The sequence below is a fragment of the Bos javanicus genome, chromosome X (genome assembly GCF_032452875.1).
Source record: "Bos javanicus breed banteng chromosome X, ARS-OSU_banteng_1.0, whole genome shotgun sequence".
In the NCBI taxonomy this organism is placed as follows: domain Eukaryota; kingdom Metazoa; phylum Chordata; class Mammalia; order Artiodactyla; family Bovidae; genus Bos; species Bos javanicus.
Window position 1 is genome coordinate 118,269,216 of NC_083897.1, and position 144,179 is coordinate 118,413,394.

A 144,179-nucleotide genomic window follows, 5' to 3' on the forward strand; every position below is an offset into this window, starting at 1 on the left:
AAGTAACTTACCTTACTAAGCTTGATTTTTCATTATCTGTAGAATACAGATACCATTTATATCATAAGAATCTTGTAAATATTGATGATTATATTTTAAATTCTTTACATGTTTTTAGGCTTGCTGTTTAGTTGTTCAGTTGTGTCTGACTCTTGAAATCCCATTGACTCTAGCCCACCAGGCTCCTCTGTCCATGGGATTTCCCAGGCAAGAATACTGGAGTGGGTTGCCATTTCCTCCTCCATCTCTACCCAGGGATCAAATCCACATCTCCTGCATTGGCAAGTAGATTCTTTACCACTGAGCCACCTGGGAAGTCCATTTAGGCTTATACCACCGTTGATAAGAAAGTCACATTTTTGTTTCTTACTTTCTGCTTGGTCTATATTCTTCATAGGTTGTATGAACTACCTGGGATTAACTTCAGAATTGAAGTCAAAGCTACTCTATTTATAGTTATTATAATAATTATCATAATAGTTATAGTAATATTATATTACAATAGTTATAATAATAATAATATAATAGTGATAATTTAGTTATTATTTTTAGATATTATTTATAGTTTTCTAAAATGACTGCGCCAGGGTAATTGACAGTATGGTTAATGCCTGAGTTAGGATGTATCTATGAATCAATAATATTAAGCAAGATTATACTGAAAGCATATATGTTTGTAAATATGGGAATAATATGTAATTCATATATATTACATAAGTAATATGTAAATATCATAAAATAAGAACTAGTTATTTCCTTCCAGCATTTATTTCCCTTTGCTATTAATTTGTGAAATTAATTAGAATCACAAATTAATATCAGTTTCTGTATCAATAGCAGCAAACCCATTCAGTTCATTAGTGTGAGAAGAAACTCAAGCCTACATTTTAAAGACTGTGTTTTCTATGTTAGAATGAATAAAAGAGTGATGCTGTTTAAAAGAGCTGAGTGGAAAAGGTCACTTTCTGAAAGCACAAAGTAAGCTGGAGTACAGAGGAGCTACATATCTCTGATAGCTTCAAAAGCAACAGAGAAGTCAGAGAAAATTCCTGCCCAGAGATTAAATATAGTACTTGACCCTTGGGAAAGGGTGCATGCAGGAGCAAATGATAAAGCCATATAGAGATGGATAACATAAGGAACTTCATTTACCATGTGGATGGGTGAAAGATGGTGTTGTGTGACACATTACATTTTTGTGTCCCTGCTCTCTTGATTTAACATATTAATCATTAGGATTAGAATTTTGATGAGAATCACAAAAGAAGTTTGAGATAAACACATTTTCTTTTTTTAAATTGGGGTATAGTTGCTCTACAATGTTGTGTTAGCCTCTACTGTACAACAACATGAATCACTCATACGTATACATATATTCCCTCTCTTTTGAGCCTTTCTCCTACCCCCAATCTCACCCAGAGTTCTCAACTGAGCTCCCTGTGCTATACACTATACTCTAAAGCTTTCCACTAGCTATTTATTTTACACATGGTAGTGTATATTTTTGTCAGTCTCAATCTCCAATTTATCCCCCTCACCATGTCTGCATATCCATTCCCTATATCTGCATCTCTATTGCTGCCCTGCAAATAGGTTCAACTCTACCATTTTTCTGGATTCCACATACGTGCGTTACTATACAATATTTGTTTTTCTCTTTCTATCTTACTTCACTCTGTATGACAGACTCTTTCCTTAGAGTTTAGGTCAGTTTGCTTTCGATGCAATAGTGTATGTTCTCTTGAACATGAACTGTCTCAAGAAGAGATAGCATAAGCATTGATACTAATTTAATCGGACATTTGACACCGTGCTGGGTCTACATTCTGATGCTTTCAAGCATCTGGGTCAGCAGGTGACTACCACTGTTGGAACAAGAAGTGTCTTTGATGAACTACAGATATAAGGGGAAGGTTGGCCTAATTCTAAGCTAAAACGAGTCACAACTTACCACAGAGACAGCATACTGAAAAATATTCTAGCATTTTCCAGTGATTCACATTCTTTCAATTGGCACATCCATCTAAGATACTCCTGATATGAATACTGATTTATATTTTAAGATTTAATTAATTAGAAAAGAAAAAGTAATGGCGTTGGAGGTCCTCTTGGCCTGCTAAGTCTTTACTGTTTGAGGAAAGAAGTGACACTTAGAGGCAGTGGCCATGAATTTCAGAAGCAAGGCTCCTAAGTCTCTGAGGGAGATCTGCCAGAGATTTAACAGTTTGGATGATATCAACACTCACCTGGAAGAAGAATGAAAGAGGAATGCCATGAACACATTGAAATCATGTAGTACTGTTACTTTTCATAGAGAATAATTTACTACAAGCAGGTCTTTCTTGACATCTATCCACAACAGTCTGGTTGAATTGTCACAGTCACCAAAGACTCTGATTTAAAGACTGTTCATCTGCAAAGAGACATGACGCTACCCCTAAAGAGAATATTCTAGCAAGGTTTTGGTACCTTCAATAATGATTGTACAATGAATTGCAGAAGCTATTTGTAAAGTGGTTAGAATACTGTATCTCTAATATTGGGAGAGATTAGACACTTCTTATCTGGCACTGACATCCAAACCTCTTAATCAGCCGTTAGTGAGTCATAGTAAGTTTTACAATTGTTGCATTAAAGGTTAAACATAACTAACTTTTTTATCCACCACAGTAGCTTCTGCTATAACTTCAACTCCAGCAGAGTCTTTCAAACTCATAATCTCAGCTCTTACTTAGTGTTTCAATGGGTAATTTCAAGTTGTTATGTATAAAAATGTTAATGTGTCTATAAAATTTTCTTGAAGAAAAAATGTTACCTGGGAGGGTCATACTGCAATTAACTGAATATGCCTAGTCAGTACATAGTTAATTTTAGTACTTCTATTTATGAAGAATCTTTCAGAAGCACAGAGGTTTTTGGAAACTGAACCTTGCTCAGCTTCCCTCATTGTCCTCCGTGTTATTATAATTCTGACCATGTGAACCTTGTGAATAGGATTGGTTACTAGGATTTGTTATTTGCTGTTCATAGCATTTGTAGGTTGCTCTGGAGTTTTGGTCAAAAGGAGTTGCTTGGTTGTTGTCTTTATCAGCTGAGGTAGCTAATGCTGCTTCAGAGGATTAAGAATTATTATTTTTCAGCTCTATAGAACATTGTACTGAGTTGTTGCTGTTCAGTCTCTAAGTTGTGTATGACTGTCTGTGACCCCATGGACTGTAGCACACCAGGCTCCTCTGTCCTCCCAGAGTTTGCTCAAATTCAAGTCTGTTCAGTCAGTGATGGTATTCAACCGTCTCATCCTCTGGCGCCCTCTTCTCCTGCCTTCAGTCTTTCCCAACATCAGGGTCTTTTCAAATGAATCAGCTCTTTGAATCAGGTGGACAAAGTATTGGAGCTTCAGCATCAGCATCAGTCCTTTCAATGAATATTCGGGACTGATTTCCTTTAGAATTGACTGGTTGGATCTCCTTGCGGACCAAGGGACTCTCAAGAGTCTTCTCCAACACCACAGTTCAAAAGCATCAATTCTTCGGCACTCAGCTTTCTTTACAGTCCAACTGTCACATCCATACATGACTACTGGGAAAACCATAATTTTGACTAGATGGACCTTTGTCAGTAAAGGTGAAATAGTGAAATGCAAACTTAAATTACAAGAGATTGTTTTCTAATTTATCAGTTTGGCAAAGATCAAATGGTTTGATTTGTGTTGGCAAGGGTGTAGGTAGTCAGGCAGCCCTTTACGTTGCTCATGGTAAGTTAACTTGTGTAATTTTTTATTTAAGACGTTTAGTTGTTTCTGATGTTTTATCATTTTAATCAATACTGTGATGACTATCTTGTGTATGTTACTGCAAATATCTATGGAATATATTCCTTGAAGGGATATTACTAGTTTCAAAGTTCTTGCATTTTGTTTTGATAGCTCTTTCTAAATTTTCTTTTTTTTTTTTTCCATCCATCTAGCATCTGTTTATTTTTTTATTTTTATTTTTTTCATGTATACCTGTGGTGGATTCATTTTGATATTTGGCAAAACTAATACAATTATGTAAAGTTTAAAAATAAAATAAAATTAGAAAAAAAAATAAACAGATGCTAGATGGATGGAAAAAAAAAAGAAAATTTAGAAAGAGCTATCAAAAAAAATGCAAGAACTTTGAAACTAGTAATATCCCTTCAAGGAATATATTCCATAGATATTTGCAGTAACATACACAATGATAGTCATCACAGTATTGATTAAAATGATAAAACATCAGAAACAACTAAATGTCCACCAATAGAGCATTTATTAAGTGATACAGTGTACCCATTTTATGTAACAGTATAAAGTTGTGTTAAGTGGAATGAGGCAGCCCTGTGTACAGACATGCAATACTTCCTGAGATATATCTTTGACTGGGGGAGGGGGCTAAGGAATAGAACTGTGTGTATAGAATGTTACCATGTCACTAAAAGACTTATTTGTGAGTATGCTTATATTTGCACAGAATTTCTCTGGATGAATACACAGAAATGAGTAACAAGTCTTGTATCCAGAGGGAAACTCTGTGCTTGGGAACAAAGGGGGTTGGCTTATTGCTCAGCACATATTCACACTCATGCCCTTTCCCCTTTACAAGTGTGGCCTTGAGCACTTCTGGCTTAGCCATGTGCTTCTGTGATTGCCATAAGAATAGCATAACCTAGGTAGCCACTGTCTCTTCAGCCTGTGACTCTGAGTGACATGTATGAATTATCCCCAAACTTGACCCAAAGCCTAGAACCAAAGCCACACAGCCCACAATCTGAAGCAGAGGTGCTCCTGCCAATCTGTAGGCTTGTAAGTAAGAGAAATCAATTCCTCTTGATGTAAGTCACAAAGTTTTGGAGTGGTTTGTTGTAGACCATGCTTGCATTAATACCCAATAAATATAACCATTAGACTTATTTCTAATGTATAGCCTCTGTACTTTTTAAATGGTGTATCAGATCAGATCAGATCAGTCGCTCAGTCGTGTCCGACTCTTTGCGACCCCATGAATCGCAGCACACCAGGCCTCCCTGTCAATCACCAACTCCCGGAGTTCACTCAGACTCACATAGCATATTGGGCACCTACTGACCTGGGGAGTTTCTCTTTCAGTATCGTATCATTTTGCCTTTTCATACCATTCATGGGGTTCTCAAGGCAAGAATACTGAAGTGGTTTGCCATTCCCTTCTCCAGTGGACCACATTCTGTCAGACCTCTCCACCATGACCTGCCCATCTTGGGTTGTGCCTATGTATTACCCATTCAAAAAGTACATTAATTTGTTATCCTCTATCTCCTCAAAACAAATCCAAAAAATACACACAAGACAAGAAATAGCTTTAGACTGAACAACACTGAAACTCATGCCTTATATTTGAACTGCTTGACTGAAATGTTTATTTGTAGTTTGAGATTCCTCCTTTCATCCTTAATCTGGCAATCCACTGAGGTACCAATCAGTCTTATAAAGAGGCTTACTAAAAGTGGAAAGAAAGTAAGTGTTGAAATACTTACTTTCAAAAGTGAAAGACTACTTTTGTCTAAGAGAAGAAGAGATATTGATAGATGTTTTAATTGATTTCAAATATATTTTAAGTGGGTTTTTTTTTGGCTTTCTCATTTTGTTGATCCCAATTATCATTCAGTAAACCATGGAGTAGATAGATGACCAGTTTTCTCAAAGAGGATCTGGTTAGCACATATGCCCATGTGGCATATGTTCATCGACCAGGGATTGAACTCATGCCCCTGCACTGGAAGCATGGAGTCTTAACCACGGGACCACCAGGGAAGTCCTTATTTTTTAGTGTTTTGCAGACCTAATTTGATTATACCTGAATAGATGCAGAGAGAATTCAACAGCATTATGTTTGAATCTTTATACAGAGGATTATACTGGAATTGTTGTTGTTCAGTCACCCGGTCATGTCTGATTCTTTGAGACCCCATGGACTGCACCACACCAGGCCTCCCTGTCCCTCACCATCTCCCAGAATTTGCCCAAGTTTATGTCCTTTGCATCAGTGATGCCGTCCAACCATCTCATCCTCTGTTGCCCTCTTCTCCTTCTGCCCTCAATCTTTCCCAGCATCAAGGACTTTTCCAATGAGTCAGCTGTTCGCATCAGATGACCGAAATACTAGAGCTTCAGCTTCAGCATCAGTGCTTCCAATGAGTATAAAGGGTTGATTTCTCTTAAGATTGACTGGTTGGACCTCCTTGCTGTCCTGGGGACTTTCAGGAGTCCCTAGGTATATACTGGAATACCTAGAGGTTAAAGAAGTGTGAAAGTCTCAAACAGCAGTGCATTCCCCATAGATGTAGAAGATGGTAGACAGATGACTTTGTTTTGAAATTATCACATGTCCCTGAACCTGGAATGTAACTCAGTTGTTATGTAACTCAGTTGTTACATAAAACATTACTGAAGATGATTTACCGAAGTGTATTTTGGAGATGACTCTATCGACCATGGGCATTTATACTAACCAGATCCTCTTTGAGAAAGCTGGTCATCTGTCTACTGCATGGTTTATTGAATGATAGCTGGGATCAACAAAGTGAGAAAGCCAAAAAAACACAAACAGTATTCTGTTAGGCATGAATTTTTTATATGAGAGAGTGACTGTAAATATAAGATTGTTGCTCTGAGGGTTTGATTGTGTGACATAAAGAGAGACACAGAGTTGGAAGTTGGGACAAAATGTATGAATCTCTGAGACAGAAAATGCCAAGACATGGAACAAAGAGTCAAGGGACATCCTTGGGAGTGGAGAGGGCAGTAGTAGCATGAGCAGGAGCTAGATCAGCATTCTTAGTGTATCACTAGACTGAGGGTTATTGCGGGCCTGCTGGAGAATAGCCTAAGTTGTCCCAGGCTCTGAATTTGACTTGAATTCTTGAAGCTCAAAGGCTTCTGTTCTCTTTGGCCTATTTCTGAGATGGTATCTTTTTTTTTTTTCCTGTTTTTCCTGCACATTTTTACAACTACATGAGCATATCTCCATTCTTGCAACACTTTGAAAAGTTCAGCTGACCTAATGGTCAACCTCAAAGCCTTTAGTTATCTTCAGACAGAGAAAACCTGTTTTGTAGCAACTGATTTTATCTCTAAGCCCAGATATGGCATTTTAATTAGAATAAGTCAAGACTCCAAGGATGACTTCATGGAAATGTATTGCTGCTATTGGAAAGGGAAAAAAACCTTGAATATATAGCTCTGTAATTGATTTTCTTTTTTGTGTATTACTTATATATTCATATAATGATGAAAATAATATTTCTCAGTAATTTAAAGTCTTACTACCTGAGAATGATAAACTTTTGAAATGATGAAATGACACTGAGCTAGAAAATTAGAGGATTCCATTTAGTAATTATAATACACAAATTCTTTCTGTTCTAATTCCTCTATCTATGAAACAGATATAGTTGTCTATTAACAGATGAAAATTAAATTATTTAAAGTGGATTTATCCCAACTGTATAGTTGTAAATATTAAATATCCTCCTACCACATCCTCCTTATAAAGTCATTGCTATCACTCTGGTAATTTCAGTAGAAATGAGGCTTCAGCTAACACTAATAGGATGAGGATTGATGAGGTCAATTTGCACTGACCGTCTTCAAATGATAAATGTCAAAAATCTTATTCTGTTCACTAGTCCACAGGGACTCACGTATAATAAATGCTCTAAAAGCTGTAAGCAAGTAGTTTCTGAAAAGTATTTGGCTGTATTCCTATTCAGCAAAACACTGAACTCATAATACCATGGAACAATTAGTCAGACCACAAATTAACCAAGAAGCTTTACTTTTTCTGTGTTTAATTCCCAAAATCAGCTCTAAATGGATAACAGACCCATTACTCTAGATCCAAGAATAAATGGGCCCTTGGACTTTTTTCTTCTCATGAGGTGACCACATGTTATGCAGTAATCTCAGCAACTTTATTTTATTTTTATTTTATTTTTTAACTTTACAATATTGTATTGGTTTTGCCATATATCGAAATGAATCTGCCACATGTATACATGTGTTCCCCACTGTGAACCCTCCTCCCTCTTCCCTCCTCATACCATCCCTCTGGGTCGTCCCAGTGCACCAGCCCCAAGCATCCAGTATTGTGCATCGAACCTGGACTAGCGACTCGTTTCATACATGATATTATACATGTTTCAATGCCATTCTCCCAAATCATCCCAACCTCTCCCTCTCCCACCGAGTCCAAAAGACTGTTCTATACATCAGTGTCTCATTTGCTGTCTTGTATACAGGGTTATTGTTACCATCTTTCTAAATTCCATATATATGCGTTAGTATACTGTATTTATGTTTTTCCTTCTGGCTTACTTCACTCTGTATAATAGGCTCCAGTTTCATCCACCTCATTATAACTGATTCACATGTATTCTTTTTAATGGCTGAGTAATACTCCATTGTGTATATGTACCACCGCTTTCTTATCCATTCATCTGCTGATGGACATCTAGGTTGCTTCCATGTCCTGGCTATTATAAACAGTGCTGCGATGAACATTGGGGTACACGTGTCTCTTTTCCTTCTGGTTTCCTCAGAGTGTATGCCCAGCAGTGGGATTGCTGGATCATAAGGCAGTTCTATTTCCAGTTTTTTAAGGAATCTCCACACTGTTCTCCATAGTGACTGTACTAGTTTGCATTCCCACCAACAGTGTAAGAGGGTTCCCTTTTCTCCACACCCTCTCCAGCATTTATTGCTTGTAGACTTTTGGATTGCAGCCATTCTGACTGGCGTGAAATGGTACCTCATAGTGGTTTTGATTTGCATTTCTCTGATAAGGAGTGATGTTGAGCATCTTTTCATGTGTTTGTTAGCCATCTCTATGTCTTCTTTGGAGAAATGTCTATTTAGTTCTTTGGCCCATTTTTTGATTGGGTCATTTATTTTTCTGGAATTGAGCTGTAGGAGTTGCTTGTATATTTTTGAGATTAGTTGTTTGTCAGCTGCTTCATTTGCTATTATTTTCTCCCATTCTGAAGGCTGCCTTTTCACCTTGCTAATAGTTTCCTTTGTTGTGCAGAAGCTTTTTAATTTTAATTAGGTCCCATTTGTTTATTTTTGCTTTTATTTCCAATATTCTGGGAGGTGGGCCATAGAGGATCCTGCTGTGATGTATGTCTGAGAGTGTTTTGCCTATGTTCTCCTCTAGGAGTTTTATAGTTTCTGGTCTTATGTTTAGATCTTTAATCCATTTTGAGTTTATTTTTGTGTATGGTGTTAGAAAGTGTTCTAGTTTTATTCTTTTACAAGTGGTTGACCAGTTTTCCCAGCACCACTTGTTAAAGAGATTGTTTTTAATCCATTGTATATTCTTGCCTCCTTTGTCAAAGGTAAGGTGTCCATATGTGCGTGGATTTATCTCTGGGCTTTCTATTTTGTTCCATTGATCTATATTTCTGTCTTTGTGCGAGTACCATACTGTCTTGATGGCTGTGGCTTTGTAGTAGAGCCTGAAGTCAGGCAGGTTGATTCCTCCAGTTCCATTCTTCTGTCTCAAGATTGCTTTGGCTTTCAAGGTTTTTTGTATTTCCATACAAATTGTGAAATTATTTTAAATGTCTAGCTACATCATTTTTGACTTAAGAAGAAAACCATCATTTGAATGAAGAGGATTTCTAACATTAAACCCCACATTGAAAGCTTGTAATAGATAATGTATTAGCCTGTGATTATGATACAGCTATGGAAAATTTTCAAATACCAGGGAATGATTTCAAAGCATTTTTTTAATGTTAAATGCTTTTAACATTCAACACTTCTATACATCATAATTATGGTGTTCATAAACTAACATTAACTTTTTCAAACATTAATGGATCCCAAGCAACCAAATGAAAGGAGAGGTGTATCAGATGCTTTCTTGGTAACAGAAAAAAACAAATATAGAGTTTCACAATGGAAAATTCAGAGGATAATAGCTAAGTTAATTACTTGAACTCCCCTGAACAATTTTTGACCTCATACAGTTTATAAGATCAAAGATATATATTACTTCCTTTCTCATTTAAAAATAGCAGATGAAAAGTGGGTTTTCTGAAATGAGTGGTAGTGTGTTTGTGTTCTCCGAGGTATATACATGGGTCGTAGAAATGTCCAAAATTGTCACTCAGATACTGAAAGCATATGTCTTACAGAAGTGACCTGTTTGGAAGTGTGATGAGAAAGGATGCCTGGCACTGGCCCTCAGGGTAGAGAGAGGCTTGCTCAGAGAGACAGAGTTATAGAGAAGAGTCTGTTTCATGGAACTTCTCTGTGGCTGCATTCAGAATGTTGCTTTGCAGGACTTTTAATTAAGTTCCCTATCTCTGTTTTCCTACTTGGTCATCTCAAATGAAAGTACCCCCATCTTCCTACACTGACCCCTACTTACACATCTTTCTTTCTTTCCTCTTTGTTTCAAAAGATGAGCTGTTCCTTCACCAGTGCTCTAGAATTTAGATAGAATCCTAGCCTCTCTCCTCTGAGATGTTTATCTACAATCACTTTCCTCTCTTGTATTTATTTAATCTCTCTATTAGTTCTTTACTTTCTCATCATATGTGGCAGACACTATTGGCTGCCCACCAATAACCTTGATTTCTCTTTCTTTTTTGCTGGTTTTACCATTCCTCCATGTTAAAGACTCAGAATACCCAAATGAACTATTTCCCAGCCTCTCATATGGTGAGGGAAAGCTTGATGACAAAGCTGCTGAGTCTTTTGCAAAAAGCAGCCCTCACTGATAAGATAGTAGCATGTGAGGAACAATTTCTCCATGCTTTGGAAGTTGACTAGTGAGGATGAGAGGTTTGGAGCTGCAATAGCCATCTTGTAAGTATGACGGGAAAACACGGAAGGTACACTGGGAAATGGAATCTGCGAACAACTGAAAGATCCCTGGGACCTAGATGATATCACTAAACTATTGGACAAACTCTGAGCTCAACTAGTCCTCATTTTTTTCTCATGTAAGAAAAGTAAACCTCTTGTCTAAGCAATGCTAAGTCCAATATTCTATTAAGTGTATTGGAAAGTATCTTGATTGATTTTGATTTAAGATAGCTGCCTCAGTTGGATGACCCAAGTGTTTGATACCTTATTCCTTCTTCTTCCTGTAGTTCAAGGCAAATGGGATGGTTGAAAGTGAAACTATTAGTCACTCAGTCAGGACCCCATGGACTGTAGCCTGCCAGGCTCCTCTCTACTTGGGGTTCTTGAGGCAAGAATACTGGAGTGGGTTGCCATTTCCTTCTCCAGGGGATCTTCCAGATCCAGGGATCAAACCTGGGTCTTTTGCATTGTGGGCAGATTCTTTACCATCTGAGCCACCAGGGAAGCCCAATGGGATGGTTGGATCACAGCAAACATTTTGGTCCATGAAGTAACTTTGAAAATGGAAATTGTGTATTAGTTATGACAAAGGAGAAAAATATAAAAAGCTTGAGTCTATGATGACCATAACAGTTCTTGGCTTCCAAACTTGAAACTTCTTTTATATGACAAAGTAATTATTTTCTATCATTTTTAGATTACTTTTCTTGGCTTTGCTTTGTTTTCTGTTATAAGCATTTGAAATGAATACTGATACATGTAACTTGCGTGTATAAGGAGACATGAATAAAATATTTAGCTAAATGTTTCAGGATGAAAAGTTATGTACATTTTAAATTTGTGATAGTTATAAATTTTTCTACAAAAAGTTAGCATAAATTTATGATTCCACCACATTTATGATCTCCTTATATCTTCATTAATCCTGCATATTATCAACATTTTAAAATATTTGTTTTTTGATTATTTTAAATGATGCTTGTTTTGGTTTACATTTTTTAAATTAAGAAAAGTTAACCCTTTCTTCCAAACAATTTATATTTCTTTTTCTGAAAACTTCCTGATACTTCCTTTTTCCTACTTTTCTACTATTGTCTTTTTCTGTTCTTACTGATTTAAATATATCAGGTGAATTTATGGGGGCTTCCCTAGTAGCTCAGCGGAGAAAGAATCCGCTAGCAATGCAGGAGACCAGGTTTGATTCCTGGGTCGGGAAGATCCACTGGAGAAGGGATAGGATACTCACTCCAGTATTCTTGGGCTTACCTGGTGGCTCAGCTGGTAAAGAATTGGTCTGCAATGTGGGAGACCTGAGTTCAATCCCTGTGTTGAGAAGATCCCCTGAAGAAGGGATCAGCTACCCACTCCAGTATTCTGTCCTGGAAAATTCCATGGACTATATAGTCCATGGGGTTGCAAAGAGTCAGACACGACTGAATGACTTTCACTTCACTTCAGGGAAATTTATACTTACTTTGTTATGTATGTTGCTGTATTTTTGCTTTTTTTTGGTTTCTCTTATTTTTTTATCTTTTTGATGCTACCTTTTGCCATGGAGATCTGGTAAATATTTACTTAGTAAATAATTGGCCTGTACCCTTATGGCTTCCAGAGTTTGTGCCTTAATTGGAAAGTGAAAGTCACTCAGTCATGTCCACCTCTTTGCTACCCCATGAACTGTCCATGGAATTCTCCAGGCCAGAATACTGGAGTGGGTAGCCTTTCCCTTCTCCAGGGGATCTTCCCAACCCAGGGACGGAACCCAGTCTCCCGCATTGCAGGTGGGTTCTTTACCAGCTAAGCCACAAGGGAAGCCCAAGAACACTGGAGTGGGTAGTCTATTCCTTCTTCAGGGGATCTTCCCAACCCAGGGATTGAACCCAGGTCTCCCGCATTGCAGGTGGATTCTTTACCAACTGAGCTATATTTTCCATATTCCAAGATTTTATATAATTGTTTACATATGTAAGTACATAATAGAAATATAAAAACTATTCCTATTTTTTGGTGTTTTGTAAAGTTTTAACTTTTTTATATTTTGATATGTGTCAAATTTACTTTTAAGGGTTGCATGAGGGGTACAACCATTTTTTCCCCTCAAAATATTAGTTAGTTGTTCCAATACCTTTTATTGAAAAAGCAATTCTTTCTACACAAACTGAATTGCATTTGAGCATATTTAAATTTCATGGGATTTTCTAGGGAGTAGTGCAATACTTGACATAAAATAAATATTCCATGTATATTTACTGAAAAAATAAATTGTGAAAGTACCCCCCACAGATCCTATTGTTATTTTAATTAGGCTTACACTGCATTTATGGATGAATATAGAAAAGACTTATATTGTATATAATATAAAAATTTCTAACTGAAAATCATATTATATATTTTAATTTATTTATATTTTTATGCTGTTCAGTTTTAAAGTTTAATTCTGTTTTTATCTAGATCATTTTCAGTTTTTCAAAATTGATTTATATCATTTTCCCTTTCTGTATTGATGTGTTCCCTCAGTATATTTGTACTCTTTGCTCTCTTCTGCCCCACGTCCCATATATGTTAAATATCCTCTGATTCATAATATTCTTGCTATATGGTCCATCCATGGGGATTGTCTCAGCTTGAGAGGTTGCACTGTCTTGTAGAACTGGTTGTACAACTAAGGTAATAAGTAAGCTCACTATCTGTCAAATCTAACTTAACTTTATGTAGGATTTTCAAATGAAACACAAATTTCTTTGAAAAGTTTGGATTCATGGGATCTACTTCATCTTTTTTTAAAATCATACCTGCACAAGAGATAAGTTGTTGGATACCCACTAATTTTTTTTTAATTCTTTGCTTGCCACTGAATTTAGGAGAGCTCAGGAAATATGACAGTGTTATATGGAACAGTTTCTTTATTCAAGCACTTTTTCGTCTTATTTTGGAGACTAGATGGAAACTCACAAAACAAGTCAAAATAATACTAGACAGAATTGACTCCAGTAACGAGCTGTTCCCAGCAGACAAAGTGCTTACAGAGCAGTGACTTTAACTATTTTGGGGGCCACAAATTCCTTTGTGATGATAACTGCAGATACTTTCCCTAGAAAAGAGTGAGAACATTAAAGTAACATTGACTGTAATCCTGTGTATCAGGTTCTCACAAGAAACGGATTTCTCTCCAAAAGTTTAAGTAAAGATATGTCAACAGAGGGACAACTTCCTGAGGAATGGGCAATTTAGGGGAATGAAAACTGAAAGAGAATAGAGGCATCCAAAGAATAGCAGCTGCAGAAAATCAGGCCCTCAAAGGACTAAGAGGCTTCTTGGAGGAAGGTCTGTCTGATGGGAGGGTTGTGGTTGCTACCAGAGAATCAGCACTGAGCTCGATGAAGTAAGGAAGAAATGCCTAGAACTTTTTCTTCTCCTAGCCTCTGATCTTCTGCCAATAAGAAGCTAGCCAGCAAAAGAATGTAGTGATGTAGTTCATGGGAGTCAGCTTTCTTGGGAATAGAACAGGAAAAAGAGGTAGGGAAGGAACCTGGGTTGGAAAGAGGTGGAAGAAACAGAAATGAACCAGCATGGTGTTCTTTAGGACGCTGCCTACGTTAGTAGTCTTTACACTTCGGAAGTGATAGCAAACTGACCAAGTACTTAAATTAAATAATAGTGCATTTTTAATTCATGTCTCTAATCTACAATCATTTCTGTTTTCTGGCCTGTGATTAAGCTCATGGTGAAGGCAGGAAGGCTCATCTTACTAGAGACATGAAAGAGTAAAGAGGATAATAGAAGCTTTGTTTACAAAATGATTTATCTTTGCACCTCATTTGAGATATAGCATCAGGCTCAAACTCAAGTTTACAAACCTTATGAATTTTTATTTCTATTTGCTTCTTGCTAAGAGCTATGCTTTAAGCAAGGTATGTTCCATGAGTGTGGAGCATAGTGCCTTGTACTCAGAAGCATTCTATATTTGCTAAATGTGCTGCTGTCACTGTCTTGGAATTCTTAGTAATATTGAAAAGAGGCTCCACGTATTCATTTTGCACTGAGCACTGTGACTTTTATGGCTGGTTCTCCATTTAGGGTATGGCAATGTCTCACTATTTTGTAGAGGAGGACTTTATATACTGTTAATGAAAACGATAACAATGATAATTATCTACCACTTTTCTACTGAGAAATATTCAAGATATTGTATTTTTCCCTTTCCCACCACATTTTCTGGTTCACTAAAGAGATATGATCATGCTCACATCTAGATAGGGAAATAGTAAGAACATAACTGATATGCCCAAGATATGGGAAAAGGTAATGCTGGTATCAGAATTTGAACCAAGACGCTCTGACTCTCAGCTTTAGGCATCATTAATCCCCAAAGTGTCTGGATGCTGTGGATTGCAGAGTAAAACCAACCAATAGTAATAATGCATAACTCATGTTTTGAATTTTTTCTTTTAGAAAATATACATGCCCGGATAAAATATATGTTAAGAGCTGTCAGCAGGAATCAGGGAATAAACTGAAGCCATGACGTAAAGGAGCTATGGAAATCTCTTTGGGGCAACCACAGAGAGTCAGTCCTAAAGGAGGATATATATATATATAGACACCAAGAATCCAAGTCTATTGTGGTTCATGTCTGTGGAAATAATATGGGATGACTTCATCGGCATGTCTTGATGTCAACATTAGAGACTTAATCTTTAGTATTTCCTATATCTTGGTCTGAAATGATGATTTTTCAAAAATCTCCTGTTAAACATATCTTTTGACTCTGCAAGTTTATAGAGAAGCAATCACCAGAAACAGTTCTTCTAGTGTTTTCTGTCTTCTAGCATCTCTGACATGAAGGACAAGTGTTGTGGGTTGGCTTGGCAACCACTGACCTGAATTCTTTTCCTTCTAGTATTTAAATACTGGATATTTTTTTCAATGAGCTTTCTTTTAATGACCTATTAATAGAAAAGATTTTTGGGGACTGATGTCAGAAAAATAGCAACGTGTGAATTCTTAGTTCTTGTACTTTCAAGAAATAACAATTTGAACAACTACCCATGCTCAAAAGTACCTTCACAGTGTCTAATGATTCCAGTAAGGGAATGCAGTACCTGGATAAAGCACAGAAATAAGAAAAGGGTAGGAAAGATAGTCACCCTAACTATATTACTCATCTCCCAAGCCCAGGTAGCCCAACATGGAGAGACCTCCTCATGGGACAAGGAGTGTAAAGTGAGCACCTATCTTCATATAGACCGTAGAGCCAGCCTGCCTTAGAACTAGGATGACTCCCTAAGCTCTAGTTGATTCCTTATGGGATGGGATTCCCCCAGATCCAGGGCCCCCAGGGTCACCTTGTCACCTACTGACTCCAGCAGCCCCAGGTGGTTCCTGCAGCACCAGGCTCTCAGCACATCTCAGGCAAAGCTGACTCTCATGGTGTCATGCAGTAATGCCCCTGTTGTCTGTGGTTTCACTTTCTACAGTTTAAGTTGCCTGAGGTCAACCAGAGTCTGAAAATATTAAACAGAAAATTTCAGAACTAAATAGTTCATAAACTTTCAGTTGTGTGTGATTCTAAGTAACATGATGAAATATTGCACCATCCTGCTTCATCCCACTTGGGATGTAAATCATCCCTTTGTCCAGTATATGCTAACCACCTGTTAGCCAATTAGTAGCCATCTCAGTCATCAGATTGCCTGTCACAGTATTGCAGTGCTTGTGTTCAAGTAACTCTTTATTTTACTTAATAATGGTCCCAAAGTAAAACTGAAGTGATGCTGGCTATTCAAATATTCTAATAAGCCTAAGTTACAAATTACATTTGATGATAGGTATATATGTGTGTGGAAAACATAATATATATAGGGTTCAGTGTAATCTGTGGTTTCAGACATCCACTGTGGGTCTTGGAACATATCCCTTACATAATGGGGGAGCTACTCTATGCAGAACTTTCTACCCAATAGTAACAGAATACACAGTCTTCTTAGTGCACATGCATTTTCCAGGATAGATCATATGTTATGTCACAAAATAAGCCTTAGCAAGTGCAAGAAGATTAAAATCATAGGTTTGTTTTCTGACCACAATGATATAAAATTAGAAATCAGTACCAGGAGGAAAACTAGAAAATTCACAAATTTATGGAAATTAAACAACACCCTCCAGAACAAAATGGGTCAAAAAAGAAATTAAAAATATCTTGAAATAAACAAAACATACCAAAACTTACATGATACAGCAAAAGCAGTTCTTAGAGGCAGGTTTACAGCAATAAATGCCTACATTAAGGGAAAAAAGGCTCAAGTAAATAACCTAACTTTACATGTCAAGAAACTAGAAAAGAACAAATGAAGTTCAGAGTTAACGAAAGGAAAGAATTAACAAAGGTCAAAGCAGAAATAAATAAAATAGAAACCAGAGAAACAACAGAAAAGATCAACAAAACTAAGAGCTGGCTTTTTGAAAACATAAACAAAATAGACAAACTTTTAGCTAGACTAATTAAAAAAGAGAAGACTAATAAAATCAGAAATTAAGGAAGAGACATTACAACTAACACCACAGAAATACAAAGGATTGTGTAAACTATTGTATGTCAACAAGTTGAATAACCTAGAAGAAATGGATAAATTTCTAGAAACATACATCTTAACACTGCATCATGAAGAAATATAAATTTTCAGCAGACCAAGTAAGTAGACTGAATCAGTAACCAACCCTCCCTGCCCCCAGAGAAAAGTCCAGAAACAGGTGTTTTACTGGTGTATTCTATGAAACATTTTTTAAAAGAGGTAACACCTTATCTTTGACAAAGGAGGCAAGAATATACAATGGATTAAAGACAATCTCTTTAACAAGTGGTGCTGGGAAAACTGGTCAACCACTTGTAAAAGAATGAAACTAGAACACTTTCTAACACCATACACAAAAATAAACTCAAAATGGATTACAGATCTCAACGTAAGACCAGAAACTATAAAACTCCTAGAGGAGAACATAGGCAAAACACTCTCAGACATACATCACAGCAGGATCCTCTATGGCCCACCTCCCAGAATATTGGAAATAAAAGCAAAAATAAACAAATGGGACCTAACTAAAATTAAAAGCTTCTGCACAACAAAGGAAACTATTAGCAAGGTGAAAAGGCAGCCTTCAGAATGGGAGAAAATAATAGCAAATGAAGCAGCTGACAAACAACTAATCTCAAAAATATACAAGCAACTCCTACAGCTCAACTCCAGAAAAATAAATGACCCAATCAAAAAATGGGCCAAAGAACTAAATAGACATTTCTCCAAAGAAGACATAGAGATGGCTAACAAACACATGAAAAGATGCTCAACATCACTCCTTATCAGAGAAATGCAAATCAAAACCACTATGAGGTACCATTTCACACCAGTCAGAATGGCTGCAATCCAAAAGTCTACAAGCAATAAATGCTGGAGAGGGTGTGGAGAAAAGGGAACCCTCTTACACTGTTGGTGGGAATGCAAACTAGTACAGTCACTATGGAGAACAGTGTGGAGATTCCTTAAAAAACTGGAAATAGAACTGCCTTGTGATCCAGCAATCCCACTGCTGGGCATACACACCGAGGAAACCAGAAGGAAAAGAGACACGTGTACCCCAATGTTCATCGCAGCACTGTTTATAATAGCCAGGACATGGAAGCAACCTAGATGTCCATCAGCAGATGAATGGATAAGAAAGCGGTGGTACATATACACAATGGAGTATTACTCAGCCATTAAAAAGAATACATGTGAATCAGTTCTAATGAGGTGGATGAAACTTGAGCCTATTATACAGAGTGAAGTAAGCCAGAAAGAAAAACACCAATTCAGTATACTAATGCATATATATGGAATTTAGAAAGATGGTAACAATAACCCTGTGTATGAGACAGCAAAAGAGACATTGATGTATAGATCAGTCTTATGGACTCTGTGGGAGAGGGAGAGGGTGAGGAGATGTGGGAGAATGGCATTGAAACATGTATAATATCATGTATGAAACGAGTCACCAGTCCGGGTTCGATGCACGATACTGGATGCTTGGGGCTGGTGCACTGGGACGACCCAGAGGGAGGGTATGGGGAGGGAGGAGGGTTCAGGATGGGGAACACAGGTATACCTGTGGCGGATTCATTTTGATATTTGGCAAAACTAATACAATATTGTAAAGTTTAAAAATAAAATAAAATAAAATAAAAGAGGTAACACTAATTCTTCTAAAATTCTGCCAAAAAGTTGAAGAGGAAGAAATACTTCCAAACTCATTTTATGAGGCCATGTTTCCCTGATATCAAAGCCAGATGAGGACACTACCAGAAAAGAGACGTGTAGGCCACTATACCTGATGAATGTAGATGTAAACTTCTCAACAAAATACTAGCAAACTGAACTCTGCAGCACATTAAAAGGATCATACACCATGATCAAGTGGTATTTATCTCTAGGGTGCAAGGATGATTCAGTTTATGCAAATCAAAAAACTTGTTATACATCACATTAACAGAATGAATGATAAAAATCATATGATCATCTCAGTAGATGTAGAAAAACATTTGACAAAATTCAACATCTTTCATGATAAAACTCTCACAAATTGGATATAGAAGGAGCCAAGCATAAGGAAGGCCTTACATGACAAAGCCACAGCTAACATCATATCCCTTGGTAAACAACTGAAAGAATTCCCATTAAGGTCAGGAGCAAGACAAGCGTCCTCACTCACCACTCCTATCCAAAATAGTAGTGGAAGTTTTAGCCAGAACAATTAGACATGCAAAAGAAATAAAAGTTACCCAAATTGGCAAGGAAGAAATATAATTTTCTCTGTTTTCAGATGATGTGATTTTATACATAGACAATCCTAAAGACCTGACCAAAAAAACTATTACAATAAAGAAGTTCAGTAAAATTGTGGGATACAAAAAATTGACATGTAAAAATCAGTTTCAGTTTATACATTAGCAATGATATATCTGAAAAAAGGAATGAAGAAAACAATCACAATTATAGTAGCAGCAAAGCAATAAAATACTTAGAAATAAATTAAATCCAGGAGGTAAAAGTCTGTACACTGAAAATGACAAGACACTGATGCAGTGAAAGAAGGCACAGAAAATAGGTATCTGAAATTTATGCATTGGAAGAATTATTATTGTTAAAATGTGCATACTAACCAAAGCCGTATATAAATACAATGCAATTTCTACCAAAATTCCAATGACAATTTTCACAGAAATAGAAAACTAAAATTTGTGTGGAGCCATAAAAGACTTTGAATAGCCAAAGCAGTCCCTAGGGGGAAGAACAAAGCTGGAAGTATTATACTTCCTGATTTTAAAATAATATGATACTGCCATGAAAACATAAAGAGACCAATGGAACTGAATGGAATAAATTAACGTATATACGGTCAACTAGTATTTGACAAGAGGGCCAGGAATACTCAGTGAGGAAAGAAGGAAAATTGGATATCCACATGCAAAAGAGTAATACTGGACCTTATCTTACACTGTCATTAAAATCAACCCAAATGGATTAAAGTCTTAAATATAATACCTGAAACTGTTAACCTGCTAGAAGAAAACAGGAGAAAAGCTCCTTGACATTGGTCTCAGCAGTGATTTGTTAGATATGACACCAAAAGCTCAAGCAAGAAAAGGAACAATAAACAAGTGGAACTACTTCAAACTAAAAACCCTTTGCATAGAAAAATAAAAGACAAACAGAATGAAAAAGCAGCCTATGAAAAGAGAGAATATGAGAATATATTTGCAAACCATGTATCCAATAAAAAGTTAATATGCAAAATGTATAAGGAAATCATACAATTCTGTAGTGAAAAAACCCAGACAATCCAATTAGAAACTCAGTAGAGAACCTGAATAAACATTTTTTCCCCAAGGAAGACATACAAATGACCAACTGGTACATGAAAAGATGCTCAACATCACTAATCATCAGGGAAATCCAAATCAAAACCACCATGAAACATCACCTCATACCTGTTACAATGTCTGTTATCAAAAAGGCAAGAGATAACAAGTGTTGGTGAGGCTATGGAGAAGAGGGAACCTAACTGTTGGTTGCAATGTAAATTGGTACAGCAGTATGGAGGTTCTCCCCGAAAGTAAAAGTAAAGTCACCAAATGATCCAGAAATCCCACTTTGGGGTACATATCTGAATGAAATGGAATCACTATCTTGAAGAGATACCTATACCCACATGTTATTTGTGGCATTATTCATGATAGCTGAGACATGGAAACAATTTGTGTTCATTGATGGATGAATGGATAAAGACAATGTGTCTCTCTCTCCCTCTCTCTCTCTCTCTCTCACACACACACACACAGATAGAGAAATGGGGGGAATATTATTCAGCCATAAAAAAGGAAATCTTGCCTTTTGTAACATGCATGGAACTGGAAGGCATTATGCTAGGTGAAACAAATCAGACAGAGAAAGGTAGATACTGTATGTTCTCCTTTATGTGTGAAATCTAGAAACTCCAATTCGAAGAAAGAGAGATTAGAAAGTTAGTTGACAGTAGCTGAAGGCTGGGAGAGATGGGGGAGATACTGGTTAAGAGTATGAACTTTCAGCTATCATATGAGTAAGATCCGGGGATCATGGTGACTATGATTAAACATACTACACAATATACTTGAAAGTTGTCATGTTATCTCTCCAAATATGTGATGAGGGAATGACATGTTAACTAAATTGTGGGCATCATTTTGTAATATATATGTGTATCAAATCAGCAAGTTGTAAACCTTAAATGTACATATATATGTCAATAATATCTCAATAAAGCTGGGGAAACTTTTTAATTAATAAAAACATTTCAACAAATTTTAAAAGAACACATTTTTACTGAAATTTGACTTTTTAATCACTGAGAGGAATAGAACCGCAGAAAAATATGTTGACTAAGCAAATATCTCTTCGGTTTTCTCTTTAAATTTAATACTTTTCTTTGAACATTGTATATTAGGCTAATTCACACTTTAAGAAATAGGAATGGTGCTAAGAATCTGAGTATGAAATTCAAGGCAAAATAAATTCTAGAGAGAAAAACCTAAGACTGTATTTGTTGTCATTTTTAAGGCTTTGTGTTATAAATTATTTTGATTTGTATCATCAGAGACTTCTACAAATAACTGTTTCAAACATCAGACTCCAGATGGATGGATTTAAGCTGTTACATTCTAAAGATAGAAAGATTTCTGTTAAATCAGATTGTATTATGTCAAAGTTACAGGACTAAGTCAATAACTTGTTCCAAAATACTTAGAAATAGTCACTAATACTATTAATATTCCTGTCCTTAGACAATTAGAATTTGAATTCTTGAAACTGAGTTACATGAATTTTGTGATTATTGGCCATATTCTCCAGATTTGGGATTTATCTGTGATCTGTAATATTTGTCCTTTTCTGGTCATGGGCTGACTTAGTGATTAAGGGGAAAAAAAATTTCTTCCCTAAGTCTGACTTTGGCCCCGTTAGATTGTCATTCTCTCTGACAGGGCAAAGAAACCTCAGCTGCCAGTTTTTATGACAAGAACAGTATTCTCTCATATGTATTCTAGTACCTTACTTCAAAGCAAACTTTCATTTCAACAGTCTCAGTAGAATAACACATTTGTCTTTTATTTGTCTCAATACTAAGTCAAGGAAGCTTTCTATACCAGCAGTTTTCCCAAAGAAGAGGGAAAAAAAAAATTCAACATTAAAAACAACCACCTACACAGTCCTCTAAACAAGGCTTTCGGAGTTAAAGTATAAAAGATTTGCAATGAGAGAAAAATCACATAGAATGTCTATTTCGGTGTAGAGACAAGGAACTAAAGAGGAAACCCAAAATAGGAGGGATGGAAGTAGAACTGCCAGTCACTCAGGAGGGGACCTTTAGTAAAATCACTTAACCTGGTCTCATTGCCTTTCAAACTAATCCAGACCTGCCCCCACATCCAGCCCTTTAATCCCTTGTCCCATTTTTATTGCTTCTCCTGCTTCCTCCGGGGCCTCAGCTACTTCCCTCCCTCCTCTCCCTATGACTAAACATATTTCTTCTCTTAATACCTTTCCAGGGTAGATTTTTTTTTTTTTACCTCCCTCCTCATCTTGCTCTATATGCCTGGAATGATTCTAGTGAGTCAGAGACGTCCTTTTAGAATCACAGTTTCCATCGAGCCTTCCTGTAGCAAGCTGTAAGTTGCTGCTCACTCTTTTTATTTTAGTAATTATTAAAGCAAGCAGAAACTGTTCGTAGTTTGATTTCAAAAGTTTCATCCCACTGTTGATCAGGACTTAGTGCACTTGCTAATAAACTGTGTTGGTCAGATTTCACTCAGCAAGGGACATGATGTTTCTTCAGGTAATTACATTTTGCAGTCTCTGCTGTGTGCTTCCTTTTTCCTAGCCTGGGTCATGTGCACAGAAATAGATTTGGGGAAATGACACATTTGTCCTAGACCTAGATGGGAGAGTTGTTTACATCTTGGATGAAGAAGTGAATAAACTTAATTAAAGGTTAAAGATTATACTCCAACCAGATGAAAAGTGCTGCTTCAACCCCATATCTTATCATTGTTCCCTTGTAATACGATTGGATTTATGAAAAGTTTGGAATTAGATCTAACTATAGCTAAGCTTCAGAATGCTTGTAGAAATGCATTATGCATTGTGGAAATGCAAAAGATTGTATTTATATAATTGTGCTGAAAATTAATTAATATTATTCTCATGCACTATTTTTATAAACACTGAACGGAATTAATTGAGAAGTAGGAAAATTCCAGGGAGGCACAAATTCTTATGTGAGAAAGTGCTTCCTCTGGAGCTGTCTTGGACTGAAAACTGTTAGAGGAGGTTGTTGAGAGGATGTGACTGCTGGTAGACCCTCGGGCTGGACCCAGGCAAATGGAGGCACCTCACCCGGTCCCCTGACATCTGAATGTGCATTCTGTCCATTGTTCTTACAGTGGGAGTCATTATCAAGGATGCAGCTTTGAGAGAGTGAGCAATGTGTTGTTGAGACCGTCTGGACTGAACCCAGTTAAGGCCTCTGTATAAACTTTAAAGATTCTGGCAGGTGGGAATGGAGATCTACTTGTTTTGTGGCACCCAAGACAGGCCTCATGGGTAAGTTCCCTTACTTATTAAACCTGCCACCTATCAATATAGAGGGGCTGCCTCTTTCATTCATTTCCCTTGTCTTCTGTATACAGAGACCAATACACAAACCAATGAAACTGCTACAGACCAATGGAAACCAAAACCACTGTGGTGTCAATTTTTATTTTGTTGTGTTTCTTAATAAACTTTTTCAATAATAATCACCAAGGAGGAAGGTGAGAAAGGTAACTAACAGCTTTTTTGTCAGACATTTAGCATTTTTATGTATACTATTTTACAGAGCTAAGACGGTAGAATGGGAAAGACTAGAAATCTCTTCAAGAAAATTAGAGATACCAAGGGAATATTTCATGCAAAGATGGGCACAATAAAGGACAGAAACCATATGAACCTAACAGAAGCAAAAGATATTAAGAAGAGGTGGCAAGAATACACAAAAGAACTGTACAAAAAAGATCTTCATGACCCAGATAACCACAGTGGTCTGATCACTTACCTAGAGCCAGACATCCTGGAATGTGAAGTCAAGTGGGCCCTAGGAAGCATCACTACAAACAAAGCTAGGGGAGGTGATGGAATTCCAGTTGAGCTATTCCAAATCCTGAAAGATGATGCTGTGAAAGTGCTGCACTCAATATGCCAGCAAATTTGGAAAACTCAGCAGTGGCCACAGGACTGGAAAATGTCAGTTTTCATTCTAATCCCAAAGAAAGGCAATGCCAAAGAATGCTCAAACTACTGCACAATTGCACTCATCTCACATACTAGTAAAGTAATGCTCAAAATTCTCCAAGCCAGGCTTCAACAGTATGTGAACCGTGAACTTCCAGATGTTCAAGCTGGATTTAGAAAAGGCAGAGGAACCAGAGATCAAATTGCCAACATCTGTCAGATCATCAAAAAGCAAGAGAGTTCCAGAAAAACATCTACTTGTGCTTCATTGATTATGCCAAAGCCTTTGACTGTGTGGATCACAACAAACTGTGGAAAATTCCTCAAGAGATGGGAATACCAGACCACTTGATCTGCTTCCTGAGAAATCTGTATGCAGGTCAAGAAGCAACAGTTAGAACTGGACATGGAACAACAGACTGGTTCCAAATCGGGAAAGGAGTATGTCAAGGCTGTATATTTTCGCTCTGCTTATTTAACTTCTATGCAGAGTACATCATGTGAAATGCTGGGCTGGATGAAGCACGAGCTGGAATCAAGATTGCCAGGAGAAATACCAATAACCTCAGATATGCAGATGACACCACCCTTATGGTAGAAAGCGAAGAAGAACTAAAGAGCCTCTTGATGAAAGTGAAAGAGGACACTGAAAAAGTTGGCTTAAAACTCAACATTCAGATAACAAAGATCATGGTATCTTGTCCCATCACTTCATGGGAAATAGATGGGGAAAGAGTGGAAACAGTGACAGACTTTATTTTGCGGGGCTCCAAAATGACTGTTCATGGTGACTGCAGCCATGAAATTAAAAGACACTTGCTCCTTGGAAGAAAAGCTATGGCCAACATCAGATCAGATCAGATCAGTCGCTCAGTCATGTCCGACTCTTTGTGACCCCATGAATCGCAGCACGCCAGGCCTCCCTGTCCATTACCAACTCCCGGAGTTCACTCAGACTCATGCCATCCAGCCATCTCATCCTCTCTTGTCCCCTTCTCCTCTTGCCCCCAATCCCTCCCAGCATCAGAGTCTTTTCCAATGAGTCAACTCTTAGCATGAGGTGGCCAAAGTACTGGAGTTTCAGCTTCAGCATCATTCCTTCCAAAGAAATCCCATGGCCAACATAGACAGCGTATTAAAACGCAGAGGCATTACTTTGCCAACAAAGGTCTGTCTAGTCAAAGAATGGTTTTTCCAGTAGCCATGTATAGATGTGAGAGTTGAACTATAAAGAAAGCTGAGCACAGAAGAATTGATGCTTTTGAACTGTGGTGTTGGAGAAGACTCTTGAGAGTCCATTGGACTTCAAGGGGATCCAACCAGTCTATCCTCAAGGAAATCAGCCCTGAATATTAATTGAAAGGACTAATACTGAAGCTGAAACTCCAATACTTTGGCCACCTGATGCGAAGAAATGACTCATTTGAAAAGACCCTGATGCTGGGAAAGATTGAAGGTGCGAGAAGGGGACGACAGAGGATGAGATGGCTGAATGGCATCACCGACTCAATAGACATGAGTTTGAGTAAGCTCCGGGAGTTGGTGATGGACAGGGAAGCCTGGTGTGCTGCAGTCCAAAGGGTCACAAAGAGTCGGACATGACTGATTGACTGAACTGAAGATGGTAAAGAATCTGCCTGCAGTGTGGGAGACCTGGGTTCGATCCTTGGATCAGGAAGATACCCTGGAGAAAGGAATGGCCACCCACTCCAGTATTCTTGCCTGGAGAATTCCATGGACAGAAGAGTCTGTCAGGCTATAGTCCATGGAATCACAAAAAGTCAGACACAACTGAGTGACTAACACACACACACATTTTACAGACAAAAATATCACATGAGTTCATGGTTAAGAACTGTACCTAGAACAATATGTTTGCTTCTTTCTTTGCCCTAAAATCAATGAAGAGAATTATGGTAAGCAGGAATCCAAAGGCGAATTCCATGCCCTCTTGCTGCTGCTGCTGCTGCTTCAGTCGTGTCCGACTCTGTGTGACCCCATAGATGGCAGCCCTGTCCCTGGGATTCTCCAGGCAAGAACACTGGGGTGAGTTGTCATTTCCTTCTCCAATGCATGAAAGTGAAAGGTGAAAGTGCAGTTGCTTAGTCGTGTCCGACTCTTAGCGACCCCATGGACTGCAGCCTACCGTGCTCCTCCGTCCATGGGATTTTCCAAGCAAGAGTACTGGAGTGGGGTGCCATTGCTTTCTCCGCCATGCTCTCTTATTTCTGTTTATTTACAAGATACTTCCATTTTTTACGGGTATGATTTCAAGACCTCAAATTGTAATGTGTAGGGCTTTTGTTTTCATTTTTTAATGATATTTTTGTATCATTTAAATTTGCCAATTTAATTTTCTTGCTGTACAGATTTTAATCTCATAATACTTTAAAGTCAGCTGTGTGATACTCTCATTTTTTTTTTTTCCCTAGCAAAAGCCTACCTATTTATCTACTTGCTTAGATTCGTTGTGGTTCTCTTTATTTTCTAGTTCATGGAATCAGAGCTATTTTTAGATGACTATACACTTTAAAAAAGTTCTGCCAAATCAGTTCTTACAGGCATTAAAAAGTTTTGGAAGTTATGGAGGGGGAAAGGAGAAATGTTTTGATAAACCTATGGGATTTTCCAGGGAACGTGTTTACAATGCTGACCTTTTGTATCAAGTTTACCCACACAGTAGGCTCTTTACTGTCACCTTGACTTTTAAGAGGGCCTAAATGTTATCTAATAATGTTATCTAATAAAAATTAATTCCAATGATTCAAGTTGACAATTTACTAGCATTTCGGATCCTACATATTTTCTCATATCCCCGGACAGAACACAGAAAATAAGCACAGACACTGAAAGATGGGAAGAAAGAGAACTGCCTAGAGACCTTGGGATTTGAGTCATGGGATGGTGGTAAATTCTCTGGGTTTCCTTATTACCTCCCATGTATCCTGAACAGGGTTCTCCAGAAGCCTCTAATCCAAAATTTCCAATAGACAAAGATAAAAGGGCGGAAAACACATCCTTTTCCCTATCCTGAGGACCCAGAGAAGGGTAGTTTTACAATAACAAATTTTTTGGAAATACCCACCATACTTCAGCCAAACATCAATGGAAAAAATGCCTCCCACCTCCAGGATTACAATGGGGCTGAGTGGGAATTTAATCTTCCGTGAAGTACCTCACCCCACAGAAGCTGGTAGTAGCACTCTCATTCTCTCCTTCCTTTGGGGCTGGAGCTAGCCAAGGTCCTAATCTCTGAGTGGGAAGCTTATCTTCCAATTCCAACAATAGGAAATTTCAACAAATAAATAGAATTTATTAAAAGTAACTGAATGTAAATCATAAAACTAAAAATATAATAATCAAAATAAAATACTCAGTGGATGGCTCATTAGTAGAGTGGAGATGACAGAGGGGTAGAATTAGTGAATTTATGCAGAAATTAGGCTTCCCTCGTGGCTCAGACGGTAAAGCGACTGCCTGCAATGTGGGAGACCCGGGTTTGATCCCTGGGTCAGGAAGATCCCCTGGAGAAGGAAATGGCAACCCACTCCAGTACTCTTGCCTGGAAAATCCCATGGACAGAGGAGCCTGGTAGGCTACAGTCCATGGGGTTGTAAGAATTGGACATGACTGAGTGACTTCACGTTTACTTTCAGTTCAGTTCAGTTCAGTCGCTCAGTCATGTCCGACTCTTTGTGACCCCATGAATCGCAGCATGCCAGGCCTCCCTGTCCATGACCAACTCCCGGAGTTCACTCAGGCTCACATCCATCGAGTCAGTGATTCCATCGAGTCAGTGATGCCATCCAGCCATCTCATCCTCTGTCATCCCCTTCTCCTCCTGCCCCCAATCCCTCCCAGCATCAGAGTCTTTTCCAATGAGTCAACTCTTCGCATGAGGTGGCCAAAGTACTGGAGTTTCAGCTTTAGCATCATTCCTTCCAAAGAAATCCCAGGGCTGATATCCTTCAGAATGGACTGGTTGGATCCATACTCACTTTTACTTCTCTATGCAGAAATTATTAGAATTCACTCATTCAAGGATACATATATGTGTATGGTTGAATCCTTTTGATATCCACTTGAAGCTATCACATTGTCAATTGGCTGTACTCCAATACAAAATAAAATGTTTAAAGAAAAGAATGTACACATTCAAAGCATAGAGTTACCACCATGCTGCTGCTACTGCTAAGTTGCGTCAGTTGTGTCCAACTCTATGCAACCCCATAGACGGCAGCCCACCAGGCTCCCCTGTCCCTGGGATTCTCCAGGCAAGAACACTGGAGTGAGTTGCCATTTCCTTCTCCAATGCATGGAAGAGAAAAGTGAAAGTGAAATCGCTCATTCGTGTCTGACTCTTCGTGACCCCATGGACTGCAGCCTACCAGGCTCCTCCATCCATGGATTTTCCAGGAAAGAGTACTAGAGTGGGGTGCCATTATGATCCAGCAATTCCGCTCTTAGGTATATGCCCGAGAGGAATGGAGACTTATGTCCACACAAGTATTTGTAAATAGATATTTGTAGCATCATTATTCATAATGGCCCCAAAGTGAAAACAACCCAAATGTCCATCAGCAGATGATAGGATAAGCAAAATGGCTGGAGTACTGATATATGCATGATACAACATAGCTGTGTCTCAGAAACATTATGCTAAGTTAAGGAAGACAGCTATAAAAAGCCACATACTGCATCATTCCATTTCTATGAAATGTCCAGAATAAGAAAATAAGAAGTAGATTAGTGGTTTCCTGAGGCTGTAGGTGGGGAGAATGAGGAATGACTGCTAATCGGTATAGGATTTCTTTTGAGAGTGATAAAAATATTCTGAAATTGATTGAGGTGATTGATGGTTGCACAACTCTGTAAATATACTAAAAGCCATTGAATTATATGCTTTAAATAGGTGAAATTTATGGTATGTAAAAATATGTCTCAGCAAAGCTAAATGTAATATTAATGGAGTAGACTAGGTTAGTCCATTTTCAATACCTGCTTGACTTTTGTGTATATATAAAAATGGTTATTTAAAAAAAACACATTCAAATTTAATTCTACTCAAATCCTATCTTTTTGAGCAACTGCCAGGCACTGGTTTGGGGGTGCTCTGAGGCATACAGAAATAAATAAGAATCAGATCTTAACCTCAGAAAGCTTATTGAAGATAGAACCATACATAAACACTTGTAATGTAAAATGGTCAATTTTCACATAATTTGTTTCACTTACTCAGATACAGCATATATAAGAACATAGCCATTAATGACAATATTAGGAACCTTACATAATTAAATCATATTTTTTCATGTTGAGTCCCCCATAGCATTTATAAGAAAATAGCAAACTTAAGCTTGATTCATGTCAACTATCATTCTTCATCCAGATACTTGCTAATACTTAAAGACTTTTACTTTGGGCAATTGTTTGTGAAATCAACCTACTCGACACTCCTATATTAGAAACAATCACTATTTCTAGCTGTAATTCTTGACTGGGTAATAATGTTTTGAATTAATTGACTAGCTTGCAAATGTGGAAGGATCTACTTGATACATCTGTCTGGGCAATTTTCTGTGAGTCGTGTTGGCTCATTTAAGATTCTGTGAGGAATATAATGATTGACAGAAAAGCTTCCCTAAAGCAGCATTTATTTTGGAGATACATTACCTTATACTGGTGAACTTGACAGTTCAACAGAATGTAAACTGATTGGAATTAACAATCACACAGCAAGCTACTAATGTCCACATTGAGAGGGAATATTTGTCCTATCAAATGCAGTTAATGCTCTCTTGATAAATCACAAAGTTGAAGCTAAACTTTACGTAATCTGGGCTAGAAGAAAATGAAATGCACTCAGAATATGGTTATCTCTTAGATCAAAGTCTAGCAGTGCACATTTATCCAAAATTTTTACTCTGACTCCTCTCCACCCAACTCTGATAGGGAATTTGTGAATGAGATCCATTTCTTGCAGGCCACAAAACTAATCGATGAAGAGTAGCTATTCAAAGACAATGAACAGTATTGTTGCGTTGTCTGTCCTAGAGTAAACCTGCTTGGGTTCAAATCCCTCTTCCACTACTTAATAGTTCATTGAATTCAGGCAAGTCTCTATCTGTCTCTGAGCCTTAGTTTCCTCATCTGTGTAATGGAAATATAAATAGAACTTATCACATGGGATATTTGAGAGTTTTTAATGAGAAAAGTGTTTTTATTATTAATGAGTTAATTTTTGGCTGGGCTGGGTCTTAGTTGCTGCACAGGCTTTTCTCTAGGGGCTACTCTTTGGTTGTGGTGCATGGGTTTCTCAAGGCAGTGGCTTGTCTTGTTGCAGAGCATGGGCTTTAGGGTACACGGGCTTCAATAGTTGTGGCACATGGGCTCAGTAATTGTGGCTCCTGGGCTCTATAGCACAGACTCAATAGTTGCAGGGCATGGGCTTCATTGCTCTTAGCATGAGGGATCTTGCCAGACCAGGGTTCGAATCCACATCTCCTGCATTGGCAGGCAAAGTCTTTACCGCTGAGTCACCAGGGAAGGCCAGCACAGAGTGTTTATCATGTTGCGTGGCACTTAGAAGCATGCTATATATATATTCATAATTATTAATGTTAACCATTTTTTCATTCACAGGATGAAAGTTGGACAAATAGATGTATAACCACCATGAGTATGAGCGTGGAACATAAACATAAAGTTGACAACTGGGTTTCTAAGGGCATTTAGGATCAGGTAAATGGAATAGGTCACCAAGAAAGTTAAAGATATGAAAAACATAGTCCCACTGACTATACTCTTATTTTCTGAGGTACACTTTTATGGATAACTATACAGATACCAAAAATACCTAAAGGTACCACTCCCTCTTCAGGTGGAAGCGGTAACATATACCCTTGATAAGTCCAAATTAATCCTCTTCGTTACATCTCTGCTAGGCAATCAGAAAGCAGCTAAGCTTGTTTCATTTATTTCTATTTAACAAATGACTCCCATATTTAGTGGCTTAACGCAATCATTTGCTTACTGTTTTGTTGGTAAGGAATTCAGGAAGGGCTTGACTGAAACATTCTCTCTGATCCCCATGGTTTCCACAGGGAGGGTTTGGACCAGGATGGGTTTGTCATTCACAAACTTAGAGCCTTGGGGCTCCTTGCCTCTCACTGTCTCTACATGAATCTCATTTTCCATGGCCTTTTATTGTGGCTTGGGCTTCCAGAAGACCTGGCAGTCTCAGGGTAGTTGAACTCCTTATATGACAGCTGATTTGCCCCCGGGTGTGGTTTTGAGAAGCAGGAAATGGACATTGCCCAGTCTTTAGATGCCTGAGCCCACACTCTGGCACAGCAATACTTCTTCACTATTCTGTTGTTCCAAGCAGCCAAGAGCTCCCCAGATTCACCCAGATTCAACAGAAGGGGGTATAGACCTCACCTCTCAATGAAAGAAGATCAAAGAATTTGAGGCCATGTTTTCCCCCAACTTTACTGAGGTTTATTAGAGCCTCAGAATTCACTTTATAACTGAAACGTTTTACCCTTTGGCCTACATTTACAAACTTCTCCTGTCCCCAGGCCCCTGGCAACTACCATTTTAGAATCTTTTCTATGAATTTGCCTTTTGGGGGGAAAAAGTTTTTACATATTACAACATACTAAGAGTTGTGAGGTGAGACCTCATTGTGGTTGTGACTTGCCTCCCCCTGATAATGAGTGTTGTTGAGCACACTCATGAGTGTGAGTTCTTTTCATGTACTTTTTGGCTTTTGTATGTCTTCTTTGGAAAATATGTTATTCTTGTCCTCTGCCCAAAGTCAAGTCAGATTATTTGTTTTTATGCCCTTGGGTTGTATGGATTCCTTATACTGTTGTCCCTTGATACCTGTGGGGGATGGGTTTCAGGAACCCCCACAGACACAAAATCTGAAGATTCTGAAGTTGCTTACAGTCATCCCTCCATATCTGTGGGTTCTGCAGATATGAAGAGCTGACTGTATATATATATATATATATATACACACACATATATATATATACACGTTTTTTTAAAAGTCTGTGTATAAGTGGACTTACAGAGTTCAAAGGTCAACTATGTATTTTCAGGGTTAACTCCTTACCAGATATATGGCTTGCAGATGTTTTCTCCCATCTCATACATTGCCATCACATTTTGTTGATTGTTTCTTTTGCTGAACAGAAAGTTTTTAGTTTGATGTAGTCCTACTTATTAAATTTTGCAGCTGTTACCTGTCTGTTTGATATCATATCAAAATGAATCATTGCCAAGATCAATGTCAAGGGGCCTTTTCCTGTATTTTCTTCTAGGGGTTTTATGGTTTGGGGTCTTATATTTCAGTCTTTAATCCATTTTCAGTTAAACTTAGTGAATGGTGTAAGACGGAATCCGGTTTCATTCTTTTGCATATGGATATCTGATTTTCAGCACAGTTGATTCAATAGAATATTCTTTCCTCACTGTTTATTATTAGCACCCCTGTCAAAGATTAGTTGACCATGCTGTTCTGTGCTTAGTTGCTCAGTCCTGTCCGACTGTTTGCAACCCCATGGACTGTAGCCCATAAGGCTTCTCTGTCCATGGGGATTCTCCAGGCAAGAATACTGGAGTGGGTTGCCATGCCCTCCTCCAGGGTATCTTCCCAACTCAGCAATCAAACCCAGGTCTTCTGCATAGCAGGAAGATTCTTTACCATCTAAGCCATCAGAGAAGCCCAAGAATACTGGAGTGGGTAGCCTTTCCCTTCTCCAGGGAATCTTCCCCATCCAGGAATTGAACCAGTGTGTCCTGCATTGCACGTGGATTCTTTACCAGCTGAGCTACCAGGGAAGCCCTATGTGTGTATATGTATTTCTGGGCTCTCTATTCTGCTCTACTGGTCTATGTGTCTGTTTTTATCCCATTACTGTGTTTTATTAGTTATGTTTTGATTACTATAGCTTTGTAATATAGTTTGAGATCAGGATGTCTGATGCCTCCACTTTTCGCCTTTCTCAAGATTGCTTTGGCTATTTGGGGTCTTTTGTGATTTCATACAAATTTGAGGATTGTTTTTTCTATTTCTGTGAAAAACACCTTTGTAATTTTGATAGTGATTTCATTAGATCTGTAGATCACTTTGGGTCATATTGATGTTGTAACAATGTGAATTCTTCCAATCCAAGAACATGAGATCTTTCCATTTTTTGTGTGTCTTTTTCAGCGTCTTTCATCAATGTATTATGGTTTTCAATGTATAGATCTTTCATCTTCTTGGTAAATTTATTCCTAATTATTATAATTTTTGGTGCTATTGAAAATGAGACTGCTTTCTCTATTTCTCTTTAAGAATTGGTTTTTAGTGTATAAAACCACAAGTGATTTTTGTATGTTGATTTGTAGCCTGCTGTGACCATTTTTACCACAGCGCTACATGCCTATCTGAATATATTTTTCTCAGCATTATCATTTATTTATTTGATTAATGAAGTCTTGACCTATAGAATATAGAGGTTAATAAGGATTATCTCTGTAGTTAAAGTTGACATCTGATCACATTTAAATGTGTAGATGCTGAAAATCATCTTTGGTTTTGAGTTTCCTTGAAAGTTTTCTTATTTTATTCAAGTAATATCCATAGATAATCTTTCTCAAATGAAATGGAGACATATACAGGAACTTGCAATTCTGTTCTCAATAGCACCTTTCAGTTCAGTAAAATAAAATAGGTCAGAAATAATAGTAAATGAATTAAGACAGGTAAATTTGTGAAGGCAAAATGTATTCTGTAGTTAAAATATACATTCCTAATGCAGATTGTTATCATGGGCTCATTATTTTAAAATAATTATTTGCATTCAGAGGATATTCTTTTTAAGTCATATTGTTATTAACATAAAAATTGCTTACCCACCTAATTTATTCTTGTTATATGGCATCTATTTCCACTTGAATCAGAAAACATTTCATGTGTTTCTTGCTAATAAGAATTGTCCTGAGTTTGAAAACTTTATTTTCAATTTATATTGTGTATTCCTGATTTTTACATATTGGTCTGTCTGCTGAATGTCACATGTACATGACTGACAGAGCCTCTCAACATCACTGGTCCTGCAACAAAGACTACAGCTTTATTTCGTCTCCCTTCTGCTTATAGCGATTGGGTGATATTTGGCCTAAGACATTCCCCTGACCATTATAAAAGGATATGGCCATTTCAAGGCTTTCATAGTGTCTTTGTGCATCCAAAAAGTGGGAATCAGATGTTCAGGGTACTGGCCATACAAAGTTGTCAGTGCTTGCTGACTAGAGAGTAGCTAGTAGATTCAGTGACTCTGCTTTACGGTTTTCCTGGGAACATGAACAGAATTCATCCCAGGGGACCCAGGTCTTCCCTGGGCAGAGACTGTCACCTTTTTAGGACATGTCACTACACTAAGCTCCTGGTTTCTGGGGACTCTTATTAACTAGTAGTCCTCTAATTCCTGACCTAATTTTAGACTGGAGCAGTGATTTTTAACCTTGCTTCTATAACTACAAGCACCTGGGGAGATTTAAGAAATTCTGATGCCTGGGGTTTACTGCAGAACAATTGCATTGGGGTCTTTGAAAATGGATCTCCAAGATACTGGTGACTTAAAAAACCCTCAAGGTGATTCCAGTAAGCAGCATAAATAGTGAGATTTTTGCATATATATACTTGTGTATGTGTCTATATATGTGTGTGTGTGTATGTGTTTCTCTCTATGTGTGTGTGTGTGTGTCTATATATATAAATATAATTGAAAACAGTATATGTAAATCTTAAAATTCACTAACTGACAGGTTTACAATTCAAGGCTTCTGTTAGTTTAAATAGGACATACCAACCTACCAAGCGGACCTGACATTTTAGGTTTCCTGAGTGGTGCATGTTACCTCCTATGTTACCCAGTCTAAATTGGGGAGATGGTTTTTCATAATTTTTTGATTTCCTGTTTTGGTCATTGTCAACACTGTTGGAGAGCCCATTTTTAAAGTATTAAAAAAACCTCTATACAAAGAGTGAAATAAAAAAAAAAGACTATAAAGAGTCAAATACTAAATTTATATCCAAACTAAAAAATATGAATGTATCTATGTAAAATCGTTTACTACCACACTGGAAAAAAAGAAAAGAATTGTTTGAAGTAACTTTTGGTTAAGGATTCTAATTGTAGAAACTCAGTGCTATGTATTCTTGAACTTAGTATGTTTTTATTAATGATGAAATTGGTATAGTGAATCTGCAAGTATTTTGTGTTTCAGTTCAGTTCAGTCACTCAGTCGTATCTGACTCTTTGTGACCCCATGAATCGCAGCACGCCAGGCCTCCCTGTCCATCACCAACTCCCCTCCCTGTCCATCACCAACTCCCGGAGTTCATTCAGACTCACATCCCTCAAGTCGGTGATGCCATCCAGCCATCTCATCCTCTGTCGTCCCTTTGTCCTCCTGCCCCAAATCCCTCCCAGCATCAGAGTCTTTTCCAGTGAGTCAACTCTTCGCATGAGGTGGCCAAAGTACTGGAGTTTCAGCTTTAGCATCATTTCTTCCAAAGAACACCTAGGTCTGATCTCCTTTAGGATGGACTGGTTGGATCTCCTTGCAGTCCAAGGGACTCTCAAGAGTCTTCTCCAACACCACAGTTCAAAAGCATCAATTCTTTGGCGCTCAGCTTTCTTCACAGTCCAACTCTCACATCCATATATGACTACTGGAAAAACCATAGCCTTGACTACACGGACCTTTGTCGGCAAAGCAATGTCTCTGCTTTTGAATATGCTGTCTAGGTTGGTCATAACTTTCCTTGCAAGGAGTAATCGTCTTTTAATTTCATGTTTGCAGTCACCGTCTGCAGTGATTTTGGAGCCCCCAAAAATAAAGTCTGACACTGTTTCCACTGTTTCCCATCTATTTCCCATGAAGTGATGGGACCAGATGCCATGATCTTCGTTTTCTGAATGTTGAGCTTTAAGCCAACTTTTTCACTCTCCACTTTCACTTTCATCAAGAGGCCTTTTAGTTCTTCTTCACTTTCTGCCATAAGGGTGGTGTCATCTGCATATCTGAGGTTATTGATATTTCTCCCGGCAATCTTGATTCCAGCTTGTGCTTCTTCCAGCCCAACATTTCTCATGATGTACTCTGCATATAAGTTAAATAAGCAGGGTGACAATATACAGCCTTGACGTACTCCTTTTCCTATTTTGTGTTTATTGTAGGACAAAACAAGTGAATAAATATATAGAAATTATTGGGAAACAGGTTTACCATTGTGGGAAAAAGAAGATGAGGTAGAGGAAAAGAAGGAAAAGCCTGTGTTATTACATGTGAATAGGAGGTATCAGTCTGAACAATGGTTTAAACATTTTTGTAACTCTGCTCACTGAAAAGGTTTAGAAGTAACATCATTCTAGTAATACTGAACAACAACGTTGTCGTTTCTGAATAACTTTTCACCATAAAAGGAACTAAGGCTCATTGGAAAAATTCGTGATTCTCAACTCTGGGCGAAGTGAATTATAAAATGAAACTGGGACATTTCATTTTGCCAGAAAGCAAGAATATGGTTTTTACAAAATTGGGATATTTCAAAAGGACATGGGATTTGAATAGATATTTCTTCAAGCCCATATACAAATGGCCAATAAGCTCCTGAAAAGATGCTCAACATTGTTAGTCATTCGTGAAATGAAAACAAAAAACATAATGAAATACCACTTCACACCCACTAGGATGACTATAGCTTAAACAATAGGAAGTAAGAATTGGCGAGGATATGGAGAAATTCAATTTCTCATATGTTGCTGGTGGGATGCAATAGTGTAGCCACTTTGGAAAACATTCTGGCAGTTCCTCAAAAAGTTAAACATAAGGCTCCCTACCATATAACCCAGGAATTCAACTTTTAGGTGTATACCCCGGAGAATTGAAAACAAGTGTTCACAGAGAACTGTGTATGTGAATGCTCATAGCAACATACTCACAATAGCTAAAAGCAGAAACAACCCAATGTCCATCAATGAGTGAATGGGCAAATAAAATGTGACATATCCATGCAATGAAATATCGTTTAGCTGTAAAAAGCAACGAAGTGCTGACACATGCTGCAACATAGATGAACCTGGAAAACATGATGGTACATGAAAGGTGCCAGACATAAAATGTCACATATTGTATGATACAATTGATATAAAATACCTAGAATTGGCAAGCCCCAATGGCACCCCACTCCAGTACTCTTGCCTGGAAAATCCCACGGACGGAGGAGCCTGGTAGGCTGCAGTCCATGGGGTCACTAAGAGTCGGGCATGACTGAGCGACTTCACTTTCACTTTTCACTCTCATGCATTGGAGAAGGAAATGGCAACCCACTCCAGTATTCTTGCCTGGAGAATCCCAGGGACAGAGGAGCCTAGTGGGCTGCCGTCTATGGGGTCGCACAGAGTCAGACACGACTGAAGCGACTTAGCAGCAGCAGCAAAGATAGAAAATAGATTAGTGCTTTCGGGGGCTGTGGTGAAGAGGTAAGGGGATTAATTACTTAATGGGTGCAGAGTTTCTCTCTTTGGTGATGAAAATGTTCTAGAGTTAGTGGTGATGGTTGCCCAACATTGTGAATATACTAAAACCCACTAAATTGTACACATAAATATAGTTTAAATGGTGAGTTTTATGTTACATAAATTTTATCTCAAAAAAAAAAAAAAAAAACACAACTCTACCAAAAAGAGCAAGTATCTTAGAACCTGACTGATCTGAGTTCACATTCAGATTTTGCTGCGTCCCAGATGTATGACTGTGTGTCAAGCACTCCATCACTGTGCATGTTTCTTGCTCTGTTATATGGGTATTTATAATCCCTAGCTCAAATCTAGGGGATACATTGCAAGGGACCCAGACATAACTTTCTGAAGTGCTTATAATATTTGTGTCACCCCTCACCGCCCCCATTTAAACTTAAACCTCCTTCTCAAAAGGCAAATCCTCTCCATCTCTGAACTTACTTGGACACTAGGCAGTTAAACAGCACAGTTCACTCCATCTTCAAACACATGCATACTTTTTCTGCTCCCACGTCATGACACCCAGTTTTTTCTTTGAATTATAGTGTCACTTGGCTGATTCCTCTTTTCCTGCCTGCCTTTAAGTTTGGAAGATCTAGTTTGTATTCTCTCTGAGGAGCACTTAGTTTTTAGGGCCAAGTAGCTTCTCCCAGGATATTCATCCACATCTTATTTTCAACCACAGTATAAAAGATCTGGGTCTAAACATGCTATTGACTGGTAGGTATCATCCACCGTGTATGACAATTCAACACCTCAAACTCAAGGTGTAACATGAAACTCCTTCTCTTCCCAATTTGAACCTTTCTTCAACTTGAACTTCATTTAACAAAAACCTCTATCTACACAATTCTCAAGATAGAACCTGGGACATTGTGGTTTAGTCACTAAGTCGTGTCCGACTCTTGTGACCCTATGGACTGTAGCCTGTCAGGTTACTCTGTCCATGGGATTCTCCAGGCAAGAATACTAGAGTGGGTTGCTATTTCCTTTTCCAGGAGATCTTCCCAACCCAAGAATCGAACCCGGGTCATTGTAGGCAGATTCTTTACGGACTGAGCTACAAGGGAAGCGGGACATGATGGTAGACATTTTTCTATGAATCACAATTGCATCATATTAGTCAAATCTGTGTAGTTTTCATGTTAAATATAAAATTCATCTATCTTTACTTAGAGCTGCCAAACAAATATTCACTTAAATATTGGTCAGACACATTATAGCAGAGGTTGAGAAACTAGATTCTGAAATCAGATAGAAATGACGATTTTACCACTGTAGTCCTATTAGTAACCTACCTGAATTTCAGTTTCCTTGTCAGTAAAATAGGATAACCCACATCCTACAGTATTTTGGTGAGGAATAAATGAGATGATACATATAAAAAAATTAGCATAGCATAGTACCAGTACATAGGAAGTAACCTTTTCAGGAAATCTTGTACTTACTAAGTTTGACCCTTTCCATTGCAGAAAATGTTCTGAGTCTTATTCCTTTCTCTTGGTCTTAGATGTTCTTACATTATATTTGATATATGGGAGGGTGTTTCCACTCAGGGTGATTAGGGAGGGACCACGTAAAGTCTTTCCTGGTGGCTCAGTGGTAAAGAATCCCCTTGTCAATGTAGGAAACCCAGGTTCAATCCCTGGGTCAGGAAGATTACCTAGAGTAGGAAAATCGCCCTGTATTCTTGCCTGGAAACCATGGACAGAGTAGCCTGGTGGGCTACAGCCCATGGGTTTGCAAAGAGTCAGACACAACTTAGTAACTAAAACAAAAACAGCAAGGCCAAGCCTTAGAACGAAAGAAGTCTTGTTGAAGTCCCCTGGCAATGTGCAGAATGCTGACCAGGCAAAGTCGTCATCAATGAATGCTGACTAGAGGAATGGCTAGTATAACATATCCCGATGAATCAGCTCTACTGTTTCCCTGGGAACATGAGAAGAACTCATCTCAGGGGACCTGAGTCTTCCTGGGTGGAGGTTTTTCCTCTTTTAGGACATGCCACCATAGTCAGTTCTTGGTTTCTGGGAACTCTTATTAACTAGTATTCGTCAGCTTCTCCTCAAATGCATGATCTAGTTTTAGACTGGTGTAGTGATTTTCAACCTTGCTTCCAAACTGCAATCATATGGGGAGATATAAGAAAGCCTGATGCTTGGCCTTAACTTCCAAACAGTTAAATTAGGATTTCTGGAGATCTGCAGATGGGACTCCAAGACATGAGTATTTTTTAAAACCCCTGAGGTGATTTAAAGATGCAACCAAGGTAGTGAACCACCAATCTACAGTCCTGCAAGAAAATATGTGGTCTGTGACAAGCAACATCCATATCAACTGGGAACCTTTTAGAAATGTAAAATTTTAGCTGAATCCCCAGACCTCCTGATTCAGAATCTACCATTTTCACAAGACACTTGAATGATTTATGTTTGAGAAGCACTGATTTAGAACAATGATTCTCAATTCTGGCTACACATTAATATTAGTTGTAAGATCAGATGTTAGAACAGATTTGAGAAGACAGGGAAATATGACTCAGGAAAGAGGGCCCAAGGGAAGGAGAGATGGGAGAGAGTCAGCATATTGAATGATGCAAAGAATCCAAACATGTCTTAGTATATTGGAGGGTGCAGAGGATCATATTTTTTTTTAACTTATTTATTTTTAATTGGAGGATAATTGCTTGACGATGTTATATTGGTTTCTGCCATATAGCTACATGAATCAGTCATAGGTGTATATATATGTCTCCTCCCTTTTTTTTTCTTAATTTATTTATTTAAATTGGAGTCACTTTCAATTTGTGGTAGACAACCTCCAAGTGGATTGCCAGTGATCCGTACCTCCTGGTATTTGGATCCTTATGTAATCTCCTCCCACACTGAATCAGGACCACAATGGAAATGATGGTGCTAGTTTCAAGGTTGTTGTTCAGTCGCTAAATCATGCCTGACTCTGTGACACCATGGACTGCAGCATCCCAGGCTTCCCTGTCCTTCACTGTCTCCTAGAGTTTGCTCAAACTCATGTCATTGAGTCAGTGATGCCATCCAACCATCTCATCCTCTGTCATCCCCTTCTCCTGCCTTCAGTCTTTCCCAGCATCATGTTTTTTTCCAATGAGTCAATTCTTCACATCAGGTGGCCGAAGTATTGGAGTTTCAGTTTCAGCATCAGCCCTTCCAATGAATATTCAAGACTAATTTCCTTTAGGATTGACTGGTTTGATCTCCTTGCATTTCAAGGGACTCTCAAGAGTCTTCTCAAACACCACAGGTCAAAAGCATCAATTCCTCGGCACTTAGCCTTCTTTATATTTCAACTCTCACATTCATACATGACTACTGGGAAAACCATAGCATTGACTACAAGATTAAGTAGTAAAAGACAATGCACCTTCTGATTTGGCCACTTGGACCCCTTGCTCCTGGGAAAGCCAGCTGCCATACTGTGATAACAGCCAAGCAGGCCCATGGACAGACCCATGTGGAGAAAAACTGGGGTCCCCTTCAACATTGCTAGCCCTGGGAGTGAGTGAGCCATCTTAGAATTAGGCCTTCCAGTTCTGGCTGAACCTTCAGGTAAAGGCAACCCTAACAAGTATCTAACTGCAGCTGCCTGAGAAACCCTGATGAAGAAATGCCCTTTAGAGCCCTGACAAAAGTCTTTATATACAGACACTGTGGCACAATCAGTGATTGTTTCACACCACTTAGTTTTGGAATAATTCGTATTATACCAGTAGATAATTGCAACAGGGTTTGGTACCTGGCAGTGAGATGCTGACACAACAAAACCCTAAAATATGGCAGTGGATTGGAACAAGAAGATACGCAGAAGTTTCAAGAACCTTGAGAAGACTATTAAGGCCCTGGGGAACCCTGCTAGTGAGACCTTAAGGCAAAGTGAAGAAAACATGCTAAAAGTTAGAGGAAAAAGGTTCCTTTCTTCTAACAGTGATCCTTGTTATGTAGTGGTAGCAAACTTTGTGCCATCACCTATGATAACATGGAAAGTCAAAAATGCAGCTAATGAATTGGATGATATAGCTAAAGAGTTTTTCAGACATACTATTGAATGCACTACTTGACTTCTTTTTGATACTTACAGTAAAATGTAACAGATTAACTAAAGGAACTACTATAAATATGAAAGAGCTAGTAATTATTAAGTTTGAAAAAAAGGCTCTCACTCTAAGATTTTTAAATTAAGAAAAGATTTCAGAGCAGACTATATCCAAAATGAGACTATAAGACACTTTGTTAAGAGCTCAGAAAGATCTGAGGTGGGACCTTTGAGAACCATTCTCTCTCTCTCTGTTAAATAATAGGACTAAGAGTCTCACAATCTTTTTTTTCCACAAAATTATTTATTTAGTGTCTACAATATATTTAAGACTCTGATTGGTGGGCATCTGACTACAAGACCGAACAAAAGTGGAGAGGGGCCTCTTGCATTCATGGAGTTCACACAGGAAGAGTAACAGTGAAGTGTCTAACAATCTTTAGGGCATTGTTCTTCACCAAAGTAGAGAGGGCTTATCTTGAAGAGATTTGCTGAGTATGGTTTTGTTGGGAAGATTATAAATTGATTGACAAGAAATGTACAATTAAAAAAAATTATATCACTTTGGACTGAAAGGGACAGAGAGAGCACTAAATGAAAAGACCATTTGATCTCCAAATATCTACAGGTAGGAAACAAGATGCAAAAACTACAAACTGCAAACCCAGGGTACCTTTTTATATAGAGAAGGAAGGATGACTTGGGGGCTGAGAAGGTGAAACCAAGACTTTAGAGGGCAGAACCAAGAATCACTGGGCTTCCCAGGTGGTGCTAGAGGTAAAAAAACAAACCAAAAATTACCTGTCCACCAGTGCAGGAGACATAAGAGATGCAGGGCCAATCCCTGGATTGGGAAGATCACCTGGACTAGAATATGTCAACCCATCCCAATTTTCTTGCCTGGAGAATCCCATGGACAGAGAAGTCTGGTGGGCTATAGTCCATAGGGTCACAAAGCATCTGACATGACTGAAGCAACTTAGCACACATGCATGCACCAAGAATCATCCCCAGGCAGTAGGACCAAGACCTAATTGAGGTACTAGCAACATGTGCTTGGCTGGATTTCAGAATTGCTATGGACCTTTGACTGCAGTGTGCCTCCAATTTCTCCTCTTTTTGACCTGATGGTCCTGTAGTAACTCTCCTAAACTTGTCCACTTAATGCATATTGGGTGTATGGAGGGGGGCAGATAAATTAGTTTGGGTTTATAGTTCCTCAAACTGAAAGAAACAGTACTAGAGGATCTGTACTTAATGAACCATACCTGAAGCATCTCATCCACACCTGGTCCTGATCTAGACAGTGAGATTCTGGACCTTGAACTTGGCTCTAATATTGTCATGGGACAACTTTTGGCAATATATGAATGTATATTGCATGTGAGTGGGGTACAAAATGTTATGGCCAGAGCATTCACTGTGGCAGATGATACTTTCCATGTATAGCTGCATGTATGAAGACATACTTCCCATATGCTCTCTTACGATGGGACCAACATTCCACCTGAAGAGGTGGAAACAGATATTTCTTCCCCATGAATCTGGGGCTGGTAACTGCTCCAGTTAATAGAATATGCTTGCTCCTTGGAAGAAAAGCTATGACCAACCTAGACAACATATTAAAAAGTAGAGACAGTACTTTGCCAACAAAGGTCCATCCAGTCAAAGCTATGGTTTTTCCAGTAGTCATGTGTGGATGTGAGAGTTGAACTATAAAGGAAGCTGAGTACTGAAGAATTGATGCTTTTGAACTGTATTGTTGGAGAAGACTCGAGAGTCCCTTGGACTGCAAGGGGATCTGACCAGTCCACCCTAAAGGAAATCAGTCCTGAATATTCATTGGAAGGGCTGATGCTGAAGCTGAAACTCCAATACTTTGGCCACTTGATGCCAAGAACTGACTCATTTGAAAAGACCCTGATGCTGGGAAAGATTGAAGGTGGGAGGAGAAGGGGATGACAGAAGATGTGATGGTGGGATGGCATCACTGACTCAGTGGACATGAGTTTGAGTAAACTCCGGGAGTTGGTGATGGACAGGGAGGCCTGGCTTGCTGCAGTCCATGGGGTCATGAAGAGTCGGACACAACTAAGCGACTGAAGTGAACTGAACTGAAAAGTAATACTGTGGGACTTTGAAGACTGGGTCAGAAGGTTTTACAGTATATCTGGCCCTTTCTCACTCTTGGGAAGTTTATCTTTGGTTCTCAGCCTCCATGCTGTAAGAAAGCATAAACTAGCCATGGAGATGGAGAGACCACATGAGGCTCCCAACCAACAGCATCAAAGCCAGACCTTTGATTGAGTGAGCCTTCAGATGATACCAGTCCCCAAATTCCATGTCTTCCAGCTCCACATGATAGAGCAAAAACATCTTCTCCCTCTTCTTCTCCATCCAAATTTCTGATCCATACAATTTTAAGGATAATACATGGGGTCTTACCCCACCATACTCTGGAGTGATTTGTTACACAATCATAATAATGCAATATAGTTCTTCACTCTTTGTTTATTTTGGGCGTCTTGAGTTGAGACTCTAGGAGGTAAAGCGTGACTCTAGCTTTCAGTTAGAGCAAAGGTTCTTACCTGAACTCTAAAAATCTCTACCCCTTACTCAAACATTTACAATCATACGGGGGAGCTGAAGTTATTTGGGAAAATAAGTTACTTGGGAAAAGAAAGCACGTAATTAAACATTTGGTCCAAATGACCTTGTGTTTTAGTTAATGAAAGAATGAAGCAAATAAAGATATTATTTTTATAAAGAGAGATCTAAGCAGAATAGGTGACAATGTCAGAATATGAAAGCAAGATTTAGCATAGTGAAGGCTTCTTTCAATAATTTAGTGATGATTATAGAGATGAAAGGAAATATACAAGAAGCTTTTTTGTTTGTTTCTTTTTCCACAGAGGGCAGGCCATGAGGGAATGTGATGGAAACTGGAGCAGCAGGAATTTGGGTCATAAATTAGGAAGCATTTCCTGACTCTAAGAGTTGTGAAATACTGAATATGTTAATCAGATCCATTGTGTCATCTAATAAAATTTAAAGAAACATTTATGTAGCTTTCTATTTAATTGAAAAATTACCTTGCAGTTCTACAACATTGAAATTTTGTCAAGTGTATTGCATATAAAGAATTTATTGACAAAAATAATTTTAGGTTAAAGTGTTGGTTCCTCATTAGTTTTGTGCAACGACGATCTGTTACCCACACATCCTAGTCCATCATAAAAGTCTTGAATCTTTAACTAATTTTATGGTAAGTGGTATAGTGGAAAGCACAGTATGTACAGAGTCAAAAGTTCTAGTTTCTCCCTCTCTTTGTCATTAGTGAGCTCTGTGATCTTGGTTAAATCATTTAGCTTCTCACAATTTTGGTTTCTTTACACATAAAGCATCGATAATACCTGCTCTATTGCCTCAGAGGGCTGCTGTACAAATCAAAGGAAATAATAAATGTTCCATGCTCTATGCATAGTAGACATAAAGGGAGAACTGCTCATAGACTGGAGTGGAATCATACTGGATGTGGCCTGAAAACTTAAATATATTGATGATTAATTCATGATTCTTAAGACTGTAGATGTCTTCTTTAACAGATTCACATCCAGCTTATAAATCGCTCAGTCACATTTATAGTCTGAAATAAGCACAGATTAGGAACTCTGAAAATATGAACGTTATGATGCTTATTTTTCAGTGTGATTTGGGGACAAGTCAAACATAGTCTGTCATCTGAAAATGGGGAAAAGAATGATGGTACATACTTACAGGGTTAATAAGCAGTTTAAGTAATAAAACACATCTAAAAATGCCTCCCCAGTTGAACTGTGAATTTTATTTATAATTTCCTTGATATTTAAAAGAAAGGAGCATGGTGTGTGTTGAAGCAGCCTGCTTCATTGGTGAACAGATGTCATCATTGAGAGGTCCTCAGATCATAACAAAATTAAATTTCCTAAAACTTCCAAGTATTGGTCTTTCTTCTGCCTCTTGGAGTCAGTGGCTAAAAATACTACTTCCTCCACAACATAGTACTTCAAAATATTTGGAGACAGCTATCATGTTTCTTTATGCTTTCCTCTCAAGACAAAAATACCCATTTTCCTCAAAAGTTCTTTATATAAATGGATATATCTAGATTTTCTCTGGATATTCTTCAGGATTCCTTCAGACATGTGATGTGTATGATGGGGCAAAATTTTCCAGATGTGATCAGGCCAGCGTATATCACCTCCATTGAACTGAGCTCTAACTACCTTTTTTTGTTTGTTTGTTTAGATTTATTTTTGGCACGACAACAATAATTATAGTACCATTAATGAATGCTTACTACATACCATGAAAGTGAAAGTGAAGTTGCTCAGTCGTGTCTGACTCTTTGTGACCTCGTGGAACCTGGTGGGCTCCTCTATCCATGGGATTCTCCAGGCAAGAATACTGGAGTGGTTTGCCATTTCCTTTACCATGGGATCACTACATACCATGCACACTACTAATTCTATTCTTCTAAAAACTTTTGAACCAGGAATTGTTTTTCTTATTGTATCAACGGTTTAGAATTAATCTATAAACCAATATGCATTCTGTCAATGTATTCATCAAGCACACTGATGAAACAGAGTTGATTGGACAAACCACTAGAGATCTCTCTCCATGGTGACCATTCCAGAAATTGATACCTCTTGGATCTGGTTGTCCAACCATTATAAATTCAACTTAACTGTATTTTCATCCAGCCTGTGTTCCTTCATCTTGCCTAGAACAATAACATGAGAAATCTTAAGAAATACCAGGTTAGAGTTAGATAAGTGATGTCTGTGATGTACTCTTTATTCCCAGGCTAATGACTCATGTTGATTAATGGTTAATCAGATAAAGTGTTTATAAATGACAACAAATATATTAAAATTTTCATCATTGCTATAAAATCACAGAAGAATGCTTGTAAAATATTTAACTCCAGATATAAAATGCATTTTATTATAGAAATTATGTTTTAATTGTTACAAACTATAATCCAAATTCAGTGAAACTCCTGTTATTATAATTTTAACCATGTTTAGAAATTATAGGTGTGGGAGGCAATAACAATTTTCACTTTGTGACATTTTCATAATGATACTAAAAATATTTTCAAAAAGTTAACAGCATTATAAAGATGTGAAAATTCATGCCATTATGAAAAACGTGCTACCAAAATGATTAAATATTTTACTTATTAAAAATGTTGCGCAAGTTTGAATTAAACATAACAGATCTTTTATCTTTCAGGTTTTGAACTCTTTTTGTCTGGACTAATCTATGCCTCTTTTGGTCATTCATTCTTTCAAGTACTTATACTTGGAAGGTCTCATAATGTATTAGATCTGCTTCCTGTCTTTATTAAGTGTCAGGAATATCCTATAATTCAGTAAGGAAGAGAAGTGTATAAATTATTTAAAGTAGATAATGAATGATAAGTTTTATGAAAATAATTTAGATTGAAGATAGATCAGTTTTGGCCAAGATAATCAGCAATATTTCATGAAGTAAGTGGAATATAAGCTGAACCTGGAAATCAAGTGATATTTCAATATTTCAGGATGTGATGAAGAGTATCTAAGACTGAGGATAGTATCCCCATTCCAGTCCATTTTCATTTCGATGATGCTTATTTAAGCCCTAAAGGTAGCAGAGGAAAAATGTGATCCCTTTCCTGATCAAGAGTGGAATGGTATCTTAGTGAAATACAGAGCACACGAGGACAGTATCTTTTGGAACACCTGGTTAAGTCCAAGATAGTGTGCTATAAATTGAGTTTACGAAAGAAAAGAAATAATCCTTGCTCTCTAAGAATCTATAGTATAGCCATGACTAAGGAAAATCTTACAAGATGCCAGATGAAAGTATTTAAGTCCAGGTATTCTCCTACCTTGACCCACATTGGACATCATCCATCATTTTAATTCTGGCCAATCTGAGGTGACCCTCCAGGGATAGCTGGGTAGGTCTTTCCCCAAAGGTCAGCACATCAACCAAATTGGGAGACAGAACAACATGTCACATGAAAACATGGTGCCTCAGAAAACAGGACCAAAGAGTGGAAGGTCTGATTTGTTTCTGGTTTGAATTGAAACAGTGATGAATGTTAAGGGAAGTTTATTATTTAGGGTGGTGAAGGATCATGGATTACAGTAGTCATTTGTTGCATATTGTTTATGATTGGAAGGGAATTCCTTTTATTACACTGTGATCACTCTAGAACATGAAGTTTCCTCAGATTTTCATTCTTTGGAGGGAAAAATTTTAAATGACCCATTTCCCCCTGGTATTGTGTCATTTTGTCAAACAAACAACATTGAAAGTATTTTTCCTCCTCCTCATCCAATCACCTGTGTCAATCATGTTCCAGTTAGAAAAGAGAAACCACTCTAAGTATTTTAAATAGATACAATTTCATACAAAGACTTACTTAGAGGGCCAGTGATGAACTGGGCATCTAAAGAGGGAGCATAAGGCAATCTAGACCTTAGCAGAAGCAGAAAGTGCTGCCAAACTGAGGCTGACAGGATAAAGAGAGGGGGCATTGATATTAAAAATGAGATGCTGATGCTGGAAGCCAGAACTATAATAGGCCAGCCTGGTGGGAAATGGAGCCACAAGGAAAAGCCTCACCAGACTTCAGAGGTGGATCAGAGGAGCTACTGCTGGTACATGGCCCAAAGCAGACAGTAAGGGGAGGGAAGACCCTGGCTTCTCCCCTCCATCCACCACCTCATCTTGCAACAATTCTTCCAATGTTGAACATATTTTGGAAACAGAGGAAAAGGGATACAAAGATATGTAGTTCCTTGTAACGCAGAGAAGGACAGAGAGATGTGGAAGAAGGATCCAAGAGCAAAAAGCCAGCCCACAACTCAGAGACTATCAAGTTGACATTACTTCAGGTACTTTGTATGCATAAATAAAATAAAATGTTTACACTAAATGAATGATGTATAAACATATATTTTGGATTCAGCAAGTTACTCCACACTTTACACACTATAATGCAGTTTCTTTTTTCTCTTTCACACATATTACAAGCATCATTCCACATTGCCACATGCAGATCATTATTTTTAACAACTGCATAATGTTCCATTGTGTAGATGGACTATATTTAACCAGCTCTCCTCAAGGGTCATTTGGAATATTTTTAATTTTTCATGACTGCAAACAGTGCCAGATCAAAGATAACTCAATGGACATGAGTATGAGAAAGCTCTAGGAGATGGTGAAGGACAGGGAAGCCTGGCATGTTGCAGTCCATGGGGTTGCAAAGAGTCAGACATGACTGAGCGACTGAACAGCAACAACACTTATATCATAGGATATATTTCTAAAAGTGGATTTTTTGATGAAGGATCTGCACTTTTAAATTTTTGATAGCTATTTCCACATACCCTTTCTAATGTTGGTAGTAATTTGTATTCAAATTAAGATTGCATGAAAGCAGTTGTTAATTAATCATTTCATCCAATATTATCAATCTTTGTCAATTTGATAAGTAGATATATGTGCATGTGTATTGAAATCTGTGTCTGTATATGTTAGTATCTGTATCTGTGAAATGGCTATAGCTTATTCATATATTATGTTTGTGTATGATTATGTTGATATCTATATATGTCTGTGACTATGTCTTTGCTGATATATCTATGTAAATATAGTGGAGTTTCATTATCCATGGATTCTATATTTGTAAATTTTCCCTCTTGATGAAATTTATTTGTAACTCCCAAATCAATACCTGCAGTGCTTTTCTGATCACTTGGGGACATGTAAAAAGTAGTGAGAAAATTCAAGTCATGCTACACACATTTTCCCTGCTGAGATCAAGCAAGGTGATACTGTGTTCTTGTTTCAACTCTCAAAGTATAAATGTGTTCTTTTCATAGTCTATTTAGTGACTTTTTGGGTAATTTTTATCTTTTTTTTTGGGTGATTTTGCTTCTCAAAATTGCCCCCATGCATAGAACTGAAGTACAGGTTAGTGCTTCTAAATATGAGAAAGCTGTGATGGTGCCTTATGGAGAAAATATGTGTATTAGATACATATCATTCAGACATGCGTTATAATGCTCTTGGCCATAAGTCCAATGTTAATGAGTCAATAATATATATTAAATAAATTGTCTTTGAACAGAAAAACACATAAATCAAGGTTATGAATTGATTGATTTATGAAAATGGTGTAAACAGAGGCTTGTAAGACCCTAACCCTGGATTTCCCTTAAGAGAATGCTAAGAGTATTTAGTAACTTATTACTTATGGGGACTTTACAGCTCATAACTAATGCAAATAATGGGAATCACTTATATCCATATCTATGGCTCTATCAATCTTTCTATATCTTCAATTAAATAAATATTTATCAAGTGTCTCTTGTGAAATAGGCATTGGGGTTAAAATGTTAAGTGAAAACACCAAAAACACAAACAACAAAATTAAAAATAGATAAATTGAACTACATCAAATATTTTTAAAAGGTGAGTATTTCAAAGGAGTGAAAAGGAAACCCTTTCCTTACCCTTGTGGATTACTGTTTGGGAATGTAAAATGATGCAGCCACTGTGGAAAACACTATGAAAATCTCAGTCGTGTGTGATTCTTGGTGACCCCCTGGACTGTAGCTCACCAGGCTCCTCTGTCCATGGAATTTTCCAGGCAAGAAAATTGCCATTCCCTTCTCCAAGACTTCTCATATGAGCCAGCAATTCCACTTTTGAATATGTATTTCAAGGAACTGAAAGCAGGAGCTCAAAAATATATTTGTGTGCCCATGTTCAGAGCAGCATTATTCACAGTAGCTAAAAACGTGAAGATAACAGTCAATTTCTTTCTTCCCTTGTCCGTGGTGGACAACGATAATCAGTCATGAAAACTAAGTACAACTTTGGAATTCTCCTTACCAGATGGTCTAGAACAGCAAACGTTTTGTTAAATGGTCACACAGTGTGTATTTTATGTTGGTGGACAGCACAGTACCTGTTGGAACTCGTCTCTACCATCATAGTGCATTTTGTAGCACAAATGCAGACATAGACACTTTATAAACAAATGGCCACGACTGCATTCCAATAAAATAAAATATTGAGAGAACCTGGTGGCCAGCCTTTAGGCCACAGCTTGTGGACCCCAGGTCTGGAGAGCTACCACGATTCAATCAAAGTTAGCACATCAGAATTAACCTGCTTGCTGCTCTTGCTTTTCAGGCAGCTTTAATATGCCTGACCTTTTTCATGTTCAATTTAACCACACAACTCAAGCTAAATGGATCTTCCACCTTCCAATTTCAGCTCAGGGCTTTGCTAATTTTGTTATTCTGTCAGAGATAGTTTTTACCATTTTGAACCTCAGTTTCTTACTTGGTAAAAGAATCTGGCAGTACAGGGTTACTGCAAGAGTCAAATGAGAAAATGTAGATAAAAGCATTTGTAAATCATAAGACACTCAAGTATTTGAATGAAATATACTTTTTAGGTGATGTGGCTCATAAAGGTTATTTTGAGAAACTTTTTTTTTACTAGATAAAATTCACAGTATTTCTTTATGACAGTCCACTTTTTTGTCTTTCGTTTTAAAATGCCTTTATTGCAGCTAAAAGGTAAGAGACCTATCTAAAATTGAATGGAAGTAATTTTTGACCTCTTATGGCTTTTATGATACTTCTTTCTTTAAAAATCTTGATCCAATGCAAGTTCGTGTTGGGGAAAATAAACCATTGTACCAAAATTCCCAGCTGGAATCCATGCATTTTAGTCCTAAACAAATTATCAAGTCAAGAAAAATAGTATGTTACCAATGAAGCAAAGAGCAATGTTTGCACTAGACTGAAATCCAGGTTATCTGAATAAGAACCCAACACAAGTGCAATAAATGCATAAAGAAAATTTGGTAAGAAAGCTGAAGAAAAACATGAGAGTAATGATCTGACCTATTGAGAGAATGAATGTGTACATCTCATTGTCAAAATGTCTGCTAATTGATAGTTTCCAATCTTTGATTGATATGAATAGTGAACAAAGTAGACTGTTGGCTCAGGATACTTGTTATGCTTAGTTAATGAGATCTACAATAATAATACATTTTCTGGATGATGGAAGGATAACCTTTTATATAGCATTTTGAATTAAATTCTTTAAATGGAAAATAGTTGAATAAAGATCACCTTTCTGTAATGAACACTACTCCTTTAATGAACACAGTTTGAGAGTTTATTAATGAATTGCAAATCTGTGATTTACTGGCTTGAATCTCTTTAGGCCCTAGTAGATGTATAGAAACTAAATTCTTGAATACCTTCCTGACTTACTTATTTTATAAACATTTTTGGGAAGAAAACAGTTGAATCCCTATGATCTTTGAAGAGTGTCACTGCATTATTGAAGCAAATTATAAAATATTTTCCTCCAAACTTATTTTTTCTTAGCTGAACTACAGTGGTATCTCTTTTGTCTTCAACTTTTTAGTAGCATTTGGAATATTACCATCACAACAGCAGTAACTATTTGGTTCTTTTTCGGTTTTTAACTCAGTTTCTCTTTTGTATTAATTCTTTGCTTTGGGGAATAAGGATTGGGATTCTCATGAGCACAGTATCCTGTTCTTTTCTAAGGGGAATACTTTTCATGAGCAAAACTCTGGAGCTGTTGCCATGAATGACAGAAGGCAAGTTATGTTTTTGCAAATAAGGAACAACAATTAGACTTTGTGTCTTCAACTCTTCCCAGGCTTGGTCTTTGACATTTTCTCTTCTGACTCCCGATTTCATCATGGTTCTGGAGAATGAAAGGTTCTAAACTTTTAAATTTCTGTTGAGCTTATCTTTAGTCCCTAGAGTGAGCTTTGCAGTGCTCTATATTATAGCAGAAAGGGCTAAAGACAGGATAGGTTCTAATTTTAGAGACTGGGCAGATTTCTGAATGTCTGCAGGCCTCAATTTTCTAATCTTTTAAAGAACAATGATACTAACCTTGTCTACCACACAAAGTTGTTACGTGTGTGGAAAAAAAAAAAACTTCGCCAACTGCGAAATATACATATTGGCAGCATTTTAATTATTAAGAAAGTTAAGCTGTGGGCCTCAATAAAAATAAGTTGCACATAAAGGTGTCTTCTATTTTGTAAAGAGACTCTATCAATATTTAACTCTGATAAGGAAGGGGATAATTTATTCAATATGCAGTCTATAGACAAGAGCAACCTTTTTGATCAAGCTAGGGGAAGGAAAGCAAATTCCTTTCTGTAGATCGCCTACTTGCATGTCCCTCCCTGTGCATTCTGAAGTGCTCTGTTATGATTTAGTTTTGGAGAGGGGACACGACATTTACAAGAGTAGAAAAGCAAGAAGAGGCAAAAGCACAGTGAGATAGGGACTTCCCTGGTGGTCCAGTGGCTAACACTCTGTGCTCCCAATGCAAGGGGCCAGGGTTCAATCCCTGGCCAGGGAACTAGATCCCACATGCTGCAACTGAGAGTTCGCATGCTGCAACTAATGATCTTGTGTTGCTGCTGCTGCTAAGTCGCTTCAGTCGTGTCCGACTCTGTGCGACCCCATAGACGGCAGCCCACCAGGCTCCCCGTCCCTGGGATTCTCCAGGCAAGAGTACTGGAGTGGGGTGCCATTGCCTTCTCCGAATGATCCTGTGTGGTGCACCTAATGATCCTGTGTGCTGCAACTAAGACCTGGCGCAGCCAAATAAAGAAGTTTTTTTTTTTTTTTTTAAGATTAAGAAAGAAAAAAAATTGAAAAGGCACAATAGGATAAGTTAAGAAAAGATGAGGAGCCTGAGAGAAAGCTGTGAGGAAAACCCATGGTATTTCATGCCATCACTAACATTTTCACAGTATGTGAATCTGCCTTAAGTACATCAGTACAGGGGTCAGCAAGCTGGAGCCTGCTGCCTGTTTTATAAATGCAGTTTTGTTAGCATATAGCCCTGCCATTTTTGTTTCTGTATTGTCTATGGCTGCTTTTGCACTGCAGGGGCAGAGTTGAGTTGTAGCAACAAAAGCCAGAGGACCCATGAAGCCTAAACTATTTACTCTCTGATCCTTTACAGGATCAGTTTGCCCAGTGCTGCTCTAAGAGGAAATATAAGTGCTGGGCTGGGCCCAGAGGGAGCAATCTGCATCACTGCATCACTGTTGAATGTTTTTTTGTGGTTTTAAAATATTTATCTGATCATGCTGTGCAGCATGTGCTTATCTCAGTTCCCTGGCCAGTGATTGAACCTGTGCCCCCTGCATTGGGAGCGTGGAGTCTTAGCTACTGTACTGCCAGGGAAGTCCCAAATGTTTTAACCTAGTTTTTTGTTTTGTTTTGTTTTGTTTTCTAAGAACCACTTCCTTCCCTCCCATTCTCCCACTATACACAGATATATAGATGTGTGTGTGTGTGTGTGTGCACGTGTGTTTGAGAGAGAGAAAGAGAGAAATAGTTCAAGATAGGCGGTTGGTAGTTGGCAATGTTACACAGGCCAACACTCTTTTATGAAAACAATGAGATTATAGTAAGCGCACCATCTTAATGGCATCAGTTTGAGCTGTTGTCCAGAGGAGTGGGTCTTTTCTTAGCTACAAAACAGACTCCATGCCTGCTTGTAAGTAAAGTTTTGTACAAAGAGCAACATTAGTTCTAAGACTTGATTTTATTGTATATCAGGTAGTATGGAAGTAGTAAGGAAGTTGAATAGAGCACCCTGATGCTTGCTGAATGACCAAGATGATTTTGGTCTGTTTTTTATGAGAGATGTGTCTGAGAAAGAGAGGAAATGATGAGTGTCCAATCATTTAAGGTTAGCTACACAGGAAATACATATTAATAGATATGAAAGAGAGAATCATGAGTTTAGAGCAGCGGTCCCCAAGCTTTTTGGCACGAGGGAGCAGTTTCACAGAAGACAGTTTTTTCCACGGACTGGGGTTGGAGACTAGTTTTGGGATGATTCAAGCACGTTGCATTTATTGTGCACTTTATTTCTATTATTATTACATCAGCTCCACTTCAGATCATCAGGCGTTAGATCTTAGAAGTTGGGGACTCCTGGTTTAGAGGACTAGCTCTCAGGGTGGTGGGAAAATAAGTTAACTACAGCTCAGGTAAATTACCACTATTGGCTTAGTTCACTAACCCCAGTGCTGTGTCCCTCTGGCATAAAAAAAGAGTAGTGCAGTTTTCTTGTTAATCTGTTTACAAATAGAGATCTTGGAGAATGTTTCTGTGTGTCACTTTAGGATCTAGTCATCTCTCCCAGGAAATCAGTCCTGAATATTCATTGGAAGGACTGATGCTGAAGCTGAAACTCTAATACTTTGGTCACCTGATGTGAAGAACTGACTCACTGGAAAAGACCCTGCTGCTGGGGAAGATTGAAGGCAGGAGGAGAAGGGGACGACAGAGGATGAGATGGTTGGATGGCATCACCGACTCGATGGACATGAGTTTGAGTAAACTCCGGGAGTTGGTGATGGACAGGGAGACCTGGCGTGCTGCAATCCATGGGGTCGCAAAGAGTCGGACACGACTGAGTGACTGAACTGACTAACTGACATCTCTCCCAAGTCTTTAGAATACCCAAGATAGCAATGGTTTGAAAGAAAGACTATTTTTAAAGAATCTTATGGTTGGAGAAGGGGAAAGACTTTTTTAGCTTAATAAGGTTCAGGAGCTCTACTAGCAGATTAACTTGGCTGTGAAAAAGTTTTTATTTTGCAATTTTGTTATTACTCCAACTTTTAATGTTTTAAAATTGAAATAATTTCAAGCAATTTAAAAATGGTAATATTAGTACAAATAACTCTTATCTATACCTCATCTTCACCCAGGTTCACTATTAATCATTTGCCACTCATGCTTCCTCTCTCCCTCTCTCTCTGTGTCTTTATATCTATATATGGATAACGATTTGCTGTTTATAGACATCATTCCTCATTTTCCCTAAACATTTCACATTTCACTGTGTGATTTTTATGAACAAAAATATCATCTTATATAATCACAGTATAATGATCAAAATCAGGATATATAACACTGATACTGTCCTGTCATCTAACTGCATTCATATTAAAATTGCCCCAATTGTTTCAATAATGTCCTTTATAACAACTTTTTTTTTTCCTGTCCAGAATCCAATCCTGGATCAGGTTTTGTATTCAGTTGTCATGTTTCTTTGGTTACTTTAATTTGCACAGTTTCAAAGGCTTATCTTTCATGATACTGACATTTTGCAGAGTTAAGACCAGGTATTTTGTAGAGTGTCCTTCAATATTCCGTTGTCTAAATTTTCCTCTTGATTAGATTTAGGATCTGTATTTTTGGCAGGCATACTATATGTGAGTTGTGTTTTGCTAGTGCATTATATGAGGAGACACATAATATTGGTTTAATTACTGCTCATGTTGATTTTGATCACTTAAATATGGTGATTCCTGCCAGGTTTCTCTATGATATTGTTACCATTTCCTCATTATAGTAATTACTCATTATTACTAAGTAATATGGGAGAGACTTTCAAAGATATCTGTGTGTCCTGTTATCTCTCAAAATTTCATTCATTAATTTTAGCATCCATTGATATTTTATTTGAATATTGAATACTTAAAACTGCCCCCAAATATGAACTTTTATTCCATCATTCTTCATATACTTATTAGTTGATATTCTAACATAAAGAGGTGCTGTACCTTTCTCTCTCTACTATAATTATAGACCCATAACTACTTATTTTATTAAAAAGATTATAGGGACTTCCCTTGTAGTCCAGTAGTTAAAACTCCATACTCCCAATGCAGAGTGTTCCGGTTTGATCCCTGATCAGGGAACTAGATTCCACATGCCATGGAGTGTGTCCAAAAGCATTTTTTTTTTAATTTTAAAAGTAAAAAGTTATAATATATTAGTGTTGTTGTTGTTGCATCTTTATTATTAATAATGCTAAATGGAATATCATTCAGCCATACAGAATAATTGAAATATTGCTATTTGAGGCAAGATGGATGGACCTAAAGTTTATCATACCGAGTGAGGTAAGCCAAACAAAGAAGTGTAAATATTATATGATAACACTTATGTGTGGAATCTAAAAATAATACAAGTGAGCTCATTTATAAAACATAAACAGACTCACAAACATAGAAAACAAACTTACGGTTACCAAAGGGGAAAGAGGGTAAGATAATTAGGAGTGTGGGATTAACAGATGCTGTTGTTGTTGCCATCACCAAGCCATGGTAGACTCTTTGTGACCCCATGGACTGAAGCAAGCCAGGCTTCTCTGTCTCCCACCATCTCCTAGAGTTTGCCCAAGTCCATGTCCAGTGAATCAGTGATGCCATCCAACTGTCCTATCCTCTGTTGCCCTCTTCTCCTTCTGCCTTCATCTTTCCCAGCATCAGGGTCTTTTCCAATGAGTCAGTTGTTTGCATTAGGTGGCCAAAGTATTGAAGCTTCAGCTTCAGCATCAGTCTTTCCAATGAATATTCAGGGGTTGACTTCCTTTAAGATTGACTGGTTTGATCTCTTTGCTTCCCAAGTAACAAATTAACAGATACACACCACTATATATAAAATAAACAAGAAAAATATACTGTATAAAATGCAGAAATATATTCAGTATTTTATAATAGACTATAATAGAAAACTATATATAACTTAATCACTTCTATATACTTGAAACTACCAGAGTATTGTAAACCAACTATAGTTCAATAAAAAAAAATATTTACCACTTTTGTAATATATTTTAGAAAAAATAGGTAGCTTCCTTTTGACTTATTCTCATCATTCTTTGAGAATTGTCTTACACTCTGCCACAAAAAGTATTCTAGATGTTTTTTTTTTTTTCTTTGATTCAGCCTTGGAATGAGATGCTTCTTGAAAAAGCTCTCTGTGAAAAGTTTTGATTGATTTTGATTATGTAGACTTACCTCTTCCAAAACGTCTCTGTGTTCTTAATCCCTCATTCCCCTTCTCTCTGTGTGTTTGCTCAGTCGCTAAGTCATGTCCAACTCTTTGCAACCCCATGGACTGTAGCCCACCGGGCTCCTCTGTCCATAGGATTTCCCAGGCAAGAAAACAGGAGTGGGTTGCCACGTCTTCCTCTAAGGGATCTTCCCAACCCAGGGATAAACCCACGTCTCTTGCATCTCCTGCATTGGTAGGCAGATACTTTATCACTGAGCCACCTGGGAAGGTTTAGTAATTATTTAGATTTACCTTTTATGGTGTATGGGCTTATAACTGTTGAATTTACTGAATAAAAGAAAAAGAAATTTGTGTCATGATGAGTTGTCACAAGTTTTTGTTTTTGTTTTTTTTTTCACCCAAGTAAAAGCCTGTTTTATAACATTAAGTCCAAATACTTGGAGACTAATGGTTGACAGGCTGGATATTCAAAGGGACTATGGCCAGACCATGTATAAATACAGATCTCTGACCCACAAACTGTAGAGCAAGCAGTCCAAGAATCAAAATCACAACATCTGCAGCAATTGGCCTCAAATGGTCAGGACTTGGTCAGTAACTACTTGCTTCCCTAATTTTTGTCCCCACTTACAACTTAGAACCAAGCAGAGAATGCTAAATATGTTCCCATGTCCTATCTCCAAAAATGTCCTACTTTTAGTTATCTCACCTCCAATTTCCCCATGTCATTAGCCACAATCAGGGGATACATAAAGACTTCCATTTTTTTCACTATAAAGCTTTCCCACTCCACTGCTTGCCTTGGATTCTGCCAAATCCAAATGATTTGAACTACTTCCCTTGATAGAGCAAGCTCTGAATAAATAATGTTTACTTATTCTCCTCTGGGTGGTCTTCATCTGTTTCCATGTGATTGTCCCTTTTTTTGGGACAGATCTCTTGGTACTTCCCACATGACCTGCATTAAAAATGTCTACAAGAAATTTGAGTTTATAATTATAGTGTCAAGTTCTTTATATCCAGCCTTTTATTGTTCACTATTGAAAGATTTGCCAAGAACTTGCCCTGTTTGAAAATATAATTAAGAGTAAATATAGAGATCGTCTGTATTTCTGGTTGTTTAAAATCTGCACTGTGCTTTCCTATGAAAGCGAAATATTTCTCTTTAAATGGTTGTACAGCAGTGAGAGTCAGAATATGCACATATAATCAAACATTAAAGCCATATTTTTTTCTGCAGCCTTGAAAACTAGCCATTGTCCGTAAATCATATACACTTAATCTTTGAATAAGATGGGGGTTAATCTGGGTAAAATGCAGAGTAGACTGCCTGGCCATTTGTATTTGGGGTTCCCTCCATATCTGTAGATTCACTAACCATGGACGATGTAGTATTATAGTATTTATTACTGAAAAATATCCAAATATAAATGAACCCGTACAGTTCAAACCCATGTTGTTCCAGGGTCAACTATAAGCATTTTAACTCATCTAAGTGGTTGTATTCTGAAAGATGGATGACCAATTTAAGTGATAAATCCTCTGATAAAGAGTCATCTCTGGACTCAGATATTGGAACATATAGGTAGTTTTCTTTTATGGATACTTAGATTGCCTAACCACAGGTCTTCACGGCAATTGTGGACAAACACTACTCTTTGGCCACTGGAATCTAGCTACTAAAAAACAAAAGACAAACTACCTCATGGTTCACAATTTCTATCAAATCACTAAGCATTTCCATACAATCTTTCTGGAAAGACTTGTCAGCAGTTAGGAAGGTCCCAGTAAATCCTTTCTTCTTGTCCACTCTTCCATGATGACCTATTACCATGCCCTATGTCTACTTCATCCATTCAAATGATACCATCTTTCAAGATAAAACTAAATTCCCATACATAATACTACAAAATCCCATTTGAACTCAGTGTTAGTTTTCTCTTTTCAAAATCTGTAACCCTTATAACGTATGCCAAATAGCATTCCTATAATCCATTATTGGGCCAAATACTTCTTGAGGCCAAGGGCAATATCTTGGTTTGCCTTTGGATCTCCTGTGGAATACTTTAAAACTCGCTTCCTGCATGTATGTTGAGCTGAGTGGAAATTTGTTGGGTTTAACTCTGGCTTATCCTTCTCTATGCCTCACAGTGCCTAGGGTGATTATTAATACAGGTCAAGTACTCACTGAAAAGCTCTTTTGACTAATTATTAGTTAATGTCCCACTTTCTTAGTCATAGCCTGGGGACTAAGAAAATTTGATAAGTAAAAATGATAACATAGTGACATTTGTAGTATGTATGTTGGTCTTTATGTGCGTATTTTGATTCTGAGTGTCAGTTCCTAGTATTTACTTCTCATGTTTCATGGTGCGACAAAGGAGAAGGAATAAAGTCAGATGAACAGAGAACCTATCTGCTGACTCTAAGGATCTCATCTTATAGGTTGTTCCCTTTGGTTTGCTCCATTAAACACCGTCTTTCCCATCCATTCCCTAGAGAGGTCATCAATGACTGCTAGATTGTGAAGGATAGCCATATTTTCATGGGAGGTTACTGGTAAAGGTCATGTATGTGTGTATTAATTTCTTTTAGTTGTGATGTGCAATTTTCATCATTTGTCACGATATGAGAGATTTAAAAACAGTTTTATGTAGTGGGAGAGGATTGGTCATAGGAACTGAGGAATTCACATTTACTGAATGTTTAATGCATGCCAATCATTGTGTTTTCTTATCTCACAGAATTCTTGTGATGGTCTTGTGAGGTGGAATTTAACATCTACTTTTTAAAGTTGAGAATATTGATAGAGAGGTAAAGCTATGTATAATAGGGTGCTTTCTTTCATTTATTGTGCTTGGTTAGATTGCACACATCTTTTAATTAAGAGATAATCAGTTGCTATGTATATGTTTATATCTAAATAAATATGTGTACAAGAAGACTTAGAAATAAATATATTATACAGAATTTCCCTTTTATGAGTATAACATTCACATCAAACAAACAGATGTTTCTTACTAAATCTCCCAGGCCTAATGAAGAAAAAAATCAAAATTATTTCCCTGCTTTTCCTCAAGGGTACTAGTAATCATTTCTTCAGCGATAACTAACTCAATTGTGAACAACTTCACATAGATCATTGTCACACACAAACATACAAACACACAGTACAAAATCAGACATTTAAATAGCATGACAGATTATAACTTCACTAACATATTGAACAAGGACTCATCAAATCTCCTTAACATGACACTAAAGAGGATAGCTTAAGTGGGCCACTACCAACAAACTCAAAAGGTATACTACTTACAAAAGTCAGAAGAGGCAAAAAAAACATATATTACTGGAAACCTAGCTTATTTACAGGGTGATGTCTTTCAAATATAAAGAAATCCTCAACCATAAATGAGTAAAGGAAAATAAACTAAAAAGTCTTTGAAAAAAAAAAAAAGTCTTTGGATTTTAATTCTTAAATTATCAGTATTAGGTGTTGCTATTTCATTATTCTTTACTGTATGCATCTTTCTCTCTTTTATCTGGTCTCTATAATGTCAAGTAAAGGCACAATCTATTTATTAATGTTTTTGCTTTCCATGTAGGGATATAATAGGATCTGTGGAACAAAACATCAATGAAAGTGAATCCACGGTCCTTTTCCTTTAGGAGTTGATAACTATTATAGAGAAATAAAGCTTACTATATACAGGCTGTGTAAAGTTGGATAAAAAGTCTTTGCTATGGAAATCCAGAAATGGGAAAGTATGAAGTAAAAGAGAGGAATTTGATAGAAGGCTGCAGAAATAAAATATAATGTACTGGCTATGATACTGGACTCTTGAAGACTCCGACTCACTTGACTCATGAGTCTATTGTATATTGTGCTGCTGTGATCAAGTTTCTGAACTTAGCTAATGCTCATTCTCTTCATATACAATGGTGATTCTAATAGTATCACCTCCTAAGGTTGTTAAAAAGAAGAAATAAGATAATGCATTACAAGTCCTTTATTTATAGCAGCAGTAAACTTGCAGTAGGGATAAACTATTATTGCTATTGTAAATGCTGAGGAATAGAACTTGAAATAGACTTTGAAGCTATCATTAGATTTACACTAGATTGCATTAGATTTGGTAGAAAGAAAAGGGCAGGCAGTCATGGTTCCAATACAGTTTAGGTCTGGTGTTGGTAGGGAACATTAAATGTGAAAGATAGTTTAAAATAATAACTTATCTTGATACAGCCCTTTACCACTGCCAAATAATTTTTATTGACATCAAGGCATTCAGTTTTTCAAAAGTTTTGTAAAGGAGGAGCTGTTACCTCAAGTTTAGAAATTGGGAAACTGAATCACAGAGAAGTTAAGTCCTGTGTCCAAGGCAACAGTGTGAATTCATACCCTGGTCTGACACTCTTTAAACTGAACTAAAATTTGCTAGTGTTTAGAGATAGAGATAAGTACATGATGATTTGATTGCCAAGGATGAAGTGTTTCCATTTGATCTACTTATATATTGAAAAAATTTTATTTTATATTGGGGTGCAGTTGATTAACAATGTTGCTGTTAGTTTTAGGTGTACAGCAAAGTGATTCAGTTATACATATACAGGTATCTGTTCTTTAAAAAGCACTGTAGAGTTAAACTAAGTTGAAAGATGATATTAGGAAGATGGATTAGAACTTTGGTCATATATGCAGGGATGAAAACTATGAGAAACTCTGAGAATACAATGCTACTCCATCTTTTTCATTCTGCAGGATCTCAATAGGAGGAGCTCAGATATGATTGTTGAGCAAAAGGACATTTGGTGTCAGGGAAATGGATAGTGGGCTATTAAAGTAATCTGATACAAAATGGATAGGAGGGTACCATTGGGAAAAAAGACAGATGTAATCCAATTGAAAATTTAGATGATGAGTAGGAGAAGAAAGAGACAAGGAGAATTCAGGGGTTATTAGATGATAAATATCAATTGAACACATCTTAGAGACTTATGTTCCCAATTTCCAAGTAATAAGTAGAGTATTTTTTGCTTTGACAGGACGAGATCATTGAGTTGAGAAATGTATAATATGTTCCAGAATGTGTTTTTCCTTGGCTCTGACTCTCGAGTGAGGGGAAGTGAGTAGAAGAGGTGAATCCCAAGCTAGGTGTCCTCAGGGAAAGTGTGGGAATCCTCCCTCCCACATCACTGTCAACTCAATTGGTGTTTGGGGACCCATCTGTCCCCACCTTCTCTCACTCTCCATTTATGGGCGTGGCCTAAATGGGGTAAGGCCAATGGGCAATGAGCCCAGAGTCAGGAACACAGAGGAAGAATTGCAGGGAGAGAAGAATACACGCACAGCTACTACTTAGGTAGAGACCTGGGGAGCCTGAATGTAATTTATACAACTCCCATGTGACTCTCAGGTGCTGGTACAAATGGTACCCATTTGGCAGGAGGCTGGGTTTTCAGCAGACTCTGACCCTGGCCTTGGTCTCTCTGATCCAGACTCCTCTGTAGAGCCCATGCAACCCTCCCTAAGTCCTTTCCCTTCCTTTCCTCTCTGTTGTTCCAACTGGCTCCTGCAAGGACACCTTGAAAAATTTCTTTCATATGGGAGGAAACTTTTGCTCTCATTCATCATGATTTTTATTATTTTAGGTCATTTATAGCAGTCTGAATTAAATGTGTTCTCTAGGAGTTCTCATTAAAAATTTTCTGAAAGGAGAATGCCCTCAAATGGGAAAAATGTCAGACTTATGATTATATAGGGGATATTATCATGTTTCCCACAAATGTTGGGGAAATCTATAATCATAGGGGCTACAGAACTTTATTATGAGAAATATAATTAAAATTACGTAGCGCAATTGTTGCCCCTTCTCTGTATGTGGAAAGGGGTTGCTGATTTGAAAATAAAATAGACATCAAGCATTTCCCCATGCTTGCTTTATATAACACTGAGGTTTTAAATAATACATCACTTTATTTAAAATCTATTTACATGGTAATTGCCACTGTATAATGTATGAAAGATCACTTCACTGAGTTTAAATCTGGTTTGCAATGTGGGCTTGACATATATTTTATTATTTTTTAAAAAGCCTCTTAAATTACCCTTTGTGTATTTCTAAAATACAAATTCTAAAATACAAACAATCATGAACTCTAGCCATTGCTAACCTGTTTTGTGATCCTTTGCTTTCTAGATTCACTTGCCTCTTTGAAATTCCATTTTTCTCATTTAGAAAGGTAGGCAGCAATAGGAGATTTAAAATACCAACTAAGAGACTGTTTTTTTTAAATCCTATTTCTAATTTCTAACATGATTAAGCAAACTTACAAAAATCCTGTTTTGTATATATTATTATATTTACAGAAAAGCAATTGCTCTGAAGATTTTTTTTTTAAACATGGTTAATTACTTCTTCATTACTGGGCCCTGGCACCCTCAGAATGGGGAACCATTGATGGTTGCTTGGGGTTCAGTGTGTTCATCTGTCTCCACATATTGCTCTCTATTTCTCCCCTCTCCTCTAGTCTTGTTCCTTTAGAACTATTAACACAATTTAAAAAGTTTTCCTTTAAACTTTTGGCTGTACTGGGCCTTCCCTGCAGCACAGGCTTCTCTCTAGTTGTGGTGGCGGGCTTACTTGCCCCGAGGCCTGTGGGATTTTAGTTCCTCAACCAGGGATCAAACTCACTTCCCTGAATTGGAAGGCAGATTCTTAACCCCTGGACTACCAGGGAAGTCCCCAAAACACCCTTTAGTATGGGATTCTTTTCTATTCATTGGTTTCTGTGACCGTCCTGTGATCTTCACAGAGACCTAGAACACAGTAAGGACTAAATTAATATCTGTTCAGTAATTGTACCACTATGATTGGCAGTCAGGAAGAGAGGATTTTATCCTGATTGCATTAAGAGGGAAATTGAGAAACTGATCTGTTATGGGAAGGACCTAGTGGTTAACTCAACCAATGATGATGTTTCTCTTTTGTGCTGGAGTTTCCAGATTGTCTTATTTTACCTTGAAAGATGCAGTCTTTGGACCTCTTTTAATTTGAATCTGTACTCATATCTTAGGTGATCTCGTCTGGACACCTGGCTTTAAATATAAAGATGATCCCCAAATTTATAGCTCTTTCTAGAACCCTCTCTAAACTTTTCTGTCATGTCCAGTAGTCCTCCCTATGTCTCTATTTGGCTACCTAAAAGGCATGAAGGTGGAATGCATAACACAGTAGAAAAGATATGAATATAAAGACTGCAGTCTTAATCGATAATTTAATATATGTAGAAAATAAAAGGATCAATTCCATTGTAATAAAATGATCATTTTCTGATGTAGGTAGAATGATGAAAGTTTAATGAATTTATCATTAGATTGAGTGTGTGAAAATGGCAAAAAGATTAAGCTTGTTTAAAAATAAGAATTTTTCTGGCCCATGTAACTGAAAGTATAGAAGTTGGGTCGATTTACTATAGAAAACAATAGATCTCTGTGTGCGTGTGTGTGTGTTTTCCCTTTGCCTTATAGTGTACATGAACTCTGTGCTTTGTTTCACTTTCTCCATGATGGTAAGATGGCTGCCAGTAGCCTCTGGGGTAATATAGTTTCATGTTCACACCCAGCAGATGAGAGAGAGACAGACAGACAGACAAACAGATACAGACAGAGAATGATTTTCTGTGCCTTTCTCTTAAGAGTGAGTTCCTTCCCACCCACCCCCACCCCAGGAATGCCCTAGCAAGGCTTTTCTCAAGTGTCATTGACCCATACAGGCTTAAGTCATCCCACATCTGAATTTGTTCAGGCATCAGCAGTCTCCTATGTAGCCCATGGCCCACTGGGTGAGCTAATTCCAACCCTATTTCCTGAGGTGGGTTTATATTTGTCTGAATGAATTGGGCAATATCCATTCCTTTGCCAGTAAGTAGGTTCTGAAATCTAGACTTAAGTCAATTAGCATGTGACATCATCCTAGAAACCAGGGACACAGTTCATCATTACAAAAGAAAGGACACATGTTCCATGCTTTTCAAGGAGTAAAAAAATGCCTGTAAGTGAATGCCTGGAAGAGAATGAGAAGACCTATTACCTGGTTAGCTTTCAGAAGCCATTTTGTAATCCAGAGGCAAGTTAGCTGGTAAACAAAGATAACCCCATCAGGAGTGCATCGCTAGGACTCTTGCTGGGAAATTATGTCAGAGGCAGGCATTGATCCAGTTTTTCTGGGGTCTCAAGATTAAACAATTTATGAGGGGGAGTAGGGATGTCATCAAAAAAATTAATTAAAAAAATCTGTATACAGAATTAGGTGAAGGGCTTTAAAAGGGGCAAGTGATAGCCTCTAAAGTTTAAGCTTGATCAACTTCTCAATGAATCCACCTCTCAGGGAAACACTCCAGAGGCTCTTACCTTCCACCTCTCTTAACTCTGGACTTCCAAGTAGTGGAATAAGTAAATTCCATATTGTTCCTAACAGATGAAATAACCCAAACTAATGCAAAGATATGCATGAAAATAGAGTGTTCAGAAGTGACTCTTATAAATATTTGTTTCCTAGTGTTAGAGAACAGTAGTATATTATGCCTATTATTCTTAATTTTCTGAGACATACATAATTATAAATATCAGTATCTTGGTTCCAGCATTTTTTTGTTGATGGTTGTTCAGCAGTTAGTCGTGATTTTCGTGTTTCTGTAAGAAGTGGTGAGCTCACATCCTTCTACTCCACCATCTTGTCTCCTCTTAAATTTTAGGATCTTGGAAGTACTTGCCTTTTAGCAGTAATGCTTTACAGTATTTAAAAAATAGTTTAATTCAGTATCAATTAACTAATTTACCAATTTACTTTTTGGACAAGTAAAAGCTAGTCTACTTAAAGTCTGAGATTCCTACATACCTCCCCTTGTTATCCTAGGGAAATTCTGTGCTACCTTAAATTATTCTTTGAGCACAGACTGCAAATGACCAACATTGCCAGTGCTTTCCTTGTACAGATAAGGAACTCAACGTCTATGTGAGTAGATTTGTCTAGGAACTCTTTACCAGTAGATCTTTGAGGAAACCAAACTTTATGGCTCTCCAATTATCCTTTCACTGTTCAGCCTTTTTGATGTAGTTATTTTCTTACCATTTTTTTCCCCCACACAAAGAAAAAAGGTGATAATCTCTTTCATACAGAACCATTTGGAAGTGAGTGATCTAGAGCTATTTGGGAGGTTCCATCCTTGGTATGTTGCATCCAAGTGCAATCTGGTCATTGCCATCTTCCTGACAATGAGAGTAGGGAAAATAAGTCCAGAAGTAGTTTCACTTTATTATTTAGTCTTTTAATAAATTTAACAATGCTAGGGAGTAATTCCTTCCAGCATCATTTTGTGTGTGCTTTTCATTGTGGTAAGAATATTTAACATGAGATCTACCCTCTTAACTAATTTTTAAGTGTTCAATACAATATTATCAATTCTAGACAATACATTATATAACAGATTTCTAGAACTTAATCACCTTGTATAACTGAAACTTCATACACGCGTAACTCCCCATTGACCCCGCCTCAGTCCTTGGCAACTACCATTCTGTTCTTTCTTTCTAAGAGCTTGGCTTTTTAAGATATCCCATGTGAGTGGAATCATGCAGTATTTGTCCTTCTGTGACAGGCTTATTTCATTTAGCACAGTGTCCTCCTGGTTCATATGTTTTCCCATATGGCAGGATTTCCTTCTTCTTTTTTTTTTTTTTTAAGGCTGAATAATGTTTATATATATATATATGCTGCTGCTAAGTCACCTCAGTCGTTTCCGACTCTGTGTGACCCCATAGACGGCAGCCCACCAGGCTCCCCGTCCCTGGGATTCTCCAGGCAAGAACACTGGAGTGGGTTGCCATTTCCTTCTCCAATGCATGAAAGTGAAAAGTGAAAGTGAAGTCACTCAGTCGTGTCCAACTCTTAGTGACCCCATGGACTGCAACCTACAAGGCTCCTCCGTCCATGGGATTTTCCAGGCAAGAGTACTGGAGTGGGGTGCCATTGCCTTCTCCGATACACACACACACACACACACACAGAGACACACATACATATATATAGGTATATGTATCATACTTCATGTGTGTGCCGTGCATGCATGTTCAGTCATGTCCAACTCTGTGCGACCCCAAGGACTGTAGCCTACCAAGCTCCTCTGTTCATGGAATTTTCCAGGCAAGGATACTGGAATGGGTTGCCATTTTCTTCTCCAATTTGTGTGTGTATATATACATATATCACAGTTTCTTCATCTGTTTATCCACTGATGAGCACCTGAGTTGTTTCCATATCTTGGCTGTTGTGAATAATGCTGCAATGAACTTGGGAGTGCAGGTATCTCTTCGAGATCATGATTTCAATTCTTTTGGAAATATACCCAGAAGGCAGATCATTGGATCGTATGATATTCCTATTTTAAAATTCTTTTAGTTCAGGAAAGCCATTCATTGAGCTTACTAATGTAATTAATCTAACACAGATGCTGTGAAAAATGATTTTGGTTTGCATTTTGTTTGAATCAGAGTCCAAATAAAGTATTGTGATTAGTTACTATTTTCAGGTTCTCTTCCTTCTTTTTTTCCCTTGTATTTTATTTTTTTAAAGAGAACTTGGAATTGGTTTTTTATTTCAGTTTTTTTGTGGTATAATTGACATTCAGCACTGTATAAGTTTAAGGTATATAGCATAACGACTTACATGTATTGTAAAGTGGTTATCTTTATTTTTTTAAAGGAGCCTCTATGCTGTTTTCCATAGAGGCTACACCATTTTACATTCTACAATAGTCTACAAAGATTCCAATGTCTCCACATCCTTGCCAACACTTAATTTTTTTTTTTTTGATATTAGCTATACTGAAAGGTGTGAGGTGATATCTCATTGTGGTTTTGATTTGTACTTCTTTTTCTGAATGAATAGTTATTCCCATTATATTAAAAATCTTTTTATCCATTGATAAAAAGCACAACTTGAAGAAAAAGGCTTGAATTTACATGTACCAGACTAGGATTCATTGCTCTTTGTAAAATAATAATAACAAAAACAAAATTATGAATTTCATTAGAACCAAATATATAATAGTTTTCCCTAGGGTACAATGATGATAATGTGGGCTCTCTTTATATTTATAGTCTAGTTTCAACATAAGTGATATTAAATTTGAACAGCAAATAACACTTTTTAAAGGTTATGTCAGTCATATCCATGAACTAAAATGAAATATACAACTGAGAACTTTCAGAGTTTGCTTGTTCATTATGTTCCATCTTTATTTTTATGTTTCGGAGTTGGAGCTTTTATTTCTGAATTAATTCCTAAATTTGCTTCCCGGGTAGATATCCGGCACTCTGTGGATAAAGAAGAGGCGTGATGGGATGGCCTGTAAGAATGCTGGAACTATAGCTTTTTATAGATGAGTAATTTGAGGCAAAGAGAAGCAAAATGACTTACTTGCTTGCAATAAAACAATGACTCAGGTTCCTAGCAGGAATAGAACATGAGCTCTGGATTTAAGGCTGCTCAATTTTACTCCAAGAAATTATTCTTTTCCCTGTACTTTCTTTAGTAATGTGCAATATACATTGACACTTGAGTGAAGATTTATTTTCTGATTGTGTTCCTCTTCTGTATGTATTTCACTGCCTAATTATCATGTAAAGATTGCTCTTCAAGATTCTACCAACCTTCATTTCTGTCTTATGAGCTGCTAATTTCCTAAGTTTGCTTTGACATGTGAGAAGTTTTCTCTGTATTTTTGCTGCTGTAATCACTTTTCTTTGTCAATCTTATGATCCTATATATATAAACCAACATAAATATGGTCCATAACTGCAGACTGAAAGCTTAACAGCCCTCCCCCATTTTGCCACTCTTTGCTGTTTTTAAAAATAATTTGATAAAGTTCTACTTACATTTGTGAGGTTATAGATCTTTTTTTTTCTGATTCTTTTTCCTTTTAGTTACACAATGACAGTTATAGGTTAAGGGACACAAAATGATGTTTAACAGTTCCATTCTTGTCATTTTCAAAGTATTTTAAAATTTCCGTTTTGGGATATGAATATACATTATCATGATTCACTGGAAACAATAGTGTTACATTAAGAGAAGTGCAAAGCAGGGAACACAATCTCTAAAATTATCATTATCCGAATAATGATTTCTAAAAACCTGTTATAAAAAAAGTTCCAAAATTAGATTTTTCATTTTGTGGGTGAAAGGGAAAATACATACTTTGTATCAAAAACCTACAAAATCCCAAGTACAAAATGACAGTGCTGTCGATTAGTAAGGCCTGTTTCACAATGTTTACATGATGAACAAATGATGTAAAATTTAAAAGGATCCAGTAGAGAGCATGTGATACATGGTAGCTACCCAGTAAATCATGCTTGTTTCCTCCTCTTCCCTTTTCCTGCCCCTATTCAGGGAGGTTGTAGAGAAATTGACTTTTTCTGATTATAAAAGAAATTTATGTTCATAAATTTGGAATACAGAAAAGCTTAAGAAAATATGAAAATTCATATACTCATCCCAGCTGGAGACAAAACTTGTAATAACTTTGTGTTTCCTCTCCATATTTTACATATACATAATTATCTCCATATTTTCAAAATATTAAGACCACTTTTTTCCATTCTAAGTTGTTACAGTGTAAGTTTTTAAAGAATCAAGATTTAGGTTGATATCAAACTTTACAAGAAAAATGGTAGGTGAAAGGAGACAATAATAAAAAGTTCAAGAAAAAAACTGAACCTAGAATTTTACCTCCACTGAAATATATAAATTTAAAAGTATAAAAAATGGGAAGAAAATGTTCATACACTTATTACTCAGACACACTATTTCCAAGCACTCCTAGAGGAAGCATTTCAGTGAAAAAGAAATGACCAATATGGTTGAAAGTGAATAACTTAGTATGGTTTGCTGTTGTCTGCAAATAATGATTTTAAAACTACATTTCTCAAACATTTGGAAACAAAATTCTACCCCAACAGTTCTCAAATATTTTAGTCACAGGGTCTATCTACATTCTTTTTTTTTCTTCTAATTTTATTTTATTTTTAAACTTTACATAATTGTATTAGTTTTGCCAAATATCAAAATGAATCTGCCACATTCTTAAAAATTAAGACTGCCCAAAGAATTTTTGTTTATGTAGGTTATATCCATCAATATTATCCATGTTAAAAACTGAACCAGAAAGTTTTAAACAGTGTTAAAAATAACACTAATGAACCCAATGCAAGTTCATGTAAATGACATACCTTTTATGAAAAAATTATAAAACAAAACCAATTTGGGACTGGTTTTGCTTCATATATTTGCAAATTACTTTAAGGTCTAGGGAATAGGAAACAGCTTTATTCTCACCTGTGCTTCTGCACTCAGTCTGTTGTAATAAAATATGTCATGTGGCCTCTGCAGTCTGCCGCAAAATCTCTTGTATGTTCATAACAGAAGCAGAGTGAAAAAGACAAATGAATTCTTTGTGTTATTGTAAAAATAATTTTATCTTATTATTATTTTTCCTTTTTTAAAGATTTTTTGACTTCCTCTAGATTTTCAAAGTTGGTGCCATAGAACTATATGTGTTATAAAATTATCATTATTTTAATTATCATGTACCTATATGCAGGTCAGGAAGCAACAGTTAGAACTGGACATGGAACAACAGACTGGTTCCAAATAGGAAAAGGAGTACGTCAAGCTGTATATTGTCACTCTGCTTATTTAACTTATATGCAGAGTACATTCTGAGAAACGCTGGGCTGGAGGAAGCACAAGCTGGAATCAAGATTGCCAGGAGAAATATCAATAACCTCAGATATGCAGATGACACCACCCTTATGGCAAAAAGTGAAGAGGAACTAAAAGGCCTCTGATGAAAGTGAAAGTGGAGAGTGAAAAAGTTGACTTAAAGCTCAACATTCAGAAAACAAAGATTATGGCACCTGGTCCCATCACTTCATGGGAAATAGATGGGGAAACAGTGGAAACAGTGTCAGACTTTATTTTTGGGGCTCCAAAATCACTGCAGATGGTGACTGCAGCCATGAAATTAAAAGACGCTTACTCCTTGGAAGAAAAGTTATGACCAACCTAGATAGCATATTCAAAAGCAGAGGTACTACTTTGCCAACAAAGGTCTGTCTAGTCAAGGCTATGGTTTTTCCTGTGGTCATGTATGGATGTGAGAGTTGAACTGTGAAGAAAGCTGAGCGCCGAAGAATTGATGCCTTTGAACTGTGGTGTTGGAGAAGACTCTTGAGAGTCCCTTGGACTGCAAGGAGATCAGCCCTGGGATTTCTTTGGAAGGACTGATGCTAAAGCTGAAACTCCAGTACTTTGGCCACCTCATGCAAAGAGTTGACTTATTGGAAAAGACTCTGATGCTGGGAGGGATTGGGGGCAGGAGGAGAAGGGGACGACAGAGGATGAGATGGCTGGATGGCATCACTGACTTGATGGACGTGAGTCTGAGTGAACTCCGGGAGTTGGTGATGGACAGGGAGGCCTGGCGTGCTGCGATTCATGGAGTCGCAGAGTCAGACAGGACTGAGCGACTGAACTGAACTGATGCTTGTTACATCACCAATTCTTATTCTTAAATTTACATACAATGATTTTCTATGATTTCCCTATGTAGACTTATAAGACAAAAAGTAAATCTTTTTTTTAATATCCTGCTTTTCTAAATTTCTTTATCCTTAATGTTTTTAATTAATTTAAGCTCTTAACTATATTTTATCTGTGATAATTTCCTTTTCCTTGTGTTTCCTTTTTGTTTTTAGTTTCTTTCCATGAGTATTAATCGTCCTTTAAAAATTATTTTTCAATAATAATGGAATATTATTGAAATTTAATAATAACAAAAGCATTTAAGGATATTAAGGATATACATACCTGTGTATTTACATATACACATAGAGAAAGAGATTACAAATTTAGATGCCTCCCATTTATTTTTATATGGTGTGTTTTCTTTGCCCTTAAGATAGTTTTTTAATTTATGTTTTTCCTTTCCATTTTTTCTTAAATTCCAAGTATTTATTTTAGTCACCTTCCAATTTATATCTAATTTTGTTGTATCATAAACAGTGAATATTTAACTATGAGGCTTTCTATGTAAATACCATAGATTTTTTTTTCCTCAACAAGATAGTTTAATATTTTACAGCTTACTTATTTTTTACTTAAATAATGACAGGAAAGTTGTATGAGGCTTCCTAATATGTTTACAATCTTCAACTATTTTCAGCTATTTTTTGTATTGCTTATATTTTGTACTGTAGATTTTGATGGAATAAATTCATTCATTCATTCAACAAATGCTATGAAGAAAGGAGCCTTAAGGGAAGACTTTTTTGTGGTAAGATTGGGAAAGGGAGACCTAGGTGGATGCAGAGGGCATTTTGTTTAGAGGGATGAATACGCACGAAGGTGAAAAGTATGAAGGAACATCATGAGTTCAGGACCCAGAGGTAGAGAGGAATTTTTGGAGCATAATGGGAGTTAGGCAAGACAAGACTACCTAGAAAATGATGACTTAAGATAACTTCCTGAAACTTTTAATTCTCTTAGAGCCTCAAGCACACTGTGAACAGGATCTGGAAGACAAACTAAGGTACTTGGAGCCGAGGGCCTAAAGACTTCTCCAGCATAGGAGGCTGCTTTCCTTTCCTAGGGCTCCCTTAACAAAGAACCACACACTGGAGTGGCTTAGAACAGGATCAATTTATTGTTTCACAGCTCTGGAGGCCAGAAGTCTGAAATTAACATGTTAACAGGGCCATGTTGTGTCTGAAACCTGCAGGAGAGAATCATTCCTCCCATCTCCCTACCTCCTGGGGGTGCTGACAGTCCTTGGCATTCCTTGGTTTGTACCTGCATAGCTCCAATCTCTGCCTGTGTTGTTACATGGGTTTATTCCCTGTTGATCTCTTGTCTTCAGATGATGTTTTATTTTTTTCTTTTAAAATTTATTTTCTTTTCTTATTTTGTTGCTCTGCGTCTTCGTTACATTGTACATGCTTAGTTGCTGCATGCAGGATCTAGTTCCCTGACCAGGGATCTAACCCAGGTCCTTATTGGGAGTGTAGAGTCTTAGCCACTAGACCAACAGTTCAGTTTAGTTCAGTTCAGTCACTCAATTGTGTCCAACTCTTTGCAACTCCATGGATTGCAGCACGGCAGGCTTCCCTGTCCATCAACAACTCCCAGAGCTTGCTCAAACTCATGTTCATCTAGTCGGTGATGCCATCCAATCATCTCATCCTCTGTCTTCCCCTTCTCCAACCTTCAATCTTTCCCAGCATCAGAGTCTTTTCCAAGGAGTCAGTTCTTCACATCAGGTGGCCAAAGTATTGGAGCTTCAGAATCAACATCAGTCCTTCCAATGAATATTCAGGACTGATTTCCTTTAGGATTGACTGGTTGGATCTCCTTGCAGTCCAAGGGACTCTCCAACACCACAGTTCAAAAGCATCAATTCTTTGGTGCTCGGCTTTCTCTTTTTTTAAATTTAAATTTATTTATTTTAATTGGAGGCTATATGCAGGGCTTGGGGCTGGTGCACTGGGATGACCCAGAGGGATGGTATGGGGAGGGAGGTGGGAGGAGCGTTCAGGATGGGGAGCATGTGTACACCCGTGGCTCAGCTTCCTTTATAGTCCAACGCTCAAATCCATATGTGACTAATGGAAAAACCATAGTTTTGACTAGACAGACCTTTGTCAGCAAAGTAATGTATCTACTTTTTAATATGCTATCTAGGTTGGTCATAGCTTTTCTTTCAAGGAGCAAGCGTCTTTTCAACAGGGAAGTCCCCAGATAACATTTTCTTATAAGGACAGTTATATTTGATTAGGGACCTACCCTATTCTAGTATCATCATAGCTAAATGTATCCTCGATGACCCTATTTCTAAATAAGGTCTCATTCTGAGGCAATTGGAGTGATAACTTCAACATCTCTTGTGGAAAGACATGATTCTACCCATAACAAAGGTACAGTTTGATTTTTTTAGCCACTGCAAACAAATACATTGACTTTCTTCAAGATATTATTGTGTCTCTGGGCCATCAACTCAATTATCTGTAGCGCCTATTCTACTGTGTATGTACAAGCACATCAACCCAGCCTTTATTTTTGCCGTGTTCCCTTAAAAATCCTCTTTTTGGCTTCTAAGAAAAAAGCACTCTGCTACTGTGTGTTAGGTATGCAGTACCCTTAGGCTTGGATTTTGAGAACAGAACTTACGGGTTGGGATCTACTGTTTGATTGTCAACCATGGCAATTGCTTTCTGAAATTTTTTGTTTTTTATGAATCTTAAAGAAATATTTACTGATAAAAATCATAATAGATTATATCAAACACTAATATTTTATAAAGCTTAAAACAATAGGTTATAATATAGCATTTTATGCATATGTATTATATGCATATGGATTAAGACTATTTTGTTTGCTTATTTGTTTTTATTTTTATTTTTTTAATTTAAACTTTTTATTTTTATTTTTTATATGATATTATACATGTTTTAATGCCATTCTCCCAAATCATCCTCCCCCCCCTCCCACAGAGTCCAAAAGACTGTTCTATACATCTGTGTCTCTTTTGCTGTCTCACATACAGGGTTATTGTGCAGATTTTTGTTCTTAATATCAAAATTGTTCACGGCTTCCCAATTGATATGGTATAGATTTTAAGATTCAGTTATTGGGGAGATAACTCAAAGCTATCCGAAAGCCCACATTCTAAATGGTGGGAAACACTATTTTAGCTTTATTTATAAAATTCTCTGAATAGCTTTGTCCTTCTCAAAATTCTTCTCCTGAGCAGGAGATGCATACCCAAATATTCAAAAGTAGAGTGGCTGAAATTCAGTGTCACCAGGATTTCTACTTTTTCTAGCCTTTTAGAGAAACAGCTCTTTCTGGACTCTGCCAGCTAGCTTCTTTTTATTCCCTCCTCCCACCCAGGCTTTCTGTCCTGTGTTGTTTCCTCCTTCCTGCATGTACACTTGTTCTTACTATGTATTGGGTAACTGACTTTTATAATTAGGTCAAAGAAATGACTCTTGTAAACCTCTAAATTCCAGCATGGTCTGGAATGTTCCATTCTGTTTTCTTTCTTGAATCAGAACTCTATTTAAACCAATAACAAGTGAAACTTCCTACATGCTATTCACATGATGCATGGAAACTTCTCTGTTCTTGTATCACATCTTTTGGATTGGTTCCCTGGGTTTTCAAATTAATTAACTTGAGAAATGTACTTTTGTTTAAGTAATAAATCATCATGATTCCAAAGGGCAGTATATGGAGGTAAATAAGTTCTTCTATAGATGGTGCTCAATTAAATGATCAATAATTCCCACTTCAGACAAGGTAAAATGGGTAGTATCTTTGGAGGCAGAATGTCTTTTGGCATCTTTCCATTAAGTCTGCTCACATGTAAAGCCTGCTATGGATTAACGTCTGCTATTTTAGTATTGATGGGGTTCCCAGGTGTCTCAGTGGTAAAGAACCTACCCGCCAATGCAGGAGATGTGACCTTGATCCCTGGGTCAGAAAGATCCCCTGGAGGAGGAAATGGCAACCCACTCCAACATTCTTGCCTGGAAAATCCCATGGATGGAGAAACTTGGCAGGCTACAGTTCATGGGGTCACAAAAGAGTCAGACACAACTTAGCAAATGAGCATGCATGTATGCATTTTAATATTGATATTCAAGTATACAGTTACCAAATAATAGATGGACCAAGGGGGGAGAGGTTGGAGAGGAACTTGTTAGTTAACTTATTACAGTTGCCCCTTGAACAGCGTGTGGACTTGGGGTGTGGAACACTGTAGGTGGCTGTCCATACCTGCAGTTCCACATTTGCAGATTCAGCCAAACATACTTAGTGAAAAAAATCTGTGTATAAGTAGACCCCAACAATTCAAACCTGTGTTGTTCAAGTATCAACTATATTTAGAATCAGGTGAATGATATATTCTCCTGCAAATATTTTATATATAATTATAAAAGTTTTAATTGTTTAAAATGCTATTTTTCTTCTCAACACACTGTTTAAAAAGGTAACCCATTCATAAATTATTCTAACATATGAGTTGTTTGAAAATAACATGTATTTGTTACCGTTGGACAATTAATACCTCAAATTGTGTGAACTAGTCTCTTCCCAATTGTCATCAATCTATTGCAGTAAAGTCTGGTGTCCGAAAAGCTTTTAAAAACAATTTTGATAAAGAGAATCATTTCATATGTGTACAAAGTGGGTAATTCATCTTTCACAAATCATTAGAAATAGAAAACTAATGGTAAGGTAAGACTGTATGGTTTTCAGTGAGATCCAAGTCCTTGAAATGAAATTAAATCTACAATATGATTCAAACTCTTTTTGCACTTTCCTCTTGGCAGAAATTACTGTAGCACTGGGTGTCTAAGAAAACAGTATGGGAACAGAAAACCTATGCATCAACCTACCTTTACTTAGGATTTTCTTAGGCAGCTATCGTGATTCAAATAAATGAGCAATTCAGACTACTTCTCCATTCAACCTGATTTCACAGAGAGTGAACTGAGGAGAGCAGAGATTCATTAGTCCTACTGCTGAGGTGTGGTGACAATTTATAAACCTAGGTCTGAAATAATAGCACAGCAACAAAGAAATTTGTATTCTTTCATTTCACTTTTTCAAGTTCAATAAAAATATAGAATGATGTTTTGGAATGAACCTATGGGGTTTTTACTAGGTAATAAAAGGGACGTTTGTTTTTGAAATTCCCATGTGATTTTTCAGAATCCACTCAAACTAGTGAGAATACAGTGAAGAATATGGCATTTCTTGAAAACTCATTTTGAAATGTGCACCTCCTTCAATGTTACTGATTCTCTATTCATTTGAGAGTCTTTGAACTTGCCTTATACTGTTCATATCCTTTCTAAGCAGAAAATATGGTTTCTATGGTGAAGTAGTAATCAAGATAAATTGACATTATTTTTAAAAAATGACTTATGAAGAAATTTAAAGAATGTATTTGTCTTGATATTGTAAACAACAAAAGCTATAGGTCATTCTCTTCCAATGAAATTATTGTGGATTGCATGAACGTATTTGTTTCCAAAATGAATTGACCTCACAACTTTTATATAAAAATATTACTTTATAATATTTCCTTTTGACTACCAAAAATTAAATTTATTTTAACACAGTGGCCTTTAAATAAAGTACAATTGGTTTTACCATGTTTGTGGAAAATGTATAACAAGTTCTTGAAAAACTGATTTTTTTCCTGTGGTGGTAATATGTCATATGCCACTTCTGAGTAATTGAAAGTCTTGCCTTAGAAATAGGTAGGCAGTCAGATTTATACTCAACAAACTAGTTATTTGTCTTTATAATATATTTACTGATGTTTACAGATTTGTATTCCTATACAACCCTCCCTTAAAAAGAACATGAATTAAAAATATGCTCTATTTATACCAACCATTCATTTAATAAATATTTACTAAGTGCATACTCTGTGCCAAGTTGTTATCTATGTTGTGCATAGTTAGTGCTGGTTCTTGTTGTATGTTCTGTGTAATCAGATAAGATTCCTGCCTTCATGGAACTTAAGATCTAGCAGGGCCTGAGTTAGTGGTAGGTGTGGTTTGGGAAGATAGAAAAGAAAAACTTATAAACATAAAATTACTTAAAGAATTAATTAAGAAAATGGAGATGAAAAGTTTTTTGAAGTGAAGAAAACAGGGGAATAGAATAGATACCTTATATACTAGGTATTACACTTTATATAAGATATAAATTATAGTACTTAACATTTATTGAATACTTATCGTGTACCAAATACTTCTCTGTTGACCATCCCACAGATGAGGCTATTTCACAAGCTAATGGTACAGGTACTGTTATCATCATAATTTTAAATATGCAGATCCTGAGACACATTGTTTACTTCACTCTTTGAAGCTACACTATTAAGAAAGTATGAAGATGAGATTTTAGCCTATGTAGTTTGATGCAGAAAGAGTGTTATCAATCATTATGTTATTTTTGAGGAAATGACATGTTACCTCACTGTAGACAGATGAGGTTCAAAGGAAGGGGCAAATTAGAGATCAGAGATAACAGCAAGTACAAAGGTCTTCAGACAAGAAAACTCATAATATGCTTGGAGAACAGAAAGTAGTAGAGTTGGATTGTAGTGAGTAACTAAAAATGGTATATAAAAGTTGCTTTGGGAATCACCTTGGAGTATATCATATAGGGCCTTGTTAAACCATAGTTAAGAACTTTGTATTTTATTGTCAGAGCAATACAAAGCAATTAGAGGACATTAAAACAAAAGAGATACCTGATTTGATTGACATTAATAGAGTCTACTTGCTGTATGGAGAATGGAGAGAAGTGGGATATGGGAGCTAGGCCAGTTGAAAGTCTGTGGTGGTAGTCAAGGCATGAAGTCAGGGCACCTTAAAGTAGGGAAATGGTAGTGGAAATGGAAAGGAAAGGATACATTCAGATATCTTTTGGGTAGGAGGTCAGTAATACTCGATTTATTAGCTGTGTAGGATTGAAGACTGGTAGGCTGCAGTCCATGGGGTCGCTACGAGTCGGACACGACTGAGGGACTTCACTTTCACTTTTCACTTTCATCCATTGAAGGAAACAGCAACCCACTCCAGTGTTCTTGCCTGGAGAATCCCAGGGATGGGGGAGCCTGGTGGGCTGCCATCTCAGGTTGCACAGAGTCGGGCACGACTGAAGCGACTTAGCAGCAGCAGCAGGATTGAAGATAAGTAAGACATCAAATTCCATTTTGAATGTGCTTCTTTGAAGATGCTTGTGGATATGTCTAAGTGGAAATATCAAATAGGTAGCTGGAGTCTAAAGCTCAAGGGAAAGGTCTGAGCTGGTGGTGTCTATTTGGAATCATCAGCATATAATTGATGTTTAAAGCTATGAACCCCAATATTTTCTAGGATAGTGTTCCTCAATCCTGATTGTGCTATTGACTCATCTAGGAAGATTTTTTTTATATTTCTTTTTTTAATTTATTTATTTTAATTAGAGGCTAATTACTTTACAATATTGTATTGGTTTTGCCATACATCAACATGAATACGCCACAGGTGTACACGTATTCCCAATCCTGAACCCCCTTCCACCTCCCTCCCCATACCTTCCCTCTGGGTCATCCCAGTGCACCAGCCCCAAGCATCCTGTATCCTGCATCAAGACGATTTTTAAAAATATAGAACCCACGTGTTCCATACCTGTGGCGGATTCATGTTGATGTATGGCAAAACCAATACAATATTGTAAAGTAATTAACCTCCAATTAAAATAAATAAATTTATATAAAAAAATAAACAAATGTAGAGAAAAAAAAAAAAAGAACCCATGCTTTGTCTCAAGCCAACTAAATTAGACTCTGTGGAGATAGTCCCTGTACCATATTTTTAAAATCTCTTGAAGTTATTTGAAGGAGCAGCCAGGCTTGAGAACCACTGCTCTAGAAGGAGAGAGTAGATAGGCTGTGCTCTGGAGCACTCCATTATGTGGAGGCAAGCTGGAATCAAGACTGCCGGGAGAAATATCAATCACCTCAGATATGCAGATGACACCACCCTTATGGCAGAAAGTGAAGAGGAACTAAAGAGCCTCTTGATGAAGGTGAAAAAGGAGAGTGAAAAAGTTGGCTTAAAACTCAACATTCAGAAAACGAAGATCATGGCATCCAGTCCCATCACTTCATGGCAAATAGATGGGGAAACAGTGGAAACAGTGTCAGACTTTATTTTTTTGGGCTCCAAAATCACTGCAGATGGTGACTGCAGCCATGAAATTAAAAGACACTTACTCCTTGGAAGAAAAGTTATGACCAACCTAGATAGCATATTGAAAAGCAGAGACATTACTTTGCCAACAAAGGTCCGTCTAGTCAAGGCTATGGTTTTTCCAGTGGTCATGTATGGATCTGAGAGTTGGACTGTGAAGAAAGCTGAGCGCCGAAGAATTGATGCCTTTGAACTGTGTTGGAGAAGAGTCTTGAGAGTCCCTTGGACTGCAAGGAGATCCAACCAGTCCATTCTGAAGGAGATCAGCCCTGGGTGTGCTTTGGAAGGAATGATGCTAAAGCTGAAACTTCAGTACTTAGGCCACCTCATGCGAAGAGTTGACTTATTGGAAAAGACTCTGATTCTGGGAGGGATTGGGGACAGGAGGAGAAGGGGACGACAGAGGATGAGATGGCTGGATGGCAAAACTGACTCAATGGACGTGAGTCTGAGTGAACTCTGGGAGTTGGTGATGGACAGGGAGGCCTGGTATGCTGTGATTCATGGGGTCGCAAAGAGTCGGACATGACTGAGTGACTGAACTGAACTGAACTGAAAGAATGGGTAAGAACAGAAAAGGCGTGAGAAGCAAACAAACATGACATATTAAACAATGATACAAAGTTAATAGTCTGGATTCCAGAGAGGAAAGTTTTTTAAGAAGGATTGAAGGTCAGTAGAGTTAAGAAATTTGAAGAAGTTGAATAAGATGACAACCTTTGGATAAAGTAATATGGAAGCTGTTAGCCTTGACCAATGTAGTCTTGATGAGATGGTGGGATGGGCGGTGAGAAAGTGGAGGCATCCAAAATCACAATGTGTTTGAAAAGTCTTTATGTGAAGAAGAGCAGAGGAAATGAGTGTTGGTTGCTGCTGCTGCTAAGTCACTTCAGTCGTGTCCGACTCTATGTGACCCCATAGACGGCAGCCCACCAGGCTCCCCGTCCCTGGGATTCTCCAGGCAAGAACACTGGAGTGGGTTGCCAATTCCTTCTCCAATGCAGGAAAGTGAAAAATGAAAGTGAAGTCGCTCAGTCGTTGGAGGAGGATATAAGAGAGAAAATTCTTCCATTTTATAAATAGGGAGATGTGAAAGTGTTTTTATGTTGATGTGATTGACCTTGGAGGAATTGATCTTGAGAAGGCAGAAAGGATGGCACTCAGAGCTCAACTGGAAGTGATGGCTTTGGATGGGAGCAGAGGTGCTGTTGCCTTGTAAAAAGAGTGAAGACACTGAGACGTTCCATCAGTGTGGAGGATGAAAAAGATAACCGTCTGATTGCTTCCCTTTCACTCATGAAGTAGGAGGCAGACTCAGCAGCCAAGAATGTGGTGGGTGGTGAGAGTAGGAGATTTGAAGGGAATGAAGGAGCTGTAAACTGGCCATTTTGGAAAGTGGGAAAATAAACTCCCTAGAAAAATATATTAAGCTTCAGTGTATTAGGCTTTCTTGAATTGCTGTTATACATTTAATATAGGAATGGTCAGCAAAGTTGTGTGGATTTTATTTTTTTCCTGGAAATTTTAAGCTGCTTGGGTGAAAATAGTCAAAGATTAGAGATCACTCTGCCAAGTGAGTAATTAAGACAGTGAGAGAGTCCAAGGGAGTTGGTAGCATTTTTTTAAGGAGCAATTGTAGTAATGAACCATAGAAACCATGCTGGGTAAGGAGAGACATTTGGAGTGGACTTGCTTTTCCCTTTTCTCTTTTTGAAGGTGTAATTTTATTTCATCCTGGTCACAGTACAGAAAAGGTCATATTAAAATTTAGAACAAAATGCCTTCTCATTTCTTGGAATGGAGTTGAATAGGGAGAAGCCAGCACTAGGTTCTATGCATGATTCATAGGAATAAGAGGGAGACTAAGCCCTCTGGGAAGAGCTGATGATTCAAGATCTAGGGAAGTCTAAAGAAGAATTTTCCTGGAGTGGCTGATTCAGTAGTGAAAGCTAGAAGTGCTCCAGTATGTCATGATCACATGATAGGTAATTTTTTTTTTCATTTTTTTCTGAGCTCTCTTTCTGCCATAGAGGAGGAAAAAAATGTATTTTTCCTCTATTCATCTTAGGATCATTGGCTGGAGCCCTGAAAATTAGAGCCCTGAAAAAGATGAACAAGGGAAAACACACAGAAATTTTTAAAAGAATGCAAGACATGTACACGTGGTAATACACTGTGATGAGTAACTCAACTGGATCATTAGAACTTGAGCTTCTTTAGCATCTTATCAAAGAAAAATAATTTTGTAGAGATGTGACAAGACAAAGTAAAAGGACTTTGAGCTTCTAAGGGTGGCAAATTGTTGGAAGGCAAATATATGGGAAAACTAATGGTAGAGAAGGGCTAGTTTTAGCAAAGTTTGTTATAAGCATTCCTCTGATGTTATCTCTGGGCTGACAAAGGTCTAGAGTTGTCTCTGGTCATTAACTTGTGTATTTCCTGGCAGTGAAGGGAGAAAGGACATCTTCACAAATTTATGTCTTGCTTTAGGCAAATAAAAGGAGGGCGGAGAGCTTTTCTTATATCTGCTTTTCCTCAAATGTCTTTGTTTCAAAATAATAATATGGCAAAGTGACATACTTTGGGTAGGCATATTCAGCTACCCTTCATTACCAGGCTTCCATAAAATGTAGTGCCTGCCAATAATAAGTTTAAGAACTATATTGGTGCTTATTGATAGGAAAGAAAAGGAAGGGCCCCAGTGACCCAAGATATACTGGACTATGAGCATTTATAGCACTGAAGTAAGTTCTCAACATATTGATTAGTGAAATTTTGTCAGTTCTGCAGAGAAAACAAACTAATTTTTACTTTAAAGTTTGAAAAGTATCATATGATAACATATATTATGGCCTTAGATATTTTCATCTCTAAAATCATTACAGTGCTTCCTTTTATGTGCTGTAATGTAAATACTATGTAAAAATTTTTACATAACTCATCATGTGGGTGAGGACATGGTGAAGTCTCATTATTAAACCTCTAATACTGCAGTTTCTTCCCTAACCAGTGACATACTGAGCTCAATTCTCTCCTGTGTGTCTAGGAGCTTTTCTCTTCAGAATCAGTGAAAGTATGATAATTGAATAAATGGATGAATATTTAAAAAAATCAGTCCTATCGGTGTTTATGGCCCTCTAAGAGTTTCACTGCACAGTAAACAAGTGAGAATTATAAGCCAAAACACTGATAATCTATAATAATGATATCTGGATTGGGTTTCATAGCAGCAGTTTAGAATTTGAACATGTGAGAGTTGATTTTTTCAGGTGTAAAGGATAACCAGGAAGATTATACCATAAAAGGCCTGAGTAGCAACTACATTTAGCCCATCAAAATGCATCTCCTGTTCTTTTCATTTGATCCTTGCAACAATTGTGGAATTAAGCTGAGCAGGTATTATTATCTTTAGTGACAATTAGGCCCAGAGATAGGTAGATTAGGCAGGATCCATCCATCCAGAGTATATGAAATAAAAGGAAGAGGAAGTCAGGTAACAATGATGGAGATTCACCTGAGCACGACACTGATGTTTCTGAGGTTGATCTATTTCAGCTGCAATTTATAGTATGCAATTTATATTATCTGGGATGCAATTTATATTGTTATAAACAACACCAGTTCAGTTCAGTTCAGTCGCTCAGTCGTGTCCGACTCTTTGCGACCCCATGAACCGCAGTACGCCAGGCCTCCCTGTCCATCACCAACTCCCGGAGTCCACCCAAACCCATGTCCATTAAGTCAGTGATGCCATTCAACCATCTCATCCTCTGTCGTCCCCTTGTCCTCCTACCCTCAATCTTTCCCAGCATCAGGGTCTTTTCCAATGAGTCAGTTCTTTGCATCAGGTGGCCAAAATATTGGAGTTTCAGCTTTAACATCAGTCCTTCCAATGAACACTCAGGACTGATCTCCTTTAGGATGGACTGGTTGGATCTCCTTGCAGTCCAGGGGACTCTCAAGAGTCTTTTCCCATACCACAGTTCGAAAGCATCAATTCTTCAGTGCTCAGCTTTCTTTATAGTCCAACTCTCACATCCATACATGACCACTGGAAAAACCATAGCCTTGACTAAATGGACCTTTGTTGGCAAAGTAATATCTCTGCTTTTTAATATGCTGTCTAGGTTGGTCATAACTTACCTTCCAAGGAGTAAGCATCTTTTAATTCCATGGCTGCAGTCACCATCTGCAGTGATTTTGGAGCCCAGAAAAATAAAGTCTGACACTGTTTCCACTGTTTCCCCATCTATTTGCCATGAAATGATGGGACCAGATGCCACGATCTTCGTTTTCTGAATGTTGAGCTTTAAGCCAACTTTTTCACTCTCCTTTTTCACTTTCATCAAGAGGCTCTTTAGTTATTCTTCACTTTCTGCCATAAGGCCCAGTTAGCAGGAACTGTGCCCACTCCAGTATTCTTGCCTGAAAAATCCTGTGGATCGAGGAGCCTGGTGGGCTGCTGTTCATAGGGTTGCACAGAGTCGGGCATGACTGAGGCGACTTAGCATGCATGCATGCGTTGGAGAAGGAAATGGCAACCCATTCCAGTATTCTTGCCTGGAGAATCCCAGGAACAGAGGAGCCTGGTGGGCTGCCGTCTATGGGGTCGCATGGAGTTGGACACGACTGAAGCGACTTAGCAGCAGCAGCAGGAACTGTCAGCTGACATTTCAGGAGTGTAATTGTGAATGAGGAAAAGACCTTTGCCTATGTGATGAAGAGTTACAAGAGTAGATTGGACCAAAAATCAGAGGCTAGCAAGCACCTTAAGTGAAGGTAAAGCACATTTTAAGGTAATGAACATTAATACTTAATCCACGGGTGACATCTGCTACAGTTAAGCCCATAAAGACTATTAGAAAATTTCCCAGTTGGTAGGAGAACTAAGACTTCAATCCAATGATTTGCTTAACAATCTGTGTGTATTCCTCTATGTTACTGACAGTATTGAGCTTTCCCTGAACCCTCTGCTCTTGGAAAACAGTGACAGTTAAGTAATTCTGAGAAAGAATTACTACACAGAACCACTGTTCTCCATAAGACTTAGATAAGACCCCAAATGCCCCCTTTGTTTACCCATAGCAGGACCAGCCACAGGCCCTCCAATTTCCCACTCTTTGTCTCATAAATGGTCAGCTGAACTGTTTGTCCCCACTGACAAATGGACAAGTACCTACTAACTTGATATAACCAAACTCTAGTTAAGCCTCTCTCCTTCTTCCAGAGGCCCCTGAACTTTGGCCCACCTTTGAACTTAAGGAAGCATTGAATGTGTAACCCATTCCACTTCATGGTCCCTTTCAGGGAATCAGCTGACCTCCAGAAAAACGTTTCCTGCTTAACTACATCATTGTTCCTCCTGCTTATTCCATATCCCCATACCCAGTTCTTTCTAGACTTGTTTATTCCTCCCTATAAAAGAAAAGCCATGTGCCTCCCATTTGAGATACTTACAGATCATTTGGTCAATATTTTCCCTATTGCAATAGTTGCCCTCCTCTTATTGCAAGTCTTTTTCAAATAGAGTCTCTCCTTACCTAAGTTCACATTTGTTTTGTTTTTTAATTTGACACTGCACTGGCTATCTGTTTTTAACTCAATGATTTCCTATAAATAAATAACGACATTTATGATCGTAACCCTCTTTCCCCTACATCTGCATTTTTGCACCACTCCTTGAAGATAAGTGAGTGAAGTCGCTCAGTCGTGTCTGACTCTTTGTGACCCCGTGGACTGTAGCCTACCAGGCTTGTCCATACATTGGATTTTCCAGGCAAGAGTACCTGAGTGGGTTGCTGTTTCCTTCTCCAGGGCATCTTCCTGACCCAGGGATTGAACCTGTGTCTCCCATACTGTAGGCAGATGCTTTACCTTCTGAGCCACCAGGGAAGGATTTTCCTTAAAGATTGGAATATAGCAAAACAAAGAATCAGGGTAGATATGAAGAAGAATAGTCTAGGCATCAGTGGAGGATAGGAACCAGATATATCAAATAAAAATTTTCCCTCAGAAAACCTAGTATACATTTTAGTACTGTGTTAGTGCCAAATTCAGAGGAACCTGGCAGGCTACAGTCCATAGGGTTGCAGACTCAGACACGACTTGGCATGGCACAGCACAGGGCCAAGTTCATATATCAAAATTGGACACTATGAGGTTATCTTGGGTCTTTCTCAGACACTGACATCTTAGGTGAGCTTTTAATTTGCTTTTAGCCTAAATGTTAACCTAATCTTGGGTTTCCCTGATGGCTCAGCAGGTAAAGAATCCATCTGCAATGCAGGAGACACAGGAGACATGGGTTTGATTCATGGGTTGGGAAGATCCCCAGGAGGAGGAAATCGCAGCCCACTGTGGTATTCTTTCCCGAAAAATCCCATGGACAGAGGAGCCTGGTGGGCTGCAGTACATGGGGTCAAAGAGAGTCAGACACAACTGAAGTGACTGAGCACACAAGCTAATGTCACTGAAGTAAACTTGAATCCCTTGAGGCAGGTATATTATTTTTTAAATATGCTCTGTTTTCCTCTTAATCTGACATCTAGACAACTCAAGATTTGACATTATTTGGTTAAATGAAATACTATTTGGGAGACCTGACCATGAATTGAGGAATAAGTTCCATTCTAATGAAAGATCACTCCTTAGTAAGTTTCTGGGCTTCCCTGATGGCTCAGGGGGTAAAGAATCTGCCTGCAATGCAGGAAACTTAGGGGATGCAGGTTCAGTCGCTGGGTGGGGAAGATCCCCTGGAGGTGGGCATGGGAACCCACTCCAGTATTCTTGCCAGGAGATTCCCATGGACAGAGGAGCCTGGCAGCCTACAGTCTACAGGGTGGCAAAGAGTCAGACACAACTGAAGCAACTGAGCACAGCATGTTTCTATACAAGCAATATGACACATGCAGAGCTGGCTTGTAAGAACATAGAACAACTTGTGATAAGACCTGAAGCATGAAAAAAATTATCCAAGGCTCTCTGGTGTGTAAAACCTTGTTAATAATTCTTTTAAATTCTGAAAATTCTATTAATAGATTTTAATTTGGGGCTTCCCTGGTAGCTCAGCTGGTAAAGAAGCCACCTGCAATGCAGGACGCCCTGATTCAGTTCATAGGTTGGGAAGATCCGCTGGAGAAGGGATAGGCTACCCACTCCAGTATTCTTGGACTTCCCTGGTGGCTTAGCTGTTAAAGAATATGCCTGTAATGCAGGAGGCCTGGGTTCAATACCTGGGTTGGGAAGATTCATGGAGAAGGAAACGGCTACCCAGGCCAGCATTCTGGCTTGGATAATTCCATGGACTGCATAGTATTTTAACATGTATTTTAATATGACTTCACATTTTTGTCCAGATCTAGCCATGGATGCATTCAGGTGGCCAAAGTTCTATGTATCAAAAACTCCTAGGGCGTTATGAAATATTTTTCCAGGCTACTCCAGAAAGTGGAGAACTGTTACTGTAAAGAATATATTTAAAAGAGTTTTTCTCAAATATTGAAAAGTATGAAAAATCATTTTCCTTTGCAGATTTTAAAGTTATAATTTATTCATAAAAAGTCACTATTTTGGTGATGTATTACATGATGCTATATAATATCATATGTATCAAAAATGTTTTCCTTAAAATTTCAGATTGGTGGTAGTATTTTTTAAATTGTGATAAAACACACATAACATAAATTTTATCATCTAAATGAAGTTGAAGTATACAATTCAGTAGTGTTAATTATCTTCACTTTGTCATGCAACCAATCTCAGGAACCTTATCATCTTGCTAAACAGGAACTCTTTATCATTAAACAACTCCTCATTTCCCCCTCTGCTAGCCCCTAACAACCACCATTCTACTTTTCTGTGGCTGTGAGTTTGACCACAAGGCTATCTTGGAGATATTGTAGGTTTGGTTCTACACCACTGCAATAAAGTAAATGTTGCAATAAAGCAAGTCACACAGTTTTTTGGTTTCCCAGTGCCTATAAAAATTATGTTTACACTATATTGTAGTCTTTGGAGTGTTCAATAGCATTACATCTAAAACAGTGTACATACCTTAATTAAAAACACTTTATTACTAAAAAAAGCTGAACATCATCTGACAATACAAGGTTGCTGCAAACCTTCAATTTGTAACCAAGAAAAAAACCCAATATTTTTGAAGTGCAATAAAATGAGGTATGCCTGTATTCTAGATAACTCATATAAGTGGCATCATACTATATTTGTCTTTTTGTGACTGGCTTATTTCACTTAGTGTAATGTCCTCAAGATTCATCCCAAGTCTGTATCAGAATTTCCTTTGATTTTAAAACTGAATAGCATTCCATTGTATGTATGTGGCCTTTTTTGTTTATCTGTTCATCTGCTGATGGACATTTGGGTTGCTTCCACCTTTTGACTATCGTGAATAAAACTGCTATATAGATGGTAGTATTTTCAACCAGAGGTAGCACATCCCTCAAGGGCAACTGGAAACATGTGGGAGGTTTTTGGATGTCACAGTGACTTGGGTGCTACTGGCACTTTGTGCCCAGCTGGTAAGGATGCTAAATATCATGCAATATTTAGAACACAGATGATTCATATTAAAGAACTGTCCTGCACAAAACATGCCAATAGCATCCCCATTGAGAAATTCTAAGTAAGTCAGGTTGTTGCTAACCTACTGGGCTCAATTCTTCCGCAGAATCCAGGGAGTTTTAAAGCTAGAGTGCAGCTGGTCTTCTCTTAATGTGCATGATAATACTCTTATCTTTATAGTTGAATCTAAGCCTCTGCTTTTTGTGGAGTAAAACTCTATAGCACAGAGCTTTAGGGCCAGGCTTGAGTGCATCTGTTACTATATGATTTCTGTTACAATGGTAGCATGTAATGTGTGAGGAAAGAAGAAGCTATTAGAATACTTTTTGACTGGGTTAAAAACATCTCTTCTATCCCTACAAATAAACAAGGAAGCATCAGGCATGCACGGGATCTAAAATAATATAAAAACATGAAATTAAACCATGGTACCTGGATATGGGAATGGGAAGCAGTGTGTCTGTGCCGTTCATATGCCACTCCAGTTTGATGTACTATTTAAAAATTAATAATTTACCTTCAGAAAAATTTTTTTCAAATAAGAACTTCTCAAAAAAATAGACTTTTCTTATGTGTGGGTTTTATGATACTGATATCCTTAGCTGTCTTTGTATTAAATTTCATAGGATTACATTCATAAACAAAATAGTTCCACCTGTTTTTAGAACTGTAAAAATGAAATCATGTTGAATATGTTCTTTTATGTCATGTTTCTTTTGCTCAATAATATCTTAATAATATTAATCCTTTTTAAAAAGATTTGTTGAGGAATTTTCATAATCACTGGAAATAGCTCTCCTTTTTTTGGATAGGTTTAATATGTAACATAGGGGATTAGAGCCCAGTATTGAATATGTAATTCTTGCTTTTCACTCCCAACTCCAATAAATGGAGCATGATATATAAATCCAGTAAGAAAATTATCAAAGGAAAATATGATCAGGAAGTTACTGTAGGAAAAGTTATCTTTCCGTGGCAAACTATAGATACTTCTAGGTTATTGGATTCTAGCTTTATTCCTTACCTTTCAGCCATTTTACAGGATTTTAAGCTATAGATACTAATGTATGTATACATTTTAGCCTCTGTGATGGAGATTTAAATCACATCCTCATCCTCACCACACATATCCATACCCTCAGCCCTGGAAAAACTAGTTTTGCCTTCACTTGCAATTCAATTCCTCTACACCAAGGGTCCCCAACCTCTGTGCCAAGGACCAGTACCTCCTGTCAGATTAGCAGTGGCATTAGATTAGAAATAAAGTGCATAGTAAATGTAATGCCCTTGAATCATCCCGAAACCACATCCTCACCCCCAGTCAGTGGAAAAATTGTCTTCCACGAAATCGGTCCCTGGTGCCAAAAAGGTTGGGGATCACTGCCCTATATAAATTTGTGCTTTTTGGCTTTTCTTTTGAGCTAGTTATAACATCTGTCTGATTCCCTCGCATGAGAAAATCTTTACCATGTGGTCATTTTAATATCCATATCAGAGTTGTGATTTTACCTTTTTCTGAACATTATCTTTTAATATTATCAAACAAACATAAACCATTAACTTTAACATTATGAGTAGTGGATAATTATATACAGCACTCTCACCCTTGCCTTGACAGGGCTTCTCAGGTGGTGCAGTGGTAAAGAATCCACCCGCCAATGCAGGAGACATGGGTTCCATCCCTGGGTCAGGATGACCCCCTGGAGAAGGAAACGTCAACCCACTCTAGTATTCTTGCCTGGGAAATCCCATGGACTGAGGAGCCTGCCAGGTGACAGTCCATGGGGTCACAAAAGAGTCAGACACAACTTAGCGACTGAGCACACACACACACACTCACTCACTCATCCTTGACAAGACTTGAAGAAGTCCTCATCCTTGTCTAAGGACTATCACTTTAGGGAAGATGATACGTTTCTCGGAGAAGGCAATGGCAACCCACTCCAGTATTCTTGCCTGGAAAATCCCATGGATGGAGGAGCCTAGTAGGCTGCAGTCCATGGGGTCGCTAGGAGTCGGACACGACTGAGCGACTTCACTTTCACTTTTCACATTCATGCATTGGAGAAGGAAATAGCAACCCACTCCAGTGTTCTTGCCTGGAGAATCCCAGGGACGGGGAGCCTGGTGGGCTGCCGTCTATGGGGTCGCACAGAGTCGGACATGACTGAAGTGATACATTTCTAAGAAACAGAGACTTAGCAACTGTTTAAATCTTGTGCTTTGTAGAGCTGTATCTTCCATTCAGTTAGAATGAATTGATCACTTTTAACAACACATTCTTGAATTGTCAAATGCTAAAAGACTTTTATCATCAAAGCTACAACTTAGTGTAGATAAAATCCTGCCCTATAACTTGCTGGTAAGACCCTCTTTCATCATTATAAACCAAAATTGGCTCACAATATTATTAAATAAGTTTAGTGGCATATTAGGAAAGGTATTCCATGACACATTTTAATAATCTTCATGTACAAACCTATGTCTAATGGCCAGGGCAAAAAACCCACATAAAACGTTAACATTTCAATATGGCAAAAAAATAGATTGAAAATCTTAGTCCTTTGACCTTAGAAAGACTCAGCATGTTGTCCTGAAGTCACTTTGGTGTAGGAAGGCCTTACAAAGTTGTTAATTAATCTAGGGCTGGCACCCTTTGGGAAGAATACCAGAAAATTGGAACAAAAAAGAGGTGCAGCTTACCTCACAGTAGGAAAGAAGGGACCTTTTAATTGGATTAAATCACATCACCACAAAATTTATGGATCCTGGCCACTATGCCAAAGAGGTGAGAAAATTTTAAATTAACTCATTAGGTTAGTTGGGAGGGGTAAAACTCTCTATGCACTCAGAAATTTCAAAGGCAAAGTTTATTCATGCAAAGGCATAAATCACAGTCATGAAAAAGATAAGTTCTTGGGAGTTTTGTGACTTACCTTAAGCTGTCCATTATGTCCTGAAAGAACACATTAAGATTGGCTAGCATCTCTAAGAAGATTCCTAGGGAACATTTTCTCATATAAGTAAAAAGAAAATGAAGTAAAATACCACTCTATTGTATATTTTCTTACTAAAAGATAAATTCTAATCTAGGTATAAAATATGTATTGTACATATGCATTAAAAAAACAGTATCCACACATGAGTCTTACATTTAATTTATCATTTAAAATCTTGAAAAGATTTTTAACATAAAATATTCATGCTATGGAGCTTTATTATAAATCTTTATATTCAACTGAAGCTTATAAAATATATTTATATTTAAGATAATATAATGTTGTAAATTCCTAATTCATCTATCTTGAAAACATCTTGGGGAACTTTAAAAATAATAAATTGTTATTAAACTAATTTTTCTGCAATCAAACAAATCAGAAATTGAATTAATTAATTCATGTAGAGTCAATTGGAGGACTGATAATAAAACAGATTTTCACAAAGATAATTACTATTTGAAGAGCTGGAAAATAATTGAAGAGTTTTGGTTATGTGGATCCTTATTTCTTCAAGGACTGGCAGCTTACATTCTGCATTTCTTTGACCTTCTACTTTCTTACTTTTCATCATCCTTTATTCTTACACATAAAGAAAATTTGTCAAATAAACTATTTTAAAAATAAAATTAATTCAACTAATTTTAATGATATATATATAGGTAGAAAAAATGCCCTTCAGCATTTTTCTTTTCCTGGACTTAATGGTGTCCTGTAATTAGGAACCAGAATAAATTGCCAGTTTTGAAAAGACTGAGATCTCCTCTTAGGGCAGCATTTCATCTTAGATGATTTGTTAAAGTTTATGGAGTGGGGACAAACACTCTCTTCTTGGGTAGCAGGCAAATTATAAAGTAATTGGCTGGAAAAGATACTTGCTAGTAATTTAGCACAATATTAGTAATTTCAAGGAGGAAGAAACTATATATACATCTCTGACCTGCCAACTTATATTTTAAGTTTCCATAGAATGATTTCCTACTATGAGACAATAACTTTGGTTTTTCTTTGCCATAAAACCAAAATAGGGGTTTTCTAGCATTATATCTATATCTATATACATGTATTAAAGTGTAGTTTCTATTAACAATAAAATAAACTATCAGCCAATTTATGGAATTGAAAATCTGAAAAGTGGTCAAAATTGATCACAACTTCTAATTAAAGACGTCAGAAGAAACTGAAGAGTTTAGCCCATGGGTAAGCTTATAGTATTTCTTAAACTTATACTATGTACATGACATGATATTAAGGGATTTGTGGTTTAACACTAGGTAGCACTTCCCAGTCTGATAGAGATATGGACATTCAATGATAATTACAAATAGATTTAGACATCCAATGATAATTACAAATCAAATTGTAAGTCTAAGTAATCCATATTTATATGATTTAATTTTAATAAGCTGCAGAGATTTAAAGTGACAATGCTGAAATTTACTTTGTGTTTCCCCAAAGCAGAAATGGTTGAGAAATCTCCCCACCATTTTGTTTTCTTATATACCTTTAAAGGACCACACTGCACCTGAATATCTGAGATAACATTTACTCCTTCTCTTCCTTAATGACTCATATGAGACCTATCTCCATCCTTCTTGATAGCTCCCATAAGATCTACTGATGACTTCCTTGTTTTCCTGCCTCCATAAACCTAGATTTCCTTCTATTTCTTTGAGATGTGCCTCATTAATGAATGTGCTCCCTATTACAATAGCCTGAATAAAATAATCCCCTTAACTGTCTAGTTCATTTTGTCTTTCAAAGTTTGGTACCAAGACCAAATGGAATTAGACCTTGCATCCTCATTTACTCCACCCAAATATAAAGGCTTCTTAGACCCCTTGATAATCCGTTCCTGAGTAGTGGCAATTTGAGACACAGGATGAGTCTGATTCCTTTTCCTGTGCTCTGCTTTCTTGTCTACTGTGAAGATTTGATTTTGATTCTTTTTGATTAGTGGTTTGATTTCTGGTGGTGGCTTCATTTGGTTTCATGCTCTGACCTTTTGAGATCTATGTAAATGAATTACTAATTTATAGAGATTTTGCCTCTGTTGGGTGAAAGGTGACATAAATCTGGTTTGTTAGTGTTTTCTATTTGTCTTTTTGACTGTGTTGAGTCCAAGTCAATGAAGAATTTCATGTCCACCAGAAAGTGGATACCTAAACTGATAAGGTTTATGTTTCTGTATTAATGCTTGATCTTTGGCTGGAATTTTAGATTTGAAGCTATATGCTTTCTTTGTGTTTGTCTACATGTTTGTGTGTCTGTAACTCATATAATTTACCCCTTATTGTGTGTATAATATATTCCTACCTCTAGATAGTATCAATAATAAATAAATAAATAAAACTGGTTTCCTTATAGAAAAATGGCACAACATATTTGAAGTGATGAAAGAGAAGAACCTATAACCAAGAATATTCTACCCAGAAAGACTCTTGTTCAGATTTGATGGAAAAACCAAAAGCTTTTCAGACAAGCAGAAGTTAAGAGAATTCAGCACCACCAAAACAGCTTTACAACAAATGCTGAAGGAACTTCTGTAGGCAGGAAGCATAAGAAAAAGAAAAGCCATAACTAAAGAAAATAAACCCAAAACAATTAAAATGATAATAGGATCATACATATAGATAATTACCTTAAATGTAAATTGATTAAATGCACCAACCAAAAGACAGACTAGCTGGGTGGATGAAAACATGTGTATGTATGCACTTCCACTTACCACATCACTCTACTGAACCCCCCCCCCCAATCGTTTGTAATTATTTTTTATTGTTAGGTTAATCACTTTTCCATTATGACTTGCAATTGCAATTATCTTTTATTTTTTGTCTGGCTGTTAATTGTGAAAACCGATCAACATCTTTTACTATTGTGATTTCAGTTCAGTTCAGTTCAGTCGCTCAGTCGTGTCCGACTCTTTGCAACCCCATGAACTGCAGCACGCCAGGCCTCTCTGTCCATCACCAACTCCCCTCCCTGTCCATCACCAACTCCCGGAGTTCACACAGACTCACGTCCATTGAGTCAGTGATGCCATCCAGCCATCACATCCTCTGTCGTCCCCTTGTCCTCCTGCCCCCAATCCCTCCCAGCATCAGAGTCTTTTCCAATGAGTCAACTCTTCGCATGAGGTGGCCAAAGTACTGGAGTTTCAGCTTTAGCATCAGTCCTTCCAAAGAAATCCCAGGACTGATCTCCTTTAGAATGGACTGGTTGGATCTCCTTGCAGTCCAAGGGACTCTCAAGAGTCTTCTCCAACACCACAGTTCAAAAGCATCAATTCTTTGGCACTCAGCCTTCTTCACAGTCCAACTCTCACATCCATACATGACCACTGGAAAAACCATAGCCTTGACTAGACGGACCTTTGTTGACAAAGTAATGTTTCTGCTTTTCAATATGCTATCTAGGTTGATCATAACTTTTCTTTGTGATTATGTGGCTATTATTCACTTAATACCACTGTATCATGATTGGTCAACAGAAAATAATAGAATTGTATATCACTAAAACTGCCATTTAATAGAAAAGCCTGTAATCACTTTTTAAAATCCAGATGCATATCAGAATTATCTTGGAAAGTTTTGAAAACTACAAATGTCCAGGTACTGCTTTCTTTCTCCAAAACTCCATATATGTTTCTAGTGAGCAGTCATGTTTAAAAACAGTTGGACTATATGATGATCTTTAACTTTCATCTAGTTTCACTTTTTCAGTGCTGCCATTTCATTTAGTTTATGTTTTCCAATTTCTCTATCTCTTCTTTATTTTAATGTTCTTTCTCAAGCCTTTATCAAGCATAGTATAAAACCTTTTGTATGCATATATATGAATAGTATGTATATATTATACAAAGCTTATGAATTTTTGCCTAGCTAAAAACTTTGTAACATTTTGATTCTGCCTGTTTGACATAGTATGAATAGAAAGCTAGATTTCTAATTAATTAAAAAAAAATGATACACAATAAGCAACAAAAGTTTACTGTATAGCACAAGAACTATAGTCAATATCTTCTAATGAATTATAATGGAAAATAATATGAAAAATTATATACGTATATATATTTATATAAATAAAACTGAATCACCTTGCTGTTGCACCTGAAACATTTTAAGTCAACTATACATCAATAAAATATATATATTAAAAATTTTAAAAAGGTAAAATTTCCTTATAGAAATGAACTCAGAAATGCATTAAGAATTCAAATTTACATAATTTAGGTAAATCTTTGGCAAATGAGACTAGCTTTACATTTTTGGTTTAACAAAAAATTATATCTTCTCTGATTTGTCAGTGTTAAGTATAATATACCTATGTATTGTTATTCTACTTGGGTTTGATCTTCCTGAAATTATACAAGCTTACTGATCAGATAAGCTAGTATTACTTCTTTTTCTTAGTTGAAGTATATTTGATTTACAATATTATGTTACTTTCAGATATACAAGAAAATGATTCAGTTATTTTTTCAGATCATATTCTATTATAGGTTATTAAAAATATTGACTATAATTCCCTGTGCTATACAGAAAACATGTGTGGCTTATTTATTTTATGAAGGTAGAATTACTTGTATCAAATGTTTAAGATTATGAGAGAAGTAAATTGTCTTTACCCAAATCATATCATTATTTTGACACACTGTATTTCAATAGCAATTATGTTTTTTATTATTTTAACTTCAACATAATTTCCAAGATTTAGGTAATTTAAAATCTTGTATTGATACTAAATTGAACTAATTAATAGATGTTCATTAGATATATAGATAATTTTTGAGTAAAATGAAATACTGAGAAGATGATTAGTTAACATAATTTAATTTATATACTTTTCTCTTATTTGTATATGCTATACTGAGATTATAGATATTTGAATCTACTCATGAACAGATTCATCACTGCCACTTTGAAAAGATAGTGTGTAAGGGAAATTTATGTATATAGACAATTGCAGGAGATTTTCAGAAAAGGAATTTTATCTGTTGTGGTTAAAGCTAGCCAAGATATGATGGGTTTTTAAAAGAATATATTCAAAAAGAGCTTTAGCATAAAATATTATACTGATACAAGATTGGAATTTGATTTTCTTTCTGTTAAGATGATAAAATTGTCTTGGATCATTAGTCTGCTCTTAATAAGAGGTTGTAAAATATTCTTTTAAAATAGTTATTTTTTATTGTGACATAATTTACACATAACTTTATGTTAGTTTTAGGTATACAGCATAATGATTTGACATTTGTATGTATTGTGAAATGATCACAAGAAGTCTAGCTAACACCCATCACCATACATCATTACAAAACCTTTTTTTCTTGCGATGAAGACTCTTAAAATCTACTCTCCTAGCAACTTTCAAATGTGCAATACAGTATTAACTATAGTCACCATGCTATACACTACATGCCTATCATTTAATTATTTTATAACTGAAAGTTTGTATATTCTGACCCCCTTCATCCATTTCTCTGACTCCCAATCCTTGCTTCTGGCAACTGCCAATCTGTTCTTTGTGAGCTTGGTGTAAGATATTATTCTTTATCTTTTATGTAGTCTGTCAAGACAGCAAAGATTCTGTGTCTTAACAGGATAATCTTTTATTGTTTGTGTTGGTTTTATTAAATTCTTGATTATTTAAGAAAACGAAGGTTTCTCACTTGGAAAGAGCTAAGGTTCTTTGCTGCTAAGTCACTTCAGTCGTGTCTGACTTTGTGCGACCCCACAGACTGCAGCCCACCAGGCTCCGCCATCCCTGGGATTCTCCAGGCAAGAACACTGGAGTGGGTTGCCATTTCCTTCTCCAATGCATGAAAGTGAAAAGTAAAAGTGAAGTCGCTCAGTCGTGTCTGACTCAGCGACCCCATGGACTGCAGCCTACCAGGCTCCTCCGTCCATGGGATTTTCCAGGCAAGAGTACTGGAGTGGGGTGCCATTGCCTTCTCCAAAGGTTCTTTACCTCCTATGTTTATTTTTAAAAATATTCATCACTTTGGTTTAAACAGATATCTAAGTATTTTTTCTTGGTAACATATGATCCTATCTTAATACCTTTTGTTACTTTTGCCTTCCCAAAATGGAATCTTAATTGATGTTTTTCACACATACTATTCATTGCCTTTCTGTGGGCTCCTAGAAAACCAAAACGGATTTGCTCTTTCACCCTGGAAAGGTGCTCAATATAATTAGGTTTATGAGGTTTGATAGCTAACTATTGATTTATTTGATTGATGAGTTGCACAGGAAGCATTGTCAAATCAGAAGAGATGCTTAGCCTTCTCTATATTAAATATGTATCAGTAAACTATTAATAATATTTCAGCAAGGCTATGCAGTATGGAAAGTTCCTAGAGAATTCTATAAAATTGTCAACACCCTACCTGTCCATAGAACATTCCTACTTATCAAGGTCTTAATACTGCTTGTTTTGATATTACACAGAAATAGGATATAATTGGAAACATTGGTTATACAACCAAGGTCTTGCCTGGAATGTCATGGTCGAGAGTGATACTTACATAATAAAATATGACTAGACACTTGTGATGAAATAACATTGACTTTATGGAACCAATACTTACAAAGCCCTCCTGAGAAACTAGTCTGATGCCTGGCTTACAGGGTTTTTAAGTTTACAGGTAAAGAAGGAGGGTCACTTCCTGGCAGGCCCAGGAAACAGAAGGGAAGAATTTGCCCAAATCTATATTACTACAGGTGGATCCTTATTGTGAGTTCTTGTCTTGGCTTCTCTGTCTCAAGGGGCTTTGAAAAAATACAATCCAATAAAAAAAAAAGTTGTGATATCTGGCATATAAATATATATATATATACACACACACACACACACACACACTGGAATATCATTCAGTCATAAGAATGAGGAAATCCTACCGTTTGTAATAATATAGATGGACCTTGAAGTTATTATGCTAAATAAAATAAGTCAAAGAAAGGTAAATACTGTATGATCTCAGTTACATGTAGAATTTAGAAACAAACAAACAAACCCACTTAAAAAAAGTGAACTCACAGAAAAAGAGATCAGTCTTGTGGTTAACAGGAGTGTAGGGTGGGGGAGGGAGAACTGGAGGAACGTGGTGAAAGGTATAAACTTTCAGTTATAAGACAAATGAGCACTAGAGCTGTAATGTACAACATGGTGACTATAGCTACCACTGCTGTATCATATAAAGAAAAGTTATTAAGAGAGTAATCCTGAGTTCCCATCAAAAGGAAAATTTTTTCCCTTTTTTTCCTTTTATTTTTATTGTATCATTACAAGAATATGTATGTTAGCTGAGCCTTCTATGGTAATCATTTCACAATACACGTAAATCAAATCATCATGCTGTACACCTTCATCTTATACTGTGATATATGTCAATTTCTCAGTAACACGGGGGAGAAAAATCCAATCCGAGCTTCAGTAAAATCCAATCAAAATAAATTATGAATATTTCCAGAAAAAAAAAAACCTTTAAAAAACCAATAGGGTAAATGAACATTCTTGCTTCACCTATGTAAGCAATTAGGCCAAATCTAATGAGACCAATCTTACTTTGTGGTTAAGAATACTCTTTCTGGGCTTCCCTGGTGTCTCAGTGGTAAAGTATCTGCCTGCCAGTGCAGGGGACACAGTTTTGATCCCTGATCTGGGAAGATCCCCACATGCCACGCAACAACTCAGCCAATGAGACACAACTACTGAAGCTTGAGTGCCCTAGAGTCCATGCTCCACAACAAGAGAAGCCGCTGCAGTGAGAAACCCATGTGCCACGACTAAAGAGCAGCTCCCATCCTCCATAACTAGAGAAGAGCCCAATCAGCAACAAAGACCCAGCACCTCCAAAAATAAAATTTTAAAAAAAGAATAATCTTTCTTTGGGAATTCTCTGGCGATCCAGTGGTTAGAACTCCATACTTTCACTGCCAAGGACCTGGGTTTGATCCCTGGTCGGGGATCTAGGGTTTCACAAGGTGTGTGGTGCAGCCAAAACAAACAAAAACAAAAAAAAAAGAAGAGTAAGCTTTCTTTGAGGTTACTTTTGATGAAAAAAGTGGAGATTATAGAGAGAAACTTTGTGTTTCAATGGGAAACTATGTATTATCTCTATCAAATCCTTCTGAGTCAACCGATTTCAGTCATATGCATTGTCTTTGATCTGTTTTGCTCCTTTTTGTAAATCGTGGTAACTAATAGATACTTAAGTGTCTTGCCTGGTAGAGATTGTATTGACTTCTCCTAACATGGAAAAACTCAGTTTGGGTTTCTAGCTGCAAATTTGACTGTATTCTGTTACCTTGCCCAAATTGTCAAAACTTACCAAATTTTCAGTTCTTCATGTTTCTATCAATATCTGATTATAATCTTCTAAACCAAGATTTCTAATTTTTCTCCCTGCCGCCTGACTTGGAGTCACTAAAAACTAAAACCTCACTACCCATTCCCTTATTGGAACTCTGGGTTACCTTGTAGCTGACCCTGTGCTCCAAGATCTGAAAGAAGACTTGCTAGCTGAAGTTCATTGACATTGTGTAAACTTCCAGGAATTCCTCACCACAGCAAGACTATGTATGGGATATAAATCTTCTTGGGAAAAATGCTGTTGGTACTACTATGGAAGTCTGGCCAAATGTTTGGGTCATGCATGTCCTTATATGAAATGTAGCCAGAACTGTCAACAACGTTACGAAGAACATTGACATCCTCAGACCAGATCAGATCAGATCAGTCACTCAGTCATGTCCGACTCATTGCGACCCCATGAATCGCAGCACGCCAGGCCTCCCTGTCCATCACCAACTCCCGGAGTTCACTCAAATTCACATCCATCAAGTCAGTGATGCCATCCAGCCATCTCATCCTCTATCGTACCCTTCTCCTCCTGCCCCCAATCCTTCCCAGCATCAGAGTCTTTTCCAATGAGTCAACTCTTCGCATGAGGTGGCCAAAGTACTGGAGTTTCAGCTTTAGCATCATTCCTTCCAAAGAAATCCCAGGACTGATCTCCTTTAGAATGGACTGGTTGGATCTCCTTGCAGTCCAAGGGACTGTCAAGAGTCTTCTCCAACACCACAGTTCAAAAGCATCAATTCTTCAGCATTCAGCTTTCTTCACAGTCCAACTCTCACATCCATACACGACCACTGGAAAAACCATAGCCTTGACTAGATGGACCTAGTTAACTCAATAAGTGGTGCTGCATAACTGAAAAATTTTACTCTAACAACCTCTTGGAATCCACTAGTCCAGTCTCTCTCAAAGTTCAATTTCTAGCTCTTTATTGCAGGCATTTATATATTTCTCCTTTTTCATTTAGACAATCTTCTTTCAGGATGCCTTATCCCATCAGAAAATTACTAGAGCTAATCAGTGAATTTAGCAAAGTTGCAGGATACAAAATCAGTACACAAAAATAACTTGCATTTCTATATACTAACAATGAAAAATCAGAAAGGGAAATTAAGGAATCAATCCCATTCACCATTGGAACAAAAAGATTTAAATACCTAGGAGTAAACTTACCTAAGGAGACAAAAGAACTGTACACAGAAAATTACAAGACACTAATGAAAGAAATCAAAGATGACATAAACAGATGGAGAGATATTCCTTTTTCCTGGGTTGGAAGAATCAACATTGTGAAAATGACTATACTACCAAGTGCAATCTACAGATTCAGTGCAATCCCCCTCAAATTACCAATGGCATTTTTCACAGAACTAGAACAAAAATTTTCACAATTCATGTGGAAACACAGAAGACCCTGAATAGCCAAAGAAGTCCTAAGAAAGAAGAATGGAGCTGGAGGAACCAACCTTCCTGACTTCAGATTATACTACAAAGCTACAATCATCAAGACAGTATGGTACTGGCACAAAAACAGAAATATAGACCAATGGAACAAGGTAGAAAGCCCAGAAATTAACCCATGCACCTAATGGGTACCTTATTTTTGACAAAGGAGGCAAGAATATACAATGGGACAAAGACACCCTCTTCAATAAATGGTTCTGGGAAAACTGGACACCATCTAGTCAAGGCTATGGTTTTTCCTGTGGTCATGTATGGATGTGAGAGTTGGACTGTGAAGAAGGTTGAGCGCCGAAGAATTGATGCTTTTGAACTGTTAGAAAGATGATAACAATAACCCTGTGTACGAGACAGCAAAAGTGACGCTGATGTATGGAACAGTCTTATGGACTCTGTGGGAGAGGGAGAGGGTGGGAAGATTTGGGAGAATGGCATTGAGACATGTAAAATATCATGTATGAAACGAGATGCAAGTCCAGGTTCAATGCACGATACTGGATGCTTGGGGCTAGTGCACTGGGACGACCGAGAGGGATGGTGTGGGGAGGGAGGAGGGAGGAGGGTTCAGGATGGGGAGCACATGTATACCTGTGATGGATTCATTTTGATATTTGGCAAAATTAATACAATTATGTAAAGTTTAAAAATAAAATAAAATTTTAAAAATAAATATAAAAAACTATAAATTATATAAAAAAAAATTCCAATTGAACTGTGGTGTTGGAGAAGACTCTTGAGAGTCCCTTGGACTGCAAGGAGATCTAACCAGTCCATTCTGAAGGAGATCAGCCCTGGGATTTCTTTGGAAGGAATGATGCTAAAGCTGAAACTCCAGTACTTTGGCCACCTCATGTGAAGAGTTGACTCATTGGAAAAGACTCTGATTCTGGGAGGGATTGGGGACAGGAGGAGAAGGGGACGCCCGAGGATGAGATGGCTGGATGGCATCACTGACTTGATGGATATGAGTCTGAGTGAACTCCGGGAGTTGGTGATGGACAGGGAGGCCTGGCGTGCTGCGATTCTTGGGGTTGCGAAGAGTCGGACATGACTGAGCGACTGAACTGAACATGTACAAGAATGAAACTAGAACAATTCCTAACACCATACACAATGATAAATTCAAAATGGATTAAAGACCTAAATGTAAGACCAGGAACTATAAAACTCTTAGAGCAAAACATAAGCAGAATACTCGATGACATAAATCAAAGCAAGATCCTCTATGACCCACCTCCTAGAGTAATGTAAATAGGAGCAAAAGTAAACAAGTGGGACCTGATTAAACTTAAAAGCTTTTGCACAGGAAAGGAAACTATAAGCAAGGTGAAAAGACAACCCTCAGAATGGGAGAAAATAATAGCAAATGAAACAACTGACAAAGGATTAATTTCCAAAATATACAAGCAGCTTATACAACTCAATGCCAGAGAAACAAATAACCCAATTAATAAGTGGGAAAAAGACTTAAACATTTCTTCAAATAAGACATACAGATGGCTAACAAACACATGAAAAGATGCTGAACACGTGTACACCCATGGCAGATTCATGTTCATATATGGCAAAACCAATACAATATTGTAAATTAATTAGCCTCAAATTAAAATAAATATATTTAAAATTTAAAAAATCGCTCATTATTAGAGAAATGCAAATCAAATCTACAATGAGATATCACCTCACACCGGTCAGAACAGCCATCATCAAAAAGTCTACAAACTATAAATTCTGGAGAGGGTGTGGAGAAAAGGAACACTTTTGCACTGTTAGTGGGAATGTAAATTGATACAGCCACTATGGATGATGGTATGGAGATTCCTTGAAAAACTAGGAATAAAACCACCATATGACCCAGAAATCCCACTCCTAGGCATATACCCTGAGGAAACCAAAATTGAAAAAGACACATGTATCCCACTGTTCATTGCAGCACTATTTACAATAGCTAGAACATGGAAGCAACCTAGATGTCCATCAACAGACTAATGGATAAAGAAGTGGTGGTACATATACACAATAGAATATTACTCAGTCATAAAAAGGAATGCATTTGAGTCAGTTCTGATGAGGCGGATGAATCTAGAACCTATTATATAGAGTAGGGTGACTCAGAAAGAGAAAGATAAATATCATATTCTAATGCATATATACAAAATCTAGAAAAATGGTACCGAAGAATTTATTTACAGGGCAGCAACAGAGAAACAGACGTAGAGAATAAACTTATGGACATGGGGAGAGGGAAGGAGAGGGTGAGATGTATGGAAGGAGTAACATGGAAACTTACATTACCGTATGTAAAATAGCCAACGGGAATTTGGTGTATGGCTCAGGAAACTCAAACAGGGGCTCTATATCAATCTAGAGGGGTGGGATGGGGTGGGAGATGGGAGGGAGGTTCAAAAGGGAGGGGATATATGTATACCTATGGCTGATTCATGTCGAGGTTTGACAGAAAACATCAAAATTCTGTAAAGCAATTATCCTTCAATAAAAAATAAATTAATTAAAAAATAAAAATAAAATAATTAAAAAGATGCCTTATCCCTAGAACTCTAAAACAACTGACCTTTGCCACTAACTCTCAAGAGATTGTTCAACTGGCTTTATAGGAACAATGCCAACAAGAATCCTTGAGGGACTAATTCTTAAACACTGCTTTGTCCCACTCAGATGGTTTATGAATACATCTGAGTTGTTTAACAGCAATGATACTTATTCATTATGAACCAATGAGGGGGCTAATATTGTTGAAATTTATCTGAGCCCTATGCCCCTGGGAAGCAGTGATGTTTAAAAAATCTCCCATCCTTATGTGTTGTGAGGATGGGGGCTAACCATAAAAGACCTTCCTGCTCTCCCATATCCTGAGACAAGACTCATCTCCACTATTCCTCTACAACTCAGATCTAAGATCAGCTTCCATCCTTCCTGTGACTGTGCTAAAACTCACCAACGTCTCCCTTGTTCAACTCCCTCTATAAAATACCAAATCTCCTTCCTTTTCTTTGAGATGATCTTCATTAATATAACATGCTCTGAATAAAATCACTTCCTTAATTGTCCAGTGCATTCTGTCTTACACAAATGTTAAGATCCAATAAAGTGACACTTTATTTCAGGAGCAAGAGTAAAAACTCTTAGGTAAAAACGCTTTACTAACATGGACCATGACATTTATCAGAAAAAGATTAATAAGATTCTGTAATAACCCAATAAATATTTTAAGTATTATGACATATTCACTAAAATAGGAATGAAATTGCTTTCAGTTTTTGGCTCAAAATACTTTACTTGTCCTTTAATCATCCCATGGACAAAAAGGAAGTGATCATTACTACAAGTAGCTGAAAATTTGGAAGTCACCTTTGGGAAATAACCAATGGGCCTTCAGGAGGGTTTGGGTAGTGTTTGCAGGTCTCCCTTACTAGTTTTGCCCCTTTTTTTCCTAAAAGCATTACTACAAGGCTCTTTGAGTAAAATATTTGCTAATGGCTTGGAAAAATGGAGAGACAGTAAAACAGAACATAGAAAAGGGAGTGCAAATGTACAAATTAAAAATGTACATTAAAATCTTCACCCCATAGTTTGTCCATGATCCCACTCAGGAACACCCTTCACTGGTAATGCTTCTACTTCTTCCAATTAGGATAACTCTGGTTCCTCCCTCTTCTGCTTCCAGATCTTAAGTCTTTCAAAACTTTTATCACTTAATTGCTAAAAATTGTGAAATATTACAAATACACAGAACATAGTGTGAAAAGACAATTTTCAGGAAAGGTAAGATCATGACTCATGCAGATATAAAAGTGAACACTTGTTAAATAATTTATTTTATTCACATGCTATGAGGGAACAAGGCAGATGTTAGAATCAGTGCAAAGTGTAATTTTATGGCACATATTGTGTCAGTGATTTCATGGGTGTATCTAGTTTCCAAACTCTTCATCATGATTTATACATTAAATTTGTACAGCTTCTTGTATGTCAATCATACCCCAATAAAGTGGTCAAAAGAGGAAAAATCAAAATAGCACACATTGAGTGGGTTGAGGAGGGGGAAAGAATTTTTGATTTTTATTATTTATAATAATAAATATATTTGAACATTATTTGATTTCCAAAACTATGTTTATATGTTACTTTGATAAAAATAGAAAATCAAAACTGAACATATAAAAATTATGGCTAGTGCAGTATAGCAGGAAGAGTTTTGAGTTAGGAATCAAAATTAAAAAACCTGTGGTGGATTCATTTCGATATTTGGCAAAACTAATACAATATTGTAAAGTTTAAAAATAAAATAAAATAAAATAAAACTATTGATTACTTTAAAAATAACACATTTATAGGGAGTAAAGTAATGTTGAAATTAATGATAAATGGAAGCAAACTGTCGTTTTCATTTTGGGCTGTGGGAGAGGAAGTCAATTAAATCTTTATCAGCCAGGCCAGTTTAATAGGCTACAGAAATTTAATGTGACATTGTTGAACTTTATTTGAGCCCTGTGTCTGTCAGTTACCTCCAGATTATGAAAGTTTTAACTTAAAGTGTTTGTCACTCAGTGGTGTCCTACACTTTGTGACCTCATGGACTATAGCCTACCAGGCTCCTCTGTCCATGGAATTCTCCAGGCAAGAATATTGGTGTGGATAGCTGTTCCTTTCTCCAGGGGATCTTCCCAACCCAGGGATCAAACCTGGGTCTCTCGCATTGCAGGTACACTTACCAACTGAGCCACCTGGCAGAATCTACCTCCAGGTTATAAAAGGTGCAAAATAGCTCAAAGACAATGAACAGAGCTAGACTCCGATAACTCGGAAGCGTGTACTATATAAGATGTATAGTTTTCCATTTAAATATATTTTTTTCTATAGTAGACATGCATTGTCATGTTGTTGCTTAGTCGCTAAGTTGTGTGCAACTCTTTGCAACCCCATGGACTGCAGCATACCAGGCTTCCCTGTCCTTCACCATCTTCTGGAGTCCACTAAAGTTCATGTCCTTTAAGCTGGTGATGCTATCTCACCATCTCATCCTCTGCCTGTCCCTTCTCCTTTGCCTTCAATATTTTCCTGCATCAGGGTCCTTTCCAGTGAGTCAGCTCTTCGCATCAGGTGGTCAAAGTTTTGGAACTTCAGCTTTAGCATCAGTCTTTCCAATGAATATTCAGAGTTGATTTCCTTTAGGATTGACTGGTTTGATCTCCTTGCTGTCCAAGGGACGCTCAAGAGTCTTCTCCAGCACCACAATTTGAAAGCATCAATTCTTTAGCACTCAGCCATTATTATGGTCCCACTCTCACATCCAGACATGACTACTGGACATACATGTAGACATGTATGTAACCTATTTAAAAAAAGAGGTATTTTCTTTTTTTACTTTATTTTACTTTAATATTTTAGATCTCCATTTTAAGATCTTCTGGAGAAGGAAATGGCCACTCCAGTATTTTTGCCTGGAGAATGCCATGGACAGAGGAGCCTGGCGGGCTATAGTTCATGGGGTCGCAAAGAGTCAGACATGACTGAGCAACTAACACTTTTACTTTTATAAAGAAATAAATATATATTATATTTATTTAAAATATATTACATATATATTATATATATTTAAAATATATCACACATATATTACATGTATATTTAAAATATATTACATATAATATAATATATAAAATAATATATAAAGATATAAATATGAATATAATATAAATCTAAATATAAAAGAAAGAAATATAAATTATAATAAATACAACTAAATTGTCAAACCATTCTATTCCCATCCCCTTCCTATCCAAAAGTTACCACTGCCTTGAAGTAATTATATATTCTATCCAAACACCTTTTTGTACTTTTACTACTAATGTAAGTGCCTATAAAAAAATAGACTTTGTAATTCTGCATTTAACAGTTTAGAAAATTATATCAAGAATGTGAATTATAATCAGATTTTCTAATTTGGAGTTATTAAAAACATATAGCTAAATTTGATTTTCTAATTTTGGGGGTCTTTTTTTTACAAACAGGATTTGTCTTAATTTTTCTTTCTCATATTGCCATGGCTGATTTTGGCATGAAGGTTATACTCATTTAATAAAATGATTTGTGTCATTTCTCTCTCTTCCATTCTTTGGAACTGCTTGCCTAAAATAAGAATGACCTAGTCTCCAAAGATTTATTAAACCGTCATGTGGAAACTTCAAGCTGATTTCACCCACCATCTACTAGGTTAGCTGGTGATTTAATTTCTTTACAAGTTATAGATCTATTTAGACTTTTAAAAATTTCTTATTGAATTGATTTTTATACTTTTTTCCAGGAAATTTTCCATTTTATCACATTTTTTTACTTAGTTGATATAAAGATGTACATGGTATACTCTTTTTAATTTTAATTTTATTGGAGTAGAGTTGATTTTCAAGTTTCTGTTAGTTTTAGGTGTGTAACAAAGTAATTCAGTTAAACATATATATATATTTATTCTTTTTTAGATTCTTTTCTCATATAGGTTATCCCAGAATATTAAGTAGAGTTCCCTGTGCTATACAGTAGGTCCTTGTTGGCTATCTATCTTATATATAGTAGTGTGTGTATGCTAATTCCAAGCTCTTGATTTATCCCTGCCCACCACATTTCCCCTTTGGTAACCATAAGTTTGTAAAGCATACCTTAAAACCTGTTTCTTTTGTAAATAAGTTCATTTGTATCATTTCTTAAAATTAGATCCACATACTTCATGGGTCCATCCATGTTGCTGCAAGTAGCATTATTTCATTCTTCCTATGGCTGAATAGTAGTCCATTGTATGTGTGCACCAAATCTTTATCCATTCATCTGTCAATGGAGATTTAGTTTACTTCCATATCTTGGCCATTGTAAATAGGTATTCCCTTTTTTGATGATCAATTTTATTGCTATAAAAATACATACTATAAAACTTACCATTATAACTGTTTGAAGTATATAGAACAGTAGTGTTAAGTATATTTATATTGTGCAAGCAACTCTAGAACTGTTCCATCTTGCAAAAGTAAAACTTTATACTCATGAAAAAACAACTACCCATTTTCCCCACCTCCTAGCCCCTGGCAACCACCATTCTACTTTCTGTTTCTGTGAAATTGACTACTCTAGATAATTCATGTAAGTAGAACCAGCCAATGTTTGTCTTTTTGTAATTGACTTATTTTACTTAGCATAATGTCTTCAAGGTTCATCTGTCTTGTAGCTTGTGTCAGAGTTTCTTTCCTTAACAAGGTTGAATATATTCCACTGTGTATTTTTGTTTATTCATTTATTCATTGAGGAACACTTGGGTTGCTTCCAACTCTTGGTTATTGTGAATAGTGCTGCTATGAACTTGGGTGTGCAAACATCCCTGAGATTCTGCTTTCAAAACTTTTGGGTATATATCCGGAGGTGGGATATCTGGATCATGGTAATTCTATTTTTACTATTTTGAAAAACTGCCATTCAGTTTTCCATAAAAGCCACATCATTTTATAATATATTCCTACCAACAGTGCACAAGGGTTCCATTTTCTTCACATCTTAGCCAGTACTTATTTTCTGTTTTTATTTGTTTGGATAGTAGCCATCCTAATGAGAGTGAGTTGGTATCTCATTGTGGTTTTGATTTGCATTTCCCTAATGATTAGTGATATGGAGCATATTTTCTATGCTTGTTGGCCATTTTTATAATCATTTTTGTAGATGTTCTATCAAGTTCTTTGCCCATTTTTTAACTGGGTTTATTTTTGTTGTTGAACTGTAAGAGTTTTTCTAATATTCTATATATTAACCCCTTATCAGATAAATGATTTGCAAGTATTTTTCCAGTTTCATAGGTTGCCTCTTCACTCTGTTTATTGTGTTCATGGTATACTATAATAGGCAACAAATTTTGCCATAACCACTGCAGTCATGTATTCTTTTTCACTTTTAATATTGGGTATATCCCATCTTTCTCTCTTACTCACATACACTCAGACACACACACACACACTCTTCCTTCATAAATTGACCAACCTTTTCATAGCTTTTTATAGTTAGTCTATTTAGATAGCCAACTTCTGTTTTTGTTAATTTTTTCTATTGTTTTTTTCTTTCATTAATGCTTATTATATTTGCTTTGCTCTGCTTTTGTTTTTGATTTAATTTTTTCATACTCCCCCCCCCTTTTTTTTTTCAAAATCTCGACTTGGTTGCTGCGTATTTGATTTTCCTTTCTAGTCTATGTGTTTAATTTTATAAATGTGCCTTCGGTTGTTTTTTAGTGTCATCCTCAAAGTACTGATAATGTAGATTTTTCATTAGTGGCCTGGGATTTCATATTGTTCATAAAAGTGTGGAACAAATTTTATTTATTCTGCTCAGCACTTATGCTTTTATTTCTAAGTATCAACATCTTCTGTGTGTACTAAAATATATCTCAGTCATCATCCCTTCTAATAACGCCTAATGGATAATCTCTCTACTCTTTTCTCCTTCAGGAACATATACGAAAAATATATTAAACTTACATTTCATCCCCATTTGCTCTTAAATTTTATTTTTCTATTTTCCATCCCTTTTTTCCTCTATATAGTATCTTGAGCAATTATTCCTCACACCCATCATCCAGATCACTACTTATCTATTCAGCTGAGTCTAATTTGCTTTTGAACAAAATGTGCACTTAATTGTGACCATATTTTGGATATAGAAAAATTTTAAATCTGTTTTATTTTTATTCTCCCAAATCTGTATTTCCCCAAGGAACAGGTTTTAACTTTTCAGAGCAGATTTTTTTGTAACACACAGTAGACAGTTAAAATTCCCTTGCTGGTTAGTGATTTTTTTTTTTTTCTGGTACTCACTTTAGCAGAGGACGCAGAATTGTGGATATTTTCTGGGGCCTCACTTCCAACTTCCAGTCTCATAGAAGTTCTGCATTTCTTTTCTTATGTGACATAACAGCCTAAGACCTTGGTTTTTTACCCAATCACCTTTTCTCAAAGTAGCAGTAGTAATAATACATGAAACAGTTAGTAGCACTTCATTTCCATCTTTATTTCTGAAAACTTGGATGGAAGATTACTCTTTCTTTCTCATGAAATGAGCTATGCAACAACTTTTTTGTTGTTATAGCCAGCATCCCCAGGTGGTTTTAGAGTTTTGTTTTTTATTTTGTTTTTGCTTACTTTTAGTTGTTATCTTTCCATAATGGGCTTAATGATCCTCCTCTTGAACTGCCAAAGAACTAGTTCCAAATTCCAGCTACTTGGTTATGCAGAGCAATTTTGTTTTCCTTTTGTTATATTTTCCAACTTCTAAATGAATCTTCTCCAAAAGCCTTATGAAGATAATCTTACAAAGAAAAGACCAGAAGACTAAACTGCCTTTCTCCCAATTTTAGACTAGCTCCCAGCTTAAATTGTAATCATTCTTTAAGTTGACATTTCTTTTCTCTAGTATATAGTATGTTAAGCCAAGAATTTAATCTAATGTATGCAATACCTATATCAATCTTGGTGTGCACTGGTGAAAAGCAAACAGTCAATGGTAGTGACAGCCCTATTATATGCTATGTTGGGGAGATGTTCCTTGAACATTATCAAATGAATCAGTGTATGGGGCAGCGGGGAGTGAGGATGCTGACCTCCAGAAGAGAAACCTTATAGATAAGCCCATTGTCTTCAAATGTTTTGTGCATTGCTGTGTAGAACATGAATTAATTTAACTTGTTCTGAAGTACGGTAGATGTTCCAGTGGGTACATTTATAAAGATGTAGATTTTTGCTAAGTAGAATATGAACTGTCACACATAAAATGGCTTGTCTTTGGCAGTAATCAGCTTTGGAAGAACTTTAGCAGTGGTAGCTGACTCTGTCACAGGCGTTCTAAGATTTTGGCAAGTGGAGGAAGTTTGAACTAGATAGCTTTTCATGTCTCTTTCAAATTGAAGATTCTTCTTTTCTATGAAGTTCCCACATCTTGAAGCTTTGCTATATTGCATTTTAGTACTGTGAATTGGTGGGAGATTTGTTAATGATTAAAATAGACAGGTAGCTATAGATTTTTGAGGAAATAGAATTTGAAGGCTAGAGAGTATAAATAGATGAGCCAATCATTCTAATATTACTTTATGTCTGCCACTGTGCTCTTCCTTATTATGAATTCTCCTCTTTGTTTAGATGGATATACTATCTAGCCTATGTGAAACCTAGGGCCACCAAATTTATGAATTTATATCCCTGCTATGTCATAAAATATTTTGGAATTCTAGTTTCAAAATTCTTTGATTCTTTCTATGCCCAAATTAAAACCTTTTGTTTCTGAAATGCCCCTTCCTTTCTCAACAACAGTAGGGCTTTATCTCATCATTATGGTCAGTCTATATTTATTTCTGGCTGCTTTTTAAAGCTACACTGAAGCTTCAGCTTTAAAACTTATGTACCACTACGTGCCCTAGGTTAAATTTTATCTCCCTCAAGAATTCATATGTTGAAGTCCCAGTACCTCAAAATGTGATCTTATTTGGCTATAGGGTAGATGTGTTACTGAACCAAATTTGGGTCCACTCAGTCATGCGCAGTAAAACCATTCTATTGATACCAAGTTGTAGTGAAGGAAAATGCAGGGTTTATTGTGAGGCCAAGCAAGGAGTCTGGGCAACAAGAGCATAAAAGACCCAAACTCCCTGATGGATTTCAGGGAAGCATTTTTAGAGCAAGGTGAAGGAAAGAATCCCAGGTATGTGATCAACTGGTGCAGAATTCTCTGATTGATTGATGGTGAAATAACAGGGTGATGTCAGGGGGTTAACATTATCAATCTTCAGGCTTCCAGCTGATCTGGGGGCTACATGCTTCTGGTCATCATACAGTCAACCTCTTCCATTCGGTGGGGGTTTTAGAACCTATCTGCTACTGCTAAGTCGCTTCAGTCGTGTCCGACTCTGTGCAACCCCATAGATGGCAGCCCACCAGGCTCCCCCGTCCCTGGGATTCTCCAGGCAAAAACACTGGAGTGGGTTGCCATTTCCTTCTCCAATGCATGAAAGTGAAAAGTGAAAGGGAAGTTGCTCAGTCATGTCCGACTCTTAGCGACTCTATGGACTGCAGCCTACCAGGCTCCTCCGTCCATGGGATTTTCCAGGCAAAAGTACTGGAGTAGGGTGCCATTGCCTTCTCCGTTAGAACCTATAAAACAACTCAAAAATGCACACCAGGCACTGTTATCCATGTCCTTCAGGAAGGAACTAAAGATTCTATGACTGCTATAGGACTGATCCATTGTTAAATTGTTACCAGTTCTCCTGGCCCAACTGTTATTTTTTTGTTGCTACACTTTCACATTCTTTCAATAATTAATTCTTGGGTCAGTTTTTGCAACTCAGGGGAAGCCCAAGACTCTAAAGCTTTTCTATAAAGAAGAGGCAGGCCGAGGACCTGGGGGTCTGTCCTGGGAAGGCCGGAGAGAGGATGACAATCCCCCCTTTCCTTGGATACCTCTGAATCTTGAGGGGAACAGCTGTGAGACAAGAAAGGGAATAAAGTTTTGGATAAAGAAGTTAATGTAAATTTGGCAGAGGAACTTGATTTTAGGGGGACTTGGTTTCAGATAGAGATGTAATTTGTTAAGATGAGGTCACACTGAAGTAGGGTGAGCCCCTAATCTGACTGATATCCTTATAAGAGGGGGAAATTGGAACATAGATGTGCACATAGGAAATTATCATATGAATATAAAAACAGAAATTGGAGTGATATGTCTATAAGCCACAGAGTGCCAAAGAATTGACAGCAAACCACTGGAGGCTGGACAGAGGCATAGAAAAGATTCTCCCTCATAAATCTCAGAAAGAACCAACTCTGCCAACACCTTGATCTTAGACTTTTAGCCTCCAGGACTGAGAGATGATAGATGTTTGGTGTTTAAGTCACCCAGCTGGTGGTACTTTGTTATGGTAGCTGTAGCATACCAGTACATCAAGAGATGTGAAAAAGAAACTTGACCTTTCCACAAAATAAATCAGTGGGATTTAGTTTGCAATGTAACAAAAGGTACCCTCATCCCTTATAATGATCTTGTGAAGTTCCAAAATAGCTTGAAGTCTTAAGAATATATTGAAGTCAAGTATTTGGTAACAAGAGAGCATGAATATTTTATTAACAAATATTTCAAATAAGGGTGCATTAGAATGTACATATTTAAATTGTTTTCATTTACCATACATTTGCCCTTCCTGTTCCTTGCCAGTGACAAATATCCAGTCAGAAAAGCTCTTAACTTTTTATTTTATTTTTTAACTTTACAATATTGTATTGGTTTTGCCATATATCAACATGAATCCGCCACAGGTATACACATGCTCCCCATCCTGAACCCTCTTCCCTCCTCCCTCCTCGTACCATCCCTCTGGGTCGTCCCAGTGCACCAGCCCCAAGCATCCAGTATGAGTCGCCAGTCCAGGTTCGAAGCTCTTAACTTTTTACAAATGAAATGCTTTTCAGTGAAGCAGCAGTTTTTCCTCATTAACAAAAAGACTCTTCAAATTTACTTCTCAAAGTAAAAATCTCAGAGAAATTATAAAGTAACCCAAACTTAGAAATTTGTTGCCTGCATAAAAATTAGGCCAATGTGAAAATAGATTAAGCTGAGTGCAATTTTATAATAATAATAAATATGATTCATAAGACAATTAAAACAAGTTCTTCCATGGGTCAAAATTTGAAAGTTTGTTCAAAAACACCAGAAGAGCTTTCAGTTACTGACAGATTATTAGGCTAAAATCCAGAAACATTAAAAATTGACTTAAGAAGCATTTGACTTCTAGTTAAAGTAAGCTATAGTAGAACCTTCTATCACTTAGAACTAGAGAATATTTTTCACCCTTGCCTCGAGCCTATAAATCTTACCTGTGGACTATTAGATTTGCAAGTTGAAGGACTGGTATCGAGGAGTAAGAGAGACTTTAAGTAATGTGCATAATGTACATTGGAGACAAAAAAGATCTAGGGTCACATCGCAACTCAACCACTTAAAAGCTACAGAAAGCTATTTAAATTTCTTGCCCTTGGCCTCAGGTAGGCAAGGAACTACTTTGAAAGACTTTAATGATTATGAAAACTAAGTTTAAAATGCGTAGCACAGTTTCTAACTGTGGTTAGAGGTTAATAAGTAGTAGTTGTTATTTTTTAGTAGTTATTATTATTAAGTTTACTTTCCTTCCAACTAAATCTGATATTATAATCCTCTATCCCTCCATCTTGCTATAGTTTAACTTTGTTGTTGTTCACTCACTAAGTCATATCCAAATCTTTTGCAACTTCATGGACTGCAGCACACCAGGCTTCCCTGTCCATCACTATCTCCCGGAGTTTGCTCAAACTCATGTCCATTGAGTCAGTGATGCCATCCAACCATCTTATCCTCTGTTGCCCCCTTCTCCTCCTGCCCTCAAACTTTCCCAGCATCAGGGTCTTTTCCAGTGAACTTGGTATTCACATTTCTTCCCATATGTGAACTTTCCACAACCCATTTTAAAAAGGAATGGATATGGCTATAGTAACTTTAAGGATAAGGTAATATGAAGCTTGAAGAGTGATCCTCAATGTGTCCACATCCTCATCTCCAGACTCTGACTATGTCACCTTATATGGCCAAAGGGACTTTGCAAATCTGACTAAGTTCAGAACGTTGAGATGGGGGATTATCCTGGAGAATCCAGATGAGACTGAAATACTCACAGGAGTACCTATCAGAGGGGTGGGGGATTATCCTGGAGAATCCAGATGAGCCTGATATACTCACAGGAGTACTTATCAGAGGGGCACTGGAGGAGACAGATTTTGAGGATACAGTAATGTGATGATGGAAGCAGAGATTGGAGTGATGTGCTTTGAAGGTAGAGGAAGGGGCCAGAAGCCAATGAATACAGGGGGCCAGTAGAAACTGTAAAAGGCAAAAATAGATTCTCCCCTAGGGCCTCTAGAAGAGACCAGCCCTGCCAAACCTTGACTTTAGTTCAGTGAAACTGACCTCAGACTTCAGCCCTACAGAACTGTCAGAGAATACAGTGTTGTTTTAAATGACCAAATTTGTGGTCTGTTAGAGTAGCAACAAGAAACTAATACAGGTATAAAGTCATTTGTATTCTGCATCTGTTAGCTAGTGTTATGTCATAAACTGCTTTAAATCAGTGACTTAAAATTAACACAGTGAATTAAAATTAACCTCCCAAGTGTTGGATCAGCTGTAGTGTTCTGCTGATCTAGCCTGGGATTGGCTGATCACAGATGGGCTTACTCATGCATCTCAGGTCAATGGCCAGATCTGCTGTTTGTTGGCTGGTCTAGGGAGGCCTTAGCTGGAGAGGGAAGTTTGATCTCTGTTCAACATGCTCCTAAGAAGAGCTGGCTGAAGCTTTTCCAAGAGAGAGAACAAGGAAGGATGTTTGACTTCTTGAGGCTTAGGCTCAGAATTGACATAGCATCAGGTGGTGCAGTGGTAAAAGAATCCACCTGTCAGTGCAAGAGACGTAGGAGATGTGGGTTCAATCCCTGGGTCGGGAAGATCCCCTGGAGAAGGGGATGGCTACTCACTCCAATATTCTTGCCTGGAGAATCCCATGGACAGAGGAACCTGGCAGGCTACAGTCCATGAAGTTGCAAAGGGTCAGACACTATTGAATAACCCAGCATGCATATATACTACATTCTCTTGGCCAAGGCACATCACAGGGCTAGCCCAGAATTTAGTGGCTAGTGAAATAGGTTTCACTTCTTAATGGGAGAAGTTTAAGAGTCATATTTTAAGGGGGTGGAGATACAGAGAGAGGTGAAGAATTTGAGATATTTTTACAATCAGTGTACTACATAGCCTCTCTTGGAAAAACATGTATCTTGGTTTTTACCTGGTTTCCAAGTCCTGCATTTGGCCATTACTTTAACCATCTCATAATTTCCTCTTTCTGCATAATGTTCACATGCCAAGGAACTTCTGATAACCTACTGTTGCCTGTTAGTTTTCAAAAGATCTGATCAACTAATTCACTTAATGGCATTCATAGCTATTTATCAAGTGAAATTTGCACCCCCTATATTAATCTTTTAATGGCAAATGTCTGTTTTTGTAAAATAGCTTTTTCAATATGTGATTCCAGGTTCAGCAAGTGTCATCCTTGTGGAATTACTAATGAAGTGTTATTTCAAGACTTTTTTGAACTCTTTCTAACACGGCTCAGCTGAGGACTAAAAAAACCATATGTTGCATGCTACTTTTTCTACATAAGATCTTTCCATTTCTTTAGCCAGGTGTTATATTTTTTGAAGAAATAATGGTGTAGCTATATATGTAGATGCATATTAGAGTAAAAGAAGTTATTGAGTTTGTGTCATGTAGGTTCCAAAGTCCAAATGGCTTTATGTGGCAGTTGTGACTTGATCAACTGTGAAGATATTCCTCCCAGGAAGTCTTGACAACACCACCAACTCCCCAAGAGCCATCTGGGTTATGCATTTTTTAACTGAAGTGTAGTTGACTTACAGGGCTTCCCAGGTGGCTCACTGGTAAAGAATCCAGCTGGCAATGCAGGAAGGCAATGGTAACCCACTCCAATATTCTTGCCTGGAAAATCCCATGGATGGAGGAGCCTGGTAAGCTGCAGTCCATGGGGTCGCTAAGATTCGGACACGACTGAGCGACTTCACTTTCACTTTTCACTTTCATGCATTGGAGAAGGAAATGGCAACCCACTCCAGTGTTCTTGCCTGGAGAATCCCAGGGACGGGGGAGCCTGGTGGGCTGCCGTCTATGGGGTTGCACAGAGTCATACAAGATTGAAGCGACTTAGCAGCAGCAGCAGCCAATGCAGGAAACGTGAGATGTGGGTTTAGTCCCTGGGTCGGGAAGATCCCCTGGAGAAGGAAATGGCTACCCACTCCACTATTCTTGCCTGGAAAATTCCATGGACAGAGGAGCCTGGTGGGCTATAGTCCAGGCAAATAGTTGGACACAATTGAGTGTCTGAGCACGCACATACACAGTTGACTTACAGTATTGTGTTGGTTTCAGGTGTATAGCAAAGTGATTCAGTTATATATTTTCAGATTATTTCCATTATAGCTTATCACAAGGTGTTGAATATAGTTCCCTGCACTATACAGTAAATACTTGTTGCTTGTCTGTTTTGTGTGTAGTGTATATCTGTTAATCTCAAACTCCTAATTTATCCCTCCCCCCTCCCTTTCCCCTTTGGTAGCCTTAAGTATGTTCTCTATGTCTATGAGAATGTTTCTGTTGTATATTTATATTCATTTGTATTATTTTTTGATTCCATGTATAAGCAATACTATTGATATACAATATTTGTCTTTGTCTGACGTAATTCACTAATATTCTCTAGGTTCATCCATGTTGATATAAATGGCAATATTTCAATCTTTTTAATGGCTGAGTAATATTTCATTGTATATGTGTATGTGTGTGTGTGTGTATATATATATATATCTCTCACATATTCTTAAGCCAGTCGTCTATTGATGGGCACTTGGGTTTCAAAAGCATCAATTCTTCGGTGCTCAGCTTTCTTCACAGTCCCAACTCTCACATCCATACATGACTACTGGAAAAACCACAGCATTGACTAGACGGACCTTTGTTGGCAAAGTAATATCTCTGCTTTTGAATATGCTATCTAGGCTGGTCATAACTTTCCTTCCAAGGAGTAAGCATCTTTTAATTTCATGGCTGCAATCACCGTCTGCAGTGATTTTGGAGCCCCCAAAATAAAGTCTGCCACTGATTCCACTGTTTCCCCATCTATTTCCCTGTGGTGTTGGAAAAGACCCTTGAGAGTCCCTTGGACTGCAAGGAGATCCAACCAGTCCATTCTAAAGGAGATCAGCCCTGGGATTTCTTTGGAAGGAATGATACTGAAGCTGAAACTCTACTACTTTGGCCACGTCATGCGAAGAGTTGACTCATTGGAAAAGACTCTGATGCTGGGAGGGATTGGGGGCAGGAGGAGAAGGGGACGACAGAGGATGAGATGGCTGGATGGCATCACTGACTCGATGGACATGAGTTTGAGTGAACTCCAGGAGTTGGTGATGGACAGGGAGGCCTGGCGTGCTGCAATTTATGGGGTCACAAGGAGTCGGACACGACTGAGCGACTGAACTGAACTGAACTGGGTTATTTCCAAGTCTGGGTTATTTCCAAGTCTCAGCTATTGTAAATAGTGCTGCTATGAACAGTGGGGTGCATGTATCCTTTCAAATTAGAATTTTTGTCTTTTCCAGTTATATGCCCAAGAGTGGGATTGCTGAGTCATATGGTAGCTCTAATTTTTGTACCTTAAGAAAATGCATAGTTTTCCATAGTGGCTGCACCAATATATACTCCTACCTACCAACAGTGTAGGAAGGTCCTCTTTTTTTCACACCATTTCCAGCATTTATTTGTTTGTAGAGTTTTTAATGATGACCATTCTGACCTGCACAAAGTGATACCTTATTTTAGACTTGGTTCAGATTTCTCTAATATTAGCAACGTGGAATGTCTTTTACTGTTCCTGTTGGCCATCTGGATGTCTTCTTTGGAGAAATATCTGTTTGGGTCTTCTGCCCATTTTTTGATTATTTTTATATTGACCTATATGAGCTGTTTGTGTATTTTGGAAATAAAACCCTTGTCAGTCACATCATTTGCAGATATTTTCTCACATTCCTTAGGTTGTCTTTTCATTTTGAATAAGGTTTCCTTTGCTGCACAAAAGCTTATAAGTTTGATTAGGGCCCCACTTGTTTATTTTTGCTTTTTTTTCTTTTGTCTCGGGAGATTGATCTAAGAAAGAGTTCTTATGATTTATATCAGTGAATGTGCTGCCTATGTTTTCTTCTAGGACTTTTATGGTGTCATATCTTATCAGTTCAGTTCAGTTTGGTCACTCAGTCATGTCCGACTCTTTGCTAGCCCATGAATTGCAGCACGCCAGGCCTCCCTGTCCATCACCAACTCCTGGAGTTCACTCAAACTCACATCCATAGAGTCGGTGATGCCATCTAGCCATCTCATCCTCTGTTGTCCCCTTGTCCTCCTGCCCCCAATCCCTCCCAGCATCAGTCTTTTCCAATGAGTCAACTCTTCCCATGAGGTGGCCAAAGTCCTGGAGTTTCAGCTGTAGCATCATTCCTTCCAAAGAACACCCAGGACTGATCTCCTTTAGAATGGACTGGTTGGATCTCTTTGCATTCCAAGAGTCTCTCAAGGGTCTTCTCCAACACCACAGTTCAAAAGCATCATTTCTTTGGTGCTCAGCTTCTTTCACAGTCCAACTCTCACATCCATACATGACTACTAGAAAAACCATAGCCTTGACTAGGCAGACCTTTGTTGGCAAAATAATGTCTCTGCTTTTCAATATGCTATCTAGGTTGGTCATAACTTTCCTTCCAACGAGTAAGCGTCTTTTAATTTCATGGCTGCAGTCACCATCAGCAGTGATTTTGGAGCCCCCAAAAATGAAGTCTGACACTGTTTCCACTGTTTCCCCATCTATTTCCCATGAAGTGATGGGACCAGATGCCATGATCTTCATTTTCTGAATGTTGAACTTTAAGCCAACTTTTTCATTCTCCTCTTTCACTTTCATCAAGAGGCTTTTTAGTTCCTCTTCATTTTCTGCCATAAGAGTGGTGTCATCTGCATATCTGAGGTTATTGATATTTCTCCCGGCAATCTTGATTCCAGCTTGTGCTTCTTCCAGCCCAGCATTTCTCATGATGTACTCTGCATATAAGTTAAATAAACAGGATGACAATATACAGCCTTGACGTACTCCTTTCCTATTTGGAACCAGTCTGTTGTTCCATGTCCAGTTCTAACTGTTGCTTCCTGACCTGCATATAGGTTTCTCAAGAGGCAAGTCAGGTGGTCTAGTATTTTCAGAATTTTCCACAGTTTATTGTGATCCACACAGTCAAAGGCTTTGGCATAGTCAATAAAGCAGAAATAGAAGTTTTTCTGGAATTCTCTTTCTTTTTCGATGATCCAGCAGATGTTGGCAATTTGATCTCTGGTTCCTCTGCCTTTTCTAAAACCAGCTTGAACATATAGAAGTTCATGGTTCACGTATTGCTGTAGCCTGGCTTGGAGAATTTTGAGCATTACTTTACTAGCGTGTGAGATGAGTGCAATTGTGTGGTAGTTTGAGCATTCTTTGGCATTGCCTTTCTTTGGGATTGGAATGAAAACTGACCTTTTCCAGTCCTGGGCCATTGCTAAATTTTCCAAATTTTGTGGCATATTGAGTGCAGCACTTTCACAGCATCATCTTTCAGGATTTAAAATAGCTCAACTGGAATTCCATCATCTCCACTAGCTTTGTTCATAGTGATGCTTTCTAAGGCCCACTTGACTTAACATTCCAGGATGTCTGGCTCTAGGTCAGTGATCACACCATCATGATTATCTCGGTCATGAAGATCTTTTTTGTACAGTTCTTCTGAGTATTTTTGCCACCTCTTCTTAATATCTTTTGCTTCTGTTAGGTCCATACCATTTCTGTCCATTATCGAGCCCATCTTTGCATGAAATGTTCCCTTGTTATGTCTAATTTTCTTGAAGAGATCTGTAGTCTTTCTCATTCTTTTGTTTTCCTCTATTTCTTTGCATTGATCGCTGAAGAAGGCTTTCTTATCTCTTCTTGCTATTCTTTGGAACTCTGCATTCAGATGCTTATATCTTTCCTTTTCTCCTTTGCTTTTCACTTCTCTTCTTTTCATAGCTATTTGTAAGGCCTCTCCAGACAGCCATTTTGCTTTTTTGCATTTCTTTTCCATGGGGATGGTCTTGATCCCTGTCTCCTGTACAATGTCACAAACCTCATTCCATAGTTCATCAGGCACTCTATCTATCAGATCTAGTCTGTTAATCTATTTATCACTTCCACTGTATAACCACAAGGGATTTGATTTAGGTCATACCTGAATGGTCTAGTGGTTTTTCCTACTTTCTTCAATTTAAGTCTGAATTTGGCAATAAGGTGTTCATGATCTGAGCCACGGTCAGCTCCCAGTCTTGTTTTTGCTGACAGTATAGAGCTTCTCTGTCTTTGGCTGCAAAGAATATAATCAATCTGATTTTGGTGTTGACCATTTGGTGATGTCTATGTGTAGAGTCTTCTCTTGTGTTGTTGGAAGAGTGTGTTCGCTATGACCAATTCGTTCTCTTGGCAAAACTCTATTAGCCTTTGCCCTGCTTCATTCCATATTCCAAGGCCAAATTTGCCTGTTATTCCAGGTGTTTCTTGACTTCTTACTTTTGCATTCCATTGCCCCATAATGAAAAGGACATCTTTTTTGGGTGTTAGTTCTAAAAGGTCTTGTAGGTCTTCATAGAAACATTCAACTTCAGCTTCTTCAGCGTTACTGGTTGGGGCATAGACTGGATTACCGAGATATTGAATGGTTTGCCTTGGAAACGAACAGAGATCATTCTGTCGTTTTTGAGATTGCATCCAAGTACTGCATTTCAGACTCTTTGACCATGATGGCTACTCCATTTCATCTAAAGTATTCCTGCCCACAGTAGTAGATATAATGGACCAGATATAGTAGACCAATTCTGACAGAATGTGGTCCACTGGAGAAGGGAATGGCAAACCACTTCAGTATTCTTGCCTTGAGAACCCCATGAACAGTATGAAAAGGTAAAATAATAGGATCCTGAAAGAGGAACTCCCCAGGTCGGTAGGTGCCCAATATGCTACTGGAGATCAGTGGAGTGATAACTCCAGAAAGAATGAAGAGGTGGAGCCAAATCAAAAACAATACCCAGTTGTGGATGTGACTGGTGATAGAAGCAAGGTCCGATGCTGTAAAGAGCAATATTGCATAGGAACCTAGAATGTTAGGTCCATGAATCAAAGTAAATTGGAAGTGGTCAAACAGGAGATGGCAAGAGTGAACGTTGACATTCTAGGAATCAGCGAACTAAAATGGACTGGAATGGGTCATGTCTTATATTTAGGTCTTTAAACCATTTTTGAGTTTATTTTTGTATAGAAATAGCTGTCCAGCTTTCCTAGCACTCCTTATTGAAGGCCCTGTTTTTTCTGTCTGGCTTAGTTTTCATTTGTTTGTGATTTAGTGTTGTTTTTCTTAACATCTTGTCAAATCCAAAAAGCAAATGATGAATGAATGGGTGAAGCTCACTCACTCCCACTTTCTTAGTTCATTTCATTATCCTTTTTTAAAAAAATTTTGACAATTTTATATGTAAATTAACACAGACACTTATGATCTATAGTTCTACAAATTTTAAACTATATATAGATTTGTGTAACCACCACCATAATCAGAAAACAAAATAGTCCCATCTGTGCATGAATGTTGAAAGCAGCTCTATCCATAATGTCAAAAAACTGGAGGCAACCCAAATGCCCTTTTGTGGGTAAATTCAGAAGCAAATTATGGTACATCCATACAGTGAATACTACTCTGTAAGAAAAAGGATTAAACGACTGGTACAAACAACTTAGGTGAATCTGACAATCACTAAGCTAAGTAAAAGGCTAGTTTCAAAAGTTGTATGCTGTGTGATCCTATTTGTATAACATCATCACTCTTTGCTTCAGCTTTCTAATCCCTTCCTATTAGATTCTAGTTCAAAGTTGCTTCAGTTTTCATTTTGAAGCAAATGGCCTTTTAAACATAAAAATCAAATCATACCATAGAGCTACTTAAATGACTTCAGTGATTCTGAAAATTCCTGAATATGATTTAGGAAGTTATTTATGATGTGAGTCTTGGCTCCTTCTCCAGACTAATCCCCTGCCTTGCCTATCTGATAACCAGTGTTCACCATATTACTACAGTTCCTTGAATGCATCATCCTCTCTAGTTCTTCTCTGTCTTTTCCTCTTGTTTGAAAATTCCCACACCTCCCCAACCATCTCATTGTCGTTCTTAGCACAAATTCTTAAAAGTTTTAAGTCAAGCATTCAAGAAATGAGTCTTTTGAAACAAAGTCACAGAATTTTTTCGGGGGATCATGGGGAGCCTCAAGTTTCTCAGTTTGTGTCTGTGATTATAGAAGTGGTTTAAAAAGGAGCCTGCCTGTGAATCAATTAAAATGATTTGCAAGGGGTAGGATTGGCAGGTGTGAAGGCTCTCTAAGGCAAAGTGAATTTCAGCTTCTTCATTTAAAGCTTATAGAGATCACAGTTTAGGTCTCTGCCCACATTTACAAATGGAATACACTGAGGAGGCATAAACACTTACTGAAACCCTTGTAGGAGCACATTTTGCCTGCCAGCAACTCTTTGCCAAGCAAACATTTTGAAAACACTTGGACGATCCTGGCTGCCCCAGTGTTTTCATAAATATTTCCATCCGGCAGTCACAGAAGCCTAGCAGAAAAGAGTGGTCAACAGGAAAAACTTGAAATGGAAGAGGTTCAGTGAGCAGCTGCTGAGTTGTGAAAATGTATGCAAAAGCATATGGCTGTCTTTAGGGCCTTAAGGCAACATTTTAATTTAAAAAATTTTATTTTCTTTACCCTGCAAGGATCAAAACATACGATTCCACTTCAGAAGGTTTTCTTGTAAACACATTCTTCACTTTGTAAAAGAGTACATAAATGTTTAGGAGGACATAAATATTTGTTTATCTAAATATATGTATGAGATATAAACATTTGGGTATATTTGGCCTAGGGTCATCATGGATTTCTGATAATCTCTTTAGCATTCTTGTCTTTGTATGTGTTCACCTTTATTTGGGAAGATGTAACGTTTAATTTGATACCATTTTAAGCTGAACTGCAGAAGGATATCTAGGTGAAAAGCATTTAGAATTTGATGCTGGTGCAGAATGCTGCAATTTGCTTTCTTGAGTATAAATGCTGAGCTTTCAACACTTCTATATAGTCAGCTATGTTTTGCGTTTAATTCAAGTATTGAATTATATCTAAAAATATCTCCACTGTTATGGTCTCAAATCTGCAGGTCATCCTTGTTATGTATTGGGACAGTGTTGGTTTAGCCACTAGGGATAAATCCTCTGCAGTATGTCCCTTTATGTAGGTAAGAAATTCCCCATGGTAATCCTTTTCTGCCTGTACTGAAAGGTCAGTTTTTCTGACATGGTTAAGAAATCTTCTCCAGGCATAAGTGGATTTAAATTATGATAGCTTTTCCTCATTTTTTAAATTAGGTTCCCACCCAAAAAAACACTATTTGTATGTGTGTGTGTGTCTGTGTATATGTGTGTGTATTTAAGGGTCCAATTGCCACTTTGAGTTCAGCACTTCTCTTAGAACACTAGTGGAATATTGGAATATTTCACCCCAAAATTATTCCATGGCCAAATAAATTTGAGCAATTTTGCAACTGTATCAAACCTCGGTTCTTGTAGATTCTCAGTTCTCATTAACATGCTAAACCCCTAATTAGCATTGCATAAAGATAGCTCTTTTTCACTTCTTTAACCCACTGTTTCCTAACTTATTTACAGTGGAATCCACTTAAAAAAAAAAAACACGTAGCACTTATTGCAATCTTAATGAAAAGTTCTTGGGTAATTTTTTAAAACTTCCATGGAATTTTTCATAAGATGAAGCCCTCATCTAAATGTTTCCTTCTATAATGCTAGCTTTGTGGCAGTTTCCAGTTCTCAAAAATTCAAAGCAAATTAACGAGGTAACCAAAAGGAACTTACTAATCAGAATAATCACTCTTTTATGTATAACACAGCTAATAGTATTTATGACTTCTAAGCCAGTGGAAAAAGAATGTTTTTTAAAAAAAATATATATATATATATTTTATTTTTGGCTGTGGTCTTCATTGCTGCTCAGGCTTTCTCTAGTTGTGGTGATAGGAGGCTGCTCTCTAGTTCTGAGGCATAGGCTTCTCATTGTGGCGGCTTCTATTGCAGTGCTGCATGGGCTCTATGGTGCTTGAGCTTCAGCAGCTGCAGCATGTGGGCTCCATACTTGTGGTTCCCAGGCTCTTGAGCACAGCTCATTAGTTATGGCGCACGGGCTTAGTTGCTCCATGACATATGGGATCTTCCTGGCTCAGGGAGCGAACCTGCATCTTCTGCATTGGCAGGTAGATTCTTCACTTCTGAACCACAAGGGAAGCCCTGGAAACAGAATTTTAAATCTGGTTGGGATGTGAAAGGTCTTTTAAGCTAGTTCACCTTCTTTAGATATAGATGGGAAAACAGCTGACATGATGAGGTCAGTCAGTGAGACACAAAGGCGGTACAGGAATTAAAATGTCTGCACCCCCAATCCATCATTCTTTTGATTCACAAGATAAAGGCCCAACTTATCAATAGATGTTTAGAAATCATAGTGATTCCTAGTGTTCGAACTTCATTCTTAAGACCTTCCCAACACAATCTGTAACTCCGTATCCTAAACCTCTATACAAGGATATACTAACATCTTTTAAGTTCCTCTTTTGTTACAGTAGTTCAAGAAACATTTATTAATTACCTATTTAGTTATAAAAATATGCATTTTGTCCTTTTTAGAGATGATTTAAACTCCATGAAACTTAGGAGTGTGTGTGTGTGTGAGCCTAACACATTTCTAAGTAAGAATGATTTTACAGTGCTTAATAGGTTCTGGCAGCAACTGGAATTTTGTACATTCAAAAATACAGATTTACAAATGATTTTTTTTTTAAGTTGGAAGATATTCAAAAAGACATCAGGAAGCTCAATTGGAAGGACTTTCCCAGGGTAACACTCCAATCTCACGGCCCACACCCAATTCTCCCCACTGGTTGAAAATCTAACTTTTACTCCATGTTTTTTTAAATAGATGAAAATAATTGGTTAGACACCCATGAACACTGGGTATTCTGTCTTGTTTCCTTCCCTCATGTGAGACTGTGTTCTTTGGTGTGTCTGCTCTGAAAATTTTTTTTAAAGCTACTGTCCAAAAGTCAGAATTGAAGAGAAGGGAGTTAGAAGCACGGCCAGGGAGAGTTAACAAGCCCATTTGGCCCACACACCTCAACTTCACTGGCTAAAATCTTTATAAGCAATAAAGGGGACATTTTGTCAAAAGGAAAAAAAAGTAAAAAAGAAAAGGAAAATAAAAATCTCTGTCTAGAATTGAAAAACCAAAAGTCTTTTAAGCATCATGGAGCTTTGCCACAATGTTCCCAGGTAGCACAGTGTTAAAGAATCTGCCTGCCAATGCAGGAGCCACAGAGACGTGAGTTCGATACCTGAGTTGGGAAGATCCCCTTGTCAAGGAAATGGAAACTCATTCTAGTATTCTTACCTGGGAAATCCCATGGACAGGGGGGCCTGGTGGGCTACAGTCCATGGGGTAGCAAAAAGTCAGACATGAGTGACTGAGCACAGCACAAGGCTTGAATGTATACAGCCCACATATCTCAGAGCTGAGAACTTCTTCAAATATCTTCTGGTTTAAGGACCATTTTGCCAAATTATGTAGTCAGAAGCTGAAGGCAGTTTGAGACTAGGGCTGCTCCAACTTTAATGTGAATATGGACCACCTGGGGATCTCGTTAAAGTGCAGTTTCTGTTTTAGAGGTCAGAGGTTGGGCCAGTTCTAACAAGTTTATAGGTGATGTTCATAATGCTGGAATCATTTTAAGGAGCAAGGGCCTAGAGAAGTGAAGAAGGGATTACCTGGTCTCAATGAGGCTGAAAGAGGTTTCCGATTCGCTCGGAAATCTTCAAAGCCCTTCTTTAGGTAAAGTAACTCCTGGTGCTTTTTCAGGTCTTGGTGTTTTTACAAGTCTCCTGGAGCTACAGTTGCCTCTTTTCTGTGGATCAAGGGACTGGAAACAAGACAAAAAGCAAGTATCTTGGGACCAAGGCCAGGGCCACCTCACTCCCTGACCATCATGGTAAGTTGCAATTTATGATGTTACTCTTTCTGCTCACCCACAAAGTAGGTCTTTGCATTAATTTAGGAGAAGGCAATGGCAACCCACTCCAGTACTCTTGCCTGGAAAATCCCATGGAGGGAGGAGCCTGGTAGGCTACAGTCCATGGGGTCGCAAAGAGTTGGACACAACTGAGCGACTTCACTTTCATTTTTCACTTTCATGCATTGGAGAAGGAAATGGTAACCCACTCCAGTGTTCTTGCCTGGAGACTCCCAGGGACGGGGGAGCCTGGTGGGCTCTGTCTATGGGGTTGCACAGAGTCGGACACGACTGAAGCGACTTAGCAGCAGCAGCAGCAGAGAGACTTTACTTGTGCACAGGAGCAGGGGAAGGGCATGGATAACTGCTTCTTTGAAATCTCCCAAAGTTTGATATGTAAAGCTCAGTGAAGATATATCTCAGGAGAAGGTTTTTTAATTTTAAGAGCAAAGAGACAGAAAAAGAGAGGTATGAAGGAAGGAAAAGGCATGAAGGAAGGAAAATTTACAAAGGATTTTTCTTAAGTAGCACAATGGACATACTGAGATGACTAAAATCAGAATATAGGTTTTAGGTCTCCTGTACGTTTTTGGTCAAGAAGGGCCTGTTTGGTTAGACTTGGCGAGAAGGAATCAGGAATAATCTTGTCGATGAGTTTAATACTATGAATCACTCAGAAACGTCCTTAAACAATTTTCTGCCTTCTTGTTTATTTTGTTCTCTATTGGAGGTAACATGCAAATGGATGGAGTTTTAATTTCCTTTAATTTTCTGGGATATTTGGATAAAAAGGCATCATCAGGTATTTTTATGATTATAAGCTCACATTCATTGCTCTGTGATAGAATTATCATTAGTAGAATAGAACACTCTCAACTCACCTCCAGGATACTACCCCCCGCCCCCTGGAAAATGCTTTGGGCTTCCCTGGTGGCTCAGAGGTTAAAGCGTCTGTCTGCATTGCAGGAGACCTGGGTTTGGTCCCTGGGTCGGGAAGGTCCCCTGGAGAAGGAAATGGCAACCCACTCCAGTATTCTTGCCTGGAGAATCCCATGGACAGAGGAGCCTGGTGGGCTACAGTCCATGGGGTCGCAAAGAGTCGGACACGACTGAGCAACTTCACTTTCTTTGGAAAATGCTTAGTTTCAGTTTGGAACTGAAAATATCAAAATTTAAAAAGGCTCTTTCCAGCATTCAAATGAAGCTAAATGTAGTTGTTTGCCCTTTTTTCGGCAGAGAGTGTTAGTAGAGACTAACCAAGAGGAAACATACAATGGCATTATGTAAGGATGAATTCTGATACCTCCAGAGCCAATTAGTTGTAAGTTAACCTTATGCTAAGAGGTGAGGGGGTGGGGATGATGATGGTAGTGGAAGCTATTTATAAAAAAGATCCCTTTTCATGTGTATTTACATATATTCTCTTATTGTTAGCATCATTAATTTATGGGGGAGGGGTGATATGCATTTTTCCCAAGCATGTTTACCAACTCAAAGCCAGAATTGTGTTTTAAAATATCAATTTAATATAACTTAGAGCAGTAGTGTGTTGTCCCGTTCCATTTATGTTGTGCAGAAAAACAGACTTCTGTGTGCTGAAAGTGTGTTCGGATGAAAGCTTTAAATTGGTGGGCTAGTAGCCCAGTTATGAAAAACTTGGCTGCCTGCTGCTCCTTGGTAATGTGTTCTACAGGCTGTTGTTTTCTGCTGATCGCCTATTTACAGTGATTTACTTCAAATACGTGGGTGTCTTAAGTATATGGGTGTTGTCCAAGAAAAAAAGTCAGTTTATTCTAATGGATGAAATGAGAAGCAACAAACAATAGCTTCTGTTGATCCCCTACTAATTCTCAAATTGAGAAAAGACCTGCCATAGAGGCTTGGAGGCCAGCAGAAGAATCGGCTAAGAGGGAGGGAACCCACAAAAACCAAAGGGTCACCGCAAAAGGGCCCACTGCATACTCACTGAGGGTATAACAGTGACATTAATGGTGTGAGGAGAGAGGAGGTAGATAGAGCCTGAACCTTTAAGAAATGTTATTAAATCCAGTTGATGAGGCTGAATACCATGCAAACAAAATGATGAGCTCAGTTGCAAATCAGAATAAAAAATGACACTGTACCAATTTAATACATTATGACACACTGGCAGAAGATAAGGCAACACTTTTTTCCAAGATTAAAAATTTACTCAATTAGAGTGAAAATGCCTGGGGTGATTCTAACTGAGACTTCTCTCTAGTTTATATAGATCGATTCATCAGTGCATGTGAGATTAATATTTTTCAATTACTTATGAGTTTACCTAGTATGTCATAATTCAGTATCAAATACTCAGATCTTTTTGAGCATACCTACAGGATGCCAAGCATAGTACTAGGTCTTGGTGTTATATGGAAAATAATGTTCGTTGATATTCAGAAGCTCCAGATGTTGGGAGATGAGGGACAGATATGTGAAACTGTAACCACAAACTAATGTGATAGTAATTATCATATAAGAATAAACAAAATGATAAAGGAGCGTAGAGGACAGTGATCAAGTTTACTGGAGGGATTCAGGGCAGGAGGTTACATGAGGGATTTTTGTTAAATGCTCTCTGAGATGCAAGTACACTGTAAGTTTGGGATTATACTAATTGTCTAATGGAAGGTCTCCACCAAGAAACAAAGTTAGCTTGCCATGATACTCATTTAGTAATCCTATGTGAACCTTGCCTGATCAGTTTTGTTCTATTTTAAATGATCACAACTTAATTTATTATTCTAGACTTTTGCTCTGTCTTGAGTTTGAAGCTATGAGTCAGTGATTTGAAAGCTTACCATTTTGCCAGTTCTGGTTTTCTCAAAAGTTGATGTGTATCTTTCTAGGTTTGATGTGTGAAACTGACCATTCTAAGTATTTTAAGCAGAAGGGATTTAATATTGGGACTTAGGTGTTTAAAATGGAGGAACAAAGTTAGCAGCCTGTCACTGGGCTCACCATAGCTGAGATTCAAAGATAAGGAAGATGCTATTGGCACCATCTGCTGAGTCACATCTGCCTCTTCTATCCATGAGCTAATGCTTATCACCAGGACCCTGAGTCAGGCCACAGACAGACATATCTTTATGAATGCTTTGCAAGCAGTGATAAGTAGTCACAGGAGGAAGATGGCTTCCAAGCCATTTGATCCTAAGAGTGGTTCTCACTGATGGAAACTAATTACCATTCAGAGACCTAGACTGCAGAGAATATAAGAATGTAATTTTAGTTTTCTACATTGTATATGAAGGTATATAGAAGGGAATGCAAATAAATGACAGCTACCGATTAACTGTCTTGTCCTCACTTTTGTTCTTAATTGTTTTATTGTCATTTTTCTTCAAATCTACTAACACTTTCCTAGGATTTGATGAGCCTTGACAATAAATGGTTTAACTATATTAACCTAAATATGCAATATGTTTTATTATCAACTAACTCACCTTACTCATTAAACAGAAATTTCCTGAAGACTCTGTGCCAGGCAAGTTCCCAACTGTTGAGGATACAGCTGTGTATTGAATAAGCTATGGTACCTGTCCTCAAGGAAATTATAGTCTATTGGGGAAGACAGGCTGTAAGAAATGACCATCCCAAAATGTGTACTTAAAATTATTGTAGGGGAAAGTATGATAAAATGTCAAAACAAGGGAGTATACTATTGATTGAGATGGTCAAGAAAAGTTGCTTTTTTTTCTCCCTGAGAAAAGTAACATGACCTGCAAGCTTTAACAGGAGATGGACTGAGGGGAAGAGGGTTGCAGACCAAGAGAAGAAAAGCAATCAGTTCAGTCACTCAGTCATGTCTGACTCTTTGCAACCCCATGAACTGCAGCACGCCAGGCCTCCCTGTCCATCACCAATTCCCGGAGTTCACCCAAACTCATATCCATTGAGTCAGTGATGCCATCCAGCCATCTCATCCTCTGTCATCCCCGTCTCCTCCTGCCTTCAATCTTTCCCAGCATCAGGGTCTTTTCAAATGAGTCAGTTCTTCGCATCAGGTGGCCAAAGTATTGGAGTTTCAGCTTCAACATCAGTCCTTCCAATGAACACCAAGAGCTGATCTCCTTTAGGATGGACTGGTTGGATCTCCTTGTAGTCCATGGGACCCTCAAGAGTCTTCTCCAACACCGCAGTTCAAAAGCATCAATTCTTTGGCACTCAGCTTTCTTTATACTCCAACTCTCACATCCATACATGACTACTGGAAAAAGACGAGTGATGTCTGCACACAAAAAGGAGTGGTTTAGGGAGGGTCAAAAAGTTGTCCAATTCCAAGATACGGTGAGCTATGTTTTTTGTTTCTTTAACTGTTATGAAGTATACATAACATGCAATTGACCATCTTGATCTTGTTAAATATATTTTTAGATTTTTATTGTGGTAAAATACATACAACATAAAAGTGGTTATGATAGTAAATTTTCGGTATACAGTTCAGTAGTGTTAAATACATACAGTGTTGTGCAACCGATCTCCAGAACTTTTTCATCTTCCCCAACTGAAACTCTATAACCATGAAATCAACTCTCCAGTGTTCCCTTCCTCCAGCCCCTGGCAACCATCATTTTACTTTCTGTTTTTCTGAACTTGACTACATACCTTGATGATGATTATCTAGTATGTGGAATCACACAATATTGGTCCTTTTGTGATTTGGCTTATTTCACTTAGCATAATGTCTTCTAAGTTCATCTGTGTTATAAGATGTGTAAAAAGTTCCTTCCTTTTTAAGGTGGAATTGTATTAAATTGTATAAAATTGTATAAATTGTTTGCTTATCCATTCATCAGTGGAGAGACACTTGGTTTGCTTTCACATCTTGGCTATTGTGAGTAATGCTGCTGTGAACATGGATGTAGAAATATTTGAGACCCTCCTATAATTATTTTGTATATATAATCAAAAGTGGGATTACTGGATCATATGCTAGTTTTATGTTAAATTGTTTTAAGAATTGCTGTACTGTTTTCTATGCTGTTTGCATCATTGTATATTTCTACCTATAGTGCAAAAGGGTTCCAGTTTGTCCACAGCCTAAACAACATTTTTTTCCTCTTTGCTTGACAATAGTCATCTTAATGAATGTGACGTGGTTTTCATTGTGCTTTTCATTTGCATTTCTCTGATGATTAATAATGTTGAACTTCTTTACATGTGCTTATTGGCCATTGATTTGTCTTCTCTGGAGAAACGTCTGTTGAAGTCATTTGCTTATTTTTAATTGTTTTTATAGGGGTTCTTTATATACTTTTGATATTAATTCCTTACCAGATACATGATTGCAAATATTTCCTTCCATTTCTTGAGTGTCCTTTTCACTCTGCTGATTATGTCCTTTGAAATATAAAAGGTTTTAATGTTTGTATAGTCCAGTTTATCTCTATGTAATTTTGTTGCCTGTGCTATTGACATTGTATCCAAGAAATCATTGCCAAACATACCGTCATGAAAATTTTCGCCTATCATTGCTTCTAAGAGATTGAATTTTAGCTCTTAAATTTAAGCCTTTGATCCGTTTCACTTAATTTTTATGGTGTAAGATCCTACTTCATTCTTTTGCACATCGGAGTCCAGTTTTTGCAACAACATATGCTTGAAAGATTGTCCTTTCACCAGGGTGAAGATTTTTATTTTACAATAAATGTAAAGTTCTTAAGATATCCTCCCTTTTCTTTATTATTTTTAGTTTACATACGTATTTCAAATATGCTTATAAATAAAGTTGGTATTGATAGGATTTTTCAAAAAAATTTCAGTTTGTACTTTGAGCTGTCCAACACTGTTCTTAGAGATGCTGGTCACCTGCTTTTCATCATTCTTAGAGCATTCTCTTGCCATTTATCTACTCGTTCCTTTATGTTTCTTGTCTATTTTCACTACCAAAATGCTCAAATGCTTGGAGAACAATTCTTTCAACACTCGTTTTACAACATGGCATTTGTATATTTCCATTACACCAAATCTCTGGTGACTCAAACAGGAAAGAGTCTGCTTGAAGTGCAGGAAACCCAGGTTCAATCCCTGGGTTTGGAAGATCCTCTGAAGAAGGGAATGGCTACCCACTCCAGTATTCTTGCCTGGAGAATTCCATGGATAGACCCCAGCAGGCTACAGTCCAGAGAGTCGTAAAGACTCAGACACTACTAGGCGACTAATACGTATTCCACTGAATGCGCATTCCTGAATTTTGTTCCTCATGGCTTCTCTGAGGAGTTTTCCTTATGTAGTCTTCATTCAACTGCATTTGACCATGACTCATTTGATCCTAAGCTGTTTTCGACACCCTCTCCCCATACTGACATCCTGATGTCACATTTTTCTGATTCACTAAACTTTAATTCAAAATGACTTTTAATACTTCTTTTATTATGTGTATGAGATATAAATAAAAATATAGTGCTCCTTGGGCTTCCCAGGTGGCTCAGTGGTTTAAGAATCTGCCTGCCAAGCAGGAGTCACGGGTTTGATCCCTGGGTAGGGAAGATCCCCTGGAGGAGGAAATGGCAGCCCACTCCAGTGTTTTTGCCTGGAAATTCCTATGGACAGATCCTGGTGGGCTACAGTCCATGGGGTTGCAAAAAGTCAGACATGACTTAGCAATTAAACAATAGTACTCTTTATCTGTGAAGAAAGCTGAGCGCCGAAGAATTGATGCCTTTGAACTGTGGTGTTGGAGAAGACTCTTGAGAGTCCCTTGGACTGCAAGGAGATCCAACCAGTCCATTCTGAAGGAGATCAGCCCTGGGATTTCTTTGGAAGGAATGATGCTAAAGCTGAAACTCCAATACTTTGGCCACCTCATGCAAAGAGTTGACTCATTGGAAAAGACTCTGATGCTGGGAGGGATTGGAGGCAGGAGGAAAAGGGGATGACAGAGGATGAGATGGCTGGATGGCATCACTGACTTGACGGATGTGAGTCTGAGTGAACTCCGGGAGTTGGTGATGGACAGGGAGCCTTGGCGTGGTACGATTCATGGGGTCGCGAAGAGTCGGACACGACTGAGCGACTGAACTGAACTGAGTACTCTTTATCAATAATTTTTATACTCAGATTCTTCCTATGCTGCCTCCCTCACTAATTCTTTCACTTTCTCTTGGTATTTCTAGTATAGTTTGTTATCTGTGCTTTTCTTTGTACCCTTTCCCCATATTATGATTAAATACATTCCTTCCCTCTTCTAATGAGAAGGAACTAGGACCTGTATGCCTGAGTTTCTAGTACAAAGCCATGTTTTTACATAAGAGTGGATACTAATATACATGACTTGAATTATGTAAAGTTTTTAAAGATCAGCATAAAATTGATAATAGAAAGGTTAAAAAAAATAGCAACTACTCGTATGCTAGAGCAGAAGAAAATGAGCTGTAACATCAAGCTTAAGGAATGAAAATAGGCTAGGATGATATTAAATAAGACATTATTTACAGATAAGGGAATTTTTAGAGACTTATTTCTGAATCCAAGGCTTAAAATTAGAAGGACCAAGGCTTTGAGAATGAATGAGCCATTCAGAAAAGCACCACGAAGTTTTGAAAACACAAAGTCCTGTACTGAGTTTTAGAAGATTCTTCATACAACCTAAGTAATTATTCAGCTTCTATATTCACCTACTTTTTTTAGAGAAAGGTGCAATAAAACATGATGTGAGTGGATAAAGGCAATGGTTTAGGATTTGGAAGTTTCTGACATTACTAAGCATTAATTACAAGGTTCTTACAGGAATCAGGATGGGAGGGGAGGGAAAATGGCTGGTGGAATGATGCATGAGAGACAGTGTATGTTTCTGAAGAAGTTCATGTTGACGAGTAATCACTGGTGGTTATATAATAGCATTTAGGCAGGAGACAATATTGAGTGGTTTAAAATATAGATTTCATGTGTGTGTGTGGCGGATTCATTTTGATATTTGGCAAAACTAATACAATTATGTAAAGTTTAAAAATAAAATAAAATTGGAAGAATAAAAAAAAATAATAAATAAAATATAGATTTCATTTCCTGTATAGGCAGATAATGAAATGTTTAATATAAAAAGTGAGCCATTAATGAAAACAAAATAAGTTGATGTATGTTACAGATTTTATATTATAGATTCTATAATTTCAACACAGAAAAAAAAAAAATCTGAGTGTCCTCTGAGTCTATAACTCCCTTTTGGGGAAAGCAAGAAAAAGTAGCTTCTTCTGCACAAACCACCATGCTTTGTGTCATGTGACTTTACTGTCATAGACAGAACTGGTTGAATCAGGATAACCAGCTAAAGAGTGGACCAGGAGCTAAATAGGTAGCCTACCATAAGAACTCTACACAGTGTGGGTATGCTATACTGGATGTTAACTGCTAGGCTCAGTAGAATCCTTTCCCTTAGGGAGTTTTGTATGTGACACAGTCAGGGATACACAAACAAAAGCAATAATATCAGATTTAAAGGATATATAAAATGAAACAATGATATAGAAATGAGAGAGAAGAGTGGAAGCAATATAAGTGTTCAAAGACAGATGAATGGGTAAAGAATATGTGGTGCATATATACAGTAGAATATTATTCAACCATAAAAAAGAATGAATTTTGCAACAACATGGGTGAACCTGGAGGATATTATACTAAGTGAAATGAATCAGGCAAATTTTGTATGATATCACTTATATGTGAAATATAAAAAATAAGAAACTAGATTTGAATAAATTGTGGTATTTATAACTTATACATAAAAGTGAATATGTTCATTAAAAAAGAGAAGGAAAGAAAGTTAGAATCATTACAGAAAAGAATAAATGCCTACTTCTTGTGGAATGATGTACTAACTGATTCCTCAAAGCTGGTTTGGTTTCTTGCCCAGAGTTGTGAAGGACTATTGTCTTATTAATGCCTGAGTCCTGAAAGGAAGCTGTTGAGAAAGGTTTTCTGTGGCTCTTCATTTCATCAGGCACATATCATAATACCATTTTATTACATACATAAATTTAAGCATTTCTTATGGCTAAAAGATTCTAACACAAGATCATAGTGTGAATTTTTGAAGCTTCTTTTTATATAACCTTGAATTATTAAAATCTTATTGAGTGAAAATGAAAGTCGCTTAGTTGTGTCCAACTCTTTGAGACCCCATTGACTGCAGCCTGCCAGGCTCCTCTGTCCATGGATGTTACTGTATTTCTAGAATATCTTATTTTTCCTGGATGCATAGTAGTTCTTCTCATGGGTATAGCATATTTTATTCAAGTAATCCCCTTTTCTTTGATATCTAGATTGTGATTGTAGATACTAAGTAATGGGATACACATCTTGTGGTTATAGTTATTTTCTTAGGATAAATTTCTAGGAACTTTCTATGTCAAAAGATGTTACCATTTTTAAAGAAAAATTTCTCCCTAGAAAGTTGTACTTTTTATGCTTACCAGAAGTATTAATATATAAAATTACCATTCACTTTTATTCACATCCACATCAATATTGGGTAGTAACATTGCATTAAAAAAATTAACCATATGGAAGATACATAAATGACCTTACTGCTTCAGTTGAAATTTACTCAATAACTGGTAAACTTAAGACTGTTTTTACATTACTAGCCATCTGTATTTACTTTCTTTCTGGATTACCTATTCATATCCCCTTACTATATTTCTACAAATGTAATTTTTCTCCATTTTTATCAAAGCATTTGTATTATAAATGAATAACCCTTTGTCTGTCTTAATGTTCATTTTTTTTTCTCCTAGGGTTATAATTCACCTTTCATTTAAAAATAATACATACAGCATATAAAAAATAATACCTATAGCATATAGGCTTTTTGTAAATTTTTATTTAAGACTTTCACTTTATATTTTGAGATTCTTTGTAGATTATATGATTCTGTTAAGTGATGTTAATCTCTGGGGGAAACTTTTTTAAATGTGTTCTCATTTGGTAATAAGAAATACCTATTAAAGATTAAAATTGAGATAACTTCAGATAGCACTATTATACATGTTTGAAAGTTTCCTAACTTAATTGATATAAAGTAACAAGTAGGTAAATATGAGAACTGATCCTTTTCAAAATTTTATAACATGATTCTCTTGGAATCACAAATATGTTATTAAACTCTCAAGAGGCATATGTTTTGATATGTTCAAAATGGGATGAATGCTGTATTTCCTCATGCTATGTGTAATTTTATGCATAAAAGTATATATTCAGATCTCAAATTACTTAGAGAAAATAAGTGGGAAGAAAGAAAATTACTAAACTAAATCACGTGGAGCCAGGCTATCAAGGAAATCTGCATATGCCCTTGATGTCAGAAAAACCTTTTACAGTAGATCTGATAAAAGTTATTTTTTACTTGGTTTTCCTTTCACCCATTATTTCCTCTGGGAATAGCTCAGATGATGCAAGAGCATTACTGCAGACAGGATGGCTCTGCTTACTGTAATGTTGAATTCATCACAAGTTTAAAAAAATAGCTTCAAAAATTTTCAAGTAAACATTTGTTGTGAGAGCTTTAGTGGAATAATTAATCGTGATCACATTTTTGAGAATTATTTCAAATATATTGCTACATGTCTTCCTTATAGTTCTGCATCACTCTGATTAATTTATATTTGTAACTCTTGACCATAGAATGCTCTAGAGTGTGCATATTGCATCTTTCACCCTACAAAATTAGCTGAAAAAAATCTAGAGAGGAAAGAAAAGAGAGTAGAAATACACACAGGGACATACACACACATAATGACAACTGCAGTATCTTCCATTTCATAAACTAGTTGTAAGTACTACTTTTAACCTTAAAAAATATATGGGAAAAATGTATGGGAAATTGTAGAGTACTTTTCTGTGCCATCATTTTGCTAGCTGATTATAAATTTATAGTGTTCTATTTTCTCCTTAGTTGAGAATTGTAGTCCTCTGTTTTCAAGTAAACAGCAAATTCTTATACTTCATTATATAATCCACATAAACTAGCATATTTTTAAAAGGAGGTGTATCAGGTGCCATATATTCCACTTGCTGAACAATCCAATTATCCATGTGCAGCCCATGACAGGTATTAGACACATTTTACTCTTAATTACCTTATATTCACTGGCCAATAGATCTTAAAGGCATCTTTTCAGAGTCTAGTTGGGGAATCCAGTTACTTGTATTCCCTTTATTGAAGAATATGCATCTTTAGGTAAGATGATCCTTTTTCTTCACTTAATGTGTAGTTGATTACCTGTAAACTTAGATTCTGTGAAGCCAGATTTCTTTTTCATCAATATCTGATTAACTCCTAAGGATAAACTTGTTGGTTTGGTATTTTCTAATCAGAGTTCACAGAATGAACCGGGATTCAGAGAGGTTAGTTTGCCCAGGAAAACACAATAGTAAGGTGGGTTCATAGTTCAAGCTAATGTCATTCTAACTCTGAATCCCATGCATATTGTTTTCACAAAATGATGTTGTTAGTTCACTGATGCTTGGAAAGATGAGGAAACCCCTTCACAGAGGAGGAAACACTGAAATGGGGCTTGTAGCATGAAGATTACTGGGCCTGAGTGCAAGGGCATTTCAGGCAAGGGACATAGCATAAATACATGACATACTCAAAGACTCAGATCTACACAGTAGTTCCATCCTCTTGGTAAGGCTCAGGATTTCTGAGTCTCTGTACTGTTGACATTTGGGACTGGATAATGATTTGTTGTGTCTTGTATACTGAAGGGTCTGTATCTGCTAGATGCCGTAGCACACCACCTCAGTTGTCACAGTCAAAAATGCCTTTGGATATTGCTGAATGTTCCTGGGGAGAAAAATTCCCCAGCTTGAAAACCATTCATTTAAAGTGTAGAATATGGTAGGAAGCAGCTGGGTCATTTAGTTCAGTTCAGTCACTCAGTTGTGTCCAACTCTTTGTGACCCATGGACTGCAGCACGCCAGGCTTCCCTGTCCATCACCAACTCCCAGAGCTTGCTCAAACTCATGTTCATTGAGTCAGTGATGCCATCCAACCATCTCGTCCTCTGTCGTCCCCTTCTCCTCCTGCCTTCAGTCTTTGCCAGCATCAGGGTCTTTTCCAGTGAGGCAGCTCTTTGCATCAGGTGGCCAAAGTATTGGAGCTTCAGCTTTAGCATCAGTCCTTCCAATGAATATTCAGGACTGATTTCTTTTAGGATTGACTGGTTTGATCTCCTTGCAGTCCAAGGGACTCAAGAGCCTCCTCCAACACCACAGTTCAAAAGCATCAATTCTTCAGTATTCAGCTTGTCATTAGAGCCATGTCTATTGAAGAAATAGGGGATGGAAGTGGAAATGTCTACACAAGGAGTTTTGTGATCAGATTTTCATTCTGGAATTCAGAGTAGCAGTTAGATAACTATAGAACACTCCAAGGAAGAATTAATAAGGGACTCTACACTAGAACAGTGCCTATAGGACTGAAATGGTTGGAAGCAATCTAACAAAAGTCTGAGCTGATGAGACTTCGAGGTTGGTGCTGAGATTGAAAAAAATGAAGTTGCTTTGGTGAAATAAGGAATCCCATTTTGTGTATATATTGATAGATTTAGAGGAGCTAGTAGTATATCAAGGAAGAAGTACCTAGTGAATATTTCTAGATCTTGGAAAAGCACTCCACAAGTAAACAACATTGAAGTGGGAGTTGATTCTATGGGAAAAGATGAGAAGATGAATAGACTGAGAAAATGAGGTACTTAAGGAGAGAGTAATGTGAAACACTAACATGTTAAGTTAAGAGATCTTAGGATAGGAGGAGCCATAGAGAAGATTAGAATGAGTTGCTGAAAAGGTAGGAAATGATGTTGGGAATAACAGTGCCAACTGTTGATGAATATTCATGTAAGATAACTCAACATGGTTTTTGGTCTTTGGTAGCATGGAAGTCTTTAGTAACTTTAATAAGAGCTGTTATAATAGAGTGAAAAGGATAGAATCCAATTTGCTTTGGGTTCTTCAGAAGCCCAGGGAATCTAAGCATGAGGAGAGTGAAGCAGTACTTCCTCTGAGCCCACGATAACACATGCTCCTGTTGTTTTGACTGTGAGATATAAATGAACTGTTACAAACAGGCATGACATATGAGAGTCCGGAAGTAATTCATCCACCGCACTCTGTGTTAATAGGACCCATGTAAGAACACTTTGTCCAGGTTTGCTCATATCACCTTCAAAAGAACTTGCAGACATGTGTTAAAAATGATCAAACGTGCAGAAAATAACTCCTATGGAGTAAAGCTAAGTTTTGTGGGTATTTTTAGCCTATAAGTGGAAAATTTGTAGTGTGACTTAATTACAATTTCTAGAATATGAGAATTTGTATGAACAAGATGCATGTTGGATATTCCAATGCCCACACAGAAATGGATTTAAATAAGAAAGATGTTCTGGAAATGGCTCTCAAGGGAAGTTTTGTGATTCATATTTTTCAGATGATAGTGTCCATTATGTAATGTAGGAACTATTCCATTAAAAAAGAAATTTACCAAGGAAAATGCATTTCCTTGATTTATTAATATTAACTTTCAGAATTCTGATTTACATGCATTAACTTCCAAGAATCAGGTACAGAGCTTTGATTTATACATCATGCATATAAAAGTTCTTATTAATGAATCCTAAATTTTAAAGTTGTGATTTAGTATGTTAGTTTATAAATCTTATGTTTAAATTTCCAATTTAGTGCTGTGATTTATGGCTGACAAGTTTCGTGCTATTTATGAATCATAATGTTAAAGTTCTGATTTAATACAGTAGTTACTGTAAGAAGCATTAGTACAATAAAATGGTCAATTCCTAAGAGACTAAGATAAAACTGATCAATATTCCTATATGCAGCACCCTGTACATAGGCTCAGTTACAAAACTATTCAGTGGTACATTTTGAATAGAATGCTAAGATGAGGCTAGAAGAGAACTCGGTAGAGTTATAATAAATTGTGTTGAAGGAACTATTTTCCTTTTTAATTAGACCCTTCATTGTAAAAGTGAGCAATTTCAAGCTGTTATACCTCTTATGACTTATTTTATTAGGTAGGCAGCAAAAGACAGTCTCAGCTTTTCCTTATGATCAATCAATGTCTTAGAAAGATGGTCAAGTTTTCTTAGGTGACATAACTACATCTTTGGCTCATGTGGTTTACAGCCAACCCTGAAAATGATTCTCTGTTATCAGTCGACTAGCCTGCAAACAAGTATTTGGTCACAAAATGACATGAATACCAAACTCATCTTCCTCATCCTCCACTCCTTCTCCACCATATGGATGGTGACCATCATCCATATGTGACGATGGCACACTTGGCAGTGTGGCTGGCTGGGCAAAATTGACATAGGCTAGAAATGGCAAATATAGATCGGATTTCAAAGAGGGAAAATGTATCAATAAAATACCTTGACAATTTTTATGAGTTATATAGGATTATGCTGTTTTAGATATATTAGACTGAATAGAATAAACTTTACCTGTTCATTTTTACCTTTTTAAATGTGGCTACTAAAATATTTAAAATTTAGCCTGCACCTATATGGCTCACACTATATTTCTTTTGAACAACAGGGCTCTAGTCCTTCCACTCTTTTTCAGAATAAAAGTGCCTGCCAGCTGCAATCCTTTCCCAAAAGTTCACTCATGGTGTTATGAACAGCATACTAAAAGGAGAAAGGATGGTCAACCAAGACTATCATTTGTCTCCCTTTACCCTGACCAACTTGATTCTCATTAAGTGAAATATATAACCTAGAGACAAACAGTTTTGTTGTTTACTGCGTTCCTGGATGGGTTATAATTTCACTTAATCTTTCTAAGTTAGCGTCTAATTGATTACTTAGTAAGACTTGAATTCTTAGGTGAAGTTCTTTCTCTTTATAACAGTTCATTGAATCAGCATCACAGCTCTCTAAAGTGGATACTATTAATACATTGCTTCTATTAACAGACACTCTTGAGGCACAGATAAATAATATGATTAAGATCACACATTGGCAGAGTTCAGAGTCAAACTTCGAATCTACTTTCTATACTCCATACGTTAAACAGCCGTTTGAGGCAGACATTTGGATTCTGCAGCTGTGAGCTGTGCCCCAACTTGTTTTCTAAAAAAGGATATGTAAAGCGGAAATGTCAGGATCTCAGCCCAAACCCCTTACTTTCTACTTTACAGTTCTTGCCTTTCTTTTTGACTAAAGATATGTTAAGAAAACCAGCCAAGGCAAGTCTGAGCAAGGGGTAGGTTTGTCAGGAAAGCTATCTGGTCATGCTGGGCTCCAACACTGGGGCTCCAGATAAACTCAATGGAACACAAAGGAACTCGGCATCCTGAAGCCATGACAAAGCTTTGCTTTTCCTGTTTTCCTAACAGAAGTGGCCATACGTGGCCTTTGGGGACCTAGGCCTTAATTAGAAGAAACCACTCAGGTGATGGTAGCTTATCTAATCCTGCCGCACATGTTTCTGAAAAGGAGAGCAGGAGGTTGGCAGCTTCACATTTTTAATTTGGTGGTGTTCCATGTATCTTTTTAAACCCCAGCCTTTCTGCTTTGCTCTACTACAAATCCAAAAGCAAACTCTAACTTTGCTTTGAATGTTCCATTCTCAAGAGACAATATGTAGAGTTCAGAGAAATCCACTGAAAT